The sequence below is a fragment of the Eublepharis macularius genome, chromosome 17, assembly GCF_028583425.1.
Source record: "Eublepharis macularius isolate TG4126 chromosome 17, MPM_Emac_v1.0, whole genome shotgun sequence".
Classification (NCBI taxonomy): domain Eukaryota; kingdom Metazoa; phylum Chordata; class Lepidosauria; order Squamata; family Eublepharidae; genus Eublepharis; species Eublepharis macularius.
In genome coordinates this window covers 27,232,073-27,351,517 of record NC_072806.1, presented here as the reverse complement: position 1 = coordinate 27,351,517, position 119,445 = coordinate 27,232,073, and the positions used below count along the sequence as shown (strand labels likewise).

Sequence of the window (119,445 nt, the reverse complement as noted above, 5' to 3'; positions counted from 1 at the left end):
CCAGAACACGTGAGGTTATGGTATTGCTTTACTCTGCTCTGGTTAGACCTCATTTGGAGTACTGTGTACAGCTTGGGGCACCACAGTTTAAGAAGGATGTTGACAAGCTAAAATTTGTCCAAAAGAATGCAACAAAGATGGTGAGGAGTCTGGAGATCAAGTCTTATAAGGAAAGGTTGAAGGAACTGGGTATGTTTAGCCTGGAGAGGAGGTGCCGGAGAGGTGATATGATACCCCTCTTCAAGTATTTGAAGGGCGATCACATAGAAGATGAAGTAGAGTTGTTTTCTGTTGCCCCAGTGGAACAGACCAAAAATAAAGGGTTAAAATTAAAGCAAAAGAGTTTTCCGCTGATCATTGGGAAGAACATTCTGACAGAGCAGTTACTCAGCGGAACAGGCTTCCTTGGGAGGTGGTAGGCTCTCCTTCCTTGGAGATATTTAAGAAGAGGCTATATGGTCATCTGACAGCTATAATGATTCTCTGACTTAATATGAATGTACACATATCAAAAGAGGGAGGGCATGAAGGGACGAGCTGGTGCTTTTTTCAGGGCTTTTTTCAGCTGGTTCCGGCACCTCTTGAAAATGGTCACATGGCCAGTGGCCATTCCCCGCCCACCCCCGTCTCCAGACAGAGATCAGTTCTCTGAAAAAAAGCCCACTTCGCCTGATGCCAGAGGGATGAGGGAGTCTCCTCGTCCCTCTTGCACCAGGTGAAGGAAGCTCCTTGTTCCTTGCTCCAGCAAGGGAGGGAGCATCGGGAGGGCGATTTAAACTTTAAACCCCCCTTGCTCCAGCTGACTGGCGCGAGTCAGCTGGAACAAGGGGAGAGTTTAGATCACCCTCTGTGCCACACACGGGCAGCGTGGAGGGCAATTTAAATTTTAAACCCCCCTTGCTCCAGCTGACTGGCGCCAGTCAGCTGGAGCAAGGGGCAGAGTTTAAATTGTCAGTGGCGCAGAGGGTGATCTAAATTCCCTCCCCTTGCAGGAGCCCTCTGTGCTGCTCACGGGCAGCGTGGAGGGCAATTTAAAGTTTAACACCCCCCCTTGCTCCAGCTGACTGGCACCAGTCAGCTGGAGCAAGGGGCGGAGTTCAAATTGTCAGTGGCACTGAGGGCGATTTAAACTCCCTCCCCTTGCATGAGCACTCCCAGAGGTGGCTGCACCCTGTGCAATGATGTCACTTCCTGGAAGTTATGTCATTGCGCGGTCCCAGGAGCGCAAGCACACGCTTTGCGTGCGCATATGTAGTGCCAGGGGCTCCACCTCCTGCTGGGAGTTGCCCCATGTGCTGCCAACCCACTGGGTTCCACCACCTCTTTTCCCAGAAAAAAAGCCCTGCACCGGGCGAGGGGAGGGGGAGAATTCTCCTCTTTCTCTCTTCCCCCCTCTATCAGGGAGGGCAGAGGCAGCAGAATCCTTTTCTGGTTCTGTTTTTACTTCCTAGTCCTCTCCCAGCACAGTGTTTCCAGTTATTTTGTTTAAACATTAATTTTCAAGCATGCAGGGGATCTGATTTGGATCAAGACATCAAAGTGAAGGGAGGGGTGGTTTAAAAGTGGTTTAAGCCTCCTCCCACGCACCGCTGTTCTAAACTGAAGCAGCCCTGTTGATGCAAATGTACATGAGCCTTTGTTAATCTGTAGAGTATGAAATGTGAATTCCCTTCTCATGATGGAGGTGGAGAGTGTCCTCAAGACAGAGGTGACTTATGGTGACCCTTGGTGGGGTTCTCATGGCAAGCGACTAACAGACGTGGTTTGCCATTGGCTGTCTCTGCAACCCTGGTCTTTGTTGGCGGTCTCCCATCCAATTACTAACCAAGGCTGACCCTACTTAGGTTCTGAGATCTGATGAAATCAGGCTCACCTGGGCTATCCAGGTTAGTGTTCCTTTCTCATAGCCTCCTATTAATTTATTTACTTCATTTACTTTGCCCCACTGGAGAACCGAAGCAGCCTATATCAGTTTCCTCTCCTCCATTATATTATCACAACAGTCCTTTGATATTACATTACTATTACTCACCAGGCTCCTAATCATACCCCTCTGGTTCTGCTGCTTATTATCAACTGGCCACCCTGCCCTACAGGTTTGTTGGTGTTGGAGGGTTGTGCAATACGTGCGCTGCTGTTTTTAACGAAGTGTATATTGATGTTTTTATATTGTTTCATGCTACCATGTTTTTATTGTATATCATAGTTGTAATCCACTCTGAGCCTGCTTACAGGGCAAGTGGAATATAAATTGAATTAAATAAATAGTAATAAATAATATACAATATGATACACAAGCTCACATGAACAAATGAAGCTGATACAGATCTGGACCATTGGTTCATCCTGTGTGCGTTATGTGCTGTCAAGTCGCCTCTGCCCTATGGCGACCCTATGAATGAAAGACCTCCAAAACATCCTATCATTAACAGACTTGCTCAGATCCTGCAAACTAGATGTGGCTTCTTTTATTGAGTCAAGCCATCTTGTTTGGGGTCTTCCTCTTTTCCTACTGCATCCCACTTTTCCCAGCATTATAGTCTTTTCCAAGTGATTCTTGTCTTCTCATGATATAACCAAAGAACGTTAGCCTCAGTTTTAGCTTCTAGGGAGAGGTCCATTTTGCCAAACTGAATTATTCAAAAGGGCTTTTTACACAGATGGGAGGGTTGTATTGTAAAGAGGTGGTCTCAAAGAGATGCTTTGCTAACAAGTTAGGGACCAAAGACTTCACCACTATGTTGCCTTGCACACTATCTATTGCTTTAAATATGTGCTCCTATGTACTACCTGTTGCTTTAAATATGATCCTACAGGGTAGTTCTGGGTTATCTAATGTCAGTCCTAGAATTGCTTGTGCTCTGTTTCAGCATTTCTTCAATGCTGTATTGGACTTTTGTTAAACGTTGTAAACTTGCATTTACTTACCCTATGGCATTGTTTATTGAAACTTCCTCGATACTGACTGTATTAATTTCACACTATGTAATCTGCCTTGCGTTTCAGTGAGAAAGGCGGACTATAAATGACATCAATTAATAAATAGTCTTGTCTACTTAGACTAGCAGCAGCTCTCCAGGATCTCTGGTAGAGGTCTTTCACGTCACTAACTACCTGATCCTTTTAACTGGAGATGCTTGGAATTGAACCTATGACCTTTTGCATGCCAAACAGATTCTTTATCACTGAGCCACATCCCCTTTCTATATGAAGCTTGCTGCTCCACCTCCTAGGGGTGTGACTAGCAGACAACCCTCACAGACACCTTTGCTTTACCAAAGGAATTTGGGATTTACTCGGCTGATCAAAGTCCCATAACCTAAGACCTCAGTGAGTTTAGCCATCTAGCCTTACCTGCAACCCCAAAGTTTAATTCTGGAAACGGGAACCATCTTTTCCTGGCTAACTGGGAAAATCACCTACCCTTTCCTGGGGCACCAACCTCCATTCATGCTGACAGTGGAGTCCAATGTTAGTAGCTGAGCCAGTCTTAGTAATTAAAATGTGGTCAAGTTTCCCTATGTTCTGTTTGGCTAGCATGTACAGATTGCACACCATGCAGAATGCATACCATGCAGAATGCAGAATGCACACCAGTTTCATGAAAAATGCAATTCTATTTGTAATTAAAGTCATTCATTTTAACATATGAGGAAAAATCAATTACCTTGTTGACATCTGACAACACCAGAGCAAAGTTAATAGATGTGTCTCTATCTTTCTAAATCAAAAAACTTGCCTCCAGTGCTAGAAAACCAGACTAATTTTCTTTGCTGTTTCACTCGTCAGTCTTTAGAATTGCTTATGCTCTGTTTCAGCATTTCTTCAGACCTGTATTTGGTCTGTACTGGTTTTAAATCTTTGCAGATTTGCATTTAGGTATCCTATTACATTGTTTATTAACAATGTAATAGTCTTTGACCGTCCTAACTCACATTTGTGTAATCTGCTTTGAGTCTCAGTGAGAAAGGCGGACTATAAATAATGAAAATAATAATAAAGCAGAAGGAAACAGAAAAAAAGAATCTTCAGTTTACATTTTTTGCTTGGCTAATAGGAAAGATAGGATAATTGTCCTGACCTGAATAGCCCAGGAGAGCCTGATCTCATCAGATATCAGAAGCTAAGCAGGGACAACCTTGGTTAGCACTTGTATGGGAGGCCTCCAATGAAGATCAAGGTTGCAGAGGCAGGCAATGGCAAAGCACCTCTGTTAGTTTCTTGCCCTGAAAACCCCAGCAAGGTTTGCCATAAGTCAATGATAACTTGAGGGCAGGATTTCATCTTTTTCAATAGATAAATCACCTCCCTGCAGTTCCAGACAGCGTGGAAGGAACAGACCCAAGTCCGCAGACAAAGAGATTCCCGTTTCTTTTTTCCACCCCAGGAGCTACCCCCTTCTGTTTGTTGGGAAAGTCCAACTTTCTGGTTCCAAGGTAACTTGGGTGACTTTGGTTCAGGGAGGGTTCTTTTTGGCCCGGGCATTGATCCGGTTCCAACTCTTCCAGCCAGGCAGATCCCTAGACTTGGGAAACTTGTTTGATAACACTTTGTTCTACCCAGGAACGCTGCTCGTCAGCAGAATGCACATTAAACATTTCTTTTGCAGAGATGTGCATTTGACACACGTTCTTTGTTGTGTCATGCATCAAGACAAGCACAGCCCTGGGGTCTTCCATAATCTTAAAACTGCCTCCTTGCTGATTATTCCTTGGATAAGCTACTAGCTCAGAATGGCCAGCTAATGTGTCCTCCACCCCCTGCTCTCTCACCCAAAGGAAACTAAGCCTGGAACGTCTCCCAAGGTGTGGTGGTGAAAGGCTGGTGTGACCGCTAGATAGAATTTCCTTTAGAGAAATTGGCTGCTTTGTGTGAGACAAACAAACACTCTTGGCAGAAGTTGGAACCAACAGCAGATCTTGAAAAGACCTTTGAAAAGAACAAAGCCCTATCCCTAAACCCATGTTGTGACTTACAGGTCTCCGAAACAACTTATAGAAAAAAATACATCACAAACCAAAACAGCAACAATAAACCCATAAAAGCAACCAGCAGATTAGATTGGCTCTTCAGCTCAGCTTTTTGTGCCACTTCTTCCAGGTGACCAAATCTGGCACTTGATCAGTCTGTGGGAAATGGATTTAATGAAAGAGATTTTATGTACCTTATGTGCCTTCTATCACTGTTATGCACTTTTACTATTCTCAGGAGCTAATGTAGTATTTTTAATGCAACTTGCAAGAAAATGAGACTTGAAACAAAAGACCAAAGCAGAACGTATGTTATACATGTAAATCACTGTGAGAAGTAAGATCAAAGTACTGTGAAGCTTGCTACCAGGTAGATTGCGCTTAATAAGCATCTGTTTGATTTCTGACACCTGTTCCTTACTTGATACAGAAACCCCTTTGTGAAACTGTCTATGCAAAATGTTGCAATGAAAGCTAGCTAGATTAGCAAAACCTCTCAAGGCTGAGAGAGGAAACCACAAAGGGGTACTGAATGTAACTTTAAGCACATTCCAAGGGAAGGAGAGCGTTTCTCTCCCATGGAACCCAGAGAAATATTCTCCACTTGAAGCCCACAAGGTTGCCAGAAGCGACAACGGGGCGCCTTTATTAAATGTTATATAGACCAAAGGAATGGGCATGAATGAGAAGCCTATGAAAGAGATGGGTGAGAAAGGAAGGAAGATGTTCCTTCCAGAGACAAAACTAAGGACAGATAAGATAAGAAATTGCAGTCAGGTAATGCTGTAACTATGCTGTTGACCTAAGTTGTTTCTTCCAATCAGAATACCCTTAGACACTTGTATCATGAAAGGTGGTCGCCCACTTGAGCCAATGGGGGCCACTGTGTTTTCTGAGCCAACAGAATAACAAATATTATAATTAACCAAAAGGTATTAATTGCTTTGTACTGCTATTGTAACTTTGATGAGCGTTGGGCATGAGGGGACCTTTTATTCTTTGTGTAACCATCGTTCCTCCATCGTTTAATAAACGGTTATAGATTGCTTCATCTGCAGGACTCCGCATCTGTCTCTTATTATGATTGGTTAAAGGGACATTGGGGACACCAGTTGTGTCCAACAAGCCCTACTTGGCAAAATGTCCACAAGAGCTTTTGGTCTTCAGTGCCAGGGAAATGGAATCCAGAAGTGTTAGAATCACCTTAATTCAAGTGCTGGGTTTGTTATTAAGGTTTCACCTAGCTGAACTGGCCATTCCTATTTTTCTTCTGCTTTCCCACGGAATCATTCGTAGCCTCCCTTGGAAAGACCCAACTGCAGCATTCTTCAATAAGATTATTTGCAGAATATTTTCATATTGGAAGAGGGTGGTGGTGCCAGGTGGCACTCGAGCCTGACACAGGTAGTAAGCCAGAGTCATCTTTCCTCTCAGCAGGCTTTCGGTACTGGCTAACTGGAACCTCCATCTTAAGAAGCAGTCTACCTCTGAATGCCAGTTCCTGGGGTCAACAATAGTGGAGACTGGACTTTTTATTTCATATGTATTGATGATGGGAAGGTAACTATGGAACAAAAATACCTAACAATCGCTTTCTACGTTCTTGCTTTCTTGCCCAATTGTCTGTTCATGTTCTTCTCTGGGCAGGGCTGTTTAGAAGTGGACTCAGGAATGTTCTTTGAGAGGTCAAGGCCTGCCTCTAGGGGTTTTTTTGGGGGGGGGTCTGGCAAGATGCCATCCAACTCTGCTCTTTTACACATAATGTTGCTGCCGTGTATACTTTTCTTTAGTCAGATGCATACCTGTTCTCTCCTGTCTCTCTAAGGTTGATGGAGAAAGTGCCAGGAAATGGGCAATTGCCCCATCTCAATGGAAATATGCAAGTCTCTCATGCTCCAAGGGACCTCCTCTCAAGCTGCTGGCTGTGCTCCTACCTGCAGAGATGAGGCAGGTAATGAGCAAAGACAATAATAATAATAATAATAATCAGGGCTTTTTTTCAGCTGGAACATGGTGGAACGGAGTTCCGGAACCTCTTGAAAATGGTCACATGGCTGGTGGCCCCGCCCCCTGATCTCCAGACAGAGGGGAGATTAGATTGCCCTCCACGGCACGGAGGGCAATCTAAACTCTCTCTGTCTGGAGATCAGGGGGCAGGGCCACCAGCCATGTGACCATTTTCTTCAAGGGCAACCCACTGAGTTCCACCACCTCTTTTCCCAGAAAAAAGCCCTGACAACCACCACCACCACCACCACCACCACCAATTTATATACCATCCTTCAGGATGACTTAACATCCACTCAGAGCAGTTTACAAAGTATGTTATTATTATCCCCACAAGAAAGCACCCTATGAGGTAGGTGGGGCTGAGAGAGCTCCTAGAAGCTGTGACTGCCCCAAGGTCATCCATCAGGCTTCAAGTGGAGGAGTGGGGAATCAAACCCAGCTCTCCAGATTAGAGTCCCATGCTCTTAACCAATACACCAAACTGACTTTTTCAGTGGTGGCACTTAAGTGTAAAATGCCCTTCTCCTTGAGGCTCACCTTGTACCAACCCTACTCTTTTTTAGGCTCCAGCCCAAATAATTTCTTTTTACCTTACTGGTTGTTTCTGTTTGCAGAGGGGAGAAATGAGGAAGATCTTGCTGGCTTCCACCTGGATTACTGACTCCCCTCCTCTTCTTGTGGGTATTTAGCCTGGGTGGGGCCAGAGGGGAGACCGAAAGGGCTCTTAGCCATCAGTTGCAGTCTAGGCTGGTAGAGACAGTTTCACAGACCTGGACCAGCCCAGATTTGTTGGGGTTTTCTTGTTTATCTATTTGTCTTTGTAATTTGCTGCTACCCTCCCTCTTTTCTGTAAGCCGCCTTGGGTCCCTTTGGAGAGAAAAGTGGTCTAAAAGTACACCCAAATAAATAAACGTAAATACATTTATTCAGACTTTTCATTACGGGGTTGATCTTTCAAAGTTGTTTTGACAGTCTGCTTTGAGCTTAAGACCTTTTGTATGAAAAGCATCTGGTTGCTAAATTTGCGTGCTGTTTTTATGCTTGGTAAGATTGCCAACTACCAGATAGAACCTGGAGGCCTTCCAGAATTACACCTGATATTCAGCCCACAGAGATCACTTCCCATGGAGAAAAGGGCTGCTTTGGATGGTGGACTGTATGGTATTTTACCCTGCGGAGGCCCCTCCCCTCCTCAAACCTCACCCAGCATAGGCTCCGCCTCCAATTTTCCATGAATTTTCCAACCTGGAGTTGGCAACCCTATGGCTCAGGGTAGATTTTTAATAGTTTTAATTTTAACAATTTATGCTGTTTTATGGTTTTAGCTTGTTTTGTTTGGTAAACCACCTTGAGCATCTTCTCTGGCTTAGATGTTTCCTAAACCAACCAACCAGCCTGCAAATTGGGAACTTGACCCAGATGCTCTTGTGGTATTGCAAAGGACCATCTTCCATCTTCTGATTGATTGAGTTTGATTTACTTCATTTACAGCCTTCCGTTCTCACTCAATCTCATGGTAGATTACAAAATATTTTTAAAAACCAATTACAGAATTAGAAAACAATGCAAACAGAAAGCTAAGGTGTGACATACTATAATGCAAACAGTGAGTTGCAAAAGCAGGAGACAATGTGGTAAAAACACAGGCACAATTCAATAAGTACTGCAAGACTATTGTCCCTTATCCCTTCCATGATACTACAGTTCTAATCCCTTAATAAAAAAACACCCTCCTGAACATTTCTCTATTCTGCCTTCTGCAGAACGATAGAAATGTGATCGAAGCCTTACTAGGGTGCCTGAGAAAAGCGACGGGGCACGGCTGTTTTGCATGGTGTCTTGTTTTCTGCTGCCCACCAGGAACTGGAAAGAGGGAAGGGCCCAGCTCTGCCAGCAGGGAGAGAGGAGGCATTAACAGCTCGCTGGTGGATTAGTCCTTTATTGAGTTCACTGCCCAGAGTAATCAGATGATGTTACATGTAAGATTAAGAGATTGTTTCCAGATAGGGCAGCACATTGTTTGAAGAACTCACCATCAGAGCCTGGAGAAGGTGGTGTGTGTGCACACACATGCACCATGTCTGAAGGGACGGATGGGGAGCAAGCCAAGCAAGTTAGCTGGAGATGGAGTGCCTTGTGTGTGTCTGAGTCTGTGCTGCCTCCTCTGCTTAGAAGATCTTTGCGATCTTCTAAGCACCCAGGGCTCTCTCCTCCAAAGGGAAGGCAGACTAACTAATGCTACACCTGATACTTTTTATTTATTTACTTCATATATAACCTATGTCTTTCCCTGATGGGGACCTAAAGTGGCTTACATCTTCTTCCTCTCTTCCACTTTATCTCCACAATAACCCTGTGAGGTAGGTTAGAAGATGAGAGAGTGACTGGCCCAGGGACACCCAGCAAGCTTCCATAGCAGAATGGGGATTCAAACCCAGTGTCATATATGCCTGTCTGCATATCTGCCATGAAAAAGGCTTTTTTTCAGCAGGAACGCAGTGGAATGGAGTTCCGGAACCTCTTGAAAATGGTCACATGGCTGGTGGCCCCGCCCCCTGATCTCCACACAGAGGGGAGTTGAGGGCAATCTAAACTCCCCTCTGTCTGGAGATCAGGGGGCGAGGCCACCAGCCATGTGACCATTTTCTCCCATGGCAACCCACTGAGTTCCACCACCACTTTTCCCAGAAAAAAAGCCCTGGCCATGAATGTATTCTGTGTTATGTGCTAGTCCTCTGAGGGCATGAGAAGTCTCTTATTGATGTTAAAGCAACAGGTTATCTTGCAAGTATTTACTTTCTCTTTCCCCACTGCCTCCAGCAAGTGTCCTTGAAGCCCCTTCGCGCCCAGACTTCAACGGTCCCTATCCTGATGGCGGGAACCTTCCCTATAACTAACACTACCAACCTCATCCACGTCACTTCTACCAATCCAGTTGTCTGAGCCCCTTGTACTTGTAAAGTTACTTCAATCAATACACCTGTGTGTTTGCTGTGGAGAACTTGGGGATTCTATCTGCCAAGGACTGACACCCAGGTCTAATGCTCTAACCACTACACCACGCTGGCTTTTCACTACTCTGGAAAGTCAGCAACAACATTAATCTAGCCTTATCAGTCAGGATGTTCCTTTGTCCTGACTGTGGGCGTTTTAGGCCTGCCTATTGAATTGGCTGTGCAATTCTAAATAGTTAACACCTTTCAAAGGGTGTAACTCTGCTTAAGGTTGTTGTTAAGAGTGAATATTTGGATTTTGTTAAGTGGTTGGGCTGCGAATCAGCACTCTACTGGTTTGAATCCCACTACTGCCATGAGCTCAGTAGGTGGCCTTGGATAAGCCACTCCTCTCAACCCCAGATCCCCAGCTGTATTGTGGGGATAATAATAACACTAACATGTTCACTGCTTTGGGTGAAGCACTAATCTGTCTAGAAGAGCAGTATATAAATGCAGTTGTGGTTATTAAGGGGTTTTTATATTGGAATAAGGCTGTAGTAAAATAGAATTGTTCAGGAGCACACTTTTGATAAATGGAGTGGGGCTGCAGCTAAAGGCAGTTTTCTTTTTAAAATTCGGGTCCAGCAGAACCTTAAAGTTGGTCTTTAAGGTGCTACTGGACCCCCCCGTCTTCCTCTTCTTTTGCAGACCAACAGGGCTACCCACCAGAAACTATCTTTAAAAAAACATGGCACCGTGTGTTGTATGCCTTCTTTTATTACAATCTGTTGTCGTAATCCGGTTTTATTGCACCGTTCCCTAATTCTGACATGCGCCTTGCGGCCGAACCTATAAAAGAAGTCAAGAAATGAAAGTGCCGCTCGCGGAGCAGCAGGCGAGCCGGGCTTCTTTCCCAAGGCAGCGCTGCGGCTCCGCCAGGCTCCTCTTCCCAGGCGCCTGCGGCTCAGGGCAGGGCCAGGCGGAGCGAAGCGGCCGGGCGGAGAGGCGCGCGGTTTGAGCTGCCCGGTCAGACACGCCTCCGCCCGGCACGTGTGGACGCCGGCCCAGCAAGCGCGCCCTGCTGGCGACACAACGACGCGCCGGGCACGTCAGAGGGGGCTCTGTGAGGCCGCGCGGCGCTGGCGGGCCGGCGGGGCTTCTGCGGGGCTCCCCAGCGGCGCCGCTGGCAGGGCGCACCGCGCTAGGGCGGGCCGGAGGGGTCGAGCCGGGCCGGGCGTGCGGCGTCGCCATGGCCACGACAAGGCGAGGCGGCCGGAGCCAACGGCGGGCGCGCGCGGCTGGGCCCTGGGCCGCCCGGCTGGGCAGGGGCGCGGCGGGCGCGCCGTCGGGCGGCCCTCGATGGAGCTGCTGGTGCTGGGCGGGTCTCTGGCCGCCTTCCGGCTGCTCAACGCCGCGCTGGAGCGCCTCGTGCCGCCGCCGCCGCCCGCGCAGCGCAACCGCTGGAAGTGGCGCAACATCTGCACCTCCTTCGTCCACAGCCTGCTCAGCGGCGGCGGGGCGCTGCTCGGGTGAGCCGGGCTGCAGGCGGGGCCGGCCGGGGCTCGGCTCGGCTGCGGGCGGCCCCGCTCACCCCTCTTTCTCTCTCCTCGGGGCAGGTTCTACCTCCACCCGCAGATGGCCGAAGACCTCATCGACACGCACTTGCCCGGGGCGCACCGCCTGCTGGGCGTCTCCGTGGGTGAGTCCTTCCCCGCCAGCTGGAGGGAGGAGTGCAGAGCTTGGCTTGGCTGCCAGGGGGACAGGGCGTGGAGCGCCTGAAACCGCTTTGTGCCCCGCCCCCCCCCCGTTAGCCTGTGACTGGGTCAAGGGCTGGCTGCCCCTGGGATGGGGAAGACCCGCAGAGAGATCCTTCCTGTGGGAACCCTTCTGCTGGCTCCAGGAGTGGGCATCTAGAGATGCCGCTACCCCGTCATCTCTCCAGGCTCAGAGGGGCGCAGGGGGATGTGTTCAGTCCAAGGGCTCAACAGTACCCCTTTCTTCCCTTGCAGTGCCCAAATCAGCCTGAGCGACCCAAACTGAGTGCCCCCCCTTTGTGAACCACCTCAGCAGCTGTGCATCCCAGACATCGATGGGGATGGGGAGGCAGCTGTGGTGCCAGGCAATGCCGAGGCTGCACTTTTCCTCATTCTGTAAGCTTGCACGTGGTGGTGGGAGCAAACAATGAAGTCTGTTCTTGCCCAGCACAGCACATTCCACTCTGGAGCTCGGCTGCATCCCCCATCTGCTACTCCTGGCCACTTTTCCTGGCTTGACATCCAAGCCCCAGATGCTCCCAGGTGGACTTCTCCCCTTTAAACAAGTTCCACCAGCTGCTAGGGATCCAGACAGCTCTGGATCTTTGCACACCAGAGCCAACTAAAGTCACAGCAATGGCTTTCATCCTTAGGAAACTCAGGTTGAGGACGAACAGCAATCAAAAGACCTGTAGTGCCTTAAACACTTTTACTGTGGCCCAGGCTAACACGTGAGAAGAGCTGATGCCGCCAGGTTTTGTAAGAGTTGCAGCCCCAGCTCTTCCCAACAGTGGGTGTCAGATGCACACAGTGAAGCAGCCTGTGTCCCGCACAAGTTTCTGTCACAATAAATGCAAGCTTGTGTAAGGTGTCCCACACAGTCAGCTATTCTCAGGGCAACCAGCTAGCTAACATAGTAGCTGCTGTTTGGGACAAGGACCTTGGTCAGCGATTCATTTTCCTGAACAGTCATTTTGAGATTGATTAGCCTGGTAATAAATAACAACAACTGCGCTTATATACTGCTCTTCTAGACAGATTAGCGCCTCACCCAGAGCGGTGAACAAGTTAGTGTTGTTATTATCCTCACAATACAACTGGGGAGCTGTTGTATTGCAGGGGGGGGGGAACCATTTGAGGGGTGAGGACAGCAGCAGGAGTATAGCGCCTTTTATGGTGGGATCTACTTTCTCCTGAGTCACTGAGATGGTCCCAGGGATGAGGGGAGGGGAAGTGGTCCATTTGAGCTGTGAACAGGAAAATAGGGAGTTGGCATCTGGTTGCCAGGGGCCTAAAAGGGTAAGTCTCTGACCCACAATTTGATCATTTAACTCTCCTCCACACTTGATTCTAAATAGGTGGAGGGACAATGTTCTGAAACCTAGAAACTGGAAGAATTTTTCCAATCCTGCAAGCTTGAGTTCGCAGAATCTGTACCATAACGAAGCTGCCAAAGAAGGTGTCATTTTCTTTTGTTAAGGGGTTACGCAGGAAGGATGTTTGCTAAGCAGACCCGTTTTCTTCTCCAGGATATTTCCTCCAGGACTTCATTGATATGATGTGCAACCAAAAGTTGTGCGAGTGCTGGGAACTACTGTGCCATCACTCTGTGGTGAGGTTTCTTGCTGTGGGGGGGTGGGGGGAATGCTTCTCAGGTGGGAGATGAGGGAGAAAACAAAGTCTTACCTGGCCATTCTGCATTAAGATGCACCCTTCTGTGTGCATGTGTGTGTTGGGTGTGTTTGCTGCCTGAAGGTATGCTGATTTTCCCCTGTGCTCAGAGACTGACAAATTGCAATGTGTTCAGAATGCCAGTTCTCAGAATCCAGCTGAAAGACTGTTTGAAGCAGCTGCCATCATTCTCACAGTGTGTTGCTGCCAGCGTCTTCCTTTATTAATGAGCTCCTTTGAACAAAGATCATGAGCATAAAAACCAATCATATAAAACACGTAATGGGATAAAATATTACAATACAGTTTTCCCATATAACATCATTAAGTTAAAACCCATGTTGATAGCACTTTAAGTACAGACTATCTGTCTGTGCATCAGACTGACTGTCTTGATGCATCTGACGAAGAGAGCTGTGGTTCTTGAAAGCTTATGCTACCGTAAAGTTGGTTAGTCTTAAAGGTGCTACTGGACTCTCTTCTATTTTGCTACTACAGACTTAACACGGCTAACTCCTCTGGATCTATGTCTGTCTTCAGTGACTGTAGCCGGGGGCTGACTGATTTCTTGCCCTCTCTTTCAGGTGATCGTCTGTTTCAGCATTGCCTTCCTGATCCACCGCTTTGTCGGCTTTGCTACGGTGGCTCTGCTGGTGGAAATCAACTCGGTCTTCCTGCACCTGCGAACAATCCTGCGTATGGCGGGCTTGTCGCACACGTCTTACTACCGTGTCACCAGTCTGGTTAACTTGGGCACCTATATGGTGTTTCGCATCAGCACCCTCGCCTGGATGACCCGCTGGTTGGTTCTCAACCGGGAGAGCATCCCTGCAGCCACCTATGTGGTGAGCGCAGTGGGCCTGGCCATCATAACTCCTATGAACATTGTACTGTTCTATCGCCTGCTGCGCAATGACTACCTGAGGTCCAGTCAGCATGACAAGAGGCAGTAATGCTACTTGGTTCCCTCTAAGAACTGGCTGAAGGCCAGGGAGAGAAAAAAAGAGAGGAGGGCTGCAGGAATGAGAAGGGTCTTCCAGGTTGCAACTGCCTTTAGCCTCTCCGGCTGGATTATGAACAAGCAGGAGCTGCCTCAAGTCAGGGAAAAGGCACACAGATGCTTCCAGAGATCCTTTGAGGATGTGCCTGTGCATACTGGTTGCAGGTCTGTGCAGCTCTAAAGGAAGGGACCTGAGCATGGTGGGCACGCTGAGGGGGAAAGGGTGTGATGTGGTGTCCCCCACAATGAGGGTGCTTATTGAAATGACTTTGCCCTGTGCAACTGTGTTTTGACCTTTGCTTCCAGCACTGCCCCCCTCCCTGCCACTGCTCCAGGCAGTGTGGACTTCCCCGAGCAAGGTGAGTGCTTCTTTAGCAGGAGTTCTACCAGGCCAGTTCCAACACCAGACTGTGCGCTTGTGCTGGTACCTTGGATTCTGGAAAGACCACAGAAGCCCTGAACAGGTGGAAGGTAGCCAGGACTTCACTTTCCTTCCTTATCCTTCTTGCCTGTTCTTCAACAATCTCTCCTGACTTATGTATTATAGTCCCTTCTGTAGAGTCTGAATATGGGACTGTCCCTGTCTGTATCGGAGGGGGCAGCTTTTATGCGCTCTGCCCTTTTCTTGCTGTACCGTGCCATGCCATTCCACTCAGCCTCTTGGTAACTGACGTTCTCTGGGATGCAGTTCTCCCAGAATCGGCACAAAAGTCTTTTGGCTAGAATGGGGGTGGGGGAGCTTCTTTGAAGGGCTTGCTCAGGTGCAGTAAGCTCTTAGAAGCCCCCTCTCATCCCATGAAGAATGTAAGGGGACCAGCTCACACTTGGACCCTTGGAGGTTCCCCTCGTATGTACACAGACAGAACTCAAATACTACCACCCTAGTTATGAAGGGGCCCTTGAAGACAGAAGCCACTGCTAAGTTGCTGCAGGTGAACATCTTTGGAGGGAGTGGAGCCCAAGCTTTCCAAATGAATTCTATGCCAGGTGGCAATCCCTAGCTGACCCAGTGGTCTCTTCCCTATCACGGATACTGAGGACTAGTACCCTCAACCTGGGAGAAGCCACATGGCTCTTTGGTGATGTTCAGGCTGCTGCTGCAGTGCTATGCGCATTTGATGGAACATGCACTTACATGATGCATTGGTTTTGTAACAAGCTGGATGTGTTTGCACTAAGTATTAACAACAATAAATAAAAATTCATGTTGATGATTAACCCTACCTGGATGTGCCACAGCAAGAAAAAAAAATCCAGTTCTTCAGGAAGACGCATCTTTAAAAAGGGCTCCAGAGGAGATCCAGGAAATTACAGGCCAGTCAGTCTAATGTCAATACCGAGTAAGTTGGTGGAAACCATTAAAGAATTAGTAGGTACATTGATGAACAAAAGCTACTGAGGAAGACTCGGCATGGGTTCTGTAAGGGAAGAACTTGTCTCACTAACCTGTTAAGAGGTCTTTCAGGGAGTGAACAAACGTGGACAAGGGGGAACCAATAGATGTCGTCTACCTGGACTTCCAGAAAGCTTTTGATAAAGTTCCTCATCAAAGGCTGCTAAGTAAGCTCAATAGTCATGGGGTAAAAGGACAAGTCCTCTCGTGGATCAAAAATTGGCTAATGAATAGGAAACAGTATAAATGGGTAATATTCACAGTGGAGGGTGGTAAGCAGTGGGGTACCACAGGGAGGATTTTTTGGGGTACCAGGGAGGATTGTGAGGCACTCCAAAGGGATCTGTCGAGGCTGGGCAAGTGGGCGTCAACGTGGCAAATGAGGTTCAGCATGGCCAAGTGCAAAGTAATGCACATTGGGGCCAAAAATCCTAAATATAAATACACAATGATGGGGTCCAAACTGGCAGGGACTGACCAAGAGAGAGATCTTGGGGTTGTGGTGGGTAACTCACTGAAAATGTTGATACAGTGTGCAACGGCAATAAAAAAGGCCAACGCTCTGCTGGGGATTATTGGGAAGGGAATTGAAAACAAATCAGTATCATAATGCCCCTGTATAAATCAATGGTACGGTCTCATTTGGAATACTGTGTACAATTCTGGTCACCACACCTCAAAAAAGATATAGCACTGGAAAAAGTGCAGAAAAGGGCAACTAGAATGTTTAAAGGGATGGAACACTTACCCTATGAAGAAAGGTTAAAGCACTTGGGGCTCTTTAGCTTGGAGAAACGATGACTTGGGGGTGACATGACAGAGGTTTACAAGATTATGCATGAGATAGAGAAGGTAGAGAAGTATTTTTCTCCCTTTCTCACAATACAAGAACTCGTGGGCCCTCAATGAAATTGCTGAGCAGTCGGGTTAGAACGAATAAAAGCAAATGCTTCTTCACCCCCAAAGGGTGATTAACACATGGAATTCACTGCCTCAGGAGGTGGTGGCAGCTTCAAGCATAGACAGCTTCAAGAGGGGATTGGATAAACATACGGAGCAGAGGTCCATCAGTGGCTATTAGCCAGAAGGTATAGATGGAACTCTGTCTAGAGCAGTGATGCTCTGTATTCTTGGTGTTTGGGGGGGGGGCAATCAGTGGGAGAGCTTCTAGTGTCCCTTCCCCACTGGCAGACCTCCTGAGGACACCTGGTTTTTGGCCGCTGTGTGACACAGAGTGTTGGACTGGATGGGCCACTGGCCTGATCCAACATGGCTTCTCTTATGTTCTTAAGGATTCTCGGTGACCTGGGTGTATGTATACACCTATAAAGAAGTATTGCTGATTACTCAATGAGCCAGTATGTGTTTGTGTTACATGCCATCAAGTTACTTCTGACATGGTGACCCTATGAATGAAAGACTTCCAGAAAGTCCTATCATTAACAGCCATGCTCAGATCTTGTAAACTGGTGGACATAGAGGCCTTTATTGAGTCCTGCTATCTCATTATGGGTCTTCCTCTTTTCCTAGCATTACTTCCTTTCTCAGTGAGTCTTGTCTTCTCATGATGAGACCAAAGTCCTATAGCTGCAGTTTTGTCATTTTAGCTTCTAGGGAAAATTTTTGAATAGCCACATGTAATTCTAGGACAGGTCCCATATGTGTGAAGATGGTATAAAACCTTAGTATTCTGCTCCTTGCAACTTGTAAACTGGTGGACATAGCTTCCTTTATTGAGTCCAGCCATCTTCCTCTTTCCCTAGCATTATTTTCTTTTCTAAGTGAATCTTGTCATGATGTGACTTAGCCTGAGATTTGTCATTTTAGCTTCTAGGGAAAATTAACATATAATTCTAGGACAGATCCCAAATGTGTGAAGATGGTACAAAACCTCAATACTCCGTTCCCCGCAACTTTCTCTGTATATCAGTTGACACTGGCATAATGATCCTCCAGACTCCTTTTGGACTGGAAGGCACTGCCTGTGGGTATAAGGGGTCAAAAGCAGGAGAAAACCACTTAAAACCAAATACATGCTTATTTTTTATTTTAAATTTATATTTTACTTTTCTTCCCAATGGTGAACCAAGGCACATCGTTCTGCTCTCCTCCACCGTATCCTCATAACCATCATTCTGACAGTGTGATAAGCCCACGGCCACCTGACAAGCTTTCATGGCAATGCGGGGATTGTCCCAGGTTCTAGTGCAACACTAATCACTATGCCGCACCAGCTCTTTAGCCAGTGTAGGCATTACAGTCAAACCACAGAAGAGAAATGTATAAACAAGTGAGTTATGTGAGAAAAGCATAACTGGGACCAGTGGGCAAAACAGCCTTGTGAGAACAAAGGGCATTGTAGGTTCATTTCTTAATTCAAGACTTCTCTACTTAAAAAAAAAAGCCGGAATCAATAAAAACAAAGTCAACAATGGTTTAAGTGTATTCTAAGGAAGCCAGTGCAGAAGTGGTTAATACTGGCAGACAGTGTCTCATTATGCTATGAAGATTGCCATCATCTTTCAAAAATCTTTTTTTCCTGGGTGGTGGATTTGTGGCGCTCTCTTCTGAACTTCTAGAGGGGGCATTGCAAAGCTGTAAGTTTGTCCATCTCCCACAACATGGACAGGATGCATGCTTTACTTCTAAGCAGCTGCTCATTTTATCTGGCAGCAATGGGGGACAGTTCTGCCTGACTGATGAGTGCAGGGCAATGAAGAGGTCGAATGGACTGTACCACTGAAGACTGCACATGGAGACTCAGCATTTTGAAGGCTCCAGTGTTAAAAACCCCTTGCAAAGAAACAACTTCTGAATCACATATTGCAAAAGAATTTTTTTTTGCTGCCAGCCTCAACAGATTAGGATCTAGCCCCTGAGATCTTCAGAGCTGTATTTTGTCTACAGTAGGTTTGCCAACTCCAGGTTGTGAAATCCTGGCAAATTGGAGGTGGAACCCACAGAGAGCAGGGTTGGGGGAGGGGGGAAGGGATCTCTGCAGAGTATAATGCCATATAGTCCACCCTCCAAAGCAGCCATTTTCTTCAGGGGAAATGCTCTCTGCTGCCTGGAGATCAATTGGTAGAAAAGAGCAAGAGGACAGTAGCACCTATAAGACTAACAAAATTTGTAGTAGAGTATGGGCTTTTGTGAGCCACAGTGCACTTCTTCAGATACCCCTTCCTTTGGAGATCAATTCCAATTCTGAGAGATCTCCAGGGCCCCAACCTGGAGGTTGGCAACTCTAAGCAAAAGCCTGCCTAAAGCAGTTGTTTTCCTGACCAGCATCAGTATTACCTGATACTGACCAGCATCAGTATTACCAGAGTCTCAGGTCACGACCGTTGCCAGGTCTGCCTTTTTTCATATTCAACAGGCCAGGCAACTGGCACCTTATCTTTCACCCTGGGACCTGGCCACAGTAATCCATGCAACGGTCACCTCCAGGCTAGACTACTGCAACTCACTCTACGCTGGGCTGCCCTTGGGCCTGATCAGGAAGTTACAGCTGGTCCAGAATGCAGCGGCACACGTCCTTACCGGAACACCAATCCGAGCACACATTTGTCCTGTGCTGTGACAGCTGCACTGGCTCCCAGTGGAGTTCCGGATCCTGTTCAAAGTGTTAACCTTGGTGTTTAAAGCCCTTCACGGACTGGGACCGGCTGCATACCTACGGGACCGCCTCTTCCATCACGTCCCCTGCAGGGTGTTGCACTCTGCAGACGAGCAACTCCTGGTGGTCCCCGGCCCGAAGGACATCCGTCTGGCCTCAGCCAGGGCCAGGACTTTTTCTGCCCTGACCCTGGCCTGGTGGAACACTCTCCCACTGGAGATCCGGGCCCTGTTACAGTTTCGCAAGGCCTGTAAAATGGAGATGTTCTGCTGGGCCTTTGGCTGAGTGCCAGCAGGTGGTGTCCTTCTTCCATCTAAGACCACCACTTTTTCTGGGGCTGACCTCGGCCATCTGCTATGCCCATATACAGACTCCCAATATGGGGGTGCCCTGAGTCCATCTGTGGGGAGTGCGGTGTATAAAGCAAATCAAATAAATCAATCAATCTAGATTCAATTTCAGCTCATTCTCCATCCTATTCAGGTCATACAGCTGCTTCTAGCCTCATGTTGCGTCCCTTCAAAGTGCATGAGGTTCCAGGGCTCAAGGCCAGCTAGGATTTGAGACCAGCATGGCAAGGAAGGAGTAGCTATACCATAACCTTGTCTGGGAAAAGGGTACTCTGCAGATGCTCAGAGGCTCTCCTTCTGTGAATCACCTCGTCTCTTTCTGGTCTTGCAAGTGTATTCTGGGGCTGAACTCTGGCGCCCCCTCCGGGTTGCGACAGAAAAGCTGGAGAGTCGAGACACCCCGCCCCCCAGGAACAGAGCCAGCGTTTGCCAGCGGAAACAGCTTAAACTCGTTGCAAAATGTATCGCTGAGGATTTTTTTTTGTTTTTTAATAATTATTTTTTTATTTCAATTGATAACTCAAAAGCATACAACATAAAATAGAATCAATCATCCAGACTGTATCTCTATCATCACGTACATGTATTAAAAACCCATAATAGGTCAATTATATCGTATATCTGTATGAAACTTGCTTATATATGTTCATAAATTTTCCACTTTTATTCAAATATCTTTCTATTTTCATACCTAACAACAATTGTTCTTCTTTATCCTTAATACGCCGCTCAGTACTGACAGTAGCGTAGATCGACGAGATGAAAGGTGAAGTACAAATGTAAAAACAAGAAATTTACCTTTTCTTTCCCCGGAAGTAATATAACGCCTTCCGGCGCGCAAGGGACAGCACGGGGGTTAAAGAGCGAGCCCGCCCAAATGGTTACTAATTAGCCAATTATCACCCGTCCATCTGTACCGCCAGCAGTTGATTGGTCATTTCTTCTCCCTCTCCGCTCGTACGCATCCGGGTACTCACGCTTGCGCAGTGGCGGCGATGTGCGTCTAGAGTGGTTGTCGGGCGGCCATTGGAGTTTTTCTGCGCAGCCTGAGAGGGAGAAGGAGCCGACGGGAAGCCCCGGCTGAGGGGCAGGTACGGGCGGGGAGCGGGGCAAGGCCTCCCGCAAAGACTGAAGCCCGCCCTTTCCCTTTGGGCTACGCCGCGCTTGTACTCCGCGCTCCGTCGCCTGGGCTCGGCCTTGTCCCCCGGGTGTTGGGGTCGCTTCAGGGAAACGGCACAGCTCAGGCGGGCTCCGCGAGGGGCGTCCTGGAGACAGCGGCAGGTGCGACGCCGCTAACTCAGGCCTGGGGACGGGCGCGGAGGAGAGCGTCGGCTGCCCCTTCGCGCCCAGAGGGAAGAGTGAGAGGCTCTCGCCCTGCCCTTAGTTCCCAGTGCGGGGCCCGTTCTCCACTGCAGGGCTAGTGCCTGTTCTCGGTATCCCGCATGCGCGAACCCTCCGAAGCGAGTCACGCTCTTTTTTTTAAAAATATTTTTATTAATTTCAAAATCATTATACATAACCAACAGATAACAATATGTAATAAAGGCATGTCAATTCTATACATGATCTTATACAAAATTCAGTTGTACTGTAATCAAATCAACAAGTGTAGTAGTTAACTCTGTTCCTTATTACAAAATTAGAACTCGCTTCATTAATCTAAGGTGATAAAAATAGATGTTTAGGAGGTTGCTGGTTCTTTTCGGTTATGTATTCAAAAAATGGGTATCATTTTGCTGTGAAGTCAGTTTCTTTCGGATAATGCTCTGCTGTTGCGCTCTTTTTTGAAAGACCAAACCAGCCAGTTACTTGACATGCCTCCAGCACACGCAGGACTGAGGAGGTTGGGTGTGAGTTACTCTAGGGTAGAGTAGGGCTGAATTTGTTTGTGGCTCCTAGATTGCTCTCAGGATCAGGCTCCAGTGCAATCCCTTTACAGGGGATAATGGAGTTTTCTAGTAGCGCAAATGTTCTAGGAAAATTACTCCATGTGTATGGAGTTTATTCTGTTAAGTAATGCACCGCTGTTTTTTTATGGGTTTTGATTCCAGAGCCCACCTGCCCTTCTAGGAAGGACTGTGGCCATTACTGACCTGTATTCTCTTTTTGTTGGTTCTTACACTGGTATCTGTTTTCTCTTCCTAGCTTTTTCCCTTGCCATGGCAGGTGTGTTCCCCTTCCGGGGGCCCTGCCCTCCGATGCCTGCTCCCTTGACCCCACTCCCTGACTACATGTCTGAAGAAAAACTTCAGGAGAAAGGTATGACTTGGAGTGGGATGTTGAACTATTATTTTCTTGTTAGTGTGCTAGAGGTGTTAGCTTGAGAATAATTGGGGGAGAGGGGTTGATTGTCATTCTGTGACTTGAAAGGTTGGAAGCAGAAGGTCCTAGGTTCTGTTATCATCAGGTGGTGGGAAAGAGTTATTGCAAGTTAGGCTAGATAGTGCGGAACTAGATGGATGGGTCATTCGCAGTTTCTTATTTAGGCACTGTGTTTCTCTCCTTTCAGCCCGCAAATGGCAGCAACTCCAGGCCAAACGCTATGCTGAGAAGAGGAAGTTTGGCTTCGTAGATGCCCAAAAAGAAGACATGCCTCCTGAGCATGTGAGGAAGATCATCCGTGACCATGGTGACATGACCAACAGAAAATTCCGGCATGACAAGCGGGTTTATTTGGGGTGAGAAAAGGGGAATACAGCATTACGTTGCTTTGTCTGAGACGTACTTGGCATTGTTTATGTTGAGAAAGAATGTTGACTTGGGTGAGTGAGTTTTGACTGAAAGTTGGCATTGGGGAATTGTTGCACATGGGACACCAGCTGAAAAGTAGAGTCAGGTAGCTGTTCAGTGTATGGGGGGGAGAAACTCTAATCTTCTGGAGGACTTGTGTGTCATACCCAGCAAGAGGTGTGTAGTTTTTATAAAGAACTTGGGTGGTAAGAAGGTGAGACATGAATGCCGTAGACATGTGAATAAATCATATATACATTAGGGATGTACGACTGGAAAAAATCAGTATTTTTCATATTTGGGTATCGGGAAATCCATAAATTCAGTATTCCAGATATTTGGGTCCTCAGGCTCTCCTGTGCCAGTTTTGTATTCAGATTTGGGAGTTTTGAGGGTTTTTTTTTTTTCAAAATAATAGGTTTCATTATTCCCAATGGGGGGAATTTTTCCAGGGGCTTGGAAGGACTGTTTTTCATGCAAATGACACAAAAATCGCAGCAGAGTGGGGGCTGCCTGTCCACTGAAGACTCACCAAGTTTCAAATAGATTGAGTCAAGGGATCTGATTCTGTGGGCTCCTGAACAAGGAGTCCCTAGCCATTCCTCCATTATTTCCTACGGAGAAAAAAACACCAGTGTTTTCTCCAGGGCAATGAAGTCTTAACCAAGCACACAAAGACAACCACAGTGGCCAAAACTTTTAAACGCAGAAAGAATCAACAAAGCTCAACAGCACCAACATCAAACCAGAGCATCCCAGCAGAACCTATGCAAAACAGAATTCCAGCAGAATCAACTGATGCCAGAAACACTTGCAAGCCCAACAGAACCAGCCTGACTCATAGAAGCCAGGCATAATCTAGGGTCAGGGTGGTAACAACAATAAGCCCAACAGGACCAGCATCAGACCAGAGAATTGCAGCACCCAACTGGGCAAGCCAGTACAAGGCAACCAGCCAGACTTGGCAATTGACAAGTAAACAACACTGACATAGTCACAAGCATTGACCTGTTGCCCAGGAAACTTGAAAGTGGTGGTGGTGGGGAGACAAGTTGCAGTGACCTTTTTAACACTGGTGCAAAGATTCCCAAATATTCTCAGGGTGGTTCAGGAGCACCAATACTGGCATATCCAAGAATCCTGGATACGTTTGAGATTTCTGAATATTCCAGAAAATTACCAGTAAGATATATGGGGGGAATATTTTCAGATGGTATATGCTGAAACGCATACCCTTAATACTTCCTTGTCTGCACAACTCTTAGGGATAATCACCTGAAAAACATTAATTGCAACTTTGAAACGGCCAGGCTTACCAATTGGCATTGTATTGGTAATGACATTTATTTATTTTGGTTTTCTGAAGCAATGAGTAGAAATATAAAATGTTCTGCAGAAAAATAGAGAAAAATAAAAGTAAACAACAATGAATAGATGCCTTTTCCCACATCTTGGGTCCTTATCCTCTATCCAGCATTGTGATACCCAAATCTCTCTTGTTCTAACTGTGTGACACCTAAGTTTCATTTTATTCCTTCATTGGCATCGTACCTGATCCTGAATCCAGTGTTATTCAAACAAATCTTATTTTCATGGAGATTATGAAAACTTAGCCATTGTTACTGTTTGTGATCTGTACAAGTGTGGATGAAGTGCTTCCTGGAGCTGCACATAATAGCGAGTGGTAGAGAAGAATAATTCTCTGCTCCTTAGTCTTGTCCTAGCTGGAGCTGTTGACTGATGTTTTAACGCATTAGCTAATTAACCAAGAACTGGGACTTCTTACACAATGTAGGTGTTAACTATCAGGGAAAACCTTTGAACTAGCTTAGTGAATCAGAGAAATGGCCCATTATTGCTATTGATCTTTCTTGATTACATTTTAATTACACGTAATTAGATTTGATCCTGTACTTCCGGCATTTCACAGTCCTTTGGCTCTTGTATCTGTTTTCACTCATAATCTCATATCTAATGTCTGCTTAGTGATGACCCATTATATGCAAAAAAATTCTGCTGAAATAAAATGTTAGTCTTTAGTGTGCTGCAAGACTTTGCATAACATTGTCAAAAATTATACATACTGCATTTTATCTTAAAGCAGGAAAATAAGCTTAGATCAGGTAAATCATATATCATATGTTTCAGTTTTCTTTCTTCTGTGTTATTCATCTCTTCCCTCATTAACATTTCTGGAAATGTTACATCTCTAGACTGTCAGTAAAATACAGCGAGGCACTGGCTGTGGAGCTGAAGTGGCTTCACTGCCAGTCCTAACACTGCAGCCCATGATAGCAGAGTGCATTGTGTCAAGTGCAGAACAGTGATTGACTAGGTCTTAGCACCCATTGTAACTGGTCCTCTTCCCCCTCCAGTGCTCTGAAGTACATGCCTCATGCCGTCCTGAAGCTTCTAGAGAACATGCCAATGCCCTGGGAACAAATACGGGATGTGCCTGTCTTGTACCACATCACTGGTGCCATCTCCTTTGTGAATGAGATACCGTGGGTGATTGAGCCAGTGTACATTGCCCAATGGGGGTAAGTGAGCTTTCCTAGCTGTTATGTGCCTGGAGACCTGGGGTCTGACTTCCTCCACCCACAAGGCAGGGAGGTGTGCTTGATGCTTGGCAATATATTCCAGGTCTATGTGGATCATGATGAGACGAGAAAAGAGGGACCGCCGCCACTTCAAGCGCATGCGCTTCCCGCCTTTCGATGATGAGGAACCGCCTCTTGACTACGCTGACAATATTCTGGATGTGGAGCCCCTCGAGGCCATCCAGCTGGAACTGGACCCCGAGGAGGATGCCCCGGTCCTGGATTGGTTTTATGACCACCAGCCTCTGAAGGACAACCGCAAGTGGGTATTCTGTGAGGGACAGGTGGTGGGAGAAGAACTCCCAGGCCCCCACACTTGGAGGAAAACTACCTAAAGAAGGGTCTGGGTGTGAGTAAAGAAACGTTGACGGCTGGATCTTTGTCCCTGCTTCTACAGGTATGTCAATGGCTCCACATATCAACGCTGGCAGTTCACCCTCCCCATGATGTCCACCCTCTACCGCCTGGCCAACCAGCTCCTCACAGACCTTGTGGATGACAACTATTTCTACCTCTTCGATCTGAAGGCCTTCTTCACCTCCAAGGCCCTCAACATGGCCATTCCCGGGGGGCCCAAGTTTGAGCCTCTGGTCCGAGACATTAACCTGCAGTAAGTGTTGGGGGTGGGGCTATAAGTGAGGACCCTAATGCTTGGGTTGATATGCTAAGAGCCAGGGTGCCTTTGTATGAAGCCTCCTGTAAGGAAATATGATTTGCATCCCTCCCTGGACCTTTACTGAGTGTATATTGAGAAGACAAAGAGGCAGAGGAATGAGGGCCACAGGGGCAGTCCTTGGGCATCTTTGCCATGCGATTGTAATGCTTGCCACATGGTTCTGTCCAGTTTCTGTTCCTCTCTGATCTGCTTGGCCCCCAGACTGTGGCTAAGAAGTGTTGTGCCATCCCCTCACCTTTCTGTCCTGAGATGAATTTTCTCTGGAGCAAGAGCCAAAGTGCTGTTGAAATTAAAAAGGGAAGCCATAAGTGAGAAGGTCCACATTGAAAAGCTCACTGGATGAAATGAGGCTAGTCACTCTCTCTCTCTTAGCTCGACCACTAAAGATAAAATGGAGGTGAAAATCCTCATTAGCCTGAGTTCCTTGCAGGACAGGCAGGCTGAATATCAGCCTTCAGTCCAGCACCTGGGCTTTCCCTTCCTGATCTGTGTTTGATAATTTTTTCTCTCTCTCACTGATTCCAAAAGGGATGAGGACTGGAATGAATTCAATGACATCAACAAAATCATCATCCGCCAGCCAATCAGGACTGAGTACAAAATCGCCTTCCCCTACCTTTACAACAACCTCCCCCACCATGTCCACCTCACCTGGTAAGATTTGAGGGATGGTCCTGGCTTGGCAGGGGTGGTGCAAGAGAGAGCCTGCCTAATGCCGTGTACTCTGCAGGTATCACACACCAAATGTGGTCTTCATCAAGACTGAGGATCCAGACTTGCCAGCTTTCTACTTTGACCCACTCATCAACCCCATTTCACACAGACACTCTGTTAAGGTAGGAAAACTTGTGAAAGGGCTGATGAATGAGGAGAGGCGGGAATTGCCCTTCCGCTCGTTAACTTCATTAGCTGTGTTGACTACAAAATGTTACATGTAGATGCTGCTTTTTAAAGGGGTGATGGACCCATATGAATTGTAAGTCACCTCTTTTCAGTAGCTGCATGCAGTTTGTGTGGAATGTACCACTTACTACGATTTTCAGTTGTGTTTTTGCAAATGTGGTTTAAACCAAGTTGGGTGCAGTAAAAATCCTCAGTCCCTCATAACTTAAGGTGCAGCCTTGTTGGGCTAGAGGGATTAAATATCACAGAGAAGACTCGGTGGAATCTCTGGAGCGCTTTCTGGCAAACACAGGTATGGTCAGAGCATGGAAATATCCATTGAGCTGCTCTGGGGGTGGGGTGGGGTGGGGTGGGGTGTCTGTTGAATTGTGTTATTTTTACATTCCTGAAGTCTGTTGACTAAGAATATCTAAACAAGGCTTGGTGTTCCCGTGCCCACTTCTAAGGTGGGTATCACTGGCTGTGTGGTTGTCCCATTGCAGAGTCAAGAGCCTCTCCCTGATGACGATGAGGAGTTTGAGCTGCCAGAATTCTTGGAGCCCTTTCTAAAGGACACGCCCCTCTACACGGACAACACAGCTAACGGCATTGCGCTCTTGTGGGCACCTCGGCCCTTCAACTTGCGTTCTGGCCGAACCCGCCGAGCTCTTGACATCCCTCTTGTCAAGAACTGGTAAAGATTCTTTTTAGTAGGGAGGGAGGGAGGGGGATCTAGCACTGCAGTGATGATGGTTTCTCGGCACCAAGCAGGGCACAGACGTGTGTCAGGCATGGCTCTGCCTGGCATGTTTCAAGACCTGGTAGAAATGTCAACGTTTGGTGTGTCAGGGCAGGTGGTGGGTGGCCAGGCACATTCTGGAGAGAGAGTAGTTTGCTTATTTAGATATGTGCCCTGCTTTTCTCCCTAGTGTGGGGACCCAAAGCAGCTTACCACATCATTCTGTCCTCCATTTTATGCTCACAGCAGTGACCTTGTGAGGTTGGTTAGGTGGTGAGAGTGAGTGGCCCAGAGTCACCCAGTGAGCACAGTGCGGATTTGAACCTGATCTCTGCACCACACTGGAAAAGGACTTTCAGTATGGAGTTTGTATCTCCCAGAGATTCATCTATTCATCTTTCTCACCTTTTCAAAAAGCACTTGTGGCAATTTGTGGGAGACATGTATATTACTTTGTTTTCCGCTGCTGCTATTTACGCTGAAATTAAAACCCACGTTATTTATGCTGAGTTAGCTTGGTTTATATCAGGCACAAGGTGGACAAAGCAAGGGATAACAAGAGTGAAATAAAAGAATGGTTTGCTAAGTATTTAAAAGGATAATACGAATATTTAGATGAATATTGTTTATGCAGGTATGTCTTTAGTTTTTTTTCTTTAGTGTTGTTGTGACTTGGAGGAGGTGGAAGCCTCCTTGCCCCTAATAGAATTCAAATAGCCAATAGCCAGTTTCCTTTTCTCTAGCTTTCGTTGCCAGTTAGCAATCACCAAGACTTGCTTGTGTTGCCTTAAAGTCTTCCTTGGCTTGTTATGTATCTTGGAGACACCAACACACACATGACTTCTTTTGTGTTCAGAGCTGCTAAGTGAAGACACTGCAATAAGGACAGCCCCAAAGTGCTGTACTTGAAAGATCCCCCCCCCTTCAGCTCCCCGGGCTCATCTCCATTCTCTTTCGAGGTCACAGGTGTCTTCATTTAGAGAGCTGTTCCTCTGCTGGCCCCTTCTTCAGCTCTTTCTGTTTCCTCATCTGGCAACCAGTGAATCTTCCCACTCCTCAAGAAACTCACTGACTAACCCCAGCTCTGTCTAGGTTGAGGCTGGCCTGGTATTCTTTCTCACCGTACCCTTCAACCTGTTAAAGCGTACTGTGTCTCAGACTCTTTAATTGGTTCTGCACCAAAGGCCAGTGAGAGTGGTTAAGTCATTGGCTGACCAACCAATCACATATTGATCAGATGTGACATTCTTAATTCTTTTGTCCCATATAAATATGAATACACAAAAAGGGGCACTCAAGGGAGAGAACGTAAAGCCACAAACAAACAACTCTCCTCTTCTACTTGCTTCTGGTTGCTTTGTATTTAATATTCGTGTTTACTGGTATAGGAAACATCTTTGTGTATACTTTGGAGTAGATTGCTTGTAACATAATTTTGTACCATATAAATATGAGACTTAGTGATAACCTCAGAGAAGAAAACCACTCAGTCACCACACTCCTCATAGTTTTACAGTTCTCAGTAATGAAACGCTACCTTGTAATATAGAAGAATTATTTACAGTCTGTGTATTTTTTACATTCCATATAGGAATTGAGGTGTTTCTCCACAACCTCTGAAACATTTTCATACTCTCAAAATGTTTGGGGGGCGCTGTTGGTTTCCTCTGATCAGAAAAATCAATACTCTTTGTTTTCTTGAATAGAAAAGAGCAAAATTTGTGGTAGGGTATGAGCTTTCATGAGTCGCAGCTCACTTTTTAAATAGAATTTTATTAGAGTTTTAAAACTAGATTTAAAGAAACATTCCCAAAGAGGAAAAAGATAAAAAAGAGAAATAGAAAAAAGCAACCCCCCTATATACATATATAAATAGGAAAACATACCAATTTTCTACTTGAAAAGGTCTACTAACTCTATAAAGTTACTCTGAAGTAGCCTCAGTACTCTCCCAATGAATTTCTTGTAAACGTGCAAAGCGCTAATTGTATTTCTGTGTAGGGCTCTCAGAGCTGTAATTGGCCGCTGGTGTGTAAAAGTTATGCTTCATATCCATATCCTCAGGTACCGGGAACATTGCCCAGCCGGTCAGCCTGTCAAAGTCCGGGTCTCCTACCAGAAGCTGCTGAAGTACTATGTCCTGAACGCACTCAAGCATCGGCCCCCCAAGGCTCAGAAGAAGCGGTGAGTGGGCCGGCTGCTGCTCCCCTTGGCCTGGTTCCCAGGTAGAAGCCAGCTGTGGGGTTAACCCCTTTGTCTTCTTGCATTCAGGTATCTCTTCCGCTCATTCAAGGCCACCAAGTTCTTCCAGTCAACCAAACTGGACTGGGTGGAGGTGGGCCTCCAGGTCTGCCGCCAGGGCTACAACATGCTGAACTTGTTGATCCACCGCAAGAACCTCAACTATCTGCACCTGGACTACAACTTCAACCTCAAGCCTGTCAAGACTCTCACCACCAAGGTGCTGACAGCTGTCCCCATCCCTGGAATAGTTGCAGGGCTGGTGCCAATCAGTGGCTTAATTCGGGGCAAGCTCAGCATGCAGACGACATTAAGAGTTCCCCATGAGTATCCCCATCCTTAAAGGAGCCTCTGCTAGTTAGAGGAAACCATGTTGGGTTGAATGGTATATGGAGCTCGCTTTCCTTTGCAGACTTGAAAGAGCTGCCAGGATATAGACTTGGATGCAAGAGCTTCTGCATACTTGGGGGGCCTCCACAACTTGCCTCGCAGGGTAGCCCCAGGGCAGGCTGTGTGGCGGCTAGCGAAGTATACCTCTCTTGATTCCCTTATCACATCTTGCAAACTCTTTCCTTGCAGGAAAGAAAGAAGTCCCGGTTTGGGAATGCTTTTCACCTGTGCCGAGAGGTGCTGCGCCTTACCAAGCTGGTGGTGGACAGCCACGTCCAGTATCGACTAGGAAACGTGGATGCTTTTCAGGTCTGGTGGCAGCGGTGCTTGGTTGGAGGAGGGTTAACTTAAATGGAAGCCTTTCTGATGCTGGAAATAGGAGGCTGCGTTTACTTTTTCATACGTTCCTCTCCCTTTCTTCTCCCCTGTCCCTCTCCCAAGTTATCAGATGGTCTGCAGTATATCTTTGCCCATGTTGGGCAGCTGACGGGGATGTACAGATACAAGTACAAGCTGATGAGGCAGATCCGGATGTGCAAAGACCTGAAGCACCTCATTTACTATCGTTTCAATACAGTGAGTCCTGTAGGAAGCTTAAAGAGGGGCTGTGGGGTGGAAGGGAGACATCACAGTTCCCACCCACCCTGTGGTTTCAACATACTTCCCCTCCCTCTTCTAGGGGCCTGTGGGGAAGGGCCCTGGCTGTGGCTTCTGGGCAGCAGGCTGGCGCGTGTGGCTCTTCTTCATGCGAGGCATCACCCCACTGCTGGAGCGCTGGCTGGGCAACCTTCTGGCCAGGCAGTTTGAAGGTGAGCAGCAGTCTTTGCGTGGAAAGGCTTGTCAGTTCTAGTAATCATAATGCTTAAAAACAAGGTCTCCTGATTCAGCAGCGCTAATCTGGGTTGACCAACAAGGGGGGGGGGCGGGTCTGGCCAGGACCGGGATGAGATGGACCTTGGCTTGGTCCAGTTAAGCACTTCTTAATGTCCCTTTCCGCTAGTATCTTCCAGTGAAGTATTTTGTCTTGGCTGGCTAACAGTTGGGGGACGGGCGGACCATATTGCTTCAAAGTCTGTCCTGAACTCCCAGATAAGCTGGTGGGATTCTTCCCTTCATCCTGTCTTCAGGAGTCCTTGAGGCTCACATCACAACTATGCTTGCAGGCTATGGTCAGCACTAGTGATCTGGTAGAGTTGCTTGTTGGGGCGAATCTTGTCTTCTGCAAATGTTTCCTGGTATATCCTCTTCTCCCCCCCCCCCCAGGCCGTCACTCAAAGGGCGTGGCCAAGACAGTCACCAAGCAACGTGTGGAATCGCACTTTGACTTGGAGCTGCGTGCCGCTGTGATGCATGATATCCTGGATATGATGCCCGAGGGGATCAAGCAAAACAAAGCCCGGACCATCCTGCAGCATCTGAGCGAAGCCTGGCGCTGCTGGAAAGCCAATATCCCTTGGAAGGCAAGTGCCTCACAAATACCTCGTGGCCTTCCATTCTCCTTCTACAGCCACCTCCTCTAATCCACCAACTTCTCTCCTTGCTACCCGCCAGGTGCCTGGGCTACCCACTCCAATCGAGAATATGATCTTGAGGTATGTGAAGGCCAAAGCTGACTGGTGGACAAACACGGCCCACTACAACCGGGAGCGCATCCGCCGGGGTGCCACTGTAGACAAGACAGTCTGCAAGAAGAACCTAGGCCGTTTGACTAGGCTGTACTTGAAAGCAGAGCAGGAACGGCAGCACAACTATCTGAAGGTGAAGCTTGGGGGGCTGTCTGCCTGGGGTGGAACCAAGGGCCTTGCCTGATCTGGTTTGGTGGTGGCATGCTGAACGCTGTACCTGACTTGCAGGATGGCCCATACATCACAGCAGAGGAGGCTGTGGCTGTCTACACCACGACGGTGCACTGGCTGGAGAGTCGACGGTTTTCGCCCATTCCTTTCCCTCCGCTGTCCTACAAGCATGACACCAAGCTACTGATTTTGGCCTTGGAGCGGCTGAAGGAAGCCTACAGGTAACTTGGCAGATGGACTGGGTCAGAGTGATGCCGAGTCCTCCCTCTCAGGCCACAGTCCGGTTTCCCAAAGTGCTCCCTTACGGGCTTTGGGAGACTCCTTTCCTGAGGGACTAAGGCCCAAGGGACGCAAACACAACTATGCCCAACTTTATCCTCCCAGCGTGAAATCCCGTCTGAATCAGTCACAGCGAGAGGAACTGGGTCTCATTGAGCAGGCCTATGACAACCCCCACGAGGCCTTGTCCCGCATCAAACGACACCTGCTGACGCAGCGAGCCTTCAAGGAGGTGAGCTTCCGGGGAGGAGAAGGGCTGAGTTGTCCGCAGCCGCCGCCTGAGGCCTGGTTGACAAGAACATGGGCTGTTACCTGAATGGCTTGCTTTTATATTACACGGTTGTAATTGTAAGCCACCTTGAGCGGGACTCGGAAGGCGTGGCAAAGAAATATCCTAAATAAATAAATAAATACATTTCTTCTGTCCACTGAATGTTCCTTTTCTCCAATCTTTGACCAGGTGGGCATTGAGTTCATGGACCTCTACAGCCACCTGGTCCCAGTGTATGATGTCGAGCCCCTGGAGAAAATCACTGATGCCTACTTGGACCAGTATCTGTGGTATGAAGCAGACAAGAGGCGGCTCTTTCCTCCCTGGATTAAGCCGGCCGACACAGAGCCTCCTCCGTTGCTTGTGTACAAATGGTGCCAAGGTGAGACTGGGACACGTTGGGAGGTGCAATTTGGTATTTTATGTAAACCCTGCGAACTTCTTGCTCTTAAATGAACAGACCGCACCCACTGGCAAACCCCTTGGAGTGAGGGAAGCCCTCTTTCTGCTTGGGAAAAAAGCTGTGAGGCTGTGGCCATGTAGTAGTCAACTCGTGGCTTGTTCCAGGAGGTTATGGGTAACTGGCTGCAGCGTCTGGAAGCAAGTGGCTGGGTTGAGATGGGCACACCTTCTATCCACTTGTCTGCTTCCTCAGGCATCAACAACTTGCAGGACGTGTGGGAGACCAGCGAAGGGGAGTGCAATGTAATGCTAGAGTCGCGCTTTGAGAAGATGTATGAGAAGATCGATCTTACGCTGCTCAACAGGCTGCTGCGCCTCATTGTTGACCACAACATTGCTGACTACATGACAGCCAAGAACAACGTGGTCATCAACTACAAGGTACCCTCTTTGGCACTGCAAAATGCTCATGCCCCATCTGCTGCCCAGGAGCTGGAGCACCCTTCTGCCTGTGGCAGCTGCTGATACGCTTCTCTCCCCTCTACCCAGGACATGAACCACACCAACTCTTATGGGATCATTCGGGGGCTGCAGTTTGCCTCCTTCATTGTCCAGTACTACGGTCTGGTAATGGACTTGCTTGTGCTCGGCCTCCACCGGGCCAGTGAGATGGCCGGCCCCCCTCAGATGCCCAATGACTTCCTCAGCTTCCAGGATATTGCCACGGAGGTGGCCCACCCCATCCGCCTCTTCTGCAGATACATCGACCGCATCCACATATTCTTCAGGTGCTTCTGGAGGGGGGCATAAAAGGGGGTGGGGTGGGGTTCTGCTGCAGAGTTTCTCTTTAGTCTGGCAAAGGGTGGAAGAGAGGCTCATAAGGACAGTTGTGCCAGATCAGGTCAATAGTCCACCTGGTCCCACGTTCTGTTTCATGCAGTGGCCCACCAGATGTTGCTGGGAAGCTCCCAGGAAGGGCACAGAAGAGGGAGGGCCCCCCTCCCCCCAATCCTGGTATTCAGAGAGTTGCTGCCTCTGAACATTAAGTCCGCTTAGTCATAATGATTTCTCCTCCCTGAACTTGTACAATGCATTTTTAAGAGCAACTTAACTAGTTGTCATCACTGTATACTGTGGCAGTGAGTTCCACAAGTTAATTATTCTGAATGAAGTACTTTATTTTGTCTGCCCTTAATGTACTGCCCATCAACTTTCTTTGGCTTCCTGTGAGTTGTAATGTGGAGGGAGAGGAGGAAAAAACTTTCTTCTCTGGGAGGAATGATAGCCTAGACTTGACAGGCAGCCTAAAGAGGAATTGTTCCAGGTTTCTGGAGACAGTCCCTTCACCTGCCTCTAGCCTTGATGCGGCTGCCATGACCCAGCTGGGAGCGGGGAATGCACAGGCTTTGGAGAGCTTACTTAAGCTCCTACAGCCAGAGGCCCGGGAAAAGAAGAGCAGGCTGACCCTTCTCCCAGTCGAAGGGGTGAACTGAAGGGAGGACAATGATTTGGGTGAGGCAGAACCCACCCCACCCCCCCCACACACACATAGCAAACCTGAGGACTTTTGGGCCGGGAAAGTAAAGCATCTCACAACAGTGTTGGTCCTCCTAGACCCCCCGCCAAAGGATGAAAGTATTTCTAATAGTATTTTTTCTGTCCAAGAGACAACATTTTACAACATTGGGCCATTTGTTTTCCATTGCTGACCTGTTCTGATCCAGTGTCTTCCTGGCATCTTGATGAGTTGAAACGCTGGCGGTTTGAAGCCCTCCAAAGTTGACTGTACAGGGTTATCCCAGTTTGACTGATAGGAATCCAGGCCTTCATCTGGGCCAACCCCCCCCCCCATTGCAGCCTGCCATTGTTTAGCTTGGCCCCCAGGAGAGGGTAATTCCAACCACCCTGCATAGATTTCAGACTTGGTGTCTTCTTATCTGCCTTTCTTCAGATTCACAGCAGATGAGGCAAGGGACCTGATCCAGCGCTACCTCACAGAGCACCCAGACCCCAACAACGAGAACATTGTGGGCTACAACAACAAGAAGTGCTGGCCCAGGGATGCTCGCATGCGCCTCATGAAACATGATGTCAACCTGTAAGTGGGCTCTGGAAGAATGGGGGTGGGGGGCGCGGCTGCTCTTCTGCCCATCAAACCTGCATGGTGGGCTTCTGGGCCAGGCATGGTTGACTTTTCCCCTTCTACATAGCGGTCGTGCTGTATTTTGGGATATCAAGAACCGCTTGCCTCGTTCAGTCACCACAGTGCAGTGGGAGAACAGCTTTGTGTCGGTGTACAGCAAGGATAACCCCAACCTGCTCTTCAACATGTGCGGCTTTGAATGCCGAATCCTCCCCAAGTGCCGCACCAGTTACGAAGAGTTCACCCATAAGGACGGCGTGTGGAACCTGCAAAACGAGGTGAGAACGAGATGCTGGGCGAGAGCGGCTGCCAGCCTGGGTGAGGAGGGAGAGCCGCCTGGCGCTGGAAGTTCTCTGGGGTTTACAGAGCCTTGCGGCTGACTCGGCCTGGCCACCGTTGTTTGCAGGTGACCAAAGAGCGGACAGCTCAGTGCTTCCTAAGAGTGGACGATGAATCCATGCAGCGATTCCACAACAGAGTCAGGCAGATCCTTATGGCCTCAGGATCCACTACCTTCACTAAGGTAAGTAAGGGAGAAATCCCGGCCTGTGCACTTGCCTGGAGTCTCCCTGGTGGAGAGGCTGAAGCCTTGACCTCCGATCCTCCTTGCAGATCGTGAATAAGTGGAACACAGCTCTTATTGGTCTGATGACCTACTTCCGCGAGGCCGTGGTGAACACACAAGAACTGCTGGACTTGCTGGTGAAGTGTGAGAACAAAATCCAGACTCGGATCAAGATTGGCCTGAACTCCAAAATGCCCAGCCGCTTCCCACCAGTTGTCTTCTACACACCTAAGGAGTTGGGAGGCCTGGGAATGCTGTCCATGGGCCACGTCCTCATCCCCCAGTCTGATCTCAGGTAAGTTCAGCTGTGGTCCTGAGCTCATAGCGCTCACCCAGTTCTTCTTCTTCCTCCCCGGTCACTTCCTTCCACTGCATTGCTTTTCCTTATCTTCTCCGCCGCAGGTGGTCCAAACAGACAGATGTAGGCATCACTCACTTCCGGTCAGGGATGAGCCACGAGGAAGACCAGCTGATCCCCAACTTGTACCGCTACATCCAGCCATGGGAGAGCGAGTTCATTGACTCACAGCGGGTGTGGGCAGAATATGCGCTGAAGAGGCAGGAGGCCATTGCTCAGAACAGGTGTGTTTGAGGACTTGGGTCTGTCTTCTCCCCTCCTCCCCACCCTAATGATTTCTGGCTGAGGCTTGGCTCCCTCCTTCGAAAAGCGTCTTTATTGCCGCAGTCCATTGAAGTACCAAGAATCGCCCCCTGACCCCGCCAGCCCGTTTGCTGCTTAGATTGGCTGAAGAGAGAGGCTTCCTTGCAGGATCTCATTTGGCTGGAGTTGGCAAAATCTAGGCAAGAAACCAACTGTGTGTTTGATTTTTTTCGGTCCTAAATACCAGATTGTTTACTTCGGCCAGTTTTACCCTCAGCTGTATAAGAAGGGAGATGTTTACACGTCCCCTATTCTCAATGCCTTTGTCTCTGCCTATTAAACACAGTCAAAACAGTGGGACGCAAGTTGGTATACTGCCTGTTTTACAAGGACATTTGCTCTGTATACACTTTTACCCCTATCCTGTTTAAGTTCCCAGGCATCCCTCCTCCTCGCAGATTGCTCTGATGAAACCACCTTCAAAGTGGCTTGGCCAGTAAGAAAGCAGAGAGCCGAAACCTTTTACTAATCGTTACATACAGCTTGGTATGTTCTAATTAAGCTGTACGTAATGATTAGTAAAAGGTTTCGGCTATCTGCTTGCATTTTATTGCTTGTACACGTTGTGTATTTGCGCATAGATCCTGCTGTTAAATGGATGTTGAGTTACCTTTTGAGCAAAATAAATGGAACCAAACTGACTTTCTTGGCAGGCGCCTGACTCTGGAGGATTTGGAAGACTCCTGGGACAGGGGCATCCCCCGCATCAACACCCTCTTTCAGAAAGACCGGCATACTCTTGCCTATGATAAGGGCTGGAGGGTCAGGACAGATTTCAAACAGTACCAGGTATGACTTGGGAAATGGAGTGGGGGAACCATGACCTGTAAGTATCCTTTCCTCTTACCTAAGCAGGCCAGTAGCTTGCTCCCCGCCTCCGTCCCGAGATCTTTTGATTGGCAGGTTAAGAACCGACCACCATTGGGGCATGTTTCCGTTCCTTTAACATTGCCCAGTCCTGTTTCTCTTCAACCAGGTTCTGAAGCAGAATCCTTTTTGGTGGACTCACCAGCGCCATGATGGGAAACTCTGGAACCTGAACAATTACCGCACGGACATGATCCAAGCTCTTGGTGGTGTGGAGGGTATCCTGGAGCACACGCTTTTCAAAGGGACCTATTTCCCAACCTGGGAGGGTCTCTTCTGGTAAGGAGGCTGTGGCACGTTGGATTGTGGTTACTTCTCCTTGAGGGCTCTTCCAGACCTGATCAGCTCTCGTGTTGCGTTGCAGGGAAAAGGCAAGTGGGTTTGAGGAGTCTATGAAGTGGAAGAAGCTGACCAATGCCCAGCGCTCGGGTCTGAACCAGATCCCCAACAGGAGGTTCACTCTCTGGTGGTCTCCCACCATCAACAGGGCCAACGTGAGTCCTCTCCGACTGCTCTTCTGGCCTTGGTCAGGAATGGCCCACCTAGTCCTTTGACTTCCCCCTTGCCAGAGCTCTGGGAGGAAGCTGGTGGGAGGGCAGGATTACAAGTACATAGCCAGTCTTTTAATGTGAAGTGTGCTTTTGCCGTGGGATGACCGCTGTGTGTCTGCCAAGTTCAGCACCACCTTTCTTCTTTTGCAGGTGTACGTGGGCTTCCAGGTGCAGCTTGACTTGACAGGCATCTTCATGCATGGCAAGATTCCCACCCTGAAAATCTCCCTTATCCAGATCTTCCGGGCCCACTTGTGGCAGAAGATCCACGAGAGCATTGTTATGGACCTGTGTCAGGTGAGGAGGAGGGGAGCGGGAGCCAGATGGTGAGATGGAGTAACAAGGTGGCAAATAAACAAAAACCAGGTCCTCTTCGCTGGTTCCAGGCACGTGCCCCCTCCAGCAGCTGGCAAGCCCACCTCCTGTGAGCTCAGACGTAGGGGCCCTGCTTGCACACCTCTTCCGCTCCTCCCCTTGCTTAGATGGTTCCATCTGCTGGCAGGTGTTTGACCAGGAACTGGATGCCCTGGAGATCGAGACAGTGCAGAAGGAAACGATCCACCCCAGGAAGTCCTACAAGATGAACTCCTCCTGTGCAGACATACTCCTCTTTGCCTCATACAAGTGGAACGTGTCACGACCATCGCTGCTGGCAGACTCCAAGTAAGCACTACCTGTTTCTTGGCTCCTCCAGTAGAAAAGAGCAAGAGTCTAGCAGCACTGACAAGACTCACAACATTTGTGGTAGGGTATGAGCTTTCATGAGTCACAGCTCACTTCTTCAGATAATGGTTCCTTCAGTAACAGTGGAGCCCCCAGGCCTGTTGGGCAGATGGAAGGATTTCTGCTTGTTGACAGCTGCTTCCTTTTTTTTTTTCCTTCCCAGGGATGTGATGGACAGCACCACCACGCAGAAGTACTGGATCGACATCCAACTGCGCTGGGGCGACTATGACTCCCATGACATTGAGCGCTATGCTCGGGCCAAGTTCCTGGACTACACCACGGACAACATGAGCATCTACCCATCCCCCACAGGTGTCCTCATTGCCATCGACCTGGCCTACAACCTGCACAGGTGGGTGAGAGCAAAGGGGTGTGCGGGAGCTTTTGAGGGGCATGTAGGTGACTTGCTTTTCTGGCTGCAGCTGCTGCAGAGCTGGGGCCTCTAGTGGAATCATCACTGAGGGGGCTTTTGTTGGCTTTAATAATTCCTTTGGCTCCTCGTTTGTTCTGGTGGCTGCCAAAAGCAGGTATAAATTGTGCAAAATAAGCAAATGCAGGCTGATGTGTGTTTTTTAAATTAGCTTAGCATTGGCTGCTGCCATCTTGAAAATTATATCTTATATTTTTCTATGACAAGTGACTGGATTTTTATAATTTTTAATTGATTTTATGGGAAATGCGTGTACGCAGAATAGAAAAATGAAATAATAAATCCCTTTGTGCTGTATAATACTGCTGCCTTTGGCTCACAAATTGGGTTGTTTTTAGTGCTGCTAAGCCAGTGGTTTCAAGGGTGTGCAAGCAGCCAGGGAGGGGAGGGGAGGGACCGTATCTTGATCTCTGTGGCTGATGTGTGCAACCCCCTTTTCTAGTGCCTATGGCAACTGGTTTCCAGGGAGCAAGCCTCTGATCCAGCAGGCCATGGCCAAGATCATGAAGGCAAACCCTGCTTTGTACGTGCTGCGGGAGCGGATCCGCAAAGGCCTTCAACTTTACTCTTCAGAGCCTACTGAGCCCTACCTATCTTCTCAGAACTACGGGGAGCTTTTCTCCAACCAAATCATCTGGTTCGTGGATGACACCAACGTTTACAGGGTCACCATTCACAAGGTGAGGGCCAAGGCACCTGGTTGGCTGGGGGGGTGAGGCGCAGAGTTTCCCTGCTTCTTCTTGGTCTAAAGGTCACTTGTGTTTTGCTCATGTGCTAAACCTTAATGGAAGGATGAGGGCAGGATAAAAAAGTCTAATGAGCGTTTTCTTCCAGACATTTGAAGGGAACTTGACGACGAAGCCCATCAATGGGGCCATCTTTATCTTCAATCCCCGCACGGGGCAGCTCTTCCTGAAGATCATCCATACATCTGTGTGGGCAGGGCAGAAACGATTGGGCCAGGTATGGGTGGGAAACAGTGTTGGGTTTGGAAGAGGGAGGAGTCCAGGTGCCGTGCCTTGAGCCTTGGTCTTAGAAGTTGCGGCAGACGTCACTCAGAGACTTTTTCCTCTGCCAGCTGGCCAAGTGGAAGACAGCTGAGGAGGTGGCGGCCTTGATCCGATCCCTGCCTGTGGAGGAGCAGCCAAAGCAGATAATTGTAACCCGGAAGGGCATGTTGGACCCTCTGGAGGTGAGTAGGAGCGGGGAAGGAGTCTTGCCTCAAGGGTGGGTGGGTGGAAGCAAAAAGCAGAGGAGCTGAATTTAATCTTGATTGCTGGGAGTGCCTTTAACATTCTTCTCTCTTCTCTGCCTCTGTTCTGCCTTTCAGGTGCACTTGCTGGATTTCCCCAATATTGTGATCAAAGGCTCAGAGCTGCAGTTACCTTTCCAAGCCTGCCTGAAAGTGGAGAAGTTTGGAGACCTCATTTTGAAGGCCACAGAACCCCAGATGGTTCTCTTCAACCTCTACGATGACTGGCTGAAGACCATTTCTTCCTACACGGTAAGGACATAGGTGTAGAACAGTCAGACAGCAAACGGATCTCTTGGCAAGACCAGCTTCTCATTCCACTCTGAACACCTGTCACAGGTTACCAATGTGAACTCAGGATTTTCCCCAGGTGAGTCCCTGCATCTGGGCTCTTTCTCCTGGAAAAGAGCATCATGCTAAACAATCTATGCCTGGTTTGCTCTTGTACTGTAGGCATTCTCCCGTCTGATTCTCATTCTTCGGGCACTGCATGTGAACAATGACCGGGCAAAGGTAATCTTGAAGCCTGACAAGACGACCATCACAGAGCCTCACCATATCTGGCCCACCTTGACAGATGAAGAGTGGATCAAAGTGGAGGTGCAACTGAAAGATCTGATCTTGGCAGATTACGGCAAGAAAAACAAGTAGGCAGCCTTGTGGAGTCTTTTTTTTCTTTGAGAATGAAGTCCTAGTATGTAATGAATGCTGTTCCTTATTAGAGCACAAATTGGGGTGGGGTCCTCAAAAATACTTGAGCTTCTCTTTCACCCTTGTTCTTGGCTCTAACCTCAGCAATGTGCTCTTCCCCGATTTTCCTCTCGTTTCCCGCCAGTGTGAACGTGGCTTCTCTCACACAGTCTGAGATCCGAGACATCATCCTGGGCATGGAGATCTCTGCTCCTTCGCAGCAGAGGCAGCAGATCGCGGAGATTGAGAAACAGACCAAGGAACAGTCACAGCTGACGGCCACTCAGACGCGGACGGTGAATAAACACGGGGATGAGATCATCACGTCGACCACCAGCAACTACGAGACACAGACCTTCTCCTCCAAGACGGAGTGGCGTGTCAGGTGAGGGGGGCAGAGCGCAGGCAGTGGCCTTGAGGAGGGTGGCTTTTCCAAGGGAGAAGTTTTGTCCTGAAGCCCTCAGTAACCCTCTGTTTTTCTTTTCTCTCCCCCTTGCCCCCCAAATCAGGGCCATTTCTGCAGCAAACCTCCACTTGCGGACAAACCACATCTATGTCTCGTCAGATGACATCAAGGAGACTGGCTACACGTACATCCTACCTAAGAACGTTCTGAAAAAATTCATCTGCATTTCAGACTTGCGTGCACAGGTGGGGCTGCTGCTAGTGTTGGATGGGGGTGAAGGTAGAGGGGGATGGTTCCTTCTGAGCTTGGTGATGTTTGGACTTCCCAGCTCAGAGTTCTTGTATCCAAAACTGAGGGCCTGTGTCCAGTCATTTTCCCTTGTCTGATTATGCAGTGAACTCTTCTAACCTTGTTGCCCATTGAGATCATTTTCAGACACTGCTTTTTCGTGCACAGTTCTTTGTTAGATTTTTTTTAAAGACCATGTTGCCACAACGAGGAGCAAAATCTTGGTCCTCCTCCTCCTACCTGCCTTTTTTATAAAGTTCCACTTCTGGCCTTGGGCTTACCTAGATTGATGCTGCTTATGGGAGGTTGCCTATTTATTCAGATTGCAGGATACCTGTATGGCGTGAGCCCTCCTGATAACCCCCAGGTGAAGGAGATCCGCTGCATCGTGATGGTGCCTCAGTGGGGAACTCATCAGACAGTTCACCTCCCTGGCCAGCTACCCCAGCATGAGTATCTCAAGGTGAGTCTGGCTAAGACATCTGACATGTAATGGTGATGTAGTAGTTAAAGCCTGGGTGGCAGGGGGGTGTTTCCTGTGATGGGCCGGTCTCCAGAAGAGGGTGTGCGTGTGCCAGCCGCTTGCTCCAGTGCTTTCCTCCTTACACTGTTCACAGCCCCACACCAGCAGGGAGAGGGCAGAAGTGCCTGTGAATTTCACAGCCTTGGTTTCTGCTTCTTTAGTAACGGAAGGGACTCTAGCTACCAGCGACCCCCCACCACCTCGTTCCCCTTCCTCTTGGCCATAAATATCGGTCTAATTAAGCTCCCCAACCAGGCTGTCCCTTCAGCATCTCTAGTCAATAGGTGGGCCTGTCAGACTCTGCCTAAGGTCCCTAAGTGACAGGCATGGTAGCCGTTGAGTGTGCTGGGAGAGCAAGCCATAGCCAAAAGGCTTCAGGGAAGCTAGGCAGGCAGGGGCCTCCATCTCTGGCTTTCCTTTGCTCTTCCCCCTGAACCACTGTGACAGAACTACTTCAAGGAGTAGACTAGTCCTCTTCCTCCCCTTCCAATTTAGGAAATGGAGCCTCTGGGATGGATTCATACCCAACCAAATGAGTCTCCTCAGCTCTCACCTCAAGACGTTACGACTCATGCCAAAGTCATGGCTGAGAATCCCTCATGGGATGGAGAAAAGACTATCATCATCACCTGCAGGTATGTCCGGAGAGCCAAAGTGCGTTGTGGCCAGGAGCGTAGAAACGCTGTGACGTACAGCTGCCTGGTTCCATTAACGAGAGAGGGGCTCGGCTTTAGGGGGTCCACTTTTGTGTTCATCGTGGTTTTCCCTCTCTGCAGCTTCACCCCTGGCTCCTGCACTTTGACGGCCTACAAGCTAACTCCCAGTGGCTACGAGTGGGGCAGGCAGAACACCGACAAAGGAAACAACCCCAAAGGCTACCTGCCTTCTCACTACGAGCGGGTCCAGATGCTCTTGTCTGACCGTTTCCTGGGCTTCTTCATGGTGCCAGCCCAGGGCTCCTGGAACTACAATTTCATGGGTGAGTCGGGAGAGGGAGCTCCAGGACCCTCTTTGCTGGGCAAGGCCTTTGCCATGGCCCGCATTTGCCTGCAAGGAAACAGTATTTTGACGCCTTCGTTTCGTGGCCTTAAGGTCTCCCTCATCCCGCCCCCCCACAAGTGCCTGTGTTTTGAGCAACTTGTGCTTCTTTCTGTGGGGCTTATGCTTGCCTGGCTGCATTGTTACTTCCAGTCAAGCAAGGAGAGATTCTTCACCACCGGGAAAAGCGTTCTGTGTGAGTCTATGCTTGTGTCTTTTCCTCTTGCTGAATGTCCGTGCCTATCTGGCCTCAGCTATCAGTACCCTTCAAATCTCACCAGCTGCTTCCAGCAGGAAACTTGTGATTTTAGGGAGGGGATGTTCATATGCGTCTGTCTTCTTCCAGGTGTCCGTCATGATCCTAACATGAAATATGAGCTACAGTTGGCAAATCCAAAGGAATTCTACCACGAGGTCCATCGGCCGTCCCATTTCCTCAACTTTGCCCTCCTCCAGGAGGGCGAGGTGTACTCCGCTGATCGAGAAGACCTCTATGCCTAGTGCTGGCTGCCCACTTTGGCAAAGAGAGAGGACGCTTGACATTCAGCAGCCCAGTGTCTGCTGCCTGCCCTGAGGAGTTAATGAACAGCCCGTGCCCCATCGGCCCACCCTCCTTGTTAGGCTTCTGCATTTAGTTGTAATGAGAAAATTGACAAAAACTTCACTGTGTTGAGTGTGTGTGTGTGTGTGTCTATGTGTAGTTTCCTCAGATGTTTAATAAACTTTTTATAAATGGGAGCTCAGTGCCAGTCTCTTGTACCAGCACCCAATGTAGAGGGGGAGTCCAGTCCAGGAACAGAATAGTCGGTAACTCAGATGCTCCCATGACATTGCCCTTGCAGGACAGCATTTTTTAAAACTCAGTAGAGTCTTTTATGTTCCCTCTTAGTAATAAGTTATGGAGGGATCTTGGATTAAACCTGCATATTAAAATTCCTATACTGCTTTTCCATAAGCCCAAAGCAGTTTGACAATCAGACTAGTAATATGAACCGAGGAAAACAAATGAGAACAAGAGCAGCAAACAGAAAACAGACTGGCAGCTGCCCATGCCCCCGCATGACCTTTTCAAAGAAGAATGTTCTGTGGCCTTTGCAGGCACTGAGAAATGTCTCAGCAAGTGCTTCTGAAGACTGGGAACTTCAACAGGCACAAAACAAGGTGGTGGCCCGATTTAATTGCCAGAGGATCAATTTTAAAAATGCATGGAGCAGTATCAATGTTCCTTTTAAATAGGGTCACACTGTAAGATTGAGCGTAGTGTAGTGGTTAAAACTAGGATTTAGGAGGCCCAGGTTCGAATTCCCCCTGCTGTTATGGAAGTTTGCTGGGTGACTTTGGGCCAGTCACACACTCTTGGCCTAACCTACCTCATAGGGCTGTTTGAGGATAAAATGGAAGAGAAGAGGATAATGTATATTCCTTTGTGTTCCCATTGAGGTATAAAGGAATAAATATGGAACCATGTCAATTGCACTGACTTCAGTTGGCTTTTGAGCTGGTTTGGCTTCCTGGTATGTGTGTGGCCTTACATACATGCGTTCATGTTTCTCCTCTCTGCTAGGCCTGTGTCCCCTTTGCTGCCATATTCCTCTATTGACACATCTGCATGCCCTTCCATAGTTTCTAGGCAGGAAAGAGCAGTGTGTAGAGCAAACAGGTGGGCCACAATTTCAAAGAAACTGATTTGTCATTGGATCTAAGCACTATTGAAGGTGTCATTTCACGTCTCAGCAGAGCCAAAGGTGTGAGGTCATCGTTCTAGCCTCGCTGTCCGCAGCTGATTTCTCCTTCAAATATCAGCTGCCCCATATGATGTCTTGGGGGATGGGAGACTCTAAGGGCCAGGACTGCACTGTGCTATTTGGGGGGAGGGGGGGCAGTGTCTCTTTGGCCTTTGACTTGCAGCAGGGTTATTACCAATGTAGTGTTTTGCTGGCGTTTGGGTAGGTAGCAGTCAAGGGGGGGCGGGTTAAGAGACGACTTCGGCCCACTCCTCTCTTGTCGCAGCTCCAGTTCTGTCCGTTTCTAAACTAGCACTCCTTGGTGCTGGCATATCTCCAAGTGTGTTAGTTTGGTATCGAAAATGTTTCAGTACCAGGGCTTAGGACTCTTAAAAGGACAAAGCAGAGTTAACCTATTGTCTGCCTCCAGATTATTAATTGGTCAGCTTTTGAAGAAAACAGCATTAAGTTCTCTTTATTAAAATATTTATATCCAAAGTGACTCATAAAATATTACAATCAATATCCATTTAGAACACCCTGTAATCACACCTGTGCTGGTATACAGAAACTCTAAAAAGGAGGTAAATGCCTGCCCCATCTCGTCAAGGCAGCCAGAAGACACTTTTTACCCCATGTGGAAGGCAGCCCATAATGTCTGGGCTGCAGCCCCCACAAAAAAGCTGCAAATGATCTAATGCCTTCCCGCATTCCCCAAGTGACGGGAGAATATGCACACACTGTCCTTAAGGTGTAAGAACAGCTTCAGCGCTCAAAACAAGCATCTTGAATGGGACCTAGAAACAAGTGGGCAATCAGAGCAGAAGTTTCTTCAGGGCAAATTTTTGCATAGCATGTTACACTACAATAGTATGGATGTCTTGCCAGTTAAGGAGGGAACAAATAAACCTACCAAACACAGCTAATTAAAGCACTACTTGTTTTCCCGTCAAACGTGCAGGATCCAGCAAGATACTACCACTTCACTGAATTTGCCCATGTGATCCTCGCACTGACCAAAGCTGTCCTCCTTCCACAACGTCCACATCTCTGGCTATGTTAGATCTGTTATTTTCTTTTGACCTGTTGTCCTGTGGCCCACCTGACTACGGCATCCAGGCCTTGCCTGAGGGCTGAGATACTCACTCCTGAAAGTGGTATCTGACACAAGGAGCTCTGACTCTCGAAAGCTTATACCCTGCAAATCTTGACGGTCTTTAAAGTGCTACTGTTATTGCTGTTCTACTGCACAGTTGCCCACCTGAAACTTGAAAAGTGTGCTTAAAGAAAGGTTACAAATTGCTTAAAATAGTTACAAGTTGTTTAAAACTGAAGAGGAAGATACCCACAACAGATTCTTGAAAGTGACTGAATTCTTTTTTCCATATTTGGCAAGACATTGCATAAGTGGCCCAAAAAGTGGGCTGCAGAGAACTTGTGAAAGACACAGGCTATGAGATGTTGCTTTGGAGGCAACAGCAGAGTGATCTTTCACAGGTAGTTTAGAGGATGGAACTAATTAAACTTCCACGCTGTACTAGTAAACTGTATCTTATCATTTGCATTTCAGTCAAAAAGAAAACAGCTCTTGGGGAATATTGGTACGGCTCATGGTCATTGTACCAGCAGGTAGCATGGCCTACTGCAGGCACCCCAACAGCGTGAGCCACAGGCTCAAGTGTGTGCTGTGTGGTCCTTGACAGGAACAATGTGGCCGTCCTGTTTTCCCAGATGGCTTCTCCCTTGCAGCCTGCAGGCCGTCCTCTCCAGGACTGAGGCAGCTGCTGGATCAGTTGAAGCAACTCTGGTAATCCCAGGGGGTCACCATGGGAAGACACTCTTCCATCTCAGTGCAGTTCTAAGGGTCCAACCAGTGACATCTGGTGCAGGGAAGGGTGAGCGTTCATTCAGGCCCCTTTCCTCTCCTCCTCTTCCTTCTCTGGGTCAACCTCTTGCCGATCAACAATCTCCCAGGCTCCAGGGTAGGCGTCTGTAGAGCTGTCTTTGCCGCTGCGATACCACAAGCCAAAACTGCAGAGAGAGGTAGATGGAGGGTGTCTGAACTTCCAATGCATTTTCTTTTCTCCTGCAAACTTTATGGCACTCTTGTTAACTAGTCCTTTCCTAGTAACAACTCTTGCCTGTTCCGGTGACTGTCCTCTCTATAGTCTTACCTGGAAACAACAGATACCCTTCGGGGCTGCTACCACATTTATTTCAACAACACTTAAAGGCCTTGCAATTGTTCATTCAGATTTATGGTAGTTCTTAGACAGGTCGGTCTTCTTTTTGATGAACAATGGTAACAGTATGTGGCTTTCCTCTCTATATAATTCAAAATACAGTTTAAAATTGGATTATCTCTGAGTTTATTTGAACGTCCAGCTTTGTAATTAGGTTATTTTAAATCTACAATGTTGTTCTCTCTCTGTTTTAAATATTTGATGTCTAAAAGCAAGTACGTTAAATGGCCTTCCAGGAAAGGAAGGAAGATAGCCCTACAGCTGCAAGTCTACTTAGGAGTCCAGGTACTGCTTCACTCTGTGCCCAGCTATGACACAAACTGGTTGTGCAGAAACAGTAGATCTGAAGCCCCAAGGCTTGGTGGACCCTGTAGTATTATTGTAATACAACGATCATGTGCAACAGGTTGTGAATGACTGCTGTAGTGCGACACTAATACAACACTCAAGCCAAAGTGGTGTAAAACTGCTTGCTTTGCAATGTGAGTACGCCACCAGTGACAGCACAGATGTTAATTGCTTAAAACCAAGCTCCCTCTTTGGGTACGCAAGGCCGAATGTAGCTTTGGCCCTTGTCTGTTCAACCCAGGAGTGTTTCAGTCTAACCAGTCCAAATTAAACAGGATTTATTCCAACAACAAAACACTGCATTTACCTGAATGGAAGACAGCCCTGAGCCTAAGGGAACCTCCCTTTAAAAGTTTGGTTTTTTAATTACAAAACATACCTGTAATTTGTTTGAATTTACAACAACCTCCTATTTTTTTTATGGTACCTGAGGGAGAAATCCTAATTTCCTTTCTGGTAAATAGGGTAACTGCCTGCTGTGATTTAGCCTAGCCTTAGCCCTAGTTCTGCTTACTGGTTCTGACTGTACCAAACTGGCTCACAGGCAGTTTTGGGATGGAGACTGGCTTGGTGGCCCTGGTCACTGCTGGAAGAGAGAGAGGGGAAGTGGGACCCTGTGGATTATCCTGGACTTCTTACTGGCTTGTGATATTCCCTGCCTTTTTAGCCTTCTGGCTTGACTGGCTGGAGCTCTCTTGTTCCAATTCTGCATTGCTAGGAGATTCTAAAAGGGGATAACTTGAAGATTGTTGTTCTTCTAGTTAGAAGTGAGTCTTTACGGCTCCTGCCTGCCTGTTAAGATATACATGAAACCACTGGGAAAGGTCATTGGGAAAGGGAGGCAACAGTGGACGGAACGAGGGGTGAGTAAAGTGAAATTCAATCCAGATGAGATGATGTTGGCTTACAGTAGGCAGGTTATTTTTAGTATTCTCTCTCCTGAGAATTCCAACATGAAAGTCAAGGTTATAAATCTGCCACAGAGTTTTCTACCAACAACTAAGGTTGCCAACTCTGGGTTGAGAATTTCCTGGAGATTTGGAGGGTGAAACTTAGATAGGGCAGGATTTAGGGAGGGGAGGGACTTCAGCAGGGTATAATGCCATAGAGTCCAGCCACCAAAACAACCATTTTCTCCAGGGGAACAGATTTCTGTAGTTTAGAAATCCACTGTAATTCTCGAAGATCACCCTACTGATAGCCCACTTCTCCCCACAGTGGGCTGCTCCCAGGCCCAGACTTACAAGCTCTTGATCCTGGACTGGGCCACGGAGCCATCCACTGTGTCTGAGTCAGGTGAAGCCAGCCACACTCCCTCCTCTTCATCACTGCAGTAGAAGAGGCCAGAAAGAAAAACTATCAGAGAGAGGCCTGGAGAAGCAGACATCAGGAGAAAAGATTTGGAGATTACTGGCCCATTTCCAGCCCACTGTAAACTGAAACTTGGTCCCCCACAGGATGGAGATACTCTTAATCAACAAGGAGCCAGTCTGCTTGGGGGAGTGTGGTGCTAATTTAGAGATACCAGCAGCATCCTTCAACTACAAATCTGCCAGTTTGGTGTGGTGTTTAAGATCGGCAGGACTCTAATCTGGAGAACCATGTTTGATTCCCCACGCCTCCGCTTGAAGCCAGCTGGGTGACCTTGGGTCAGGTGCAGCTCTCTCAGATCTCTCTCAGCCTCACCCACCTCACAGGGTGATTGTTGTGGGGATAATAACAACATACTTTGTAAACTGCTCTGAGTGGATGTTAAATTGTCCTGAAGGGCGATATATAAATCAAACGTTATTGAATATTATTATCATGTAATGTGCCTTATCGGCTTTTGCTGGAGTGCCATCTGCAACGTTTCTTTGAAAAGGGATTTGACATGTTCAGACCAAATCCCGATTAGATAACTGCTTTTGAAGACAATATGGAGGCTTAATTTGGCTCAGAAGGTGGCAACCTGATTGCAGAGTGGCGTAAACAAGAGGCAGTCTTGTCAATGCTGAAAGAACAGAACTGTCTGCCAATGTGTCCAGGCCTCATCCAAAGTGTTGCTTCAAACAATCTGGGACCAGGGCCTATGTAAAACCACCTGGTCCTGTACCAACCGACTTGCCAGTTCACGTCTCTAACTCTCCCTCTTACATCAGCAGGCCTTATATGGGGTACTACCTCAACTGTGGAATATCCCTCCCTGCACCTTGTATGCAATCCTTTAGATGCCCGTTGAAAACAATTTTTTTTTGCCTGGGCTTTTTCATGCATTTCAATGGCCCCAGCTGATTTTTTTTTTAAAAAAAAAACTGAAGCCGAAGAGCAGCAGGGTTTCATGCCTCCAGAATACCTGGACAGGTACTGGGTAAGCTTAACGATTTCCTTTACTGCACAGAAAGTGCCACTTGCTATGATTTTGCTAGAGAGGGAGATGTACAGCAAAGTAGTTCAGCCGCCTAAACTCTTAAGTTAAAAAGTAGTTAGAGGGGAAAAGGGTTACATCCACGGAGCAGGGCACAACCTCCCTCCCATATGAATGGAGTAGAGGCAGCAGCAACCACTCGAAGTCCTTGGCCAGCTGTTTAATGCCTCGAGTAAACACTTTGCATTTAATCATCACGTTATGAACAAATTTTCTGCAGCAAACCTTTGCCGGGGGAGGGAGTTTCATAAGTGGGAGAACAAGAGCAAAGGGAAGCTGGAGGCAAGCCAATCCATGCAAGATCCCCCCCCTCTCCGCTCCATATATTTTGACGTTGTAGGTGGCTAAGAAAGGATCCCAAGGGAAGGAATTTTCCAAGCTGGTAACCTGCCCTGAGCCTGCTCGCGGGGAGGATGGGCGAAATATCTAATAAACAAACAAACAGCTGAGAGGCTGCCTTCCAAGAGTCACCCTCTGCGCTGCCCAGAGCGCATGTCTCAGCCCACCCCCTCTACTCTCTGCTCCCAGTGACTGTTTGTGCCTCCAGGGCAAAGAGCAGCCAGCTCCCCAGCAGCACCAGCTCAATTCCCAGAGGCCTGGCTGTGCACATCTACCGAGTCCCTGTTCATCCATAGGCATCCAGTGTTAGCCACCAGATCCCACTGGGTCCTTCGCTGCAGCAGGGGGAAGGCAGGGGAGACTCACCTGCTCCCTGACTCCTCTGTCGTCCCCAGCATCTTAGCACGGATCTTCTTGTGTTGCTTCCGGATGGCCAGTTGCATGGCACCCAGGAGGAGGCTGGGGATTCGCTCGTTGTTAAGCAGCTCCCTGCAGGGTGGTAGGCGACAGCACACCATCAGGGTAATTTTAGGGGAAATGAATACTGCTTGCTCTTTTCTCTATGAGTCCACCCCCCTGCCCCATTTCAAAACAGCTACAGCCCCATATATCTTGCATGCACCCATCACCAGCTGTTTATGCCCAATCTAGAACAAAAGAGAAAATGAGATGAAAGAAATCTGTGGCAGACAGGGGAACTCACTGCCACAGGAGGAAGCGATGGTTTATTGGGTTAGATGGCTTTGCAAAAGAACAGGACAAGTTGATCGGAAATATCAACAGCTACAAGCCAAATAGAGCCCCCATGTTTAGAGGAAGTCTAACTCATCCCCAGAATCCAGGGACAAGATCGGGGTGGCCATCACCTTCAAAAACTGCTTGAGAGGCTTCCCAAAAACATCTGGATGGCCACTGCTGGAAAGAGGATGCTGGACTTATAGTCTGATCCAGAAAGGAACTTAGGTTCTAAGGTAGAGACACCAGACGGAGGAAAGGAGCCAAATATCCCTGGGAAAACAGGAGGAGCGTGTAGCAAAGGAAGTAGCAAGAACTGAGCTGCCCCTGCCGAGGAGGAGAGGTCTCATCACATGACAGACACCTTGGAAATCCCACCTGAAAGCTCAGTGCCAGCCAAGAGAACCTCCCCATCCTCAGCCAGAGAGCACAAGAATCCCTACCCACTCCCACTTGGCATTTAATACCTTTGGTCCAGCGGTCCCCACACCAGTGACCTACTGAAGGAGACTCCCAGAATTCTTTGCTTCTGATCATTCATTGCCTAATCATTCATTCCTTTATCCAAGGCAGTGAGCCACCTGCTGCAAAGGATTTTTGACCCCATGGACTGGTCAGCAAACAAGGATTGCAAAAGAAACTGAACCCCCTGCCTGGGAAGAAGGCAAACCAACCGGTGGGTCAAGGCACATCTTAGCCAGATGGGCAAGAAGCGGAGGGGAAGGTCTCTTGTTGGCAAAGACATAAATGAGGTCTTTCTCCAAGGTGGAGCATGCTTCTGCAATCCATTTCTCCGGGCAGAAGAAACCTAGATGTTCCTGGTTTGACCAAAGGTCAGATAGGGTGTCTGCCTCTTGCCGAAGTGCAGTTCTAGCATGTGTCCATTTATTTACTGTATTTTTATCCCACCTTTTTTTCTCCAGTAGATCCCCAAAAGCCAGGCTTAGAATCCCTGAAATTTGCTAGGATCCAAGGGATTTGTAAGCAGAACAGCCCAAGCTACCACCCAGGCCTGCCCCATCAGGATCCTCTGAAATGCATCTGCAATTTGACGAGAAGGTAGAGCGATCTCACCCAGATCAACTCACTCACTCACTCACTCACTCACTCACTCACTCACTCACTCACTCACTCACTCACTCACTCACTCACTCACTCACTCACTCACTCACGCCGTCCTCCATCCTGACTTACCTTTGGTAATAAGCCAACTCCTCCCGCACCAAGAACAGGCTGGTCTTGAGCTCATTACGTTCTTGAAGGATCTCCTGAAGTTCTTCCTTGGAGAAGCACCTCCCTCCCTGGTCTCTGCTAGGGGCCTCCTCCATAGGTGCTGCTGCAGCACCCTTGTCCTGGGAAAAGTGGGAACAGAAGAGGTCCATGTGGCCCAAATTGCTAACTCAGCCTCATACAAGGCCTCTGCAAGTCCAGACAAGAATAGCAGAACTCTGGATGATGCAGACGCAAATGTATCTGCAAAAGCAGAGAGAGGAACTCTGCAGAGTTCCTGAAAACCTCCCACTTCTCCCCACCAAAAAACCCACAGTGGCTTATGAGATGTTGCTGGGCACTGGCGACGGGTCTCTTGCAGCCATAATATCCAGGAACTTACTGCCCTGACCTGGATAGCTCAAGAGAGCCTGATCTTGTCAGATCTCCGAAGCTAAGCAGGGTCAGCCTTGGTTAGTAATTGGATGGGAGACCTCCAATGAAGACCAGGGTTGCAGAGGCAGGCAATGGCAAACCACCTCTGCAAGTCTTTTGGCATGAAAACCCAGCCAGGTGTCATCATAAGTCAAATATGACTTGAAGGCACTTTCCACCCCCACTGCCCAACAGAAAACCTTCAATGTGCCCAGTGTGCAAGCCCAGATCCCAATCATCAAATGCCCAGGATGTCTGTGCCACAGAGCCCCTGTGACCGCACAGAGAGGGTCCACCCTGAGGGAAATGGGCAGGGGGAAACTTACCATGCCAGGCCTGGAGGACTCCTTTCCCCGCTGCGCCTCCTTCAGCCTGTCTGCTTCCCGGCTGGTCGCCAGCAGAGCGTTCTCCAGGGCCTCCTTCTCCTGCAGGGCCTTCTTCAGCTGCAGCTGAACCACGGCCAGCTTGTGGCGCAGCTCCTCGTTCACGGCCATGAAGCGGCTGAGCTGCTCCTGAAGCTAAAAAAATCAGACCCAAAGCCGCGTGAAGACTGCTGGGCCTCGGCCATTCCACCAAGCCAGCCTGCCTGCCCTGCCCAGCCTTACCGCCTCCGTGTCACGACTCTTGCTGAGGATCTCGTGGGCCTGGGCGCGGATCTCATCCCTTTGTTTGTCTACCACCTCCTTGAGTCGCAGCATCACCTCCCTCTCTTTGTGCGTGGCCCTATCTGAAAAGAGCCAGAGGATCCTTAAGCAACCGCCCCCAGCTCTCTCTCAAGCATTTATATTTCATGTGAATTTTGCCAGTAAATGATATTTATTTTGGATTGCATGTGACCTGCTGCATTGGTTGTGTAGACAGTGGATTACATATACCCAGGGCTTTTTTTCAGCGGGAATGTGGTGGAATGGAGTTCTGGCACCGCTTAAAAATGGTCACATGGCCGGTGGCCCCGCCCCCTGGTCTCCAGACAGAGGGGAGTTTAGATTGCTCTCCGCGCCGCTGAGGAGCGCGGAGGGCAATCTAAACTCCCCTCTGTCTGAAGATCAGGGGGCGGGGCCACCGGCCATGTGACCATTTTCACCAAGGGCAATTTAAACTTTAACCCCCCCCCCTTGTTCCAGCAGACCCCAAGTGACATCATTGTGCGGTCTTGAGTTCTACCACTGAGTTCCACCACCTCTTTTCCCAGAAAAAAAGCCCTGCATATACCTTTATGGGTCATTGGTAGGATCGTTACTAGATACTTACAGGATGACTACTTACCCTACGTATTGTTTGTAATTTTCTGACTACACAGTTGTAATTTTTGTTAGTCTTACATTTAATACCGTGGTCCTTTTTGTTGTAGATACAGCCAGCTCTCAAGCCAACAGCTCCCGGGGCCCCACCATCCCCCGTTCCTTTGCCACCCTTGCAGGCTCTTAGAGTTCTCTTCTGCCACTTTCCCCCTTGGCATTGTCAGGGGGTTGGTTTCAGAATAATAACTTATAACCTCTGCACGTTTTTTTTTTTTTGCAGCCAGCTTATGGTGACCCCTCAAGGGGTTTTTATGGCAAGAGACGTTCTGAGGCAGTTTGCCTTTCCTGTCTCTGCACCACAAAAAAGTTACGGTAATTAGCCAAATCACCAAAAGGAATTCCCACCATAACCTACTTACTTCTAAGGTATAAGATACGAAATTATACTACGAGTGCAATAAATCAAAATTCTAATGTGCACCCAAATAATCTGGAGCAAGAATCACCATTATATAACATTCACTTCGTTTATAGAACAATTATATGGACCACAGAAATTTCCAATGTTGTAATGGAACACAAACATAAGGTGATATACAAATAAAGTGTCCCTAAGTTAAGAGTCAATTTCATTCATATATTACAATACTGCTAAAAATTCTCAATGCTGCTGAAATCTATAAGTCTCAGGTAAGTCCAATAAACTGTCTAATGCAACTTCAGTGTTGTTGATTCTCATTCTCTTTTCCTCTAGTTTCTTTTTCTTGAAGGGGAGAAGACGCCCTCATGGCCCCACCCAACGAGGAGCCAGCTTGCCACCTTGTTTCAGTTTCTTTATCAAGAACGTGCCATGTTCATGGCTTACTCTTCAGGAAGTGTATTATTCATTTCACAGGCACACACAATTCATCCATATAATCCTTGCAGTAAAGGCACTTATGGGGACCCCTCAAGGGGTTTTCATAGCAAGAGATGTCCAGAGGTGCCTCTGCACAGTGACCCTGGTCTTCCTTGGTGGTCTCCCATCCAAGCACACACCAGGGCCGATCCTGCTTAGCTTTGGAGATCTGACAAGATTTGGCTAACCTGGGCTATTTAGGTCAGGGCTAACCTAGGTTATTTAGGTCAGGGCCTATGGAAGTATAGGCATTAATCAAAACTCAGCTGATGTCTTAAGGACCTCTTCCACCCCCGGGGAAGGACTGCCCTGTACACACCCAGCCAAGAAAGCCATTTCGCTTGCGTGACGAGAAATACCTGTCACTGAGCCAGCCAATTTTCTTTTGAAAACAAATCTCAAAGCAAGAGGCGCGCTCCAGAAGTGACGGAGCAGAAACCGCAGTCTTCAAGACTGACAGGCCTTTGAGGCAAGCGTGAAGCAGACCTGTTGGCATGTTACTATTCTTTGTTATTTGAAGGCCTGCCAAACCCCGGAAAAACCCCTAATGCGTGCACACTGCACTGAAGGAGCAACCGCTGGAAAGTGACAACTGCACGCAAAAGACACCCGCTGTTGCTTCCCAAGGGGTCAACAGGCATTATCCAACTGTAACATTTGTGCAACTCCCGACACTACACAATGATAAAGTTGCATTTCCTAGCCAGAGAGATCCCCTCTTCAAGTTCCGGCTCCACCTTCCTCGAGCTCCCCTCCCCAAAAGCAAAGAGCCAAGAGGAGGAAAACCCTGGAAATTCCTTGGGAGGAGCAACAGCCAGAGAGGCTGTCAGAGGCAGACTTTGAGCAGATACAGCCTGGTCTGGGACCACCTTCCGTTCCTGTTGAGATGTGTTGAAGAGGGACAAAGCCACCCAAAAAGGGGTTGAAAAGGGACCATCACCACCAGCCGAGTATGGATCCAATTTTCAAGCTACAGCCCAATGGGGCATGTTTTTACTTTGTGGGCCACCTCCAGCAGATCTCAGGGTGAGAGTAAGGGGAGAACACCCACATTTTCTAAAGACATTGGCCCAAGCTCTCTCACCTGCCTGGGACTGGCCGCCAGCCAGCTGGCCCAAGAGCTTCTGGTTCTCCTCTTCCACCTGGGCCAGGCGCACCTGCAGCAGGCGCTCTCTCTTCCGGCCTTCCGAGAGGGTCTCTTCCTCATCCTGCAGGAAAGAGGGAGCAAAGAGACCTCCCATTAACGGCAGAGTGGACCTGGGCATCTCCCCTCCCCCCCCCAATACCTTCCTCTTCAATCATAAGCAGGCATCATACTGGGCAGGGCAAGGCAGGGCAGAAGAGCTGAAGCAGCTGACGGGCCAAGCCAAGAATGTTGATTTGGAGGGTTAAAACAGGCACAAAGTCCTTTCTCTGGTTCCTAGACCCCTCGTGGCCAGCAGAAGCCTTTGAAGACTTGCCTGGCCCAGCACTGCCCTGCCTTATTGCATGCATAGCAGCACGTCACCACCACCTTGTTTTCTGCATTTTATTTAATGGCACATGACACCTCCCAGAGATACAGGACCTGCAGAGATGTACACAGCACCCTCCCCACTTGACAGTATGATGCCTGTTCAAATCCACCCCCCCACCCACAACATTTGATGGGGGTATGTGAATAGAGAGATCCACAGGCTGAAGAAGGGACCCCTAAAAGAGCCAGGGGGCGACAATCTCCCATCCCTATTCATATTGTATGTCACAAAAAACCCAAACCACAATTCACACAAGGTAAGCACAAGGCAGCACAATCTGAGGCCGTCACTGCCTTGATAAAAGGCCTCAAAGGAGGCAGAGGGCGGCTAAGAGGAAAAGCACCCAGAGAGGCAGCCCTGTGAAGGGCTGCCAGCTGTGGGATGGGAAATCCCTGGAGATTTGGGGATGGAGTCTGGGAGGGAACTCAGCCGGGATGTGACACCACAGTCTGCCCTCTGAAAGTTGCCACTTTCTCCAGCGGAGCTGATCTCGGAAGTCTGGGGTTCTGTCGTAATTTTGTGAGATCTCCAGCCCGGAGGTTGGCAAGCCTAGCCCGTGGTACCCGCGGCCTTTTCTCGAGCGCATTTCCTGCTACAGACTCACGCCCGGAATCACGCCAGGCTCGGGGCATCTTTGGCCCTCGACGGCGGTGGGTGAGACCGACCGTCGGTCTTCGGGTCTGCCGCGGGTGGCGTCTCTGACCGGGGCCAGGTCCGCGCGTAAAAGTGCGCTCGCCCTTCGCGGTGCCGCCAGACTCGCGCAGCGCTCAGGACAGCCCCGACAGCGCCCGGCGCCCTCTCCCCTGGAAACGCCTGCCGGCTCCCCCGCCGGGCTGCGTCCTCCCGCGGCCTTTCGGCGCTGCCCGTCAGGCTGCCCGCGGAGGAGAGAGCCCCTCCGCCCTGGCGCCCCGGCGGATGCCACTGCCAAGCCGGGGCAGCGAAGGGCGAGCTCGGCCCGGCCTCGGAGGCTGCCCCTTTCTCCAGGCGACCAGACCCCCCCCCCCGCAGCAGCAGCCGCGTCCGCCAAGCACCTGCGAGGCCGCCGGCCGGACCTCCTCCCCGGCCGTGGCCGTGGCCGCCTCCCGCTGAGGCAGCTTGCGCGGCCCGGCGCCGGCCGCCAGCGCTTCCAGCAGCTCCAGCAGGCACACCACCTGCGGCACCAGCGCGGCCACGGCGGCCGACCCGCAGAGGTCCGAGAGGCGCTGCAGCTCCGAGCCCAGCGAGCCGGCCAGCCGGTACACCTGCTCCAGGGCCAGCTGGCGGGGGGCGCCGGGCTTGGCCGCCGGCTCCTCCATGGCCCGGCCGCGGCTGCACGGCCTCTGCGTCAGCCCGGCGCGCTCGCTCCGGATCAGAGGCCCGCGGAGCAGAGGAGGACGGCGCTGCAGGCCGCCGGAAACGGGGCAGGGCGGGCTGCTTTCGCTTTTGCGCGCCTTCACTTTCGCGGGGCCTCTTCTCGCTCGCCTCCCCCTCCCGTAATGTAGCTCCAGAGGAGTTGGCCCTGTCAGTCTGTAGTTGCAAAAGAGTAAAGAGCCCAGTAGCACCTTTTAAGGCTAGCCAACTTTATTGTAGCATAAGCTTTCGAGAGCCACAGCTCTCTTCGTCAGATGCACGGAGGGTATGAAGAAACTGACCAGAGATACATAGGAGGGGAGGGGGGAGAGGGTGCAGGGAGCGAGGGCCATGCAAATGTTAATAAGTTACGAAGAGTCGTGAAAGAGATGGAGTACACAATCCAGGCTGGGTGTGACCCACAACAGAGTGTTCTCCTGCCCTTTCTTCAACTGCGAAGGGCGAAAGGAGCATTCCACAATCGCGTCTTCTGGCAAAGGAGCTCTGCCTCTCCACAGTTCGCACCCTTGCTGCTCTCCACGGCACCCCTGGGCTCGAATCTTGCTCTTCTACTGCAGACCAGCACAGCTTCTGCCAAAGGGGCAGTCCTAAAACAATTGCTAGTCTATTGCACCAAAAGAAAACCAAAATCCCCGAGGGTGTCTTAAAGGCAAACAGCATTGATCCAGACAGGAGCGTTCAAGTGCACTGTGGCTCAGGGAAGCTCACATTTTAATGTGCGGTGTTGGTATTTAAGCTATCCCATGGGTTTCTATTGATTTATAGACCGCCTTTCTCACTGACACCCAAAGCAGATTACGCAATGTAAGTCCATGCAATCAAACAATACAATAGGGTATGCACAGAAGAAATTTGAAAAGAAGCATACACAAAAACATAAGTCCCTCTACAAGAGACATCTGACACGTGAAGAATACCTGTGGGGAGATGCAATGGTAGCTGGGAATGGTAGTTTAAAAAGACTAAGCCAAGGGCTCCTATATCCTGGAGCTGTGCGAAGTGGCTGTGAAATGCCAGAAGGGAAACTTCAGCCCATTAGAACCTCTCTAGGTCCAAGCCTGGTTCTGGAAGGCAGCTCCAGCTCATTTCCATTCCTTGCTGCCCTCTAGTTGCCATCCCACACAGTTTTAGACTGGAGAGGTGAAACTGACAGAGCCTTTGAGGAGACCAAGATGAAATTAACAAACCTTCTGAGGAGCAGTGTCTGCAGGCTGTCTTTTAAAACTATGCTTCCCTGCTAACATTGCATCTCCTTGCACTTGACGAACACTCTCTGAGGCATCTCATGTAGAGAGACTCTTTGACATGACCTATTAAAGGACATGGGAACTACCCAGTAGGAGCATAACTACACAGACAGAGTAGCCAGTAGTACAGTCTACAGTCCCTGTCCCTTTAGCATCTCTCCGAATCTTTCCCTACAGCCTGATTGCTTAAGAAAAAGCACTTTGCCCTCCTAAGCCCTGCATCTGGATGCCAAAGAATGGCAGCCTATGGCGCAAACCAGTGCAGTGCCATAGTGAGGACCAGCACAGGGCAGGGGTGAGCTATCAGGGAGTTGCAAAGGCTCTACCAGGCCTTGACAGAAGCTAGCTTGCCAAGGCAAGTCCCGGATAGCCCAAAACTGTTCCCAACAATGCTGCCTCTCTGCTGTCCTCGCTGCGTTTTGATCCTCCCTGTTGTCTCCCACAGTCACTACCAAGTTGCCGTCCACCTAACCTCAGAAGACAGGGGCACCCAAAGCAGGGCCTCTGGAGATGGTTGGGTGGGTTCATAAGTACGCAAGGTTCAGACATAAATGGTAAGGCCCCTTTGGGGCACATCTAAATTACAAAGGTATGTTAGATTCTTTTTTTTTTTACCAGACCTCTTCAGTTGTTAGGCTTGCCCAAAAGAATCTCACGGATTGTAGTTTGCTGTGAATTCTTTGTTAGAAAGGCCTGATATCATACAAAACTACAATTCATAGGGTTCTGTGCAGAGCAAATGATTACTTTAAAACTTCAAGTATGCAGTGCAGAAATGCCTGAGTTTTCTAGGTGGGGTTCATGCTTTAGCCCTGACCGGTAGCCTCCTTTTGAATGAAGCATCCGTTAGAGCAGGAAAAAGGTGTTTCCTGTGAATTTTGTCAAAGGGGAGCACTGGAAAAGAAAGACAGCAGGAAAAATCTGCCCAGAATGCCTGGATGCCCTTTGCTCTGACAGAGCTGTGGGGACTATATATTTTCTCCTGAAAAAGAAAGCCCAAAGCAAGAAGGACTAAACTATTGCAATATTGATTATTTACAGTGCAATCCTATGCTGAGTTACTCCAGTATAAGCCAATTGAAGTCAATGGGCTTAGATTGGAGTAACTCTGAATAGGATTGCACTGTTACGGACTTACCTATGAAAACTATGTCAATTGATTATTGGTGGTTTGAATGCACCATATCAGGTCCATGTGAATAATGTCTTTTATATGTATTTAACCTCTTACTGCCTACTTATGTATTTATGGATGTATCAATATATTTATTCACTGAGCACTTTAAATCGGCACTTTATGAGTATTTATGGAGGCTGACTACTATGGAAGCTTTTGAGCTCTTAGATAAATATTAATGATTGTATATTTCTGCCTTTGAACTGTGATTTGTGAATAAGATACTGTGTAATCAGGTTTCTTATTGCTTGTAGTTAGACAATCATGGTGGAATTCACACACACACACACCCTGTTACCAGTGGATGCCCTTTGCGGCATAGGCTGGCTCCTAGAAAACTGCGGGAAGCGCTACACTGCCCATTCTCAATATCTGAAGTTGCAGGAGGACTGGATGCATTCGATATAATAATTAAGGGAGTGCCTCTGAGCACGTACAGAGCGGTTTCTTCATGTCTCCGCAGCCAGCTCTTTCTTTGCTTGGTTCAGGCTAAGAATTGGTGGTGGGACCGCAAGCTAGGGAAGCCCGGGCTTCTGCAAGTGGGTCTGAGCTTCCTGATTTTATCCCTAACAGACTTTACTCAGAAGCCACAGTTTCATCTCTCAGCCAAGGTACCAGTTAGTCCCTGCTGCTGCCTTGGTTAAAAATAGCTGGGCCCCCAGCGTGCATCCTGTCTCCCCCCCCCCCAAGTTCCCGGTTGACTTCCTCAGGAAAAATCATGGAGGAAATGGGCGGGAGAAGCACAGACAGAGGCTGCCGTAGTGAGCGGAGAGTCCTGTTCGGGGCCCCCCCACAAAGACGATGGAGCCGCTGTCCTTCTTGGTTCTCTTTTTGCTGGTCCAGGGACTGGGAATTGGGAGTTTCGCCTCTGAGCTGGACCCCAACGGGAAGCATGTCTGCAGGTCAGACAGGTAGGCCCTGGGGTGGCAGGCCTGGCAGGATGACCCGGCTGGGCCCAAGGAGGGGGGGCTGAGAGCTAATTTCGGCTGCTTGCTTTGGGAAAGGAGGGCAGGCACAAGCAAAGAGGGATTCTGAGAACAAACCAGAGAGCTATTATCTTTGGGGAAGTCCGAGCATGTGTGAGGCTCTGCTGTCTGTTTGGAGGTGAGCTCCCCGGACTTCTCTGTCTGTGCCTCCCTTTGCATTGCATTTCCTACTGGTCACACTAAAACCCATGTCAGCCCTGCCCTCTGCTCTGTTTTAAACTTCCAGCTAGGGAGCGGCTGTGGCTCAGTGGCTGAGTATCTCCTTGGCATGCTGAAGGTCCCAAGTTTGATCTCCAGCATCTCCAGTTAAAGGGATCGGGTAGAAGGTGATACGGAAAACCTCTGCCTGAGACCCCAGAGAGCTGCTGCCCATATTGACCTTGACGGACTGGTGACCTGATTCAGTGTAAGGTAGCTGGGTGTGTCCAACTTTTCTGCCGTCAAGGGGCTGAGCATGATGGCCTGCTTTGAGTTGCCATCTCGGCTCTTACCAAACTTTTCCTGCTTTGGGGGCTTTGCAGTGATTTTGTTCAGGAGCTCAGATGAGAAAAAATGCCTATGGCCTTCCAATAAGCAGGAAACAAGCCTCAGCCAACAGAGAGGCCCCACAATTGAAATTACAGTCTTTCTTTTGTGTGTGTGTGTGTGTGTGTGTGTGTGTGTGTGTGTGTATGGGGGGGTGCTATGGCGCCGGCCAACTGCTAAGTCTGTGTTCTCCTCCAAGAAGCAGTTGTGGGGCTAGAATAAAGTGGGGGCTTGTGACTCCCCCCTCTCTCTCATCCTTGCCAGCCATTCCCACGTCCTTACCTGTTGCCCTGGCTGGAAGCAAGAGGGCCGAGAGTGCACACTTGGTGAGTGCGTGGGCTTTTGTGCCCATCTGTCAATCTCTCCTTCCCCCCCTCCCTCGCCTCTCTCCTCTCCTCTGCGTTGCGTTCAGCAGAAGCCGGGCTTGAGAAGGAGCTTCCTGCTAAGCACCTCTTGGCTTATCACTGTCATCCATTGATTAAGGAGGGGCCCTGGGGTTGCCAGCCTCCATGTGAGGCCTGGAAACGTCCCAGAATTACAGCTGGCCTCCAGACTAGAGAGATCAGTTCCCCTGGAGAAAATGGCTGCTTTGGAGGGTGGGCTCTGGCATTATACCCTGCTGAGCTCCCTCCCCAGGTTCTACCCCCCAAATCTCCAGGAATTCCCCAACTCACAGCTGGCAATCCTAGAGGACAGGGATTCTAGCCAGCTCCTATCCTCAGCAAGCGAGGAGCTGATGCGCTCTTCAGGGCAGCACAACCAGCGCTCTGAGGCTGTTTGCATCCTTCTTGTGTCCTCACCAGCTCTGTGCGAAGGAGCTGCTGCCTGCCAAGAAGACGAGGTGTGTGTGAGACCCGGTTTTTGCCGCTGCAAGCCCGGCTTCTTTGGGGCCAGCTGTAATACACGTGAGTAACAGTGTGTGTGTGTGGGGGGGGGGAATGGGTAATATTTGGATGGACAGACCATGCAGCGGGGTGACCAAAGCCATTTCAGTCCTATGACAAACCAGATTCGAAATGATATGAACCATTTGCCTTATCCAAGAATGTTTGAATTGTCCATGGGGAGGCGCTGTGGCTCAACGGCATCTGCTTGGATTGCAGAAGGTCCCAGGTTCAATTCCTGGCAGCTTCGATTAAAAGGATCAGGTGACGTGAAAGACCTCCCTTTGAGATGCCAGTCTGAGTAGACGATGCTAGCCTTGATGGACCAAAGATCTTATTCAGTATAAGGCAGCTTTAGGTGTTCATGGGAACGCTGGCTTTTAAAGGGAAGGGGCTGTGGCTTAGAGCCTCTGCTTGCAGTGCAGAAGGTACCAGGTTCAATCCCTGACATCTCCAGCTAAAAGTACCAGGTATTCGGTGATGTGAAAGACCACTGCCAGTCTGAGTCGACAATACTGACCTCGATGGCCCAAGAGTCGGATTCAGTATAAGGCAACTTTATACCCTGACCTGGCTAGCCTGTGCAAGTCTGATCTAGTCAGATCTCAGCGGGCCAAGAGCTGGTGCTGTGCTTCTCCCCCTTCTGCGGCAAGCTGGACTGCTTGGGGCTGCCCGGCCAGAGCGATTCCAGCTGCTTGGAGAGCTCATCCACCTTTGTGGCCGCAGTGTCTAGTTCCACCTGCTTCAGGTCCATGTGCTTTGAAGCTAGATCTCAGATCTCAGAAGCTAAGCAGGGTCGGCCTTGATTAGTAATTGGATGGGAGACCTCCAATGAAGACCAGGCTTGCAGAGGCAGGCAATGGCAAACCATCTCTGTTAGTCTCTTGCCATGACAATCCCACCAGGGGTCGCTATAAGTCAACTGTGACCTGAGGGCAGTGAGCTAAAAAGATACATTGATTATTCTTCAAATCTTTGTAGAAATGTAAGAAGCAGCTGCTTTGGGTCCCCAGTGGGGAAGAAAACAGGCTAGATAAACCTCAGTCGATAGATGGATACCCACCACTATTTCTTCAGTCATTGCTAAGAGATTTCTGCATTCTGGCTTCCAGATTAGTGGCTGCCATTTAGTGGAGTCGAGGATAGCAGCACCCTTCCCATAGTTCCTTTCCACTGCCTCCGTTTTCTTGCAGGTTGCCCTGATGAATACTGGGGCCCCGACTGCAAAGAGAACTGCCTTTGCTTTCCCAATGGGAAGTGTGACCCTGCCAGTGGAGAATGCACCTGCCACCCAGGCCGCTGGGGGGCACTCTGCCAGTTTGCCTGCCAGTGTGGCCCCCATGGCCACTGCAACCCCACCACTGGAGCCTGCCACTGCAAGCCAGGCTGGTGGGCACCAGACTGCAAGAAGCAATGCCTGTGCAACCTGGCTGGCTCTCGCTGTGATCCAGCTACTGGTCGGTGCATCTGCGACCAAGGATGGTGGGGCAGGAAGTGCTCCTCTCCCTGCCACTGCAACCACTCCCCCTGTGCCCAAGAATCTGGCCGGTGCGAGTGCCGGGCAGGGCTATGGGGTGCATCCTGCCAGCACCAGTGCCAGTGCGTGCATGGGACCTGCAGCCCCCAAGATGGACAGTGCCTCTGTGATGCCGGCTACCAGGGCCAGAGATGTACGGACCCCTGTCCTGCTGGGACCTTTGGGCCACAGTGCAGATACAAGTGAGTGACTGGAAAAAGAAACCCTGCTTCCACCCCCAAACACAGAACTGGTGACCAGTTGATCTTGGACTTGCCTTTCTGCAGAGGCCAAGAGGCTGGCTTGGCAATCCAGATGCAAAAATGGATGCAAAAATCCCATTGATCTGAATGGGGCTAGAATGCTTAGATTATAGAACTAGAAGTCCAAGGGTCAAAACACACGATATTCATGGGCAAGTGTTGGATCCTGCAATGATCCTTGGGAATTGTAGTTTAAAAAACCCTCTGCTCAATGTGATTCTCAGGTGAGGAGGGAGGGGGGAGTTTTACACACACACACACTCTTTTTCAAAAATCCTCTGAGAATTTGGAATGCAGGGGGGGTGGGAATGATGTAACAAGAGACAGGAGAGATGAGCGAGAGAGAAATCTGTCACAGAGAAATCTGTCCCTCCAATTCTCCATTTGAGAGGCTGTTCTTTGCAAGAAAATCCACTTCACTCAGAGAGGGAGGAGGGGGTGTTAATCATTCTCAGCAGAGATTGGGGGACCGATCAAGTGCTCTCCACGTGAAGTTTGTTTTGTGTGCGCTGACCCTAAGTGAGCGAATAGCATATGCAGCAATTTTCTTGTCATTTTTTTTTTGCCTGATGAAGACTTGTGTGGCACTAAGGAAGCTTACACAGTTTTTAGCACATGGGTTGGCCCAGCAGATGTCATGACACTGATTCTGTGGCACTGATCCTGCTACCAACACTTGTTTGGACTGACTGAAGAGGTCCCCAGGAATGCAGCTGTGTGGCTGCTGACAGCCCTTTGCCCTTCCTCTCTGTCCACACAGCTGTGGCCACTGCAAACAGGAACAGCCCTGCTCTCCAGTAGACGGCTTCTGCCTGGCCTGTGACTCTGGCTGGAATGGAACCCGCTGCAATCAGCCGTGCCCACCAGGGCACTATGGGGAAAACTGTGCCCAACTCTGCCCACGCTGCCATCGGGGGGAGACTTGTCACCCCAAAACAGGGGAATGTCGGAACTGTGAACCAGGCCTCAGAGGTGCCAGGTAGGAACTCAGCTTGCCCCTAAAATGCGGGCTCAGGCTCTGCTCCACCTGTGGGAGAGCTGGAGGGGTGGTGTGTATGTGTAGGGCAACTCTATGCATGCACAGTGTCACTAGAAAACAAGGCAGCGGCTGTGAACCACTGAGACAGAGGCAGCAAGGCCAGGGATAGTGGAATGGGAAGAGGGGGGAAGTCCAGCCAGTTTGGCGTGGCTCTCTTACAGCTCTCCTGGTGACAAACCCAAACCTAGGAGTGGTGGTAGCAACGTAGTCCAGTCACTTCAAGGAAAGAGACTCTCTCCTGCCCTCCTCTTTCTCCCCGCAGGTGTGAGCTGCCCTGCCCCCCTGGCCTGTTTGGCAAGGGCTGCCAACTTGTCTGTCCAAGCTGCTTCAACGGGAGCTGTGATCCAGTGTCCGGGATGTGTGTGTGCCAGGCTGGGTACTGGGGCGCTAGGTAAAGAGGGCGTATGGAGCCAAGGGTGGGAAGCAGCTGCCATAGCCCACCCAGATGCTGCCTGGGACTTTCCCAGTCTTCCTGTCTTCTTGCAGCTGCAACCAGACCTGCCTGGAAGGATTTTATGGGCCCAACTGCTCTGAGCTCTGCCAGTGCCCCTGGGGCCCGTGCCACCCATCTTCTGGGGACTGTCAGTGGAGTAAGTGACCTTTTGTCTCTCTTGGGACTTGCAGTGCTTTGAAGTTGCAGTGTGGGAGGGGACTGGTGCTTGCTGGGATCCTGGATCGATTACACGGCTGAGGGTTTCCTTTCCTGCTCTGTCTGACTTCTGCTCTTCCTCCAGGAGGCAAGAGGCAAGAAGTCCTTCTCGTGGGCATCCTGGTCCCATTGTTGCTGCTGCTCCTGCTCTGCATTTGCTGCTGCTTCTGCTGCAGATCGGCTCCAGTGGCCACCAATGGCAGGTATGTTGACTGGACAATGGAGTGACCAACTGTGTGCCAGGCGTTGTGCAAAGCCCCTGACTTAGCGGGGCTGAATTACAACAAGGAAACAGCAGTGAAAAGGCAGCAACTTCCCTCCACCACCTCTCCTTCTTTTTCCATTCCTTTGCCCTCCTACTGTGTTTCTCAACCGGTAGGAGGAACTGCAGGGGAGGGATATTGGTGGCATCTTACGGAGACTATCTATCATCAGTTCCACAGTGAACATTTGGTCCCGCTCCAGTGCGGATGGGAAGTGGGTTTCTTCATACTTCCAAAACAGTAAAGAGTCCAGTAGCACCTTTAAGCCTAACCAACTTCATTGCAGCATGAGCTTTTGAGAACCACAGCTCTCTTCGTCAGATGCATCTGACAAAGAGAACTGTGATTCTCAAAAGCTTATGCTATACTGAAGTTGGTTAGTCTTAAAGGTGCTACTGGACTCTTTACTATTTTGCAACTACAGATTAACACAGCTAACTCCTCTGGCTCTTTGTACTTCCAGACAGCATCATGGTGCTGCCATGCACCTTTTGACTCCACCCCCCGCCCCCCCACCCCCGGCTTTTCTGCTTTCTTTCCTAAACACACATTAATATGCTTTCTTTCAAAAAGATCTCAGCAGAGCTGTGGTTGTTGCCATGTAAATGGGAAAGTCTGGATCTTTCCTGGTCCTGCCCACATTGGGGCCATTTCCTCTGGAGAACAGGAGGCTGCTGTGATGGGATCTGCCCACCTTGCTGTCACCTGCTGTGCCATTATCCGACTCTTGACTTGGAATTGACAAATCACTGTGGCGTTAAAATGCTATAGAGATTTTTTGAAAAAGCTCCCCAGTGGTGCTGGGATGGAAGCTGCTGCAGGAGCCTGGGGCAGGGGAGATGCAGGGCATAGGGAAGCCCTGTTGCAGATGCACTGAATCACCAGTCGCAGCATCATTTGAGAGCCAAGCTACAAGTGAGGCCTGACACAGGTTGGACACTTGTCAGCTTCCCTCAAGTTTTGATGGGAAATGTAGGCGTCCTGGTTTTACAGCTGTAATGGAGAGCCAAGCTGTAAAACCAGGATGCCTCCATTTCCCATCAGAACTTGAGGGAAGCTGACAAGTGTCCAACCTGTGTCAGGCCTCACTTGTAGCTTGGCTCTAAGAAAGCTTTCATGAATCTTTGGCGGGTAGAAAACACCTGTGTCTGCAGACTGGACCCAGAAGTTGTGGGTGGGGGGGGGGATATGGAGGTGTTCAAATACTTGGACTGAAGTAAAAAAGAGAGCAGAGAGGATGGACTGCTTCTCCATGCACAACATTCCCAGCATATTGAAAAGCAGCATGCCGAAAAGCAGACTAGTTTTCTATGTGCAGGGATTTTTTTAATGGAGTAGTCCACAGTAATCTTCCACGTACTATCTGAGCGGGGATAATTTCAGCAAGAGCTGTGGAAAGACTCGCACCCGCACTGTCTGCCCTCACTTCCTGTGGTAAGGAAGCATTGGTGTGGCAGCAGGGGTTACGTCCACTCCTGTACTCCTAGTGTGCTACTGGTGTGAAACCTGTGCCTGTTCATTTCCTCTCCTAGGGTGGCAGCTGCTGATGGGGACCCAGTCTCCCAGGTGAAGCTTCACGTGCAGGGGGCGCTGGCCAACCTCCGCTCCAGCTTTCCCTGCTTCTCTTTGGGGGGCTACAAGCTTCCACGGGTGACAGGTGAGCGGAGAGTCTGGGACCCGGTGCCTCCTGTGGCCAGCCCAGGCCAGGCCTGCTCTCTTGGCTTAGTTTTCATGGTGAACATCTATGTGAAAAAGTTAAAAACACATATTGAAGAACCTCTACCAAATATCTAAAGCTGTGTGATGAAGTTGTCATGTCCCGCAACAGAGACTGTGGCTGGCCTGATACCTTGGAAGCCTTTCCCTTCTGGCAGGCCTGGTAGTGCACACTTGCAAGAGCTGAGCTGAGAGACAGACCAGCAGGTGGTGCTCTGGGCCAGGGCAGGATTAGGCGCTGTGCTGCAAAGACCCAATTGGATAGGGCCCTGACCAAGTGGCTCCTTTGAATGTAGTATATTTCTGGAATTCCCAAAGTCGGCTGTTTTCCAAGTTTGCTCCCTCTATCGAATAGAAAAGAGTCCAGTAGCACCGTTAGGACTAACCAACTTTATTGTAGCATAAGCTTTTGAGACCCACAGGTCTTTTCGTCAGATGCATCTAATGCTGTGGTTCTCAACAGCTTATGCTACAATAAAGTTGGTTAGTCTTAAAAGTGCTACTGGACTCTACTATTTTGCAACTACAGATTAACATGGCTAACTCCTCTGGATCTATCTCCCTCTACCGAGAGAGCTTATAAGGAGAAATGAGGTCTCCAGTTCATGGTGGGAGGAATAATGAGTTTGGCTCATCTCCACCAGCCTAAACGCCTCAACACACTCAGCAAGGCACAAGGATGGAATAGTAATGTACCTGGAGGGAGCTGCTAGCCCAAGGAACACTAGCCCGGTGCTGTCCACTTTAATGGAAGAATCATGCTTGATCTATGATATGGCTTTCATGTCCTGTCCTGTGAGATTGGTGGCACTGTGCACTGTCCACCTTATGTATGTAGTTCAGCTGAGACCTGCAATTCTGTAATTTGATCTCCACTGTGCCCTTTCTGCAAAGGATCTAAGGACAGCATGCACGGTCCCTATCTTTTATTTTAACAACAATCCGTATGTGTGTATGCGTGTGGGCATGTGCTCATGCATGACTGGCCAGGGACACCCAGTAATCTTCACAGGTGAGTGGAGATTTGAACCCCGATTCCCCCTCGCCACCCAGTTTTACTTGCGACACGCTCAGCACTGCCGCCAAACTGGCTTTCAATCAGCAAATGTGTATATTTGTGCTTGCTTTGTGTAATTGTTTTTACTCTTGCTACTTAGGAGTAGGAGCAAAGCATACTTAGCTTCCCACCCCCACCCCTGATAATCAGGAAACTGAATTTTCCACCTACAGAGCTGCTACTTGTGCAGCGTCACAGCACAAACAAAGTCTGACCTTTATTGAAGGTCCCACAGGCTGACTGGGCACATTCCACAGGCAGGACATAGCTGGTGCCCCCCTTCTTGGCTGGATAGATTTGAGGTGGAAAGGGCAGGAGAAGCTGCATGTTCTTGGGAGGGGGGTGAAGGGCTTGGGGACTGCAGAGAGAAGAGGACCTTCTGACCTGGCCACGCTCTCCCTTTCCTTCTTTGCCTCTCTCCCTCCCCCTCGGACAGTCTCCCACCACGACGCAGAGATCCCCTTCAACCCCAGCTTCCTTGAGTCCCCATCTGCTGCCTGGCCCATTGACAGCTCTTTCTCCGACACAGATGAGGAGGAAGATACAGCCTGCCACCTCCCTACCAAGGAAGGAAGAGTTGTGTGTAATGGTAATTTTCCTCCACTGAGCTTGCATTGAACTGGCTCCCGGGGGTGAGGGGAAGAGCAGGTGTGCCACAGCAAGGTGCCAGGGCCTTGCTTGCAGCTTTCTGCCTTCTGCCTCTTCCCCAAATAAGCCAAAGTCCCATATGGAAGCTTGCTTCACTGTCCCATCCTGCCCCTGCCAGACTACAGGCTGCAAACCCCCGGGGTGGCCAATTTAGCAGCTGTCTGACCACGCCACCCTTTCCTTTCAGCTCCAGATGTTGAGCCACAGCCGGGCCTCCTCCCCGAGGTGTCAGCCTTGAATTTGGAGTCCTTTGTCATCCCTCGCACATCCAGCATTGCCAAAGCCAAGAGACCCTCTGTGTCCTTTGCAGAAGGCACCTGCTTTGGCCCGCAGAGTGCCAGAAGCTCCACGGAAACCCTCCACCTCTCACAGAAGCCGAAGACGATGCGGAGCGTCTCCCAAGTGGCCTTGCTTCACCAGCCTGGCCCGGGCCGTGAACAGGGCAATTTGGCAGAGTGCTGTTACGAGAACTTGGAGGCTAGCTCACGGATGGAGGAGGGCCACAGGCCATCTCCACGGAGCACCCCAGGTGGCCCCAGGAAACGGATCTCCAACTCCCGGCACGTGGCGCAGCGAGTGGAAGCTCTGGAGGCGGCCTTGTCAGCTCAAGGCAAAGAGTCGTGCATCACCACCATTTATGTGACGGTGGGCAAAGGGGAAGGGAGGGGCAAAGGGCCGGAGCAGGCTGCCCTGCAACAGAGTGAGGGGCCCAAGCTTGGGCGAAGCATCGAGGGCCTCCAGATGCCCCCTGGGAGGACACCAGACTCAGACAAAGGTACTAGGGGGCCGCTGTCCCAAGGCAAGCCTGACCCGGAATCCAAGTTTTCCGAGGCTGAGGCCCAGGGTCTTCTGGGAAGCCTGCCAGCTGCTGCCTGTGAAGAGGCTGCCCAGAACAAGCGCCCTAGCCAAAGCCACAGCCAGACGGAGGTGGAAGCAGGTGCCTCCAACGAGGAGGCCCAGGAGCCGAAGTATGAGAATGTCTCTGGGTTGATCCAGCTTCCCATAGCTTCCTAAAGCCTTCATCCGAAGGCCTGCAAAACTTTGGGACAGCCACGGAAAAGCAGAGGTAGGCTGGCAAAGCACCTGTGAGGGATGCTGGACGTTCTAATAGCTGGATTGCCCTGGAGGAATCCAGCCATTTCTCGTCCCCTGTGGTGCCTTCTCCTTTACCTGTGACAAGAGGCAACCCTTGAGAAAAGTGGAGTGGGCAAAACAAATGCAGCCAAATGCTTAAGTCAGCTGTGGTGACTCCAGCGTAGATCTCGTCATGTGCTTGAGGCTGGAGATGGGACTGCAGCGGGTTAAAGAAAGAGGCTGCCATCAGTGCATAGCTTCCATCACCCAGCCACCCTTTCTGGAGTGGGCAGCCTTAGATACTGCGTGGCTTCCTGTTCACCCCACCAGCTGGCTGGATTGTAGCAACAGGGCCAGATGCGCCAGAGGTGCTTGGCCTCCCACCTTGGACTTCTTAGACCTCATCCAAACTAAAGAACTGTTGCCTTCTCAGTGAATGTCCCAGAACCTGGCATCCCCTTGGTGATGTGAAGGCATTTTATTTTTTCATGTTTTCGTGTTCCACAATTAACATTGTGCCAGTGACCTCTGCTCTTGGGGAGATGGGCCAGGTGAGAGCCTCCCTCACATCTCCTTACCCTCTTCAGTGGCTTTCCAGGAGAGCCAGTTTGGTGTAGTGGTTAAGAGCACGGGACTCTAATCTGGAGAGCTGGGTTTGATTCCCCACTCCTCCACTTGAAGCCAGCTGGGTGACCTTGGGCGAGTCACAGTTCTTTGGAACTCTCTCAGCCCCACCCACCTCACAGGGTGATTGTTGTGGGGTAATAATAACACTTTGTAAACCGCTTTGAGTGGGCATTAAGTTGTCCTGAAGGGCGGTATATAAATCAAATGTTATTATTATTATTATTTCCCAGCAAAGATGCTACCTGGTTGCTGAAGACCCCTACAATCCTCCACCCCCTGCCAACGGCAGCAGAACCATCTGCAGACCCTTTCTGGGAAGTTTAGTTGCTTAAATAACACCTGTTCTCTCATACCATGATTGCGGCTCAGTTTGCAACCTGCAGCCACGGGCTCTCCCGTCTGTGGCCTCTTCCCACGATAACCTCCTTGAAGTCCATTGTGTTTCCTTTTGACTTTGAATAAACCAAATGGGGAATGCCTTTCGGTTTGCCTGGTGCTCAGTGTTTTGTCCATTGAAAGAGATCGGCCTGTGTCCTTTGCAGCCTTGTAACAATCCGCCCCCCCCCATCCAGGAGCTACATTGAATGCCCCCTGAGCCCCCTGAAGGAACAATGGTTGAGCAGCGTTCAAGTCCAGTAGCACCTTAAAGAGTTTCCAGGGTACAAGCTTTCGAGAGTCCAGCCTCCTTTGTCAGCTTAACTCTGGAAAGCTTATGCCCTGGAAACTCTTTTTGGTCTTTAAGGTGCTACCGGATTTGAACCTTGCTCATCTACTGCAGACAACATGGCTACCCACTTGACATTAAATAATGTCACCACTCTAAAGGGATAATATTCTAAATAATGTCACTGCTCTAAAGCTGAGCCATTTGCAGAGGGGATGCTTGGCAGTGCCAGGAGGGAAGCAAATCTGCCCCAGGACACGGGAAGCGATAATACAGATAATATTGCCTCCAAGTATATACAGAGTGTATTCCCCACATCGCCTTAGCCACCCCTTGGACTTGGGGAAGAGTCCAAGGCTGCAGGCCTGATGAACCAGCTGGGCACAGCCAGGCCTCCCTCCCTCATTTTCTCTGTCCAAACACTGGGCCAGAGATGGAGACCTTCAACCAACCCTGAAGGGTTGTTCAGCCCAGAGGTGTTCATGAGCTTTTTCCAGCCACCAGGCAGCCCTGCCTTTCCAGAGGAGCCCTGGCACCAGAATGCCTGCTGGAGGACTTTGCCCTGTAGGTGGCACCGGTGCCCAAGGCTTGGTGTGCCTGCTGACTGGCACTGGCTACAGCTTGACTAAGCCAGTTTCTCTGTTGTTTCCAAGGGAGTGGCTTCCGAGTCCCTAGGCCACTGCTGTTCCTCCAGAGGAGGCCGTGGGCTCAATCTCCCCATCTGACCTTCTGAGCCTCTGCCTGCTGCTTCCCTCCTTCGCCCGGCTGGGCTGGGTAGCCACCTGGCATAGCAAGTGCCTTGGAGAAGTCCTCCCCGTTCCTGAAGCCCTGGAAAGCAAGTAAATGAAGGGGGATGTGTTGGGATTCCCTAGGCAAGCTTTGCAGGCACAGCCCTGTGCAAGTGAACCGTGGCTTGCAAAAGCATCTGCTCCAATAAAGGAGTTCTTTAAGGTAGCAGAAGGCTCTTTGTTGCTTAGCTTACAACGACGGTAGCGTAGCTTCCCCTCGGAGATGTAACCTGAGAAAGCGTTTTTACGCTTGGAGAGCCAGGCGTTATCTTGGGCCCCGATGCTGCGCTCTGCTGGGCCAGGCGAAAGGGGACCGATCTTGGCCTGTGGGATGAACTCCGGCACAGCAACCGCTTCAGTCAACTATCCACAGCCAAGGGGCCTGTGCGTGGTTCGGGAGGATAATGCCATTGGCACGCACAGCGCCGAGGAGAGGGGCGCGCCCGAGGCGCCTCGACAGGCATTATTATTGCTATTGGTCTTGTTATTGCCACCGCGCAAGGGGCTCAGAGGTTACAGCATAAATAAATAAATGACAATAAAAGAGCATTAAAATAATAAAATACGGTCTCACAATGCATTCAGGCGGCAATTAGAGCAACGTGCGGGTCCCCCTTGCGGCAAAATAACGGCGGGATTGACGGGTTCCCGCTCCGTTATTCTGGGCAGGCCGGCGAATGGAGGAGTCGCTTCTCTTCAGGCCCGGCACCCAAGTGGGCGAGGTTTGCGCAGGGGGCACTCTGTGCATGCTCAGAGGCCGCTTCCCCGGGCGATGCCGGGCCCGGAGCGCCGGACGCGCGGGCCGGGCAGCGCCTGCATCCTCGGCCGGGTCGGCGGATGCCGGGCGCGCTCTGATTGGCCACGGCGGGGCTGGAAACAGGCCGGGGACCAATCAGCGGCCCCGCCTCTTGGCTCCCACCAGCCGAATAAAGGACGCGCCGCGGCCGGCGGCGGGGAGAAGCGAGTGGCAGCGGCGGGGCCGGGAGCCGAGGCGAGCCAAGCCAGGTGAAGGCGCTGCGCGCGTCGCGGACCCGGGCGGCCTCCGCGCTCCAGCGGCTGCGGCTGCGGCTGCAGGGATGCGCCCGAGGCGGGCTGGAGAGCGGGGCGCCGGCCTCGGCCCCGCTCCTCTTCTCCTCCCCAGCAAGGCTCCCCGCAACTCGGCTGGCCGACGGGGGTTTTGCCCGGGGGCGTCGAGAGGGCCTTGGGCTGCGATTGCCTCGGGGTCCTCCTCGCCGCATCCGAGGGCCGTAGCGCCGGCGTCGTCCCAGGCGGAGGCAGCCGGCGATCGGGGCTTTCAGGCAGGCAGCGCCGGGTGGGGGGACGAGGGGAGGGGGCCGCTTCGGGCTCTCCCTGGAAGGCGCTTGGAGCAGAGAGTCGGGCCAGGTGCGGGCAGAGGTTGCGGCTGCCTTCTTGCCTTGGCCCCGCAGGATCAGACCCGGGGGGGGGGGCTTCTAGCCCCCCTCATCTGCTAGATCCTTTTCGAAAGATCCCCTTCCTCGCTTCCTGCAACTGATAGTCTGTGGTGGACTGCTTCTGCCTTGGGAGGTTCCATTTAGCAATATTGGCTCCTAGCCGCTCTGAGATCAAGCCTCCCCAAACCTGTCCTCTCCAAGCCAGTGGCCCCCACTACATCTTGGGAAGTGAATTCCGCCAGTTGACTATATGCTGTGTAGAGAACCGCTTGCTTCTCTGTCCTGGATTTACTGCCCAAGTTCTAGTGCAGGGAAGCAAAAACAAGCTGCCCACTTCCTCTATGACATTCATGATATTGTAAGTATCTGTCATGCTACTACCTCTTTTCACCCTTCTTCATTTTTCTTAAACTCAAAAGCCCCAAACTTTGTAACTTTTTCTCGGAGGGAGGGATCTCCAACCTCTCAGTTGGCCATGTTATCCCCTTTTCTGCATCTTTTCCAGCTTTATAATATTCTTTTTGAGTTTGTTAGGGGGGGACAAGCTGTGCATACCACCACACCCCTGTCATTCTCTTTCCTAATAACCTCTTGCACGGCATCCAGCTCTTTTGCTACCCCCCCCCCATTTCTTGTTTCCTTGGTGCTGACTACCACCACAGTACTATTTCTTCTCTGGGGAGTTCCTGCCAGGTCAGACCTCAGCATCATCGCCCTGATTAATGTTGATTTCTTGTGTAAGCATGGCTGTTACGGCCCACGCCAGACCCTAATTCGTTTCCTCGGAGAAAATGCTTGCTCTCTGCTTCCTGTTACTTAACCAGTTGACAAGTCATCTTCTTCTATGGCTTCTATGCTTACTTAACTGTGCTTTGGGAGGGACTTCTGCTTTCTTTTGGAAACCTGAGTTTCTAATATCTACTGAATTGGCCATATCTGCTTGCTGAGAAACAAATCCAAAAGGTTTCAGGCAAGATTTCCTTGGCTGAAGCTAAGGAACTTTTCCTTTGTGGGGCATGTTCCTCTATGTGTTTCCCCAGGCGAGCTTTAATAATATTTTCTTTCTGCCAGTTCCCTTGGGACAGAGGGGCTGATAGGTCTGTCTGTCCCCAGACCTCCTTTTTTAAAAATGAGCAATGCAGTGGCTGTTGCCTCCTCCTCTGGAAACTCTTGTTGAAAGTTCAACAGTTTCCCTTTTGAGGGCCAAGCTAGAAGTGACGAATGACACTTGAATGGCAAGTGAACAGACCCACGTGTATTCCTCCCTGTTCACTTGCACTCCACTTGATACCTATGTGCAAGTGGAGTGCAAGGGAACAGGGAGGAATACATGTGAGTCTGTTCACTTGCCATTCAAGTGTCATTCGTCACTTCTAGCTTGGCCCCGAGTTCCTCGCATGCTTTGTAGCCCATTGGCTTTTTTGTGTCTTGTTGTGCATGAAACGTGCCATCAAATTGCAGCTGACTTCTGATGACCCCCCATAAGGGTTTAAAGGCAAGGGTCAATCAGAGGTGGTTTGCCATTTCCTGCCTTTGCATAGCAACCCTGCATTTCCTTGGTGCTCTCCCATCGGATTACTAACCAGGGCTGACCCTGGTTAGCTTCTGAGATCTGATGAGGTCAGGCTAGTCTGGGCTATCCAGGTCTGGGAAAGAGGTGAGCAGAGGTGGTTTGCGATTGCCTGCCTCTGCGTAGCAACCCTGGGCTTCTTTGATGGTCTCCAATTCCAAATACTGGCAGTAGCTGACCCCGTTTCATTTCTGAGATCTGACAAGATTGTGCTAGCCTGGGCCATCCAGGTCAAGGATGTGTCTTGTTAATGAGCGCTCCTTAATCTGGCAAAGGTCCTTTGAGATGAGATGGGCAAACATGAGCTACATGGGTAGTTGTAGCCAAGTGGGGAGAGCCTGGGGCACTGCTTGCCACTTCCTGGTGCACTGTTTGCCACTGCTTGCCCCAAGAAACAAAGGTTGGGCCCTTGTTTCTTGGGGTCTGACCCAGCTGTGTTGACATGCCCCCCCCTTACAAGTCTGAGTACAGCCCACAGCATCTATTCTTCTTTTACCCAAGGTCTTGGGGGGCGGGGAATGAAGTAGACTTGAAAGCTGAGCTGTTCCCATTGTCCCACAGCCAGAGAAGACGACTATTGTAGGCTGTATGACTTGGGTTGCTGTAGGCACGGGAGAGAGTGAGTGGCAGAAATAGATGGGCAGCCCTTCCTCTTCCAGCTGTTCTGCTCTTCTGCTTGTAGCGGAGGGAAGCAGAACAGCAATTACATCCAGACCTCTCTTCTCGCTGTCCCCATGTTGCCTTCTTAGAATTGTTCTAGGCAGGATGATTTATAACCACAGAGCCAGCATGACAAGTTGCTCTGATTTTAAGTTGTGTGATTTTTTTCCCCGTTTGTTTTTTAAGTGGTGGTTTCTGATATCATTGTGTTTCAATATATAACAATGTATTCTGTGCCTGCGTAGACTTGGTGTTTGTTATAGAGGTGGGACAGATTTGGCATTTGGAAACTGGAATCTGTGTGTGTGTGCGTGTGCGTGTGTGTGTGCGTGCAGTGGAGGTAGTGAGAGATGCTTCTCTCATCACTCTTGGCATTCTTCCCAGTGCAAATCTTGCGGTTAAACTCTAGCATGGTGTAAGGCTGGGTTCCCCCATGGAGAAGAAGCTGCATAAACCAGCATGGTGTAGCAGATAAAGTGTCGGATTAGGATCTGGGGAGACTTGGGTTTGAATTCCAACTTATACCGTGGAAGCTCACTGAGTGATTCCAGGGCTTGTCACAGACTATCAGCCTGGCCTACCTCACAGGGTTGTCATTGTGGGAAAATGGAGGAGGGGAGAACAATGTTCTGAGTCTCAGATTGGGGGGGGGTGAAGGTGGGATATAAAGAAATGCTAATGCTGAAGAGCTGCCTCTTTTTCCTCTCTCCTCTTTGGAGGAGTCTAGGTGAAAAAGACCCACACGTACCACCTCACCGTCGCCATGGCTCCCACATTAGCCACTGCCCACCGCCGGCGCTGGTGGATGGCCTGCACAGCTGTGGTGGAAAACCTCTTCTTCTCCGCTGTCCTCCTGGGATGGGGGTCTCTCCTCCTCATGCTGCAGTCAGAGGGCTTCTACTCCTACCTGTGTCTCCCACCAGGTAAGGTGAACCTGTGATGGCTCACTGCGGAAGGGTCCTTGGGGTCCCACCTGAGCCTTTTATCTCTGTTCCCTGCTTTTCTCCCCTAAGTGACTCTACGCAAGCAAAGAGCAGCCCAATGGCAGACCACCTCTTTGGGTGGGCCTGGCGCTCTTGATAAAGTTTGCCAGTCAGTCCCTGTCCCTGACTTGAGCACTGGTTGCCAGCTTAATCTCCATCAGCCCAGCAAGCTGAGCTACCCACTCAAGTCAGTGATTATATGGTGCACAACTAGCTAGCAAGGGCGGCTGGTTCCCAAGCAGCGCCTTGCTTGGAGGAGGGTTGATGGTGCTTGGCCCATGGCCTTAGTTTATTTTATAAATGGAGAAGTGCTGTGGGGCTGGAAGTGATGCTTTCTGGGCCTGGAGCCCTCCTTTAAACCAGAGATGGAGGACTGTGCAAAGGTAATATATGGAGGGATATGTGCTCAGGGGCCAAGCCCTCTCCTTAAAAAGGAGCCCACAGCCTCGGGAGTCTTGGCATGGAGGACTTGGACTGTAATTTGGTCCCAGAAGTTTTGGGGAGTGGTGACTTCTCTCTTCTCCCTTCCCTTGCCTCCTTGCGAGGTGCCAGGGAGCACATGGCACATGGATAGTGGCAGGAAACAAGCACCAGTCCCCCAATGTGGTGGGCTTCTTGTCTTCCTGGAAGTGGGAGGGGGCAAACAGGGGCGTCCGAGACATCTGCTGGCTTATTAATGGGCCTTTACAAGAAATGCAACCCTACAATAGGAGACCTGGTTCTAAACCTCCACCAAGCTTCCTGGGTGACCTTCGGCCAGTTGCACTCTCTCTTGCTCACCAACTTCGCAGGGCTATTCTGAGGATAATATGGAGAAAGACCAACTATGCAGTGCCTCCTCTTCAAATGCAAGTGTAAACATGCACTTCAGAAGGAAGGCTTGCCAGCTCGGTGACAGAACTGACGGGCATCATGCAGGCCATTAATGTTGGCTACTAGAATGAAGGCAGCTAATTGCTCCTCGTGGAGACCAAAGTCTCATAACAGATGTTTCCTAGTATGAAATGACTTGTTTTGAGGAAGGACTTCCGTGATGCTTCTCAGTAGGGCATGGAGATATCTGCCCTTTTTGTTTCTTCCTGCCTTTGTCAGTGTCCCTTGTGATCTTCTCGCCCAGGTTCGTTGCTGGTATTCTTTGCTTCACTTGTTTCTTTTGCGCTGTGCTTATACACAGTTGGCATGCAAATAATGTTTAAAAATGTGTACATTTAATGGGTGGGGAGTTAATGTGTGCTAGGAGACCCAGAAGGATGCCAAAGTATTAACAGGTTCAGTTTCTAAAATGAAGTGAGCTTGGAACGGGGGCTTCTCAATTTGAAATTGGGGGAGGATGTGGAATTCCGCCTGATCCACTGCACTTCTCATCCTAAATGAGCGTACCTCTCTTGTGTTGATACTGCCCCATGAGAGTAAGGGCTATTGTTTTTGCCTCTAAAGTGAGTTTGTTGCTCTGAGAGAATCAGAGTAGGTCTGCAGCAGGCAGGTAACCTGTAACTTTTCTATAGGTTGGGAGGGTGGGAGTATGTGATACTTGGTTTGATGGTCCCTAGGTTCTCTCCTGGTAAACTCTGTGTGTTATGTGCCATCAAGTTGTTTCCAGCTTATGGAGACTCTATGAATTAATGACTTCGAAAACCTCCTATCCAGGGCTTTTTTTCTGGGAAAAGAGGTGGTGGAACTCAGTGGCGGAACTCAGGACCACACAATGATGTCACTTTGGGTCAGCTGGAACAAGGAGGGAGTTTTATAAAGTTTAAATCGCCCTCGGCGAAAATGGCCACATGGCCGGTGGCCCCGCCCCCTGATCTCCAGGCAGAGGGGAGTTTAGATTGCCCTCCATGCCATGGTGCGGAGGGCGATCTAAACTCCCCTCTGTCTGGAGATCAGGGGCGGGGCCACCGGCCATGTGACCATTTTCAAGAGGTGCTGGAACTCCCTTCCACCGTGTTCCTGCTGAAAAAAAGCTCTGGTCCTATCATTGGCAGCTTTACTCAGGTCTTGAACACTGAAGTCTGTGACTTCCTTTATTGAGTCAATCCATCCCTTGTTGGGTCTGTCTTCAACTTTTCCTACCATGGACTACCAAAAAGACAAATAAGTGAGTTCTAGATCAAATCAAGCCTGAATTCTCCTTAGAAACTGAAATGACTGGACTGAAGCGATCATATTTCGATCACATGAAAAGAAAAAACTCACTGGAAAAGGCAATGACGTTAGGAAAAGTTGGAAGCAGTAGGAAAAGAGGAAGACTTAATGTGAGATAGATTGACTCAATAATGGAAGCCATAGCCTTCAGTTTGCAAGACCTGAGCAAGCCTGTTAATAGTAGGGCCCTTTGAGGTCATTAATTCGTAGGGTCACCATACGTCAGAAACAACTCCGTAGCACAAAGCACACATGGTATCCATAAAACTCTCCTCCAATGCCACATTAATCCGTTTTCTTCCTGCCAGGTTTGTTCATTGTCCAACTTTCACATCTGTACATAGTAATGGGGAGTGCCATAGTATGAATTGGCTGGTGCTTGGTCTCCAGCGACACTTCCTTATACCTAAGGATTTTTTCTAGTTCCTTCATGGCTGCCCTTCTAGATCTCAATCTCCTTCCCATTTCTTGGTTGCAATCTCCCTTTTGGTGGATGATTGATCCAAGGAATAGAAAATATTTAACCATATCAGTTTCTTCATTGTCAGCCTTCAAGTTGTGTAATTCCTTAGTAGGCATGACTTTTGTCTTCTTGATATTCAGCCGTAATCCTGCTTTGGCACTTTCTTCTGATAAGCTAAAGCAGTTGGGAAAGAAGCGATAACTTTGATACTGGCAGGGGCTGGTATGCCAGATTCCCACCCCCCTGCCCCATGTGCTTCTCAATCATTTCCTCTGGTGCTAATCAAGGCTGAACTTTGGACAGCAAGTAAATTTTTCACTGAGTCTGAGGAAATGTTCTTCTCAAGTCAAGAAGATTTCGATCCAGTAAAAAGCTGACCTGTGCCAGAGACAAGATGCCAAGAGCCCTGGACCAAACCAAGGCCTCTCTAGTCCAACATTTGGTGCCCCAGGGGTGGAATTTCCCTCTGCACAGGGAGGTTCCATTGAGCCACTGACACAATGTAAAAAACACCTAGACTGGATCTGAGTAATGTAGCTCAGCAGACTCTTCCCAGCAACTATCGGGTAGATCCTTCAGGGGAACTTCCAAAGGTATCACCCACTCCTACTCTCAGGCACCAGCATGCTGCTGCTGAACGTGGAGGTTCCATTTGGCTCTTGTGTCCATTAGCCATTGATGTACCTTCCCTTAACGAATGTATCTAAGCCCTTTTTAAAATCAGTGGCTGTCACAGATATTGTGACGGGAATGCTGTCAGTTAAGAATCAGTTCTGTGAAACAGCTCCTCTTCTTTCTTCTGAGCATACTGCAGGTCAATACCATCCATTCATAGTAACGGGGAATATCATAGTATGCATTATCTTGATTATGGGTAGAAGAAGTGGGGCCAGATTGTGCTTTGGTAGTGGAAGTGCCGTGTGCACATCTCTCTGCACATTGTAGCATTCATGCAGTTTTCACTCTTGAGTGTCCCAAATGCTTGATGCAGTCCCTGCGAGGTAGGCCAGCGTCCTATCTATATTGCAGGTTGGGAGCTGAAGTCTATCTGAAGATCTCAGAGCCAGGGTTTTCCTGGTGGCATAATTCTGACTCTTTATGATGTGCTAATTATGGAGTGCTTTACTTGTTGAGCTTCTACCTCTTCTTGCGCCTTCATCATTTATACATTTTTTTTCATTTAAAAAGCTGGCACGTAACTCTGGATGACTGCCTGTTTCTCGCTTGTGCCGCTCTGTCCCCTGCTCTCCTTCTGAGCTTTCTGTATTGAGCTGGACTAGAACAATCTGCTCATGTCCAGGTGTCCTCCTAAGCCCTTCCCTCTGAAGCCCCCAGCCAAAGGGCTGCAAAAATATATCGTTGCCGAGGCACAGGAACTGAATAACTTTAACCACGAGACTCACAGCAGTGGTTTGACTCTGCTTTGTGGTTTCCTTTGCTAGTGCTGCATCCGTTCATAGCTAGGGACACCCCTTTGCCTTTGTCAGCAGAAGAGAAAACAAAGGATCCTACCCAAGCCCTGAGGCAGCCCAGGTCTGCACAAAAGGCCATGGGGGGTGCTATGGGAGCTACACCCTTGGGAGAAAGGGACCTTAAGGAGGAGGGATGCCCTGTCTCAGGTCTCTGGCCCCGTTGCCCAAGAGGGAATGCTCCCTGCTGGCCTTTGCTACCTGTTGGTCTCAGCCAGGGCTTTTTTTCTGGGAAGAGAGGTGGTGGAACTCAGTGGGTTGCCAGTACAGGGGGCAACTCTTGGCGGGAGGTGGTTCCCCTGGTGCCACATGTGCACGTGCAAAGTGAGCACATGCTCCCAGGACCAATGACATCATTTTGGGTCAGCTGGAACAAGGGGGAGTTTTTAAATCTCCCTAGGTGAAAATGGACACATGGCTGGTGGCCCTGCCCCCTGATCTCCAGACAGAGGGGAGTTTAGATTGCCCTCCGTGCCGCGCGGCGCGGAGGGCAATCTAAGCTCCCCTCTGTCTGGAGATGAGGGGGTGGGGCCCCCAGCCATGTGTCCGTTTTCAAGAGGTTCTGGAACTCAGTTCCACCGTGTTCCAGCTGAAAAAAAGCCCTGGTCTCAGCGATTCAGCTGGCTCCTTCTCCCCCATCAGCAAAAAGCTCCTCTGCTTGGGAGACCTTGAGGCTGAGGCAAGAGATAGATGGACCTTGCCCCCATCCTGCCTGTAAATGAGCCCTTGAAGTGGGCGCCAGCTGGTTTTCCTCCACCTCTGTGTCCTGCTGTGGTGCAGACTCGGTTCCTTGGAGTCCCTGGGCAGGAAAGAGGCTTCCATCGTGAACAGGTGGCTCCTCTGCAGGGAGGGGATCCCTGAGCTGGCAGCTGCCTCCCTCCCTCTTCCCTGGCAGCATGGCATCAGCTAATGCACCTTCGCGCCAGTCTTCTCCTAGCTGCTGTTCCTGGCCCTGGCGACCTGTTGAGTCAGCACCTTCTGTCTCCTGACATGCTGACTTGGCTTTCCTTATCTGTGCCTGTGCCGCTGAGCTCAGGGCTGTTGCCTGACTTTCCTTCCAGGGTGGCGTAAGCAGTGGAAGATTGGGTGGGGGAGGTGGCTTGTCAATCTCGTCAATGTTGCTGCCTCTTTCTTTGGAAAGCTGTCCTCTGCTTTGCTTTGGTATGGGAGGCAGCAGTGGCTGAAGTGCCGTTTAGTGTGGCTCATGGGTTCCATTAGATACGTCCTGCCTCCTATTCTTGGAACAGTATAGGTTGGAATCTTTGAGGCTGCCTTCTCTTGGGCCAACCAAGGCTGCAGCTGCCCCACACAACTGTCCTTGCCTCTTCAGCTCCTCAATCCGTGTCTGCAAACAAAACAGAAGCAAAACAGGGTGATGAAGCTGCCAGGCGCATGTCATGGGGCATTGCTTCCTTGGCACTTCACGTGTTGATGCTTGATCGGGCAATTGAGAAATGGTAACTGGATTGTATCTTCATGCAGCCTTGCTCATGGCTAGCCCCTTAGCAAAGAAAGCTTGGTAACTGGAGAAGGGGCCAGGCCTGCTTGTCTATGGTGAGCTAGATAAAGAACAGGGCTTAGCCCCAAGTGCACATTTTTTTCACAAAGTTGGGAATTAGGATTCCCCAAGGATTTGCTGTGGATCCTGATGCTGTTTAACTTGGGTTGATGTAGGCAAGCTTGTGGAAGAAACTAGGCTTGTGCAAGATGGTGAAAGCCCAAGTGGGAAAGGAATCTCTGATTGGGCAACACAGTGACTCAGTATAAGTGGATATACAGTAATGCTCCTTAAATTAGGTTGCTTCATACTTATTTATTATTTATTTTATTTGATTTGATTTATACCCCGCCCTCCCCACAAATGGGCTCAGGGCGGCTAACAACCTTCATAAAACACAGTGAATCAATCAAAACCATAAAATCAATAATCATCTTTAAAAGTCATTAAAACAGTCCAGATGCAGGCTATTTAAATAAATATTTGGGAGTCCATATATGGGCATAGCAGATGGCCGAGGGCAGCCCCAGAAAAAGTGGCGGTCTTTGATGGAAGTAGGGGGACACATGCCGGCACTCAGCCGAAGGCATGGCAGAACATCTCCGTTTTACAGGCCCTGCGGAACTGTAACGGGTCCCGCAGGGCCCGGATCTCCAACGGAAGAGCATTCCACCATGCTGGGGCCAGGGCAGAAAAAGCCCTTCGGGCCGGGGACCACCAGGAGTTGCTTGTCTGCAGAGCACAACGCCCTGCAGGGGACGTGATGGAAGAGGCAGTCCCGCAGGTGTGCAGGTCCCAGTCCGTGACGGGCTTTAAACACCAAGGTTAACACCTTACAGTGATGGGTTTTGACTTGACAGTGACTCGTCACAAAAATAATAGCAGAGGTTTGGTGGGTTGGTCAAAGAATTGAGAAAGGGGCTGGAAATAACTATTTGAAGTCCCTTGCATTGATCTCCAGAACATCTGGAATACTGCATCAGCTGTAGTTGCTCTACCCCAAAAAGTATATAGCGGTGCAGGAACAGATGCGGGAAAATGATCAAGGAACACTTCATTTTAGGAGGGGAAAGCTGGCATGATAAAACACGCAATATTATGAGTGGCGTGAAGGAAGCGGGCAGCTTGTTTTTCTTCCCTACGCTAGAGCCAGAGCTTTCAGAAAAGCTAGTATTTTTTTAAGACATGTAATTAGCTTGTGGAATTCCATCTCCCCAGATGTAGTGCTGGCTGTTGGCTTAGGATGGTCTCACACGGAGGATTGACCCAACAGCAACGACAAGCCAGGACGGCTAATAGAAGCTCGCAGTGCAGAGGCAGTATACTGGGGAATGCCATTTGCATGGGAGGGCTGTCCCCTTTGCCCTTGCTTGTGTGTTTCCTGCCCGGCCACTGTTGGGGAAACAGAATGCTGAACTGGGAAGACCTTTGGTCTGGCCTGGCAGGGCTGTTCTCGAGTTTTTAATCTGTGGACAGAGAGTAGGGTGTAGAGAAAACAAGCAGTTGATCTGTGTGCCAAAGAGACGTGCTCCTCCATCGCTCTGTTGACCTCTCAGCTCTGCCTCTGTAGGAAGCCGGCATTCACATGGGGTCCCTCTCTGCTGGACTTACGTAAAAGGGAATTGGGAGGCCCCCCCCACCAGCTCCAACAAGATCTATTTATTGGCATATGGTTGAGGGTGGGCTATGGGTGCGCCTTCCTACCGGTCTCCTGTTGGGGGGGGGGTAGTGCGACCCCCCCCACCCGCTGGACCCCTGCCATGCCTCCATCTCCCATCTCATAGAGTGGTTGGGGTTGGAAATATGGGCCGCCATCTAGAGCTGTTTTATGACTGAATTGTATGTTTATTTATGGTTTTTAAAGCAAATTTTATTGTAAATTTTAGTACTGATGTTATCTGCTCTGAGCCCGTTCATGGGGAGAGCAGATTATAAATTCAATCAATCAATCAGCTAGTCCTGTGACTGATCTCTTCTGCGTTGTTTCATAGGAATTTTTATCTGTCACATTTTTACACCACTCAAGGAGCGAAGGCTGGGCCAGTTGTTCTCCACTCCTCCATTTTATCTAGACAACAGCCCTAGGTTTGTCAACCTCCAGGTAGAGCTTAGATGGAGAGGATCTATGCATCTGACGAAGAGAGCTGTGGTTCTTGAAAGCTTATGCTACAATAAAGTTGGTTAGTCTTAAAGGTGCTACTGGACTCTTTACTGTTTTCCAGGTGGAGCTTGGAGATCTCCTGAACTGCAGAGATCAATTCTCCTGGAAAAATGGCTGCTTTGAGGGTGCACTCGAGGGCATTATAGTTGTCTGCGCTCCCACAGCTCCACCCCGCCCCCCAATCTCCAATCTGGAGCTGTCAATCCTAAACAACCCAGTGAAGATGAAGAGTGTGATTGGCCCCAGGTGTCAGCTCAGGGGCAGGAGGGGAAGTTGAATTCTAGTCCTAGTCAGATACTGTAACCACTGCACCACACTGCTGCACGTGCAGCAAAGTCCAAGTTTGGCCGAAGAGTGCAGGAGTCCTCAGGGGAGCTGGAGCCGTCTGCTGCATCCCACGTGGAGCTTGTCATGGCAGCCAGGAAAGCTGCAGGCCTGCATCTGGTTTGCAAGGGCAGGGAGGGGCACCTTCTGGGGTCTGTTTGCACTATAAACACTCGGATGTTTGTGGTTGTTGTACCAACTCTTTTGTTTTCAAAGCCGTCCCTGTTCTCGGAGTGAGCTGGCGTATTGTTGGCATGAGCTGCTGTAGAAGGAAGGGGTTTGGGGGCACTGAGCACTGTTCACGCCAGGAACCCCCCCCCCTCCAGGTGCTGACGGCGAGAATTCATTTACCACTGTTTTGTCAAACAGTTTGTGCTTGGCTGGCTCTGGCCTTTCCCTTCCATCTGTTTCCTGCAGCCTTCTGCCCTCGAGAGCCTCAGAGCCCAGCCCCCTCCCCCAGCAATGCACACTTTACTTGTTTTGTCTATATGTCCATATGCGAGAAAGCTTCTATGAGTGGAGCTAATATTTGCACAGAGCAACCTGCAAAAGAGGCCTCTCTAGGAGGGGGCAGACATCAATCCACAGGGCCGGGCTTGTAACAGAATCCTGCCCATAGAGCTGCTGCACCTGAGACAGTTGCAGCTTTTGCTGTACGTTCTATTTGTCCCTCCCCAGTCCCAACACACACACACACACATATGATGCCTTGGGGCATCTGTGGTTGCAGGTGAGGTTTCAAAGGCGGTCCGTACCTTGGGGAGAATGTAAGTAGCAGGAGCATGAAAGAGCCACAACCCACTGTCGAAGCCTTGCTGAAAGAGAACAGACCCACCCCTCACCACCATCTTCCTTTTTGATACTGGCTGTGTAAATACACAGATCTGCCCTGACCTGGATAGCCCAGAAGAGCCTGATCTTGTCAGATTTCAGAAGCTAAGCAGGGTTGGCCTTGGTTTGTAATTGGATGGGAGACCTCCAATGGAGACCGGGGTTGCAGAGCCAGGCAATGGCAAACCACCTCTATTAGTCTCTTGCCATGAAAAGCCTGCCAGGGGTTGCCATAAGTCAGCTATGACTTAAGGGCACTCTCCACCAATGCGTAGATCTCGAGTGCAAGAGGGCAGCTAGCAGAGGAAGGGCCGCTTTGGCCAGCTTGGCGGCTTTCAGCTCTTTATTTCAGGAACCCCACGTCTTCACTTTTATTTATTTATTTCGTTTATTCCCTGCCTTTCTTGCCAGTGTAAGCCAAAGCAATTTACATCATTTTATCCTCACAGTAACCTTATGAGGTAGGGTAGGCTGAGAGAGTACGAAGGGCTGGAGGTAACCCCATGCGCTTCCATGGCAGAGTGGGGATTCGAACGTGGATCTCCCAGATCCTAGTTCAACACTCTTGACTGCTCCACCAGGCTGAAGGAGGCAATGCTTTCCCAGCCCTTCCTCTCTGTGTCAGGAAAAGCGTCTCCTGCTTCACATCGTCCCACTGGACAGCTGCCAAGGCCCAGGAGCAAGAGGGGCAGCCTGGATATGGCCGGGGAGAGGGGGTGGGCGGGTGGGTGGGCAGCAGCTGAGAGCTCATTGCTACGGCTCTATAATATCACAACAGGAAGCTCGCAGAAGTAAGGTGGGAGAGGGAGAGAGCGAGCGACCAACTGTCCTGCTATTCGATCCTCTCCCAAAAGTTTTGCAATAGCGTGTGGCTCGTCATGCATACACTTTGAGCTATAAAAAGTCTTGTGACGCTCAAAACATCAACAGACTTGTTGTGGTCCAGAACCCACTTCATTAGCAGCATGACTGGTGTCTTGAGTTGGTCGGAAAGTATGTTCTGTTCATGCGGGAGAAGAAAAGCGGTCAACATTTGGGGTCCTAAAATGCCCTCTGTCCAGGCTGTGCCAATTCTCGTCTCACCTCATAAACATGTGAGTCGGGACCGAGTCCCCAGCCTACCTGGTTTTGCAAAGAGCCCAGTGAACTGGTTGTGTTTGAACACTCTTTACTTCCCATCCCACCCCCTTGCAAGAAAATCCAAGATAACGCTCCCTTCCTTGTTATGCGTCTCCCTGGCTCACTTGATTACCGAGAGTTTGGAGGAAAGGTGCAAATGAGAAATGGACCTGTGGGCTGCTTCCTCCCTTCCCTTTTTCTCCCCCTCCATCAGTATCCATCCGTGCTGTCCTTAGTCGGCACTGAGGCACTAACGTGAAGCAGAGCAGCACTGGTGAGATTCTACACCATCAGTTCACACTCAAAGATGGTGAATAAAATGAACTTTTTAATAACTGCACGTGAAACCTAGAAAGCACAGATAATTGAGATGAATCAAGAGTTATAGGGTTGCCAGCTCCAACTTGGGAAATTCCTGGAGATCTAGGGGGTGAAACCTGGAGAAAGCTGGAGAAAGTGGGGTTTGGGGAGGGAAAGGACCTTGGCATGGCATAATTCCATAGAGTCCATCCCCAAAGTAGCCATTTTCTCCAGGTGAACTTATCTCTGTGGCCTGGAGACCAGTTGTAATTCTGGGGGATCTCCAGCCACTACCTGGAGGCTGGCAACCCTAGCCAGTTAGGCAGAATCTGGAGGTGAGAGTGGGGAATATGAAAAGCTAATTTGCTATACATCCAGCTGAGTCTTAACAGTGCTTTCTGGGTAATGGGTTCAGGGCACAGGAGGTTGGTGCAGCCTGGCAGGGCTTGCCTGAAATATCAGTGCCTTGACAACACACTCTAAGCCAGGCTAACAGCAGTATAGGTTCTTCTGCAGTCCATCGAGTTTCCTTTCCACCCAACCAGAATTTGGGTGCAGGCTTAATGTTTTCCCTCCAGCCGTGCTTTTCACCACTTGCTTCCAAAGGTTGGATAGAGAGGTGAAAGTGCCAAGCAGGGAAATAAAAGTAATCCCCCTTGGCTTCTTTGATAGGCAGATCAAATGGCAAATTGAAGCGGAGATTCAATTTCTGTCTGGTTGCCTCATAGGACTTTTATTGGCTCCATTGGCTGATGTGTGTGTGTTGAGCAACCACCAAACCAAGGCTCTGTGTTCAATTAACTTAGTAAAGCTAAGGAGGTACTGGGAGGGACTAATTTGAGCTTTGCCTATAAATATCCTAGGTTGCAATTCTCTGTGCCTCTTTGTGTATTTCAGGCTCACCGTCTGCTTTTTTTTTTTCTGTGCCAAAATGGGATGGGGAGGGGGGAGAACTTTGTAGATGTTTGCCAACTGAGGTCCCCCATTGGGCATCTGATAGACTCTAATCTGTGGAAGAATCTGTTACAATTAATCTTTTTGGTTTGGGTTGCCACAGCTCTGGAGTCTGGAAATGGAAAACTATGTTTTGTGGGAGGCCTTGGGGGCCAGGGGTATTCTTACTGCCCCTGGAGCAGGCCTAATGGGGTGAGGCAACTGAGAAAACTTGGTGACTACTTCTCGGTTCTTGCTTTTCCAGAAAAGAATCTGGGTTGATTTGTAATAGGCAATGCAAATGTTTGTTTGGCCTTTGTGGTTGCATTTCTGCTTTGTTACACTACAGCTCTGTGACTGCTCCTCTGGGCACTTCTTAGGGCCAACCTCTCCCCACTTCCACCTGGAGGTGAGATTTGTACTGGTGTGCAAATGAGTTGGGGGAGAAAGATAGCAATTTGTGGTTTTTTTCTTCCTCTTGGGGCTGATTGCACCCTCTGCAAGATGTTTTTATCAGGGATCACAAACTTTTCTGACTCAATCAGTTATCAGTTGCTGAATTGCAACTGATAGTGAAGCTCAAGACAATGCATCCACCTGGATTGAACCAAGACATTGGCTTCCTATCTAATTACCAATGCTAATTTCTCTACACCCACTACCCTCTGTATACTCCACCCTATTCAATTATGCCTGCCATTGTCATTCACCAGCTACTGTCATTCAGCTTCTGCAATCACTCCACTATCCAAAATGTAAGAACAGATCGGCTCACGTTCTAGCTGTTATCTGAGGAAGTGAGCTGTGGCTCACCAAAGCTCATACCCTAGCACAAATGTCGTTAGTCTTATAGGTGCTCTTTTCTTCTGACCCAGTTTTGGGGTTTTAAAAAAAGTACCTGGAAAGCTCCGTTCCTAAATCTGCGCTCTCGGGTGACGGCTGGGGCTTGTGCTGAGCTCCGTGGGTGTCTTCTTCACTCTCCCCATGAACGAGCAAGTGGTGCTCAGGGCTAACTGGCTTCTTCTCCTCCTCCAGAGGATGTGAACATCTCAGCCAACGGCAACCTGTCAACAGGCAACCTGACGAGAGTGCAGGAGGAGCCGGTGCGCATGAACGGTTGGCTCACCTGCAAGGAGCAAGATGAGATGCTGAACCTGGCGTTTACTGTGGGCTCCTTCCTGCTCAGTGCCATCACTTTGCCACTGGGCATCGTCATGGACAAATATGGTCCACGCAAACTACGACTGCTGGGCAGGTGGGTCCTGGTGGGGTGACCAGTACCAGGCGCGCTGGGCATGGGGCTGAAATGGGCCATGGCACTTGGATGGGTGTAGCCAAGGAGTGGCTGGTGTGAAAGCAGGCAGGTCATCTCTGCTAAAATGAAGTTGAGAGTTCGGGCTTTGGCCCCTGCCTAAAGTGCTGCCCCGCCTGTCACATGGCCGGTCTGCACAGTTTCTCCCCGGCTGGCAGATGCTGTGGGTGCAAAGTACACTAATTGAACTCTTTAGAGTGTCAGAGCGGGGGCGGGGGGTCAGAGTTTCCTGCTGTTGGAAGATGTAAGAACAAAAAGCAAAGCTCTTAGGATTGCCCACTGGCCACGAAAAAGAACAACCCAGCCTGTTCTTCTGTTAGAGTAGTCATGACCAAGTTGGGAAATTCCTGGAGATTTGGCGGGGGCGGGGGGAGCCTGGAGAAGGCAGGATTTAGGGAAGGGAGGGACCTCAGTGGGGCATAATGTCATAGAGTCAACTCATCTCTGTAACCTGGGGATCAGTTACAATTCTAGGGGAGCTCCACCTGGAGGTTGGCAACCCTGTCTTGTTCCTCAACCCATAAACGTCAGGGGATGAGCCTGGGAAAGCTCTGATTCCCGCAGATCAAGCTGCTGCTAAAGGCCCAAGAGTGAGGGACGGTAAAGTTGGCACCCCCAAATTATGTCTGCCAGCGGGGGAGGGGGGCATCTTGTCTCAGGGGCTGAGGCCCCGATCCCTCCCCAGCCTGCTCCAGTTCTCCCTGGAGTTCTCGACGCTAGCCAGGTTGGATTACTGATGTCTTTGTGGATGAAGCCTCTCACAAACCTGACCGAGCATCCAGCCGTGGGCTGAGCCAGACAACCAACCTAATGATGTGGGGCAGAGTGCAGACTAGCTCTGCTACCAAGCGGAAGAATGCCGAGAAGGCTGGCGAGTGTTGTGAGATGTGTGTGTGCATGAGAGAGAGAGAGAGAGAGAGAGAGAGAGAGAGAGAGAGATTCTTACAATTGGATCACAGCGTGGGAAAGGGCAACCCTTAAGTCTGCATTGCCTTGACTTGGTCTCAAGAACCAGAACGGCACGTCTGCAGTCATGCTGCATGGGTACCTGAATTTTGCACCCTGAGGATTTAAGGCAAATTTGGCCGGCTTCTAAGTGACAGTGCAGAGGTAGTTTCACCTGCTGGCTGCTGTGGCCCATTCAACCCCCTCCCCCTGCACTGGGGACTTGGACCAGCTGTCCAGTGGTAGAGGGTGGAGCAGAAGCACCTGTTGTCTTAACTGTATCTCCAATTGATGGTGGAATAGTTGTGGGGGGCTGTTTCAGAAACGGGCTCAATGGAAAGCAGATGGTGCAGCCCCCACTTTCTGTCCACTTGGGCTGTGCTTCTCCCCCACTCCTGAGGAGGGAGCACAATGCACCTGGGCAGCTGTATTTGGTGTGACGGTCGATCATTGCTGTGTTTCAGTGCCTGTTTTGCCGTGTCCTGTGTGATGATCGCTTATGGTGCCAGCAACCCTGACTGTAAGTATGTGGCTGCAAAATGGGATGCGGTTTGAGGAAAGAGCGAGGGGAGGAGACTGGGATATCTAGGGGGTGGGATATGGGGACGTGGCTGGGGGCCTACCTCCATCTGTGGGCTGCATCTTCTGTGGCCTTATCTCTGTGCTGGCATAAGCCACAGTTTGCAGAATTGAAAGGGCTGTCTAAATAATCAAAGAACCGTGTTTTGGGGCGGGGGGATGGCTTTACTTGGAGTGCCACTGTGACCTGGGGAAGGGACCAAGAGAGCTCTTTGCTTTGCGTGTAGAAAGCCTTGCATGACATCGGTTCTGGGCCACTAGTTTGGGTAGCCCAGTGCTGGCACGACCTGGGAAGGCCTTTTTGCCAGCGCTGCTTTCAGAGATCTCTCTTGCCCAGAAGTGCTCTCTTCCTGGTTCTCATAGATCAAAAATTGCCCTGACTTCACAGAGGGCTATTCTCAGGCAAACTCTCAATGGCCAGAGCACAGCAGGCTCCCAATCCTCCAGGCTTCTATGAGTCTCTCTACATGAGACATCTAACACGTGAAGAACATGTTTGGGGAGATGCAATGTTAGCCCGGAAGGGTAGTGGAAAAAGACAGAGCTAGCAGCAGGACAAAGGCTTTGCTATACACTGGAGCTGTGTGATGGGGCTATGAAATGCCAGAAGAGAAACTTTATCCCATTATAACCTCTCCAGGTCGAAGCCTGGCTCTGGAAGGCAGCTCTAGCACATTTCCATTCCTCACTGCCCTCTGGTTGTGATCCCACACAGTTTTAGACTGAAGAGGTGAAACTGACAGAGCCTTTGAGGAGACCAAGATGAAATTAACAAACCCTCTGAGGCGTGATCTCCGCCAACTCAGTCTTTTTAAACTATGCTTCCCAGCTAACATTGCACTTGATGAACACACGCTTAGATGTCTCGTATAGAGACACTCTCCATGGCTTGTATTCCACAGTGTCACAGTCTCCAGTCTCACCGTGCCTTGAACAAGTCCAGTTTTCAGGAGACGCAAGTGGTGTTCGTGCAGCCTTTCAGGTTTCCTGGTTCATTCCTCATAGTTTTTGCCCTTCCTCCACAGCCCTGTCCGTGCTGATCTTCATCTCACTGTCGCTGAATGGCTTTGGGGGGATGTGCATGACCTTCACATCACTCACAGTAAGTGCTCATTGGCTTGACTCTGATTGGTGCCACTTGTCTTTCAGCTGACCATGGGCACCTGGCCCATTGGCTGATTGTGGGCCATTCTGTGAGGCTGTCTACTTGACATCTTTGCCATTCCTCTAAAAAAAAAAAAAAAAACTCTGTTAGGTGGGCAACAGTCCTGCCGCCTCCCTCCCAGAAGTCTCTGGGGCTGTTGCTCTCCTCATTCCATCTGGAGCGCTTGGCTTTGGTGGGCATTTAGTGTGATGCGAAGGCTGCCCGTGGTCCTGACTCAGAAGAGAGGCTCAGGTCTGCTGAAGAGGAGAGGAAAATGATTGGCAGAGGGACTACAGGCCAGTGGGGGGAAGCGAGAGGCTCTTGCTATGACAGTCTCTACTGCTTGAGATGCTCTTGGACTGAAGGCCCTACCCCAAACCCGTCTGCTCTGAGCTCACTTTGCCAGGTCTGTCTAATGGCAGCTGAGTGAAGAAAAGCCCCATTTCAGGGCTGGGAGAGGAGTGAGAGTTGGCACTGGGGGGGGGGCATATCCCCCCCCCCTTTTCCATCTTTCAACTCCGACCTGGCCTGGTGTTTATGGCTGGATGCGCCTATGCAAAGCATCTCTGGCAAGAGCTGCTTGAATATGCTTTGGTCCCAAACTCTTCCACAACAGCTCGTCCTTGTCCGGAGTGTGGCCTCCATGAAGGTTAGGAGACAAGTGGAAAATCTAGGGCACGTTGGAGTAAAAGTCAAGAGCCAGTATTTTAAACGCCAGCTTGGGTATGCCGAATCCAAAAAATGTTGATTCCCAAGCTGAATTGTGCAGCTTTGACTGTCTAATTAATGAAAAGGACTGGAATATGTTCAGAGGGATGAAAGCGTGTCCGGACCTCTTATGCCATATTTTGCAAAAGCTAGGGCTGCATAACAACACACTTTATTTGGAAACTAGGTTTCCCCCCCCCCCCAATACTGCAAAGAGGTAGACTGGATTTTGTACAGGGAGATGGATGGGATAATCTGCTATACGCCAGGGCCAAATGATGTTAATAATATATGATAATATCTGTGCTTATACACTGCTCTTCTAGACAGATTAGTGCCCCACTCCAAGTGGCGAACAAAGTCAGTGTTGTCATCCTCACAATACAGCTGGGGAGCAGGGGCTGAGAGGAGTGGCTGACCCGAGGCCACCTGCTGAGCTCATGGCAGGATTTGAACCAGCTGATATGCAGCCCAACCCCTTAACCGCTGTGGTACAGCAACAGTCTCCCTGCCGTCAAAACCCCTGCTCTGAACAGATGTCTGTGTGTTCTCTACTGCTCTAACTGCACTAGCACCTTTCTATGTTCACTTGCTGGTTGCAGGGCCTAGAGAGCAGGCGGAGATGGGTGCTTCATCCTTGGCCCTGTGGATCAGCTGTTCCTGGCCTGCTCTTCACAAACCCATCCCTGCAGAGGATGGGGAAGGACGATGGCACAGGCGCCTGCTTGGCTGCTTCTCCCAAGGCTGCCAGATAGCACTGTGAGAGGGGAGGGGAGAGAAGAAGACCATATCTGCCTTGAGCGAGAGGGGGAAGAGGCAGGCAGGGCACGCTCTGTTCTTACCTCCTCCCTTGTGCAGCATAGAAAAGAGGAGGGGCGAGGAAAGATGGAGGCATGCTGGCTGCACCCCCTCCTCCATCTGCACTGGGAGTGCTGAGGTGTGTGTGTGATTTCTTCTGTCCTCCCCTTTCATCCTTCCCACCCCCAGTGCTATGAGGGGGGCTTGGAGGAGGCAGCCGTGGGCCCTCCATCCTTCCCTCTGCGTGTAGCCCAGATCGCTTCCTCCATGGGGAGAGAAGGGGCCGGATGTGAAAGGCAAGGAGACCAGCTCCCGTGCTTTCTCGGGATGAAAGAAGGAGCAAAAAGGAAGGTGGCGCAGGTGGGGATGGGTGAGCCATGCACTTGCTCAGGTGGAATGACAGAGCGCCGCTGGGGACAGGAAAGGTGTGTGCTGTTCGGGAGATGCAGTGGCACTTTGTAAATAGGTGCTGCTGGTCCTTGGCCAGCCCAGCTTGTTCTGAACTTAGTCTGGATGAGGTGTTGAGGGTCCTGATGTGGCTTGTGGGTCATATGTTTGCCACCCTTGCAATAGATGACATCCCCTGCGAATCATGTGTGTTCGGGGCTGGATTGCCGTAAAGCATGCGTTTCAGTTATGCGGGACACCAAGGGCTGTTTCCTTTTAGACCTAGATTGAAATAGATACAAACCATTATCTTAGTGCATTTTTCAGCAGCGTGCTTTATGGCCGCTTTAATGACAGTTCTGCAGTATTGAGAGCTGGCAAGCTACATGCTGCTTTCACTAAGGGGTTAGCTGTTTTTCATCTAAAGGGTATGGGAGACGCTAGGACCAGCATGAATTAAGGGCTCAATCAGATCAAGTATCTTGTTCTGTCCATCACACGTAAATGGCAGTCTCTTGCAATCTCATTTTGTCTGGGCTTGGATAGAGGTTAACCCTTCAGCCTCCTTTCAGGGTTAATATCTGAAACAAGCTATATTTGAAACAAGCTTTCCCCCTCCCGCTATTGTCCTTTTAAAGGAGAAATGTGGGCGAGTCACTTTCAAATAGCGAAGAAGTGGAGGCTGAAGGCTCCTGCTGGCTCTGGTGCACTGAGCTTTGGTTTTGGGTGCTGACCTAGAAAAGGGCTAGATTGGGCATGCCCTGATTTCGTCTTGGTAATCATGTGAAGATGCCGTCTACTGAATGCCAAACTATACAACTATTTCAGTACTTGAAAAGGTGCTCGGGGAGGTTGGGGACAAGAGTTCATGGTTCAGCTTGGGGGGCTGTTTTGTCCAGTAAACACCCACCCCCACTCACTGCAAGATCCAATCATAGGGAGCTTCCGTGGCTCAGAGACTCTCTACACGAAACATCTGACACATGAAGAATGCATATCAGGAGATGCAATGTGAGCCAGGAAGTGTAGTTTAAAAAGATAGAGCCGGCGGCAAGGCAAAGGCTTTGCTATACACTGGAACTGTGTGAAGGGTCTGTGAAATGCCAGAAGGGAAACTTCAGCCCATTATAACCTCTCCAGGTCGAAGCCTGGCTCTGGAAGGCAGCTCCAGCCCATTTCTATTCCTCGCTGCCCTCTGGTTGCGATCCCACACAGTTTTAGACTGGAGAGGTGAAATTGACAGAGCCTTTGCCAGAGAGGAAGATGAAATTAACAAACCCTCTGAGGAGTGATCTGTACTGGCCCTGTCTTTTAAAACTACGCTTCCTGGCTAGCATTGCATCTCCCTAAACGAACAAGCGCTGAGGCATCTTGTATAGAGAGACTCTCAAGGAGAGCGTCTACTTGACATGCAGAAAGTCTCAACTTCAGGTTCAGTCCTCAGTATCTCCAGTTACGGATTTCAGGTTGCAGGTCATGTGAAAGACTGGAGGCCCTGGAGATCTGCTGCCAGTCAGAGGAGAAAATGCTGACCTCAAGAGACCAAGGGTCTGACTCAGAAGGCAGCCTCATGTGTTCCGTCATCCGTCTGAAAGCTATTGTGTAATCTGACCGATAATACTCCCGGGGTATCTCCCAAACTGATTCCGCACACGTTGGATAATGCACTTTCAATGCACTTTATCAATTGTTTGAGGTGGATTTTTTGTTCTGCATGCAAAAAAATCCGTTCCAAATGATCTATAAAGAGGATTGGAAGTGCATTATCCAATGTGTGCGGAATCACTCCTGGTAGCATACCAAGTCCTGATCCTTGAAACTGTGACATGCTACCAGACTCCTTTGAGCCAAGGCAAAGAAACCACAGCCATGTAGCATGAGCAATCTGGCTTGCACAGTAGAACATGTATCCTTGGTATTGAGCAGTTGAGCTTGGCTGTGTGTTGTTGTGCCCCAGTTGCACCGCTGGGGTGGGGGAGGGTGTTACTGCAGTGCAGTCTGTGATCCTGCTTCCTCCCCTCTGCTGGACAAGCTCTACCCCGTGCAGCCGGTTTCTCTGGGGTTGTCTGAGGACCTGGCTGCTGCATTCCAGCCAAAGCTCTGCAGCCAGAGAGGTGTGGTGTGGAGTGACGCCAGAGCAAAGCAGGTGCTCTGTCTGCTGGCCTGTTAAACAAACGGAAAAGGTGGATGAACTCTAAAGTGGCATGGGAACTGAGCACAGCCCGTGGCTGCGTTCTCTTCTCTCCCCCGCCCCATCCCCAGGCAATTTTTGGTGCCTGCGTTTTCCTCCTCACTCCATCCAGCCTCGAGTCAGCCAGTAGAAACACCGTTTCTGAAATCCTGGAAGGAAGGCGCTGATTTCACCTCTTGCATTACCTCTGGCCAAGGAGAAGCAGCTGGAATCCTTCTCTGCCATTGGCTGCCTCAACTGCCTTTTCCCAGCAAGAGGCGGTTCTGCAAAATGATTTGTGTGTGCGGGGCACGTTTCAGATGGTGACTCATTTTAGTTTGTTTTTCACTTGCTGTCGCTTTCTTGGAGATTAAATGGGGTGAATCCAAAATGTGCTTTTGTAGTAATGTTCCTCTCATTACCTTGTGAAGTTGTGCACTTGTCCTGGGCAAATGTTGTGTCTGCAGCGTTTGGGGGCTAGAATTCAGCTGCTGTTTCTCAATCCTCCATAACATAGGGCTGCTTCCCTGCAAATACTTCAGTCTGTATTCCCACTCCCAGTTGCAGCCATGGCGCGCGCGTGTGTGTGTGTGCTTGCTTCCACATGATATCAGCATGAAGTCATCCACTTTTGAGGCTTTCCTCTATTTTGCTGCCCATTTTCCCAAATCTGTTTCTTTCTTAAAAGATGGTCCTCAAAGCAGGTTTAAGATCTATATGGATGGATTCTGCATGTGGCACCATTTCTCCTCATACGCACTGGGAATTCTTTCTGCTGGCTATTTAAAAACCAGTCCTTTGCATATTGCTTTAGCATCAGTGCACAATCGTCTTAGGTAAAGGTAAAGGTAGAGGTAGTCCCCTGTGCAAGTACCGAGTCATTACTGACCCATGGGGGGACGTCGTATCACGACGTTTTCTTAGCAGACTTTTTGTTATGGGGTGGTTTGCCATTGCATTCCCCAGTCATCTACACTTTACCCCCAGGAAACTGGGTACTCATTTTACCTACCTTGGAAGGATGAAAGGCTGAGTCAACCTTGAGCTGTCTGTCTGAACCCAGCTTCCACCAGGATCGAACTCAGGTCGTGAGCAGAGCTTGGGCTGCAGTACTGCAGCTTACCACTCTGCGCCACAGGATTCCCTGCACAATAGTCTTATCTGCACAGTAAAAGCAACTTTACGGTCTGCAGTCATTCTTGTGTTAACCTAGGCACATGGGCCAATCTGGGGATAATTCCTGTTACACTTGTAGCTATGTCAGTATTGGTATCCAGAAGGATGAGGAAAATGTGTACCCTTTCTTATCACAGAAATGGACAGTCATGGCCCAGTCCAGAAGCAGGCCTGTGCTCTGTACTGTTCTGGCCTGCAAGGGCTAATGCCACCTCCTTTGCACACCTGACCAGATGGTCTTTGGGCCGGTTGTCTCTATGTTTCTTTTGACCCGCTGTCATTTCTGGTCTGACCTGGGTTTTGAAATTGGGCAAAAGCTGTTTCCCAGAGGTGCAAGTGGGAAAGACATCTGGAACTCCAGAAGCAGCAAACCAGTCTTGAAACTCCTGGAAAAGCAAATGGTCTTTTTTCAGACTTCGTGGGCCATTCAAAGGTCTCCAGGCTGTTTCTGAAACTGTACTAGAGCATTGACATTTGAATCATTCTTCCCACCAATGCACACACCTCCCTCCTGCTCCCAAGTAAGCAGAATATTTTTCTCTTTCCACAGCCCTCTTCTAATCACTTTCTCAATCCTTCGTTCCTTCTCAGCTGCCCAATATGTTTGGTGACCTTCGCTCCACCTTCATCGCCCTCATGATCGGCTCTTACGCCTCTTCGGCAGTTACTTTCCCAGGAATCAAGGTAGGTGGGTGGAGCATTGTGTTCTCTGTGCCGCTGCTTTTAGGCTGGGACAGCAAGAAGGGTGGCTTGGCAAAAATGTGTGATGTACATGGGGGAAGTTGGCGCATCTGTGCCCCTCTCAAAAGCCAAGGGATTGTTGCATGATACATAGGAGGGGATGGGTGTTTAGTCAGTCCAGCTTTTCAATGTGAGCTAAATGTGCCCTAAGCGCTAAGAACCAGGTGTGTTTTCTCTAAGGAGTGGGTGCTTAGTTCAGAGAATGACCTGGGGCAATGAGCTGGCACGTTCCCACCCTTCCGTCTCGCATGCCTGAAGACCTCGGCCTCTTTCTTAATGTCTTGGCTGGAGGGACAAAGCCTTTTAATACAAGGTGAAAAGTTAGAACCCACTCCCAGCTTGGAACAGGCAGGCTTACTAAACTGAGAAATTAGATTTGTTAAGTTACATCAAGAACATAAGATTGCAATCAAAGAAATAAAAAAGCACAACTTTGTGTCTACTCGGCCGTAACGGATAGGCAGCTGTTTATTGATTCCAAACTATAACCTCTCTTTATCTTGCATGCGAGTATTTCTTATGGAGGATCCAGGCTACTATACAGTTGCACTCCACTGTTCTCCTTGCTGGTTCCCCTCCCTTTTCCCCCCAAACCTGTTTCGAAATGATATTTCTGACCATAGTGCTGCAGCCGTGCCACTATCATGCCCAGCAGGAGGCATGGTTAGGGTGGTGATATGCCCCTCCCTTCTTCTGGCTGCACTGTCACTTAAAAGCATCTTTCAAGGTAGTTCCTTCCACATTTTATCTTTTAAATGCCCTGTGGCTGCAAACAAGATCAGGAAATGATGGAAGAGACTGGTTTAGTCCAACTGCAACGACTGGGATATACTCCTCTGGCAAACACGCTTAGGGTCTTCCAATGGGAATCGAACACTACAGGATTTTTATGAGGGTTTTAGCACTCTATTGTGGTGAAGAACTGCAGTTGTATCTCCTCACCAGAGCAGAAACGCCCTACTGTAGAAGCTCTCTTGGCTACAGAAGAGCATCTAGGTCCTCTGTACCTCCTGGGCTGAGGATCCCAGCATGGAGCCCAGCTCTCTTGTGCTTCCTAGGCAATGATGCTGGCTGTAGATATCTTCTCATAGCACAACTTGGCTGTGCCAGGGTGCTGAAGAAAGTGACCCAAAGCCTGAGCATGTGGACTGTAGATGCAACTGGAGAGCAGCAGGTCTGGGTCGTGCCAGTTATGGTTATTTCAGATGCTAATAACTGCAGCATGCAGGAGGGAGGTGTACTGGGGATTGTGGCACGAGGAGTGGTGGCTAGGGCCCCATCCCTGCACCATTTCCCTTATTCCAAAGATGCTGTTTGGCCTGCAGAACAAACCTGTAGCCATCCTGTGGCTCTCTTGCTTTCTCCTCTTCAGCTGCCTTGGATGGAGGGCCAAGCAGGCCAGGCTGGGATATTGCAGAGCAGGGAGCAGAGATGATCAATGTAGCTTAGTGTCCAGGCCCAGGGTTTAAAGCCCTTTGCCCATGTGTGCTACCATGTTGTTCTCCTTCGACTGGGGGAGAAGGGGTTACTTTAGGCTACCTTCTGGGTCTGTGGCAAAGGCAAGAGTGACACCAGGGACGTCCTTGTTCTCATCTCCTGCCTACCAAGCTGCAGCCTGAGCTATTGGAGGCAATTCTGGCCAGGGATGATGGTATATGAGCCTCTTCCACTGCATTATCTATGCTGTAAATGAAATAGACTTTGCAGGGACTTTTTAATATGGGTCAGTTGACATGAGTGTGTGTACCCCAATCACTGACTCCTGTTTCCTGCCCTGGATCCTGCAGGGCACTTAAATAGCTGTGATAAGACGTTTGCTCACAGCTTGTATCTTTGATATGGGACTGATCAGTGCTAAGTTGAAGAGGATGACAACCACCAAATGCTAGGCAGAGCCTTTTTCTCTGGCCAGAAAGAGTCCAAGTGGCATCTTTGAGTCTTGGGCCCCCGATGCCTGGGCCAGTTTGCCTCCTCTGGACTCCCAAGTTTTGAAACCTGGCTGTGAATGGGTTGTCGTCCCTCTTGCTTTCCAGGTGATCTATGACTTTGGGGTCTCTTTTATCCTCATCTTGGTGGTTTGGGCCTGCTGTGCAGGGCTCGTCTTCTTCAACTGCTTCTTCAACTGGCCCCTTGAGCCTTTCCCAGGCCCAGAAGACATGGACTACACGTGAGTTTCTTGCGGGCAGAGCGATGCTGTAACAAGATTCTTTCTGAGAGTCTGTCTACATGAGACATCTGACATGTGAAAAACATGGATTGGGAGATGCAATGTTAGGTGTTAGAGGCGGCGGCAGGGCAAAGGCTTTGCTATACACTGGAGTTGTGTGAAGGGGGTGTGAAATGCTGGAAGGGGAACTTCAGCCCATTATAACCTCTCCAGGTCCAAGCCCGGCTCTGGAAGGCAGCTCAAGCCCATTTACATTCCTCGCTGCCCTCTAGTTGCGATCCCACACAGTTTTAGACTGGAAAGGTGAAATTGACAGAGCCTTAGGGGAGGGGGAGATGAAATTAACAAACCCTCTGAGGAGCGATCTCTGCCGGCTCTGTCTTTTTAAATGACTCTTCCTGGCTAACATTGCGTCTCCTGACACTTGTCTCATGTAGAGAGACTCTGAGAGGCCAGGCTGGCTAGGTGGGGTGGGGGCTTATCATGTACTGTTTCCCAGGCTAACCATTGATGGGACTTTGGAGGTACAATTCTCCTAGGAATATTTTTGGCACAAGTCCTACAGAAATGAATGGACACCCAGTACAGCTCTTGTACAGCTTCATTTCAATGCAGCTTGTGCAGGAAATGTTCCCAATGTGGTTTGGCTCTGAAGGCACATGGGTTGGCCCATTTGATTTACAACTCCCTTCTAAGCTACTTCCAGCTACGTGGCTGAGGCTGCCTTTCAGCCAGGCATGGCGCTAGAAGGCAACTCCAAGCTGAGCTGAGCCCAGCGGGGCTCACCTGCCCCTTGTCCACCTTCCTCGCTTCCACCCAACAGGGTGAAGATTAAGTTTAGCTGGCTGGGATTTGACCACAAGATCACCGGGAAGCAGTTCTACAAGCAAGTGACGACGGTGGGCCGCCGCCTCAGTGTGGGAGGCTCCATGAAAGGCCAGAAGGAGAAGGCAACTCTGCAGGACGGCAACAAGCTGTGCCTGTCGACGGTGGACCTGGAAGTGAAGTGCCAGCTGGACACCGCAGGTGTGGCTCGGGGTGGGATTGCCAGGAGCCAGGGGAGAAGGCTGCCTCTTCCACCCCCTGCTGCTTAGCCTCCTTTCTGGGGGATGTGGAAGGGGGAGGCCTTCATGCTTGGCCGGTGAGCATCTGGTTGGCTGCTGCTAGAGGTCAGCTGCTGGACTCGGAGGATCTTTCAGGCTGCATTCTTCGTGGCATAGCACAGAGCTGGCCAGGAAGGAGAAGCAGGAAGCCCCAGCTCTGGGCCGTTTCCAGATGGCTCACCTGCCTCCAGAACGTCGTGCCATGTTGCAGGGAAAACGCGAAATATCGCGTTTTCTCACGCGAGTTTTGCACAACGTCACGCAAAACTCGCGTGAGAAAACGCGGTATTTCGCGTTTTCCCGGCAATATGGCGCGATGTTCCGGAGGCAGGTAAGCCGTCTGGAAATGGCCCTTGTCTCCCCTGTGCTGTGCCCTCCCAAGGGCCTGAGGCTAGCTCCTCTGCAGCTAGGGGAGGACATTGGCTGCGGATGAGCGGCTGCTGAAATCCTCCATGGGAAGACCTGTGATGCTCCACGTGCCCAGGTGTGGGTGCTCCCCTGGACGATGATGATGGATTTGGCTGGTAGGAGGTACCTCCATGGGTGGGGTCTCCTAGAGTGATGCTGACTCCTGATTTTCCTCCCCCCACCAACCCCGGCAGCCTCCCCCTCTTTTATGCACAGTGTCTTCAGCCCCATCCTGCTGCTCAGCTTGGTCACCATGTGCATCACCCAGCTGCGACTCATCTTCTACATGGGCGCCATGAACAACATCCTGCTCTTCCTGGTGGATGGTGACTTGGGGGCAGGTTAGTACCTCTCTCTTTTTTGCCTTTATCCAGAGCGATCTTTTCTACATGAGTGTCTCTTTAGGGTGCATCATGTCCCTCATCCTGTTGTATAGACGACAGCTCGACTCCTGGGTCTTTTGCAGGCTGCTTCCACGTACCAGAGCTGGTGTAGTGTATTGGTTGGAGTGCTGAGTGCTCTGGGTTTGAATCTCCACTCCGTCGTCAGTCTCTTTGGATGGCTTTGGGTCAGCCCTTCTCGGTCACTCAACTGAATTATGGCTGATTCCACACCGGGGTGGGAAATGGTGCCCCTCTGTGGAAGTGTCAGTGAGCAGGGTGGAGAGGGTTGAAGAAGACCCCACTGTCCCTGCATGGCTCACTACTTTCCTCACCCCTGCAGATATTGGTGCAGAAGTGTCAACACTTGCACAAGACACCCCGTCCCCACCGCCAGCAACTCCCTTTCCCCTTTTCACAACTGTGCTGTGGATGCAGGGATATTGCAACTCAGCTGTGCACAGGACAGGGGGAAGCCTGTTAAAGGGCTAGAACGAACTTCGTTCCACCCCTTTCTTCAGATTGGCTGCAGGCAGGAATGTTCGCACGGATGCTCCGTCCACAGCCACACCACATTTCTTCCTTTTGAGATGGTTTGGAGGGAACCTGATGAGTCATGTTTGGAAAGATCGCAACATCATATGGAAATTCCACCAAATGTGAGGGTATCCAGCTGATCACATTGGGGGGGGGGGCAGTTCCTATGAGGAAGCAGTCTTATGTCACAAGGTTGTAGTGAAGATAAAATCGGGGATGTGCCCTGTCTTCAGCTCCATGGAGGGAGGGCAGGATATTAATGTGCTAGACAGATATATTTTATTAAATTTATGAATCTGCTCCCATGCTCAGACCACCTACAGAGGCCCTGTTTTGTGTCCCTATCACCATGGGCAAGAGGGAGACAGAGAGAGGGAGACAGAGAGAAGACCTTTTCTGTGTGGCACCCAGCCATCAGGAGGGGCTGTGGCTCAGTGGGGGAGCCTCTGCTTGGGATGCAGAAAGTGCAACAACTTAGGGCCAAGCTAGAAGCGACGAGTTACACTCGAACGGCAAGTGAACAGACTCACGTGTATTCCTCCCTGTTCATTTGCGCTCCACTTGTACTCCACTTGGAGTGCAAGTGAACAGGGAGGAATACATGTGAGTCTGTTCACTTGCCATTTGAGGGTAACTTGTCACTTCTAGCTTGGCCCTAAGAGGCTCCCTTGGGAGAAAACGCTGAACGGCTAGAACAAAAGTTCTCCCACCGAATACAAGTTTTGTTCATTTTTATATGTATTATTAAGAATGAGTGTTCAAAGTGCAAAGTGCATATAGTATAATAAATACTTATTTGTATAGTGTAATAAATAAGTATTTATTACACTATATGCACTTTGTACAGTAGTTCTTAATAATATATATAAAAATGAACAAAACTTGTATTTGGTGGGAGAACTTTTGTTATGGGATCCAGAAAGCCCCAGGTTCAGCCTCCAGCGTCTCCAGTTAAAAGGGCCAGGCAGTGGGTGATGTAAAAGACCTCTGCCTGAGACCGTGAAGAGCCACAGCCAGTCTGAGTAGACCTTGATGGACTGATGGTCTGGTCCAGTATAAGGCAGCTCATATGTATGTGTTTGTGCACAGGATTTCCTTGCTCTGGGAGGTTTTGGCAGGCTCTCCGTGAGCCGTCCAGGTCCAGGTCAAGATGCTGACATTCAGCTACTTTCAGTCTGGGTGGAATAATAATAAACATTTCATTTCTGTTCTCTCCCTCCCCACCCCCATGGTCAATGGTCTGCTGGTTTTCAACTGGATTTTTTTTGTATTTGATTTATTATAATTTTTTAAAGGCTTGTTTTAGTTTTATCCAGGGGTCATTTCGTACAAAAAGAGCTGGAGGGACTCATTAGCATAGCTCATTAGCATATGCAACACCCCTTGACATCACTGGAAATTTGCATATGCCACACCCCCTGACATCACCTATCCTGACTGTTTTGGAACCAATCCTGGCCATTCAGGGCCGAAATTGGGCCCAAAATGGCAAAAAGGGGCTGAAAATGGCCGAAAAGGGGCCCAAAATGGTCAGGATCGGGCCGCTGCTGAGCAGGAGAGTGATCCACCACCCATCAGAGGCCCGATCTGGGCAGTTTCGGCCCCAATCCAGGCTGAAACGGGCCCAAAATGGCCGAGAGTCAGGTGGGTGGGGCCACCTAACATGTGACCTCTTTGGGGAACTGCCGGAACTGCGTTCCTGTGCGTTACCCCTCAAAATGAGCCCTGGTTTTAGCACTTCTTCAAATGATTATAGGTGATTGGCTGAGCACTCCATTGGGCTGGGGAATCCATGTGCTCATAAAGGAAAGATGCAGTCACACTAAGCAGTTGGCACTGTGCCAGCGGCGTTGGTATCGGGCTCCCTGGAGGGGGGTATGCATGGCAAAGCAAATGCCTGGGTTGTGTGGTGCTAGACATGAAGGAATCCCTCCTTGTGTGCAGCCTTGCAGGTGGCTTGGACAGCGGGACTGTTCAAAGAGGGAGGGAGCTCCTTTCCAGCAATGCTTCCAAGATAGATGCTCTAAGGTGGTGTTCTTGGAACTGGCTTGATAGGTTTTAGTTCCCTTCGAGATATCTTCACTCTGGCTTGGGGAAGTGAAAAGGGGGTGGGGTGGGATAGGATGGGGGGAGCTGCCTCCTGGTTTCTGGACACAAAGCAGAAGGAGAATGGCCCCAGTGTCCCGGCGGCACTTCTGCGCCTGTGACTCCAAGCTTGTATTTATAGCTCCTGGAAGGATGCCAACCAGGAAAGGGAGAAGAGATTACATGAGCGGGTGGTTGTGCAAAAAGGCAAACAAGGCGAAACCCATTTGTCTCTTGCGTAGTCAGATCCAGTCTGGACTCGTTAAATCTGGAATCTGCGCAGCAGATGAAGGAAGAGGCCCGTTCTTGAAAACAACAGGGAGGTGCTGGTGGAGAGCAGCACAGGGGGAAGTGTCCTGAGGCTGTGACTGAACTGCTTAGGCTGAGATTCCTTGAGCTCTTCTCACCAGCTTGGAAGGCAGAATCAGGCCCTTTGACCTTCCACGACCACCTCCCTCCCTCTGGATGCTGCTGATGGCTCCCGTTTTTTGTTCACTGGAGTTTTCCCACCTAGTACACAGTTTGTGTGTGTGTGTGTGGGGGGGAGGCTAACCCCACCGCCATGCACACTGCTCCTTGATCCAGTTTGCTGATAACTTATTTAATTTGCAAGCCTTGGACCCAAGCAGCCTTCTGCTCCTCCCTGGAGAAACCCACCGGGTCTGTATCTGGGACAGGCCTCTCCCTGCCCCTCGCTGGCACCCATTCCCTTGCCTCTGCTGCAGAGAGAACCCCATGCACTGTCTGGGCCAAGCTAGAAGTGACGAATGACACTTGAATGGCAAGTGAACAGACTCGCATGTATTCCTCCCTGTTCACTTGCACTCCACTTGCACTATGTGATCGAGTGGAGTGCAGGTGGAGTGCAGGTGAACAGGGAGGAATACATGCGAGTCTGTTCACTTGCCATTCAAGTGTCATTCGTCACTTCTAGCTTGGCCCTTAGTGCTGAGGGGCTGGGCGACATGGGCTCTTCGAATGCTAGCTTAGAGATAACTAGACAAGATGGCAGAAAAATCTGTGACCAGACAGCTGTTGGTGGTTGCTAATCACTCGTCCCCAATACCTGTGTGTCTCCCCACCCAGAGCCAATATCAGCTCTGGGATCTGACAGAGGGAGCCTTGGCCCTCGAAAGCGTACACCCTGGAAGTCCTGTTGGTCTTTACGGTGGTACTGGGTTTGACTCTTGCTCAGTAGCAGCTGTGTGTGATTTGCATTGGGGAAAATGGGGTGTGGGGGAGGATGAACCCCACCCCCATCCACATTGCTCCTTGATCCAATTTACAAGCAAACCATTCAGACTCGTGCAGCGATCCCGACCTGCGTCTTCTTCCGTCTCCTCTAGCTGTGCTTGCAGAAGGACTGGGGCAAGGAGTCATCTGCAAAGCTACAAGGACAGGGAGGTGGGACAGGTGAATGTGAAGTTGCACAGAAGGCTAAATGAGACCTACGGTTCCCTGCTGTTACCTTGAGCAGGGGCTTCCAGCAGCAACTGTGCTCATTCACCTTGGGGCAAAGGTCAGGTTGAGTGCCACTTGGGATGCGTTTGCTTGTTTAACAAGGACACAGTCTGGGAGGGCAGGGGTGCTTGTCTGTTTTGGCAAGGAATTCCAGTACGGTTCTGCCGAATAAATGCAATGTACTAGTTGGGATGGAGGGGCTATGCTTACTTAAGAGGAAAGTAACATTTCGAGGTGCCATTGTATCAAGAAAGGCAGGGGATACTGGAGATCCACGTTGGCAGATGTTGCCCTGCAGTGCAGAAATACGTGAGCCAATGCTGCACTGGCACAAGAGGTGGCCAATTGCTAACCTTTCTGGCCTTTGTGGGCGTTTCAGAAGATGCATGGTTTGGGCTGAGTGATCCTTAGGGCCCTCAGCCAGGGAGAAGGCTCTGGGTTATATATGTCTGGAAGGATACTGGTGCCAAGCAGAGGGGTCCCTTTGGAAATGCAGCGGGCGTACCTGCAGAGGTGCTGACAGATGACCTGTTCCCTTCCAGTCAATCTCTACACCTCCATCTTCGGGGTCCTGCAGCTGCTTTGCCTGTTGACAGCTCCCGTGATAGGCTACATCATGGACTGGAAGATGAAAGAGTGTGTGGATGGCTCGGAAGAGGCAGACGACAAGGACTCCAGTCCGTACGTAGCTGACCTGGGCATGATCTGGGGCAGCTGGCTGCCTTTGGAACTGAGGGAGTCTGTAAACAACCGTAACCTACTTCAGTCCTAGAAGTGTGGGAGCAGGAGGAAGCCCAAGGCAGAGATTATCCAGCAGTTTATCTTCCTTCCCCCCTCCCCCTCAACAAGTCAGAGGACGAACCCTTCCCAGCAGAAGAAATGTGGTCACAGGGCAAACAGCTTCTGGGAGGAGATTGGCGCAAGGTCTAGTCTAACTAGAAGTGGGAAAATGAGGTATGGTTGGGTCACTGTGTCGAGGTTTCTGGTGGAGTCCCAGTTGCACTCGTGCCCTGTTGACCTAGAAACAAGGAGCTTGTGGCTGGAGAGAGAGTCGTTTCTCAGGCAGGAAGTGTGGCTTTTTGGCTTGGGCAAAAAGATTCTGGGAATAACTTGCAGCCAGTTTCAATGGCCCTTGCTTGGAAACAAGGATCGTTCCAGAGCAATGACCTGGAGAGGGCCAGAGTTGTCCCTCCTTGGTGATGAACTTGATGGCCTCCTGCAGCTAACTTATGGCAACCCTGAAGGGTTTTCAAGGCAAGAGATGAACAGGGGTGGTTCGCCATTGCCTCCCTGTGCATAATGGAACCTGGACTCCCTTGGTGGTCTCCCATCCAAGTACTAACCAGGGCTGACCCTGCTTAGCAGCCAAAATCTGATGAGATCAGGCTAGCCTGGACCATCCAGGTGGGGGTGTCCCTCCTTATCCCAAGCAATAAAGGTCCTTCAATAGAGAATCTGTGTGCCACCGAGGTAGAGGACTGGATGGTGCAGGCAGGCTCCTGGGCTCAGGATAGAGGGGTCCTACCTTTCTTAGGAGTTGGGCAGCTGCAGCCAGATAGGTTCTTCTAACCCCACAAACCCCACGTGGTGAGCCTGGTCCCGCTTCTCTTTGTAGGGACACCAAAAAGAAGAAGCCTCGGGACCGGCAAATTCAGAAGGTGACTAATGCCACCAGGGCCTTTGCTTTCACCAACCTGCTGCTGGTGGTGTTTGGAGTCACCTGCCTGATCCCCAACCTGCCTTTACAGGTGAGTAGTTTTGGAGGAAGTAGTCAAGCACAGAAGGCACACAGGTCCCGGAGCACAATGTAAGCGAGAGCCAGGCTTGGGAGGGCTGTTGGAGGGGCTCTGTTGTGGCTGGCCAGTCCTTGCACCTCACGCAGTGTCTCCCTTGCTTGAGGGCAAGATTCAGCCAGAGGCGCTCCCTGTGGCCTTCCTTTCAGCTGACAGTGGGATGCTACTCTGGAGCAGGTATAAAGCTTCCCACTCACCCACACCGCCGGTTAAGTGAGGGCCCTGCCCCTAGCAGGGCACTAATATCAAGGCCCTGACTGGCACCAGCGTCTTCCCTATAAGATAGGGTGGCTCTTGAGATCTTTGGCCTGTGCACTGGGCTGCTCCTGTCTTTGTGAGTCTTTCTACACGAGACCTCTGACATAAGAAGAACACGTGTCAGGAGAGGCCATGTTAGCAGGGAAGGGTAGTTTAAAAAAACAGAGCCGGACGCAGGGCAAAGTTGTGTGAAGGGGCTGTGAAATGCCAGAAGGGAAACTTCAGCCCTTTGTAACCTCTCCAGGTCCACACCTGATTCTGGAAGGCAGCTGCAGCCCATTTCCATTCCTCAGGGCCCTCCAGTTTTAGACTGGAGAGGTGAAATTGTCAGAGCCTTCTGGGAAGCAAAGATGAAATTGACAAACCCTCTGAGGAACAATCTTAGCCAGCTCTGTCTTTTTGAACTACGCTTCACGGCTAACATTTCATCTCCCTACACTTGACAAGCATGTGCCGAGGCGTCTTGTATAGAGAGACTCTGAGAGTAGGTACCCGTCTGGCCAGTGACAGGGCTAGGGATCCCATTCCTCTAGTGACAACAGAAGATGCCCCAGTCCCAGCCTCCACCCCCCCCCCACCTGTCACTTGTCTGGCGGGAGGAAAAGGTACAGGAATGAATCAGGACACACACACACACCCGTCCAGAGCATGCTCCCACACACTCCAAAATGCTTCTGTTTTGCACTGGGAAGAATCAGTCCCCAACTCTAGTCTGGGGAACAATTTTTACCAACTCAGCCCCTGGTGTGACCTGTCACTTCTGGTGCCCCCCCCCCCAGTTTGAGCCCCAGGGGACCTGGCAACCCTAAGCAGGGTGAATGGGGACATTCCTATGCCACACTGCATTCTTGTGAGCTCCCCAGGGAGGGAAGGCAGGCAAGGAGGAGGGGGCACGTATGCAAAAGAGCCCCTTTGAAGCCTGTCTCATGCCAGCTGCTCAGTGTGTTTTTTTTCTCCTTCTCTTTCAGATCCTTTCCTTCATCCTGCACACAATTGTGAGAGGATTCATCCATTCAGCAGTGGGTGGCCTCTACGCAGCTGTGTAAGCCTCTCAGGGGTGCTTCAGGCCGCTTGCCTCTGCCTGGGCGTTAGGGGCGGCTCACTGCCAGCTGCACCTTGTTCCCAGTTGGGATGCAAATGTTCCCCCGATTCTGGGTCATGTTTTTCTTTTCCCCCTGCCTGGAATGATGAGGCAGCTGTGGGTCCTGGAGGCTGGCCCACTTTCCTGGGTGTTGCTGAAGAGGAGGGCGGTTGACGTGACCCGCTTGCTCTTTATCTCCTTGGCATCTGCTGCAGCCACCGTCACTACGTTCCATTGCAGAGCAAAACAGTTTCCTAAGAACGGGTTCTGCTCTTGCACTGAACAGGTCAGCAAGACACTGTTCTTTCTTCCCCGACTGCTCCCCACCCAGTGTCCTTTTTGGCCTAGAGTACCGTTTCTAGGCCAAAATGTCTCTTGGTGCCCTAGGCTGCCGGTTTGGCTTCCTCTTCTTCGAATGTTGCCACATCTTTTCAACACTGTCTCTGTGCTTGAAAAGCCAATCAAGGCACGCTTGTGAGAGAGAATGTAGCTTTGCCTGCTGCAGCACGCTAGAAGGGAATAGCCGTCCTCCTTTGTTTGCGAGAATGTCTATCAATCTGATCAATGAAGGCTTTGATCCAGATCCAACTTCTGTTTCTCAGAGTCAAATTAATCATTGCACAACGGCAAGGGAACAAACCCACTCTGAGCTTGTTTCCCAGGCATTTGTTTTCCATTGCCAATCTCTAGCATTCAGCACTTTGCAATCAGTGACGTGTGAGGGGAATAACATGTTTGTCCTTCAGAAGGGAACTCTGCCTTGGCTGAGGCTGTCTTGGCTAAGCATGCTTTGGGAGTTAGCCCAGGCATTGGAGTTTGAAGCCTCTGCAGATAATATTACATGCTCTGAAATCAACATGCATAAAGGGGGAAGTGGGCACAAACGCATGGCCCCACCTACACACCGTCACGGGCTCATGCGCACAGAGTGTATGCGTGTATGTGCCATCCCTTTGATTGTGAAGTCTGCTCTTTCAGACGCTCCAGATCATGGGGACAGCACCTAAGGGTGTACCCTGTTTGCTCACGAGCCACCGACGGTGTGTAGGTAGGGTTGGGAATGGAACACGCATACTCCTCTCTGTGTGATTTGATTTCAGCATGCTTAGAATTTCAGTCTCTCTCCGATTCTCAGCAAACAGACCAGTAACTGAATCCCCAAGAGTTGCAGAGGAGTTCATGGCTGTTTCCACACAGATGTTTTGCTGTCCTTTGGCTTCCTTATAGCAGCAATGTCTTTGGGAACATCCATTCAATATTCATCCTGCTTCTTCATTCCCCCACCCCCACTTTGGTGATCTCTCTCAAACCTGGTTTGATATATCTTTTTGGAAAGATCACAGTCTTTGGATGATATGTAGATGAGATCCTACTCCAGACAGTGCCGTTTTCCTTGCATTATTTCCTATGGCCATCATCCCACCCCGCACCACTGGAGGGCTGTTTTTGAGCACTAGGTTCTTATAACGTTATAACAAATATTGGCTTTGGTATAGTGTTATAAAAGTGTATTGCCACAGTATACTACTTCCCAGCTCTCCCCCTTTCTCTTTTTTTAAATAGTAAACCTCTGGCCTTATTTCTTGTAGAGCTAAAAGAAGAAATGTGCAGTCGGCACCTTTCCCCTTATAACTCTACAACAAAAAAGGACGAGAGACTGATTTCAAAGAATAAAAGCTAGGAACTAGCAAATTATGACAATATATAATTATAATGCTATAGTCATCTAGCAATATTTTTTAAAAAGCCCTCCAGTGAGAGCAGGGGGCCACAGGGGGCTAAAGCAAGGCAAGTATGGAGAAAACTGCTGGGTGGATGTTTCATTGCCACTGTGAATGGCTCTGTATTCAGAACAGCCATAAGAATTCCACAAGGGACTGTCTCTGTGTGTGGAAGCAGTCCGCGTAAACAACCCAGCCCTTCGGGGACTTGACTCACGCCACCGTTGTCAGTTCCTTTGTCTGTATTGTTGTTCTACCTGTAGGATTACAATGAAAGGGCTTGGGATATTTTATGCACAGCTCCACCCTCATGTATTGACAAATCAATTTGGAGTGTTTGAGTTGCTGTCCTGGACTGTCAAGTGTGCCATATGAACATCTGTGTGGAAATCGGGTCATGTCCTCAAGTTTCTAGTCCTTAGGGCTGTTCAATTACCCTGGCAAGTCTGGAATTAATTTCAGTTAAAGGGTTAAACGAAAGGAGGTTGAATGAAGTTCAGACTTCGGGGTATTTTCTTTCATGTTAATATGGAAACGTTTAAAAAATAAGTACAATCGCTTTGGTTGCTTTTTCCAGGTTCAAGCAGCTTGTGGGGCGGGGTGGCGATGGCTCTTTTCACCAAGAAAAGGTTAAGGGACTCCCTTCTCTTCTCTCCTGAGAAAATCTCCAGCTGTTTTGCAAAAGAGAGAAAACCATTTTTAAAAAATTATGTATATCTTTTTGCTGGGAAACTATATACAAATTAGTGCAAAAGAAGTAACCTATTGTTTGACCCTGAGTGTGTGTGTGTGGGGGGGGAGGGTGTAGTTCTTCTTTCTTCCCCCCTGAGCTCTACCCCCCCTCCCCGGGACTACAACAGTATCTCTGCAGGGTGGAAATGGTTAATGAGCTGTGGCTGTTTGGGGCAAAGAAGTTAACCGATGTGAATTTGACTTCCGACACACACTCAACTTGCGCAATCTGCTTGCTCCTGGCTTTCGATGGCTTTCAAAGGAGATTGGCCAGATAGATGGATGTTGCTGTATCAGCAGCCATTTAGTTGGCCTGACTAACAAAACCTCCAGGTTCAGAGGCAGCATAGCTCCAAATACCGGTTGCTGCCCTACTTGTGGGCTTTCTTGCAGGCATCTGGCAGTTGCTGTTGGGGAGCAGAAGGCTGGCCAGGTGGTGCCCCCTTGGACTGACCCAAGTCTCTTCTTGGGTTTTGAACTGGGCTTTGTTTAGAGAAAACAAAGGGAAGGGTTTCCCATCCAAGTGACTGCAGAGAGTCTGGTATTGCGGGTATAGCTTGGCTAACATGGCCCTTTTTTTGCTCCGCACAGGTATCCCTCCACGCAGTTTGGCAGCTTAACAGGGCTGCAGTCCTTGGTCAGTGCTCTGTTCGCTCTCCTGCAGCAGCCCCTGTTCCTGGTGATGATGGGACCCCTGGAAGGAGACCCACTCTGGGTAAGTGGTCCATTGGCTCAAGACAGCTTCCAGTGCTGAAAGGAGAAGATGGCCAGTGGAGATTAGGGGATGGGTATAGCCTGTGGAACTCATTGGCACAGGATGCTGTTCTGAACAAGATCTGTGGTGTGCTCTGATGTTCAAAAGGTGGGTCAGACAGAGGGCTACTTGCTTTGTAGATGTAGCAGAGGTGACCCACAGTCACATACTCCTGTTCCTCCAACATGTTTTCCCCACAAAGTATCTTTGCAAGGTAGTAAGTTAACCCTTCACCAACTGGTCATTTTTATCCTAGAAATCCCCACCCCAGGTTCCCTTCTTCCCCACAGGGAAGACAGTCTTGTATAGTGGTGAGAGTGTTGGAATAGGATCTAGGAGACTGAGGTTCAGATCCTCCACTCTGTCATGGAAACTTGTTATGTGACTTTAGGCCAGTCACAAACACTCAGCCAAGCCTATCTCACAGCGCTGTTGTGAGAATGGTGATGCATGCTTGTTACATGACTTTAGGCCAGTCACAAACACTCAGCCAAGCCTACCTCACAGGGCTGTTGTGAGGATGGTGATGCATGCTGTCTTGGGTTCCCATTGAGGAGAAAAGTGGAGAATAAAGGGATATAAAATAAAAAGTAAGTTTGAGTGGGGGAATGATGGGGGGAGCTTACCCTTTCCCAACTGGTCATTTTTATCTTAAGCTCCCACTCCAGGTTCTCTTCTTCCCCACAGCTTGGGATGAGAGGTTGATTCCCATCTGGTGAAAAGCAGAGGAGGGCTTGAAGGGGGTGAGCCACCAGAATGGGAAAGGTCAAGCACTTCTCCCCCCTCCTATTTTTGTGTGTGCTTAGTTTGCATTCAAGTCTCTTTGGGTTACTGGTGGTCAAAAGAAACTAGATTGAGTATGTAGCACATGAATGCGAGTCACTACGTTTTCTCAATAAATATACCACGGGGCAGGGGAGCCGGGCCAAGGAAAGTGCAGGGGAAACTGCTGTGTGGATACTTTGCAGCCACGGCGAACGCTTCTGCATTTGCAGTGCCAATGAAAGCTACACAGGGAGTTGATGCTGTGTGGAAGCAGCCCCAGTTCTGTATCTAACAGACCCTGAATCCTCCCTAATGTCAATCCAGAATTTAACAGAGTATGCAGTGGTGTCTGGATTTCCTACTAACTGTGACTAAAAGAAAACAAACCAAACACAGTTTGGGGAGAACAGAATACATTCCAGGAAGCAAAGAACATGACAGTACATTTTAAAGGGAAATGGGGGAAGGGGAAATTGGTCCCCCTCCAAAGCGTATAGTATCCTGGAGGCGATGCCTGGTTGTGCAGGCAGAGAATATTCACATTTCTCCATCACCAATTTTTCTCATCCCTCCCCCTCCCACCCAGCTTATACAATTTATACACATGAGAAATGAGGACAAAGAAGAAGATCTCTGCTGGATCAGATCAGCAGTCCATCTAGTTTTTAGTATAAGGTACTGTCTCTCACAGCCAGGACTGGATCTAGGGTTGCCGGCACCCAGGGCAACCCTAGTTCGGTCTCGCATGTGCGCACACACTCCCGGCGCAGCGTGATGATGTCATTTTGGTGACGTCATCACGCGGGCCGCCGGAGGCACCATGCGAGGCTGGGAAGCCACCCGCGCCATTCCCTTCTCCGCAGGCGAATGGTGTGGGGGGCCTCGCAGCTCCTCGCGCTGCCTTTCGCCTGCTCCCAGCACCCCCTCCCTGGCAGTGCCAGGGACAGACTACCCCCTCTGCCCCCCCCCGATCTGGCCCTGCTTACAGCAGCCAACTAGCTGCCCTTGGAAGCAACACACACGGCACAAAGACCAAGGCCTTCCCCTAAAGCTGCCTCTTAGCACTGGTATGGAGAGGTTTTCTGCCTCTGTATATGGAGGCTCCCTTCAGTCCTCATGGCTAGTAACCATTGATGGGCCTCTGTCCAATCCCTTTTGAAGCTCATGGCCATCACTGCATGCTCTGGTGATGAATCCCACCATTTACTCAGTAAAGAAATACTTACTTTTGTCCATTCTGAATCTATCACTGGTCAGCTGCATTGGGTGCCCATGAACTTTGCCTTGATTGAATGAAATCCTGCCCTCAAGTTATAGCTGGCTTATGGCGACCCCCCCCCCAATGGGGTTTTCATGGCCTGCCTCTGCAACACTGGGCTTCATTGCAGGTCTCCCATCCAGTTACTAACCAAGATTGACCCTGCTTAGTTTCTGAGATCTGACGAGATCAGGCTCAGGGCACTAAATGAAATCTTGCCCTCAAGTCATAGTTGACTTATGGTGACCCCTGGTGGGGTTTTCATGGCAAGAGATTAAGAGAGGTGGTTTGCCATCGCCTGCCCCTGCAACTCTGGTCTTTGTTGGAGGTCTCCCATTCAATTGCTAACCAAGGCCAACCCTGCTTAGCTGCTGAGATCTGACCAGATCAGACTCTCCTGGGCTATCCAGGTCAGGGTTTCTTTTGCCTTGCCAACATAGAAAAGTTGCTCCAACTCCCTCCTCTTAAAGACGTGACAGCATCTTAAGAGACTGCAGAGGAGGCTGCTTGCTGTGGCCAGCTGCCCTGGAGCTTCCAAGGAGTCAGGCTAGACTCACAGCGCATCTCTTAAGCGAGCTGGAAGCTCCGGGCTAGCTTGTAACTGTCCCAGAAACTGGGGAACAGAATGCTTAAGTGTTAGCAATTGCTATAGCAAGTAGCATTCAGAGCTGTTCCCCCCCCCCCTTTTTGTGGCTTCTGTTTCTTCTCTAAAGGAAGATTCTGCTCAGGGCTTTTTTTCTGGGAGAAGAGGTGGTGGAACTCAGTGATGGAACAATGATGTCACTTTGGGTCAGCTGGAACAAGGGGGGAGTTTTTAAAAGTTTAAATCGCCCTTGGCGAAAATGGTCACATGGCCGGTGGCCCTGCCCCCTGATCTCCAGACAGAGGGGAGTTTAGATTGCTTCAATCTAAACTCCCTTCTGTCTGGAGATCAGGAGGCGGGGCCACTGGCCATGTGACCATTTTCAAGAGGTGCCGGAACTCCGTTCCACCGTGTTCCTGCTGAAAAAAAGCCCTGGTTCTGCTAAAGGTTTCTGCACAGAAACTGTGGCACACTGCCAGCTGATCTCCAAACCACCACCACCCCCCACCGCCCAGGAATTCTTTCTCTGTTTTTTTAAGAGTTGACCCTTGGGAAGGGCACCTTTTTGAGATGGAGTTGGAGCACTGGATAGGCCGGCCACTGCGGACTCACAGCTCTTGCGACTGCAAGCCAGTGGCGATGTCTAGCTTCTTTTTGGTGCTACTCCATCTGCCAGTTTCTCCAGGCTTGGAGGAAGAGCAGGAAAAGCTGCTCCTCCTGTAGACAGGGCAGGAGGGAGGGGGGATGGATGCTGTTCTTTGAGCAAGCCGAACCTCTGCTTGTATACCAGAAAACAGCACCAAGCAGCGAATCCTGCTCTTAGGCTGTTTGCAAAGCGTTCTGTAAACAGCTCTCCTCTCCGTACACTGGCAATCACCCGTCACTTCGGGTCCCTCGTCTGGGGGTAGAGTCAGAACAGAAAGGCACCCCCACTCTGTCCTTTTCAAGCAGGTGTAGAGATCAGGGAGCTTCTTGTCAAGTGTACGGAGAAAGTTATATGGGTGAAGAACAACCCTCTCTGGGCCGGGCTGGCTTGTGAGGGAGAGCCGCTGGTCCCCGCCATGAATTCTGCTTCTCTGTCTCGTAGGTCAACGTGGGCCTGCTGGGGGTGAGCATGCTCGGTTTCTGCCTGCCAATCTACTTGATCTGTTACAAGCGGAGGCTGGAACGGGAGAAGCAGCAGCAAAGGGACGATGCCAAGCTCTTCCTGAAAAGCGACTCGGAAGCCTTTGTGTAGGGGCTGCTTGTCCAGCAGCCGGGACTGTGCTGCAGGGGCTGCCTTCCGAGCTCCCCTGGCCCCCTCTGCCTGTCTTGTCTTCAACACTCCACGCCTCCAGAGAGGGCAGAGGCTGTCCACTTCTCCTCTGAACTGCATGGCTCACTGCTGTCTTGTGTAAAAGTCACCAAGAGACAGATGCCCCCAGCTTTCTTTTCCTGGCATCTGGTGGGAGCTCCGGAGGCAGGAGTGGCATCGAGCACTAAGGGGGTGGTGTTTGCCCTCTTTGGTGTTTCCCTCGCCAAATGCCCTCTCCTTCTTGCCGGATTATCTTGACTGCAGGAGGGCCTTGTGTCACCTTCGCTCTCTTTCCCTGCCAACCCCAGTGCCCCAGAACTTGGCTTCAAGCTGGTAAGGAGGCAGGTTCTATCCCTAATCTTCATTCAGGCCCTGCTGGAGGCCTTGAAAAGGCCATTCTTCCTGCCGTCTGCGTGACCCTCTCTTTCAGCTCAGTGTTACAACCAATCCAGAATGGTATACAAGGTAGCTTTGGTGCCCTAAGGCAGGGAGAGAATGTCTGAGCGTTCACCTGTGCCAAAGCCAAGCGCCCCCGCCACCCCTCCCGCCCTGGCCACAGTGTCCCATCCCCTACTATCTCCAGGAAACTTAGCCCAGTGCCTCTGACTGGTGCACCCTTTCTGGAAAGAGCAACAAATAGGGGATTTCTGGGGAGGGGAGTTGCAGATCTCCCCCCCCCCCATTTTCCAGGTGCTGATTGCTGTAGCATTGAGAAGAAGTACCTGCTGTGCATGCTGTACTAGATGGATTTTACCTAGGGAAAAAAGGGGGATGCGAGACCCACGTTTGGAAACCCGGTTGGACTTCTCCGTGAGGAACCAGTGGCAACTGTGTGCAAGGTCACCCTGAGAGGCTGTGCTCCTGCCAATGCAACTGGCTGGGGGTAGACCTGGCACTGACTAGAGACTCGCCAGGGGTGATGCTGCTGCTTCCTGGGCATGTGGACATGTTCTCTGCACGGAGCAGCTGGTGACCATCCTTTGAAAAGCAATAAACAATCTCCTGAGAGCTGTGGTCCGTCCTGCAGCAGGAGCACAGAGAAGCGGTCTGGCCCGTTTCTTTTTCTTGCAGGGATACTTCAACTTGGTGCAGGGAGACCTTCCTTTGCTGCCTCCCGGCCTGTGTGCGCCTCCTCTGCCAAGAAGAGCAGTGTGAACCAGGGCCATAGAGCAGGGAGGGCGGGTATGGGAGGCAGGTGCTCCCAGCTCCTCCTTGGACCAGTCCGCAACAGCTGCGGGAGGAATGCGAAGGTGAACCGAAGGAGGGCAGAATTCCATTAATTCTCTGCCCTGGAAGAAGTGACTCAGCAGCCTGCTGGTGCAACTGGGCCCTCTGGTGGTCCAGAATGGGAACAAGGGCAGGCTGTTCCCTCCCTTACAGTCACACAGTGTTTGGGGTGGGTGGCTCACAACCATCTGGGTTACCTTGTCTCTCACAACAAACTGCTGTCCAAGAGCCACGTGTTGCCTGTCTGCTTCCTGTCGCCCTTTAAGAAATAAGAGCCCTGCTGGATCGGTCCAGCGGGCCATTTAGTCCAACGTCTGTCTCACACATGGCCAACCATTTACTTCGGAGGGCCAACCACAGGGCATAGAGGCCAAGGCCTTCCCCAAAGTTCCTGGGAAAGTTCCCTTTAGTCCGCATGGCTAGTAGCCACTGATCGACCGACGTTTCCTCCATGAACCAATCTAATTCCCTTATGCCAGTGGCCATCACTACATCCTCTGGCAGAAAATTTCACAATTTAATTACTTGTTGAGTACAGGGCTGGATAGAGGGGGGGCAGGGGGGGTAGTCTGCCCCCGGCACCCCCAGGGAGGGGGCACCGGGAGCAGCTGCCAGCTGCCAGAGGGCGCAGGCAGCCTCGCAGCCCCCCCCCCCCCCCGTGCTGCCTTTCACCTGCCCCGCGGGACAGGGGGCGGCTGGCTTGCCGCGCACCCCCTGTCCTGCAGAGCAGGCAAAAGGCAGCGCGGGGGGGCTGTGGGGCCACCTGCGCCGTGCTGCCTTTTGCCTGCCCTGCAGGGAAGGGGGTGCACGGCAAGCCAGCCGCCCCCTGTCCCGCGGGGCAGGCGAATGGCGCGGGCGGCCTCGCAGCCCCCCACACTGCTTTTGCCTGCCCTGCAGTGCAGGCGGTGTGCGGCAAACCAGCCGCCCCCTGTCCTGCGGGGCAGGTGAAAGCAGCGCGGAGGGCTGGGAAGCCGCCCGCGCCATTCGCCGGGAGGCGAATGGCGCGGGCGGCTTCCCAGCCCCGCACACTGCCTCTGTTACACCTCGCGTGATGATGTCACCTGAGTGACGTCATCACGCAGCATGGGGAGCGCGCGCACGCTGCGCGCATGCGTGAGGTCACCAGCCTAGGGTTGCCCCGGGCGCAGGCAACCCTAGATCCAGCGCTGGTTGAGTAAAGTAGTATTTACTTTTGTCCATCCTAATCTACTGCCTTTCAGTTTCATTGGACACTCTCAATTTCTATTATTTGGGCTGGGGTTGATGTTCCAATCCTGCCTGGCAGTTAAGCCCAGAATGTGGAAGAGGCATGAAAGCACATAATAACATGTGCTTCCAGACACTCGCCATCTTCTCTAATCTCCCGTCCCCTCTAATGTAGTTCCTGCCCCCCTTTGGGTTTCTTCAAAAGGTGGTGTGTTCTCAGACTCTGTGTACACCAGATGCCTCAGCGCATGTTCACCAAGTGAAGGGAGACGCAATGTTAACCAGGAAGCATAGTTTAAAAAGACAGAGCTGGTGGAGATCACTCCTCAGAGGGTTTGTTAATTTCATCTTCGCCTCCCCAAAGGCTCTGTCAGTTTCACCTCTCCAGT

General features: G+C 50.1%; 5 protein-coding genes across 7 annotated transcripts; 4 read left to right on the top strand and 1 right to left on the bottom strand.

Annotated features, from left to right (window-relative positions):
* The first annotated feature begins 11,275 nt into the window (after positions 1 to 11,275).
* Positions 11,276 to 15,514, top strand: TLCD2 (TLC domain containing 2). Its single transcript, XM_055001696.1, has 4 exons — positions 11,276 to 11,445; positions 11,533 to 11,615; positions 13,200 to 13,282; positions 13,926 to 15,514. The coding sequence occupies exons 1-4, from the start codon at positions 11,276 to 11,278 to the stop codon at positions 14,292 to 14,294; spliced, it is 705 nt and encodes a 234-aa protein (XP_054857671.1). The 3' UTR covers positions 14,295 to 15,514.
* A 5,182-nt stretch (positions 15,515 to 20,696) lies between these two features.
* On the top strand, positions 20,697 to 43,582 carry PRPF8 (pre-mRNA processing factor 8). Its single transcript, XM_055001188.1, has 43 exons — positions 20,697 to 20,791; positions 21,846 to 21,959; positions 22,210 to 22,378; positions 24,806 to 24,970; positions 25,074 to 25,292; positions 25,428 to 25,640; positions 26,235 to 26,360; positions 26,437 to 26,542; positions 27,092 to 27,282; positions 29,392 to 29,511; positions 29,599 to 29,788; positions 30,148 to 30,267; positions 30,400 to 30,534; positions 30,638 to 30,767; positions 31,222 to 31,418; positions 31,510 to 31,716; positions 31,812 to 31,975; positions 32,139 to 32,265; positions 32,494 to 32,686; positions 32,960 to 33,147; positions 33,256 to 33,494; positions 34,658 to 34,804; positions 34,917 to 35,127; positions 35,256 to 35,372; positions 35,462 to 35,709; positions 35,817 to 35,996; positions 36,729 to 36,864; positions 37,052 to 37,221; positions 37,307 to 37,436; positions 37,644 to 37,790; positions 37,996 to 38,156; positions 38,380 to 38,571; positions 39,092 to 39,329; positions 39,484 to 39,612; positions 39,728 to 39,841; positions 39,980 to 40,153; positions 40,355 to 40,548; positions 40,737 to 40,976; positions 41,101 to 41,242; positions 41,608 to 41,748; positions 42,304 to 42,443; positions 42,585 to 42,787; positions 43,193 to 43,582. Exons 2-43 carry the CDS (start codon positions 21,860 to 21,862, stop codon positions 43,345 to 43,347), a joined length of 7,008 nt encoding a protein of 2,335 aa, XP_054857163.1. The 5' UTR covers positions 20,697 to 20,791; positions 21,846 to 21,859; the 3' UTR covers positions 43,348 to 43,582.
* Positions 43,583 to 45,028: 1,446 nt separating this feature from the next.
* On the bottom strand, positions 45,029 to 57,345 carry RILP (Rab interacting lysosomal protein). Of its 2 annotated transcripts, XR_008598414.1 has the most exons (9): positions 56,974 to 57,345; positions 55,510 to 55,633; positions 52,892 to 53,013; positions 52,613 to 52,804; positions 51,837 to 51,994; positions 50,274 to 50,396; positions 48,406 to 48,489; positions 46,745 to 46,895; positions 46,522 to 46,601 (listed from the first exon to the last, which is right to left on the bottom strand). XR_008598414.1 is itself a non-coding variant. In XM_055001685.1 (8 exons), exons 1-8 carry the CDS (start codon positions 57,235 to 57,237, stop codon positions 46,478 to 46,480), a joined length of 1,191 nt encoding a protein of 396 aa, XP_054857660.1. In that variant the 5' UTR covers positions 57,238 to 57,345; the 3' UTR covers positions 45,029 to 46,477. The 2 variants fall into 2 exon arrangements, 1 of the variants encoding a protein (XP_054857660.1); XM_055001685.1 differs by lacking the exon at positions 46,745 to 46,895 and having other exon boundaries at positions 45,029 to 46,601.
* A 3,172-nt stretch (positions 57,346 to 60,517) lies between these two features.
* Positions 60,518 to 71,410, top strand: SCARF1 (scavenger receptor class F member 1). Its single transcript, XM_055001834.1, has 11 exons — positions 60,518 to 60,627; positions 61,492 to 61,553; positions 62,031 to 62,132; positions 63,305 to 63,830; positions 64,651 to 64,869; positions 65,192 to 65,320; positions 65,416 to 65,519; positions 65,664 to 65,781; positions 67,374 to 67,498; positions 69,051 to 69,203; positions 69,450 to 71,410. The coding sequence occupies exons 1-11, from the start codon at positions 60,518 to 60,520 to the stop codon at positions 70,274 to 70,276; spliced, it is 2,475 nt and encodes an 824-aa protein (XP_054857809.1). The 3' UTR covers positions 70,277 to 71,410.
* Positions 71,411 to 73,359: 1,949 nt separating this feature from the next.
* SLC43A2 (solute carrier family 43 member 2) lies at positions 73,360 to 117,665 on the top strand. 2 transcript variants are annotated; one of them, XM_055001446.1, is made up of 14 exons: positions 73,360 to 73,420; positions 76,777 to 76,980; positions 89,319 to 89,538; positions 91,005 to 91,060; positions 92,145 to 92,221; positions 98,094 to 98,186; positions 100,277 to 100,410; positions 101,234 to 101,436; positions 102,116 to 102,262; positions 106,927 to 107,065; positions 108,000 to 108,132; positions 109,404 to 109,477; positions 112,561 to 112,684; positions 116,417 to 117,665. In XM_055001446.1, exons 2-14 carry the CDS (start codon positions 76,821 to 76,823, stop codon positions 116,564 to 116,566), a joined length of 1,710 nt encoding a protein of 569 aa, XP_054857421.1. In that variant the 5' UTR covers positions 73,360 to 73,420; positions 76,777 to 76,820; the 3' UTR covers positions 116,567 to 117,665. The 2 variants fall into 2 exon arrangements, with proteins under 2 accessions (XP_054857421.1, XP_054857420.1); XM_055001445.1 differs by having other exon boundaries at positions 73,386 to 73,420; positions 76,785 to 76,980.
* The last annotated feature ends 1,780 nt before the right edge of the window (positions 117,666 to 119,445 follow it).

Coding starts and splice junctions, on each gene's coding strand:
- RILP (XM_055001685.1), bottom strand. CDS start 57,237: ATGGAGGAGCCGGCGGCCAAGCCCGGCGCCCCCCGCCAGCTGGCCCTG. Junction 50,397..51,836: donor GAGTTGGCTTATTACCAAAG/GTAAGTCAGGAT, acceptor ACCACCCTGCAG/GGAGCTGCTTAACAACGAGC. Junction 48,490..50,273: donor ACAGAGGAGTCAGGGAGCAG/GTGAGTCTCCCC, acceptor CTTCTACTGCAG/TGATGAAGAGGAGGGAGTGT.
- SCARF1 (XM_055001834.1), top strand. CDS start 60,518: ATGGAGCCGCTGTCCTTCTTGGTTCTCTTTTTGCTGGTCCAGGGACTG. Junction 61,554..62,030: donor GGGCCGAGAGTGCACACTTG/GTGAGTGCGTGG, acceptor TGTCCTCACCAG/CTCTGTGCGAAGGAGCTGCT. Junction 62,133..63,304: donor TGGGGCCAGCTGTAATACAC/GTGAGTAACAGT, acceptor GTTTTCTTGCAG/GTTGCCCTGATGAATACTGG.
- SLC43A2 (XM_055001446.1), top strand. CDS start 76,821: ATGGCTCCCACATTAGCCACTGCCCACCGCCGGCGCTGGTGGATGGCC. Junction 89,539..91,004: donor AAACTACGACTGCTGGGCAG/GTGGGTCCTGGT, acceptor GCTGTGTTTCAG/TGCCTGTTTTGCCGTGTCCT. Junction 102,263..106,926: donor GGATGGTGACTTGGGGGCAG/GTTAGTACCTCT, acceptor GTTCCCTTCCAG/TCAATCTCTACACCTCCATC.
- TLCD2 (XM_055001696.1), top strand. CDS start 11,276: ATGGAGCTGCTGGTGCTGGGCGGGTCTCTGGCCGCCTTCCGGCTGCTC. Junction 11,446..11,532: donor GGCGGCGGGGCGCTGCTCGG/GTGAGCCGGGCT, acceptor TCCTCGGGGCAG/GTTCTACCTCCACCCGCAGA. Junction 13,283..13,925: donor TACTGTGCCATCACTCTGTG/GTGAGGTTTCTT, acceptor CCTCTCTTTCAG/GTGATCGTCTGTTTCAGCAT.
- PRPF8 (XM_055001188.1), top strand. CDS start 21,860: ATGGCAGGTGTGTTCCCCTTCCGGGGGCCCTGCCCTCCGATGCCTGCT. Junction 25,293..25,427: donor CCTCTGAAGGACAACCGCAA/GTGGGTATTCTG, acceptor CTGCTTCTACAG/GTATGTCAATGGCTCCACAT. Junction 32,687..32,959: donor TGTGTACAAATGGTGCCAAG/GTGAGACTGGGA, acceptor CTGCTTCCTCAG/GCATCAACAACTTGCAGGAC.